Below are 144,179 nucleotides of genomic sequence, written 5' to 3' on the forward strand. Positions count from 1 at the left end.
AATGAACTGTACCCCAGTCCAGAGGGCTGAAGAATCGGGGGGATTTCATTTTAAAAAGAAGCTTGCAACATTCCTTCTCTGCCTAACCTTGTGATTGCAATCTATAGCCGTTAAGACAGGTTGGTCACATTTGTGAACACAAGAATTACAAAATGCAAGATGCTAAAGTGGATTTGTACCGTCACTTCTGATTTATTAGACATTAGAAATTGCTAGGAGAAACAAACCCATAGAACTAGAACTGGGACAGTTTAAGGAACTAGAAGTAAACACTCGTTTCTGGGGCAAGTCAAACACAGCCTCAATGCGTAATCCGGCCTTGGTCCGTTCACACCACCCTTCTCATGTTATGTATAGCCCCTCCCACTCCTTGACCTAAGCCCCTCCCACTCGACTCAGGGATTACAGCAGGCCATCCAAGCCAAGCCAGTGAGCACACCACTTTCCTTTGGCCTTAGGAGTTGGTTCAGACAACATCAGTGTTAGCCTGGGTTGTCCAGAAAACAGAACCTGTGTCAAAGACTTATATGCAAGGACTTTATTCAGAAGTATAATCCAGGGAGCAGGAGTTAGAAGGCAGGAAATGCAGGGCAGGGAACAGTCAGTATCAGGGTTGTTCTCGAGGGGGCTACCAGCTGGTATAAAGTGCATTGAATGGCTTGACCATCTTTCAAGGGGCCATATAAACAACCACTTCTCAGGAACATCTACTAGAGAAAGGAAGGGCCCTGTCTCCCATTGGTGAAAGGTTTGTGCCATTGGCTGTTAATGTCCATGCTGTGTATGTACACAGGGAGTCCCATGGAATCTCACACCTCAATATCAACAAGAAAACACCAAGGGCAGCAGAAGGCCAAAGACACTGTTGGTTGTGCCCACGTGAAGATGGCCAGAGCCCTCACAGAGATAGTGGCCACTATTGAGGCTGAGCCGGCTCAAGTAGGCAAAGGCCCTATGGAAGGTGAGTCTGAGTGAATCTAAAGCAGCCCTTCCCGGTGTCTGATGCACTGTGCTCTCAGCCTAGCTCTGGACTTGGGCTTGGTGCCGGTAAGCTGGAGCCAGATCTTGCAGAGCCCTGTGGAGCCTTGATCTGGGAGCTTCGGCCCACACCACCCCACCTTGCTCTGGCTTTTTTTAAGTCTTGACTCATAGGGAGCTTTTTGTTTCACATTAATGACTTTTATGTTCAGTATGTGGGCAAGTGGTTTCCTATTGAAAGTTAAATGTAGTCCTCCTTATTTATCTCTTTTCAATTTCATCCTGTTGATGGTGGTCGCCTTGCTTTAGCCAGTTGAAGTCTTTTTGGACCTGGATTGAGTCATCCAGGATATGAGGTAATCCTGTCTAACTCTGCACCATTTCCAGGGCCCTCCAGCGCTGTGCATATGAACAGGTTTTGAAACTACAGAGAGATGATAAGAGATGTGAAATCAAGGGACAGCTGCTGACCATTCATTCTGTCACTGTCACTCAGATTAGACGGAAGGTGTTCCTCCCATGCTGGGGGTCTGTTCCTGTTTTAATTTTGTTTCCCCTCTCAGCAAGGACTTGGGCACAGGGAAGTTATTTGGGAGGTGGTCCCGTGAGGCAGGAGTGAGGGTTTAAGGCAAATGAGCCAGGGAAAAGAGAATAGTCAATAAAGAGCATATTCTAAACTAGATATTATACCACTGTTAGCACGGTCTTGCTGGGGACACTCTGAAGATTTGTGTAGAATGTGCCTCAGAATGATGTCACTGAAAGATGGTGGGCTGGGACACATCCACTCAACTCTCATCCTCCATTGGTTGAGGGCAACTGTCAGGGTCATTAACTCCCCTATACCTTTAGAGGAGACCTCTCTGCCCAAGCTTAATGGACTTAGGCAGCTTGAAGAAAGCCTAGAGGCAGGGAAGTGGAGGGTCACTGCTGCGGGGGTGTAAGGAGGGACTGGTGACATGCATGGAGATAACATCGGTGAGCAGAGGGGATGTGATACCAGGTACTCCCAGAGTGGGTCACTCAAGGAAACTGGAAGTGGACAGGGTAAGGGAAAGTGCTTATATGAGATGCACCATGAACTCTTACTGTCCTGCTCTTTCAGGCTGATGGTGTCAACTCTGTTCCATCCGTCCACTCCCCTGCACTGTACAGTGCTGCATCGACACACTTGGGGTGGAGAATTCAGAAAGCAGGGCCTTGTCTCGAGCTCTCATGTTTTCCCAGGTCAGACCTGCCCTTGCTCACCACCCTCACCCCTATCCTTGGGGGCTTCCAAGTGTCCTGGGAGAAGTTATTGGGGGTATTCTCCTGGGGTAAAGGCCCACGGGTCCTGGTTGATGGGGGGTCAGCGACCTCAGACTGAAGTTCTTCTGTGCAGTCATTAAGGCCTGAGCACTAGATGGTGGTGACCTTAATTAGGCAAGGAGCTCTTACCACCCTAGGGAAACCTAAACATTGGTGAGGTTACCTAATGCCCAAACTTCACTCTGAGAGGTTGAGCAAGTGATCTGTTGGTTTATAGAAACTGTACTGCATCCAGGAAAATTAGAGAAATTCTACATCTCCTCAAACCTAAATCTGGCTTGAAACCACTCTTTGGTTTAAAGTTATATATTAGTCAGGGTTATTCAGAGGGACAGAGCCAATAGGGGATATACACATGTGTGTGTGTGTATACATATAAGATTATTAGGGAGAATTGGTTCACACGATGACAAGGCAAAGTCCCATGACTGGCTGCAAGTTGGGAAAAGGGAAAAGCCAGTAGTTTGGCTCAGTTCAAGTCTGAAAGCCCCAAAACCAGGGAAGCTGATAGTGCAGGCCTCAGTCTGAGCCATTGGGAGGTTGCTGGTGCAAGTCCCAGAGTCCAAGGGCTGAAGAGCCTGGAGTCTGATGTCCAAGGGCGGGAGAAGAAGCCTAGTGTCCTGAAAGGCATGGAAAGAGAGAAAGAGGGAGAAGACTTAGCAGACAAGCTTATCCCCTTTCTTCCACCTGCTTTGCTCTAGCCAAGCTGGCAGCCCATTGGATGGTACCCACCCACATTGAGGGTGGGCCTTCCTCTCCCAGACCATCAACTCCTCTGGCAGCACTCTCCCTGAGACTCCTCTGAGTCTCCTCTGAGTCTCCTCTGGCAGCACTGTCACAGACACATCCAGGAACAATGCTTCATCAGCCATCTAGGCATCCGTCAATTCAATCAAGTTGATACCTAATGTTACCCATCACAGTCGTTGTTTGCTTTGAAGATGGGATTGTGTCATTTGGTGTAAGATAGGGGCCCACAAACTTTTTCTGTAAAAAGTCAGACTGTAAGTATTTTAGGCTTTGCAGGTCATATATAGCCAATCTCTGTTGCATCGTCTTTTTCTTATTCTTCTTTTCTTTTTTTACGACCCTTTAAAAATGTAAACACCATTCTTAGCTTGTGTGCTGTACAAAAACAGACCACAGGTGGCCTGCAGGTGGTAGTTTGCAGCCCCTGGTCTGAGGGGCTGCTCACAGGACATCAGGAGCAACCATGTCTGATGTTCTCTTGGGGAGAGGGAGCGGTGAGGAAGGCAGAGGAAAGGATTAGGAATCAGTTCAGGCCTACATGGCCTGGGCTTTGATTGCAGTAGAATCTTATCCAGGTGTGAATAATAATATTCAACTGCTGGGGTTACCTTTTCCTGGGCCAGGAAACGACAACACACCATGTGGGTGGGGTGGAAGTTCCCCTCTGCATCAAGAAATGGATAGTCACACTGCCGAAGGCAACAGAATCAGAAATGAGGCAGTGCTTGGTTGGTATCCATCTGGGTCCACTCAGGAGAGAGAAACCACACAGTAAGCTGAATGAACACAGGCATCCCTCAGTATCCATGGGGGTATTGGTTCCAGGGCCCCTGAGGATACCAAAATCCATGCATGCTCAAGTTTCTTATAAAAAATGGCATAGTATCTGTATATAACCTACATGTAATCTCCTATATGCATTAAATCATCTCTACATTATTTAAAGTACCTAATACAATGTAAACACTATATAAGTAGCTGTTACCCTGTATTTTTTATTTACATCATTTGTATTATTGTATTGTTATTTTTTGCTTGTTTGTTTTTTTAAGTATATTTGATCTGCCATTGGTTGAATGCTCAGATGCAGAACCTGGGGATATGGAGGATCAACTGTATAACAAATTATAAACTGTAATAGCGAGTTGGAATATCAAGAGGTTGGCTAGTAAGAAGTAAAGAGAACTCTGAAAACTGTGGCAATAGCAGATATCCTTGCAAATAACATATGTGTACCATAACAAAGTGCCACAGGCTTGGTGGCTTAAACAACAGAAATTTATTTTCTCACAGTTCCAGGGGCTAGAAATCCAAGATCATGGTATCAGCAGGGTTGATTTCTTCAGAGACCTCTCTCTGCTTGTAGATGGCCACCTTCTCCCTGTATCCTCCCATGGTCTTCCCTCTGTATCTGTGTCCTGACTGCAACCAGTCAGACTGGTCAGGGGCTAAGTCTTCACATGCATAGGGTGTAACTGAGTAACCAATGGGAAACTTCTAGAGGTACTTTAAACCCCAGAAGATTTTGTAATCAGTGCTCTTGAGCCACTTGCTCCAGCCAGTTCCCACTCTGTGGAGTATACTTTCATTTCAATAAATCTGTGCTTTTGTTGATTCATTCTTTCATTCCTTTGTTTATGCATTTTGTGCAATGCTTTGTTCAAAACACCAAGACCCTGGACAACTCCTAGTCAAGACCCTCCAGTGGTAACAGAGGCACTCTCTACAAAACCACCTGAAGCAGGTGCCAGGGGAAGCTGATGGCTGCTGGGTGTTCAGGCCACCAGCTACACTCCAAGAACCGGGTGCTGAGAAGTCATGCCCTCTGAAGGAGCACACCAGACACATGAGAACCAGGAAGCAAAACGCTTTCCATCCTATAATGAATCTGCAGCACCATTTACCCACCAAGCTTTCCCTTGTCTGTGAGGAAAACTACTGAAAGGGCCCAGTTCAATTTTCACAGAGCAGACAAAAAGGGTGAATTTGAAGTTGTGAGGCAATCATTCAGTAACAGGTGCAACATGAATTCCTTCTTCCAGGGAAGAAAGGAATTCCTCTTGGGCCCTGAGCTTCCTACTCTCTCCACTGGGCAGAAGCCTGCTGGGACCTCAGCAGGGGCCAGGGTTTGGGTTTGGGCTTTGGGTGGTGAGAATGGCATTTCTGTTAATCTTGCAATGTCCTTCATGGAGTCCTGTATAAAGTCATAGCCTGGCCTCACTTGTCCACTGGAGAAGCAATCACTGGTGGCACCCCTCAGGGGTGCTCTGCCCAGCAGGGTATGGATGGGGAATTCACCAGCAACCAGAGGGGAGGGCTGGAGGGAAGATTCAGAGGGGCTGGCCCAAGAGCACCTATGAGCCCTTTTGGAAACCATCCCAATAGGGGAGGCTGGGGGACTTTTCTGGAATAAGGGGGAAGGCACATGCTACAATCATGTGAATATAGAAAGGAAACATAAAACAATGGCATGACTCAAGGCTGGAGAGACAAAGGAGGTACATTTAGAAGAAAACATCATTTGGATCCAAAGTGTCAGTACAATTATTACAGAGGGAAAACTTCACAATGGTTTCTTCCCTTCTGTATTTCCTTCTTGTTGATACTGTGATAATCCAGCTTTAGAGCAATAACTTTGGAATGTCTCGTGCCAGCCTAAAATAAGTATCAGGGGAACCCGCCCCCAATATTTCATCGTAGGTTCTTTGTATTTTCCCTGTGTCAGCCATTCTGATAAATTAAGAGAAATAGTATAAAGAGAGGAATTTTACAGCTGGGCCACTGGGGGTGACATCACATATTGGTGGGACTGTGATGCCCACCTGAACTGCAAAACCAGTAAGTTTTTATTAAGAATTTCAAAAGGGGAGGGGGTGCACCAACTGGGAGTAGGTCACATGCTTTAAAGGGCAAAAAGCAGAGTGAAGATCACATGCTTCCAGGGAAACAGGGCAAGGACAAAATCAGAACTCCTGGTAAGTGTCTATGTTCAGCAGTGTACGTATTGTCTTGATAAACGTCTTAACAGAAAACAGGGTTTGAGAGCAGAAAACCAGTTTGACCTCAAATTTACCAGGGCTAGGGTTTCCCAATCCTAGTAAGCCTGAGGGTACTTCAGGAGACCAGGGCGCATTTCAGTCCTTATCTCAACCACATAGGACAGACACTCCCAGAGCAGCCATTTATAGACCTCCCCCCGAGGAATGCAATTCTTTTCCTAGGGTCTTAATATTAATATTCCTTGCTAGGAAAAGAATTTAGCAATATCTCTCCTAGTTGCACATCCGTTTATAGGCTCTCTGCAAGAAGAAAAATATGGCTCTTTTTGTCTGACCTTGCAGGCAGTCAGACCTTATGGTTGTCTTCCCTTGTTCCCTAAAATCACTGTTACTCTGTTCGTTTTCAATGTGCACTGATTTCATATTCAAACACACATGTTTTACAATCAATTTGTACAGGTAACACAATCATCACAGTGGTCCTGAAGTGACTTACATCCTCAGCAAGAGATTAAAATAAAAAAGGCATAAGAAATTATGAAAGTATTATAAGGGAAGTGATAAATGTCCATGAAATCTTCACAATTTATGTTCCTCTGCCGTGGCTCCAGCTGGTCCCTCCATTCGGGATCCCTGACTTCCTGCAACAATAAGGAACTGAAAAAAGTTTCCTTTCGAACCACCTCTCCATTTGAGCCAGTTGTGAATTCTTGCATGCCAACACATCGTGACATCTGCATGATATAATTTATGATAGAGCATTCTTGTGGATGGAAAATTCATTTTTTAAAGGCAATTTGATTATACTTCTACCACTAGCAAATCTGTGATGGGGGCAACTTTGCGGAGCCTCAAATTCTTTATAAAATGAACAGAGATTAGTTGTAAAAGCCTCTTTTAGCTCTAACACTGATTCACTATATTTCAGGAATAACCTGCAAGATCCTAGATTTACAAATTAGATAAATCAAACAGTAACTTAATTGCCTTACTAATAGTATTCTTTGTTTCTCAGATGACTCACAATCGAATTTCTTTCTTTTTTACTTTTTTTTTTTTTTGAGATGGAGTCTCACTCTGTCACCCAGGCTGGAGTGCAGTGATACAATCTTGGCTCACTGTAAGCTCCGCTTCCTGGGTTCGCGCCATTTTCTTGCCTCAGCCTCCCAAGTACCTGGGACTACAGGCGCCCACCACCATGCCTGGCTAATTTTTTGTATTTTTAGTAGAGACGGGGTTTCACCATGTTAGCCAGGATGGTCTCAATCTCCTGACCTCGTGATCCACCCGTCTCGGCCTCCCAAAGTGCTGGGATTACAGGCGTGAGCCACTGTGCCCAGCCTTGAATTTCTTTACAAAACAAATTATCTTAGTGTCTGAATGGCTTAGTTTACCTCCAACATTTCAGGAACGTGGGTATTAAAAAAAGACTAGGGCAGCCACAGTAGAAATTGTGTCACTGCTGGTTAAAAATATTCAGGGATGCAGGATTTTCCCATAAGTTAATCAATTATAATTATTCCCTTACACTTGCCAGGGGTCAGTCTTTTTTTTCAAACCAAGAAAGCGTCCTCACCTGGAGAGATTTGAGAGACAAATACTGAAGTCTCAGGCCCACAGGAAAGCAAACAAACAAAAAGAGAAGATGGCGTTCTTGCCTGATTTGAGACCACTAAGCATGTACTCCATTCATGCAAGGATTTGGTGGTTCCTAAAAGTAAATACTGTGTCTCTGAAATGAATAAAACTACAATTTCTTCTCAGATATTTTACACCTCAGTGTGATTGAGTTTAGCTGCTTCCTTGAGCCAGGGTGAAGAAAGACGTGTGTGTGTGCGTGTGTGTATGTGTGTTTTGTTGGGTCAGGGTGAACTGGAATGCGTATGTGTGTGTGTGTGTGTGTGTGTTTTGTGGGGTCAGGGTGAACTGGAATCCGTGCGTGTGTGTGTGTGTGTATGTGTGTGCTGTGGGGTTGGGGTGAACTAGAATCCGTGGGAAGTGCTCGCTCTCTCCCGTGTTTGACTGACTCCCGGCCGCACGCCCAGTCCCTGACACATGGGGGCGCACAACAAACATTTCCCGAAAGATTCAGGAGCAGCAACTCCACCAGCTAGCTGGGCTGCCAGGTGGGTACTTCCTTCAAAGCTGGGAGAGCGTCCTACGCCCACGCGCCCAGGAGGGCGCCCCCGCAAAGCAACGTCTAGGAGACCACAGCGGATGCCACAGCTGGCCCGAAGCGGATCAGCCTTGGGGGGTAAGCATGCAGAAGCAGGCGCGGAGTCCCCCGGGGGGACGCGAGCAGTTCCAGCTGGGATCCAAGTTTCGCTAGGGAAGAGCCTCTGGCTATGGGAAAGGGGTCTCCGAGCTCATGCGAAGGCCCAGGTCAAGGTCTACACTGGGGGCAGGGAAGTGGAGGTGACCACATGAGCGCCCCATCATTGAGCGCCGCCGCGAAGTCTGCGCTCTTTGGGTCACTTGGAGCGCGGCCAGTTTGGCAGATTTGTTTTTTTCCCGGAAGAGCCCGCGGTGGTTGGGCTGTTCCGGAAAACTGCAAACTTTGCTGTGCGCGCTCTCCCGTGCGCAGGCTCAACTTTGCAGAGCGAGGGGCCAACTTTTCAGAGCGCGCGCCAGCTTTGCAGAGGGCGCCCTCCAGGGATTATGCGTGCGGCGGCGCTTGTCGCTTTGGGCTCTTCCACCCCTGCAGAGCGCTCCGTCCCGAGCCAGGGGCGGTGCAAGCCCCGCCCGGCCCTACCCCGGGCGGCCCCTCCCTCCGCGGCGCCGGGGCTTTTAGTTTCGCTTTCGCTCAAGGGGCCCCAGACCCTCGCTGCGGAGCGACAGAGAGAGACTGTGCCAGCCCCAGCCGCCCTACCGCCGTGGGAACGGTAACTGGAGCCCCCGCCTCTGCCGGCGCCTCCCCCAGCCCGCCGGCCGTGCGCGTCTTGCCTCCCTCCTTCCTGTCGGCTTCCTAGTCCCTCCTCTACCCCCAGCGTGGTCTAGGGGAGCCTGGTTGAGTGAGAGTGGCCCTGACGGCTTGCGCTAAAACTTTGGAAAGAGAGCCCTTTCTGCCCTCTCCATCGCTTGCCTTGTTCAACTTGTCCTCCCTTCCCTCTCGAGATTTAGGAGAGGAGGGTTCGTGATCTGGCACAGCGGCTAACAGCCAGGGCTCCTTTGCCTGGGTTCCGGTCCCCGACCCTTGCCTGCTGGCGGCGGGACCTTAACCCTCTCTCTGCTAAATGGGAACCACGGTGATCGCCGCTGACTGTTGCGGGGATGGACAGAGTTGATGATGGTACGCGGTTCGCTGCAGTGGCTCTGTCAAGGCTGAGTGCGCTGGAGCTGAGTGAGCGTCCTTGCTGCAGGGCCCTTAGAGAGACCTTGATGAGGTGGAAACAAGACAGGAGACATTTAGACGGGTGGAGTGTTAGGTTCCAGGAGACAGCTTTGCGGTTTATGGAGCAGTAAAATTACTTGTGGGTGATTGTGGGTGTATCATTTCCAGATCTTTAACTCTTGAACTTCTGGGCTCTTGGGCTAGTTGGCGTGGCCCTCCCTGTTGTCTCAATTTACAGGCTATTTCCTCCTTTTGGGTCTCGCCAGCCTGACCTTCACCCTTGGTACGGCCATTGCCTAGATTCACAGTCCACCTTCCCCCACCTGTAAACTGTGTGGCTTTGGGCAGGTTACTTAACATCTCTGAAGAAGCTGAAGTTTCTGCAATACTAAAGTAAAGGCCCTGGTCTAGCAGTGCCGTGAGCTTCGGGTGACACAGCGGAGCGCTTGAGTGCCCAGTAGAGCCTCCCTTTCCCCCTCCCAGCTGCTAGAGGCAAAAGGGAGGGGGAAGTTTTCAGGTCTTCTCTGTGTGCCCTTTAGGAAGATTGTTTTTATTTGGGCAGGAAGTGAGGCACAAATTGTATGATGTCACTTTTCCAGGGAAGCAGCTGCAGTCCATTTCCCCCTTCATGAAAGTAAAAAGTTCAGACAATAGCTGGACAGTGACTTCCTGGCCAGCTGTGTACCAACATGTGGGCCCCTGGTCAACATATTTGGAAACAATCACTGCAGGAATTTTTTTCAGTCTCTACAAAATCTTTTTTAAAATATGGATGTGGTTTTGAAATAAAGGCGAAGGTCGACAGTTGTAAATCGTCTTAGTCTCGTGGACAGTGGTGATAATGGAAATATTTCTTGACGATTTAGAATGTGCCACCCAGTGCCTAGCATTTTACATGCATTGTTTCATTCATCCTCCCAACCACTTGTGACATAAGTGCCATTGTTTTCCCATTTTGCAGATGAGGAAACTGAGACTTAGAGAGGTGAGCACTTTTCCTGAGGTCCCATGGCTAATATGTGGAAGAACTGATTCAGCCCCAGGTCTCAGGGTTCTCAACCACCCTCTTGGGTCTTCTTGGTTCTGTTGTTTGGACAGTAGTTTATTCAAGGGGCTGAAGGATTTGAAAATACATTTAAGTTAGGTTTATAAAGAAAAATGGATTTGGTGCCTGTCATGTACCTGACACTTTAATGTGATCCAAAAAAAAAAAAAAGATTAAGATGAGGTCTCAGTCTGCAAACAGCGACAATCTTGGTGACGAATAGTAAGAATAAGAGTTATAGTGACTAACTGAGATTTACTATGTGCCTGGCATTGTTAGTGCTTTGAGTGTCTCATGTATTAATTCATTTAAAGAGAAGTTAGACATATTTCATTTAAAGAGAAGTTAGACATATTTAACAGTGGGATAAGCAATATCCCTCAAATGGCTGCTCTTTGCAGTCTGGACCCTAAAAAGGGGACAGATGTGAGAAAATAATGCCAGGTGTACCCTCTCCGGGCAGCTTGGCAGAACTGAGATAGATCTGGATTTTCTTGCTGCACTGTGATGATGAAAGGAGGAAATAAGGGGTCAAAACCAGGTCTTGGTTTGACTGAAATGACGTGTCTGAGATCAGGCACCCCCACCTGGTTACCACCCTGGGCTATGATTGCCCTTTGGAGGTTCCAAAAATCAAGCCCAGTCTTATAGGAATAAGAAAGTAACCGTTTAGCTTTACAGATTTGAAAGAGCCAAGTCCCACCACTGCTGACTTGAATTGTTAGAAGAGACCCTTTCTGTCACTGTAGACAGTGTTCAGCATCAACCTAGAAGGATGCTGTAGGTTTCAGACAGAAGACCCAATGGCCTACTGTTTGGAGGGAAAGTTCTAGAAAGTGTCCCATCATTGAGCCACAGAAATCAGCCTGAATTTTACATCTCAGTAGCTAAGTCCAAAGCCCTCTCTTAGTGTCTGAGAAGGATGAGGAGTTTATACCCATCCTTTGATGGAACATTTCAAATGTTTAATGAGTGCACAGTTCTCTGCCTGCATCGCTCCCACCTACCCTCCCCTGAGAACTTTCCCTAATTTGTGTGAGGCTCTTGAGTTTCCCTGGTATGGTTACAGATTGTTCACCCTCAAGGCACACACCACAGTTGCATTTCAACCTAGTCACCATCCTTTTATTCATGTCTGTTTATCAACCTGGCAGGACAAGCTCAATTTGCTCACAAGTATGTCCCTAATTCCTCACTTCTAGTAAATATCCATTGAATGAATGAATGAAGAGTCTCCAAAAGTCTCCAAAAATTCAGGTTCTTTGCCCATTTTTAAAATTGGGTTATTTGCTTTTTTGCTACTCTGTTGTGTGAGTTCCTTGTGTATTTTGGACATTAACCCCTTTTCAGATATATGGTTTGTAAATATTTTCTCCCATTCCATAGGTTGCTTAGGGCTATCAAAACAAAGGCTTGGCTTTCTTAGGAGCCATTCTGCTTAGGGCCTTCCCCTTTTTCAAAACCACTTTATTAAGGTATAGTTGAAATATAAAAAGCTAGGCATATTTAATGCATGCGTACATAACAAATTTGGGGATAAGCAGAGATATACCCATGAAATCATCACCACCTCAACAAAGCCACCACCTCCTAAAGTTTCCTCCCACACCCTTTAATACTATTATTATTTTATTATTATTATTATTATTATTATTTTTTTTTGAGATGGAGTCTTGCTCTGTCACCAAGCTGGAGTGTAGTGGTACAATCTTGGCTAACTGCAACCTCCGCCTCCTGGGCTCAAGTGATTCCCCTGCCTCAGCCTCCCGAATAGCTGGGACTACAGGTGTGCGCCACCATGCCCAACTAATTTTTGTATTTTTAATAGAGACGGGGTTTCACCATGTTGGCCAGGATGATCTCGATCTCTTGACCTCGTGATCCACCTGCCTCGGCCTCCCAGAGTGCTGGGATTACAGGCGTGAGCCACTGCGCCAGGCCAATACTAGTATTTTTTGTGTGATAAGAACAATCACCATAAGATCTACCCTTTTAGCAAATTGTAAGTATACCATATAGTATTGTTAGCTACAGGCACTATGCTGTATAGTAGATCTCTAGAATTTATTCATCTTGCACAACTGAAACTTCGTACCCTTTAACTATCACTTCCCCATTTCCTCCTCGCTGCCACCACCCCCGACTTCTGGCAACCTCCATTCTGTTCTCCATTTGAATGAGTTTGACTCTGTTAGATTCCACATAGATGTGAGATCATACAGTAATTGTCTTTTTGTGTCTAGCTTATCTCACTTAGCATAATGCTCTTCAAGTCCATCCATCTTGTCACAGATGGAGGATTTCCTTCCTTTTTATGGCAGGATAATATTCCATTGTGTGTGTATACCACATATTCTTTATCTGTTCATTCATTGATGGACATTTAGATTGTTTCTATAATGCTACAGTGAATGTGGGAGTGCAAGTATCTTTTTGAGATACTGATTTCAGTTTCTCTGGATATACAGCCAGAAGTGAGATTACTGGATCATATGCAATTTCTAGTTTTAATTTTTTGAGAAATCTCTAGACTGTTTTCCATGATGGCTGTACCAATTTATATTCCCACCAACAGTATAGAAGAGTTCCCTTTTTTCACATCCTTGCTAACACTTACCTTTATACACGCACACATATATACATACACATACACATTATATACGCATATGTGTATGTGTATACCATACACATATTGTGTATTATATACCATATATATTTAAATATATATATACATATTTAAAACAGCTATCCTAACAGTTGTGAGATGATACCTTATTGTGGTTTTGCTTTGCATTTCCCTGATGATTAGGGACACTGAGCACGTTTTCATATACCTGTTGCCTATTTGTATGTCTTCAGAGAAATGTCTATTCAGGTTCTTTGCCCATTTTTTAAATTGGGTTGTTGTCTTTTTTTTTTTTTTTTTTTTTGCTATTGTGTTATGTGAGTTCCTTGTGTATTTTGGATATTAACCCCTTTTCAGATATATGGTTTGTAAATATCTTTCTCCCATTCCATAGTTTGCTTTTTCTTTTTTCTTTTTTTTTTTTTTTTTTGTTACTTCCTTGCTGTGCAGAGCTTTTTAGTTTGGTGCAATCCCACTTGTTTATTTTTGCCTTTGTTGCCTGTGCATTAGCATCATATGCAAAAACTCATTGTCAAGACCAATGTCAAAGAGCTTTCTCCCTATGTTTTCTTCCAGGAGTTTTAAGGTCTCAGGTCTTATGTTTAAGTCTTTAATCCATTTTGAGTTGATTTTTTTGTATGGTGTAAGATAAGAGTCTAGTTTTATTCTTTTGCATGGGGATATCCTGTTTTCCCAACACTATTTATTGAAGAGACTATCCTTTCCATATTGAATTTTTTTGGCACCCTTGCCAAAAAATTAGTTGACTGTAATGTGTGGGTTTATTTCCAGACTCTCTATTCTGTTCCATTGGTCCATGTATATGCTTTATGCCAGTGTCATACGGTTTTGATTACTATAGCTTTGTAATGTAATTTGAAGTGAGGAAATGTGATGCCTCTAGCTTTCTTTTTGCTCAAGTTTGCTTTGGCTATTTGGGGTCTTTTGTAGCTACATATGAATTTTAGAATTTTTTGATATGTCTGTGAAAATGCCATTGGAATTTAGATAGGGATTGCACTGAATCTGTTCAGTGATCAATTTGAGCAGCATGGACATTTTAACGTATTAATTCTTCCAATCCATGAACATGGAATATCTTTCCATTTATTTATGTCTAATTTCTTTTATCAGTGTTTTCTAGTTTTGTTGTTCTTGCTCAAAGAAGACCCGTGTGTTGCTTAATTTGCACATATTTGTGAATTCTCTAATTTCTCTCCTGTTACTGATTTCTACTTTCATACCATTGTGGTCAGAAAAGATACATGATATGACTTTAATCCTCCTAACATAATTAAGACTTGTTTTGTAGCCTAGCATATGATCCGTCTTGGAGAATGTTGTGTACACTTGAGAAGAATGTGTATTTTGCTGCTGTTGGATGATATGCTGTATATATGTCTGTTAGGTCCATTTGGAGTAGTGTTGTTCAGGTCCACTGTTTCCTGATTGATTTTCTGTCTGGGTGTTGCAAGTGAGCTTTTGAAGTCCCTTACTATTATTTATTGCTATGTCTTTCTGTGGTTCTATTAATACTTGTTCCATATATTTAGGTGTGCTAATGTTGGTTCATATATATTTACAGTTTTTATATCTTTGATAAATTGATATCTATAATTATAATATAATGACTTTCTTTATCTCGACAGTTTTTTACTTATAGTCTATTTTGTTTGATGTAAGTATAGCCTCACCTGCTCTCTTTTGGTTACCATTCATACGGAGTATCTTTTTCTATCCCTTCACATTTAGCCTATGTGTGTCCTTAAATCTAAAGTGAGTCTTTTGTAAATATCATGTAGTTGGATCTTATTTTTTTACTCTATTTAGTCACTGTATGTATTTTGATTGTATAATTTAATCCATTTATATTTAAAGAAATTATTGATAAGGGCTCACTGTTGCCATTTTGTGATTGTTTTCTGACTGTTTTATAGCTCATCTGTTTCTCTTCCTCTCTCGCTTCCCTCCTTTGTGATTTGATCATTTTTTGTAGTGATATGCTTTGTTTCTTTTCTGTATATATTTTGTACATCTACTACAGGTTTTTGCTTTGTTATTACCATGAGGCTTACACAAAACATCTTATAACGGTATATTCTAAGTCGATAACAACTTAGTCCATTTGGGATTCTATTACAATATACCCTAAACTGGGTTGCTTATAAACAACAGAAATATATTTCTCGTAGTTCTGGAGTCTGGAATGTTCAAGATCAAAGTACTAACAGCATTAGTGTATAGCAGAGTTTCATTTCCTTGTTCATTTATTATATCTTATCACATGGTAGATAGGGCAAGGTAGAGCTCTTTTTATAAAGGTACTAATCCCATTTATGGAGCTTTACCCTTTTGACCTAATCATACCCCAAATGCCCCCCTCCTAATACAATGACATTGGTGAATAGATTTCAGTGTATAAATTTTGGAGGGGTACGTAAACATTCAGACCATAGCAACAACTTAACTTCATGCACATTCAAAAACTCTACAGTTTTATTCTCTCCTTCCACGTTTTATGTTATTGATGTCACAGTTTACATCTCTTTATATTGTATATCCATTAACAACTATATAGCTATAGTTATTGCAGCTAGAGTTGTTTTTAATACTTTAGTCTTTTAACTTTAGCAGAGTTCAAAGTGATTTATGCACAATTAATACAAGTGCTCCTCAACCTATCATGGATTTACATCCCTATAAACCCAATGTAAGTTGAAAATATCATAAGCCAAAAATGCATTTAATGCAACTCATCTATTGAATTTCAGAGCTTAGCCTAGCCTGTCTTAAATATGCTCATATCACATTAGCCTGCAGCTGGGCATGAGAACCTAATACAAAGCTTATTTCATAATAAAGTATTGGATATATCATATAATTTATCAATACTGTACTAAAAGTAAAAACAGAATGGGTGTATGGTTACTTGAAGTATGGTTTCTACATGATGTGTTTTGCTTTTGCAGCATTGGAAAGACAAAAGATCTTAAGTAAAACCATTGTAAGTCAAAGACCACTTGTAAATTATTTGCATATTCTGGATTTGACTATACACTTACCTTTACCAGTGAGTTTAAAGAGTGTCCTTTCATTTCAACCTGAAGTATTCCTTTCAGCATTTCTTGTAAGGCAGGTCTAGTAGTGATGAACACCCTCATTTTCATGTGTCTCAGAAAAGTATTTATCTTTTCTTCTGAAGGACAGCTTTGCTGGATATAATATTGGTGGTTGGCAGTTTCTTTCTTTTAGCACTTTGATTATATCATCCCACTCTTTCCAGGCCTGCAAGGTTTCTGGTGAGAAATCCGCAGATGGTCTTATGGACATTTCTTTGTATGTAATGAGTTGCTTTTCCATGTGTGTGTGTATACATATATATATGTACATATCAATAGCTTTTGGAGTACAAGTAGATTTTGGTTACTTGGATTAATTGTGTAGTGGTGAAGTCTGAGATTTTAGTGGACCCGTAACCCAAGTAGTGTACATTGCACCCAATATGTAGTTTTTTAAAATCCCACATCCTCCTCCAACTCTCCCCTCTTCTGAGTCTCCAGTATCCGTTATACCAATCCGAATGCCTTTGCATGCTCACAGCTTAGCTTCCACTTGTAAGTGAAAATATAGATATTTGGTTTTCCATTCCTGGCTTACTTCACTTAGAATAATGGCCTCCAGCTCCATCCAAGTTACTACAAAGACATTATTGTAATGTCTCCATCTTCCTTCCTTCCTTCCTTCCTTTCCTTCTTTCCTTCTTTCTTTCTTTTGACAGACTCTTGCTCTGTCACCCAGGCTGGAGTGCAGTGGCACAATCACAGCTCACTACAACCTCTACCTCCTGGGTTCAAGCAATTCTCCTGCCTCAGCTTCCCGAGTAGCTGGGACTACAGCCGCATGCTACCACACCTAGCTAATTTTTGTATTTTTAGTAGAGACGGGGTTTCACCATGTTGTCCAGGATGATCTCAGTCTTGACCTGTGATCCACCCGCCTTGGCCTCCCAAAGTGCTGGGATTACGGGTGTGAGCCACTGTGCCTGACCCTACATCTTCAGTTCTGATTTAGCTTATTTGAATCTTCTTTCTTCTTTTATTGGTAAATCTAGCTAATGGTCCCCTGAGTTTGTTTATCTTTTCAAAGAAGCAACTTTTTGTTTCATTGATCTTTTGTATTTTTTTGTTTCAATTTCATTTATTCTGCCTTGATCTTCGTTATTTTCTTCTGCTAGCTTTGGGTTTGGTTTGTTCTTGCTTCTGGAGTTCCAGGAGGTGTGACTTTAGGTTGTGAATTTGTGATCTTTCAGACTTTTTGATGTAGATATTTAAGCACCACAACCTTTCCTCTTAGCACTGCTTCTGTTGTATCACAAAGGTTTTTGATAACTTGTGTCACTATTATTCGTTTTGAAGAATTTTCAAATTTCCATCTTGATTTTATTGTTAACCCCAAAATCATTCAGGAGCAGACTGTTTAATTTCCTTTTTTTAATATAGTTTTAAGGGTTTCTTTTGGAGTTGATTTCTAGTTTGATTCTTCTGGTGTGGTCTGAGAAGATACTTGATATGATTTTCATTTTTAAAAATTAATTGAGACTTATTTTGTGGCCTATCACATGGTGTATCTTAGAGAATGTTCCATGTGCTGATGGGAAGAATGTGTATTCTGCAGTTCTTGGGTAGAATGTTCTGTGAATATCTGTTAGGTCCATTTGTCCTGGAGTGTAGTTTAAATGCAGTGTTTCTGTGTTGACTTTCTGCCTCAGTGATCTGTCTAGCGCTGTCAGTGGACTATTGAAGTTCTCCAATATCATTATGTTGCTGTCTATCTCTTTTCTTAGGTCTAGTGGTAATTGTTTTATGAATCTAGGAGCTTCAGAGTTATGTGCATATATATTTAGGGTTGTAATATCTTCCTGTTGGGTCAATCCTTTTATAATACTTTCTTTGTCTTTTTTTTTTTTTTTAACTGTTTTGCTTTAAAGTTTGTTTTATCTGATATAAGAATAGCAACTTCTGCTTGCCTTCGGTTTCCATTTGTGTGGAGTATCTTTTTCCACCCCTTTACCTTGATTCTATAAGAATAATTTGTATTAGCTGAGCTTCTTGAAGAGGGCAGACATTTGGTTTGTGATTTCTTTTTTAATCCATTCTGCCAATCTTTATCTTTTCAGTGGAGCATCAGGCCATGTACAGTCAACATTAATATTGAGATGTGACCCACTCATCATGTTGTTACCTGGATACTTTGTTTTCTTCATTATGTTATTGGTTTATAAGCCCTGTGAGTTTTATGTTTTTGAGAGGTTCATTCTGTTGCATATTGACCTTTTGTTTCAGGGTTTAGAATTCCTTTTAGCATTTCTTGTCGGGCTGATCTGGTAGCGGCAAATTCCTTCAGCATGTGATTGTCTGAGAAAGACTATATCTCCTTCATTTATGAAACTTAGTTTTGCTGTATGCAACATTTTTGGCTCAGAGTTATTCTGTTTAAGGAGGCTAAAAATAGGGCCCCAGTCCTTTCCGGCTTATAAGGTTTCTGCTGAGAAGTCTACTGTTAGTCTGATAGCTTTTCCTTTGTAGGTTATCTGATGCTTTTGTCTTACTGCTCTTAGAATTCTTTCCTTCATGTTGACTATAGTAGTAGCCTGATTGTATGCCTTGGAGATGTCCATTTTGCCATGAATCTCCCAGAAGGGCTTTGACCTTCTTAAATTTGGATGTCAAAATATCTGGCAAGGCCAGGGAAGTCTTCCTCAATTATTTTCTCAAATAAATTTTCCAAAATTTTTACATTTTTTTCTCCCTCAGGAACACCAATGATTATTATCTTTGGCTGTTTTACATAATCTCATATTTCTTAGAGACTTTGTTCATTTCTTTTAGTTATTTTTTCTTTATTTTTGTCTGACTGGGTTTATTCAAAAGCCTTATCTCTGAGCTCTAAAGTTCTTACTTGTACTTGGTCTAGTTTATTGTTAAACCTTTCCACTGTGTTTTGTAAGTCCCTAAATGTGTCCTTCTAGAAGTTCTGATTGTTTTTTGTTGTTGTTTTTTTTTTTTCTCTAAAGTATCTATCTCTTTAGAAAAATTTTCATTCATATCCTGAATTTTAAAAAAACTTTATTTATGTTGGTTTTCACCTTTTTCTTGTATCTCCTTGGGTAAGTTAATAATCAACCATTTGTATTCTTTATTTGGTATTTCCAAGATTTCATCTTAGTTTGGATCCTTTGCTGGAGAGCTAATATGATCTTTTGGGGGTGTTATAGAACCCTGTTTTGTCATATTGCCAGAATTATTTTTCTGGTTCCTTCTCATTTGGGTAGACCATTTCTTCTAAATATTTTTAAATTTATTTTTGATTCAACTGTTGCTTTTTAATTTCCTTTTTTCCACCTTATGGATGTGACTTCAATGATTATAGCTTATTGTAACCTAATTTGGCTCTGGGTGCTTTTGGGGGTGAAGACTGTGTATGAGTTCCTTGGTTATAAAGAATCTTTGTGTGATGGTTTTCTCAGATGTAGTAGCAATGTGCTTGGTGTGTGAGCAGATTTACTGTCTCTTATGGGGTTAGAATGGCAAAAGTCTCTTGAAGGTTAGCTCATCCCCTGTGGTGTACACTTATTTATTTATTCATTCGTTCATTCATTTCATTCATTCATTCCTCCAGTATTTTATTTACTGGGTTGAACAGTTCAGGCTTCAGGTCAGTATGGGAGTTGTCCATGGGTAAAAACTGGGTGTAGCTAAAACAGGTAGATAAATACAACACCTAATGTGGGCAGAGGTCCCAGCCTTGACATAGGCAGCTGGAGAAGCTGGAGTGAAAAACACTGAGGTCTTTTCAGAGGGAAGGAAGGGGCTACCTCAGCTCCCCTGCCAGGCCAGCAGGAGAAAAATCTGCTTCCCATTCACACTCCTGACCCAGTGTTCCGTCCGTTCAAACCAGACAGACACCACTTTCCATCTGCAGAAATGCTGATATTCCATGTAGAGAGGGATTATGAGTACCCCTCATGCAGGTCTGAACCCTGAGGGCACTTGTCCTATGGGGATGCAGTCACCCTGAAGTGTTCCAGAAAGGCTGTCTACAGATGTACCCATGCCACGCTCCTGTGGGAGAAGCCCAAGCTGTAGCTGCAGTGGTGGGTGAGGAGGAGAAGTCTCCTTCTCCAAGACCTGTCACAAGCACCAGGGCTGCTTGACTGTTGTAGTAGAGCCACAGACTTTCCCTGCTGAGTTCAGCATTGCACCTGTACCTCTGCTGAAAGAAACTTCCCGCAAGCAGAAAGCTATGGGACTCGAGCTTTGCCATCTGGATTCTTTTGTCCCATGGGTTACTCCCTTGATTCGGTACACTACCCCTTCCCCTAGGAGTAGGAACCCTGAGGGCCAGACTGTTGTGAATGCTGCTGCTCCTCTGGGTCTAGCCACCCAGTGGGGCTGCCACACTCCAGGAAAGTGCTGGGGAATGTCTGCAAGGGGTCCAGTGATGTGACCTGCCCTCAGATTTCCAGCAGTGGGTACCAGCACCTGTTCTGATGGGGATGACAGGGGAGTGACGTAGACTCTGTGAGATTCCTTATACATAGCCTTAGTGTGTTGTTGGCTTTCTCAAACACTAGCTATAGTAGGAATGAACTGATCATATGGACAGACTCAGGACCTCCTGATTAACTGGGGGTATTGCAGGCAGTGGTGACAGATGGGGTCATGCACAAGTTTTCTCCTTCCTGGGTGCTATGCTATTCTGCCAGCAGATGCTGTAATGGACTGTGTTTGTTGGCCTCCAGTCAGGAGGTGGCACTTGGAAAAGAACACCAGCTGCGGTGGTAGCCGTGGAATTTGTGCTTCTTATGTTACCCAGGTGAGGTCCTCTGGTGTCTCAGACAATAGGCGAGGCCATAGAGCTTCCCAAAGTTTCTGTTCTTTGTGTTAAGCTATGGAGTAGGGGGTAAAGAGGCAAGCCAGGTGGGGGCTGGGTCTTGCAAGTGCATGCTGTGGCTCTCCACGTAGGGGCTCAAGCAGAGGCCCCAGGGGGGATAAGAGGGCAGTCCTCCTGCCGCAGGGGTAATGTTCCAGGGAGGAGCGCAGCTGCCTGTGCTGCACAGAAAGTCCACACGGGGAGTGCGGAGTAGCAGGTGAGAAGCCCTCCCCAGTTCCCATGCACTTGGCAAGGTAGGTGTCACACCCGTAGTGTTCCATTAGTAGCAGCTAGCTAGGTTCCAGGCATTCCGCTCTCCGAACTCAAAACTGCCCCAGGCCATAAGCCTTCCCAGTTGAGACATACCATGGCTTTCAGGCCACACCCCTTCTGGTCTGCCTGAGAAACAAAGGTACCCAGCTCTTGTGCTTGTGAGTATAACCCACTGCCCACTCACCCCTCGGTCTGGCCAAGGGGGTTCATCGTCACACGAGATTATATCACAAATGTCAATTAGGAACCTCTCTCAACCTATGACAGGCTACTGAGTTAGCTGGAAGATATCCACAAGGTCACCTGTGAGGTAGGACCTGGAATGACTTCCCTCTATCCCTGCTGGGGACCGAGAGCACATGCGACGCACATCCCAATGCTATTCCTTCTTGTGTGTTCCCCAGTGCTCACTAAGTCAGCTTCAGTGGTGGGTGGGGTTAAGACCTTTCCCTGTGGCCTGGATTGCCAGGTTCTCCCATGGGAGTGTATGTCCCAGAGACAATTTATCCCCCTCACACTCCAGGGACTTAGAATTTTCCACCTGGTATAGGCTGCAGCCCACCACTTCTTTCAAAGGCTCTGTGGTTTCTTTCAGCTTTCCTATTAATTCCTGTGTTGCTTCTTGGAAAAAAGTACACAGCATGAATCTCTACACACTATTTTGTCTTCCCAAATGAGAGAGGCATGCTAACAATGCCTCCAATCTGCCATCTTGGGAAAAAAATCAGTTGCTTTTCTTTTGCTGCTTTGAAAATTTTCTCCTTATCTTTTTTGACTCTTACCAGTGTTTGTAATGTGTCTCAGTGTAGACCTGTTTATGCTCGATCTGTTTGGGGTTCTTTGGGCTTCATGAATCTAGATGTTCATTTGCCTCTCCAGATTTTCTGTCATAATTTCTTTAAATAAACTTTCTACCCTTCTCTCCTTGCTCCTCCTGAGACACCCATACTGCATATATTCGTTCATTTGATGGCCCCATAAGATCCATAGGCTTTCTTCACTCTTTTTCATTCCTTTTCTTTTTGTTCCTCTGACTGGTTAATTTCAAATGACCTGTTTTCAAGTTCACCTGACTCTTTCTTCTGCTTGATCAAGTCTGCTGTTGAAGCTCTCAATTGAATTTTTTATTTCAGACCTTATATTCTTCAGCTCCATAATTTCTGTTTCATTCGTCTGTATGGTTTTTATCTCTTTGTTGAACTTCTCATTTTGTTTATCTATTGTTTTTCTGATTTCATTTAATTGTCTCTCTGCTCTCTTGTTCCTCACTGGGCTTTTTTAAGATGATTATTTTGGATTCTTTGTCAGGTAATTCATTTTTGGGGGGTCAGCTACTGGAGCTTTATTTTGTTCCTTTGGTGGTGTCATATTTCCTTGATTATTTGTGTTCTTTGAAGCCTTGCATTGTGTGTTCACACTTGAAGAAGCAGTCACCTCTTCCCATCTTTATTGACTGGCTTTAGGAGAGAAAGACCTTTGCCGGTGAGCTCAGCTAGAGATTCTGGGGATCTCTCACACCTTTTCTATGGATATACCTGCTCCACACCTCTTGATCCCTCTTTGGGATTATATGCATTTTCTCAATCCTGCAAAGCCAGACCTCATGCTAAAAGCCTCCTGTTTATTCCTTAGGGTAGTACCCTGAAATGTTCGAAGTTGCATGTCTTCTCTCAATCCATCAAAGTTGAGTTGGCTGCTAGTATCCATACCTGCTGTTGAGATCCAAGCATCATCTGTGGTTGTATACAGACTGTTGTGCACTGAAGTACACATCAGCTGGCCGAAGTGGTCCATAGGCCAGTCGTCCAGCAGGGTTTATGGGAGGGTCTTAGGGTAGAATCCATGAGCTGGGTAGCAGAATCTACAGCTGACTGTTGATAACCGTACACTCTTTGCACTCCTGCTTCTTCTCCTTGCTCCTAGCTGCCCCAGATGATTCAGCCATGCTATTCCCCTCAGTGTTCTGGGTGGGATGAGACAGAAGTGGGTCTCCTAGACAACATCCTGTTAGGCTGGGAAAGGTGGGTGCACACTTCACTTTCACCTCCCCCATGGGAGAATTGTGAGCTGGAGGGACCTCTCCTGGCACTGAGCTGTGCCACCTTAGGGGAGAAGTGATGTGGGTAAAGTGAACTGCTCTTATTATACTCTTTGATGCATCCAATCTTAGATTTTTTGCTTCACCAGTGTGCTGAAACCTCTCAGTGGACTCCTGTGGCCTCACAAAAGTATTCTTGTCCAAAGGTGTAGTTGCCAAAATCAGTATTTCTATAGAAGAACGAAAACTGGAACCTCCTATTCTGCTATCACACTGACGTTTCTTCTTTCTTTTAAAAATAGTGGTTATATTGTTTTGTCATCATATACCCGAAACTCAGCCTTTAAGATTAACTTTTGGAAAAGGGCCAACCTGGTGAACACCACATGTCAAAGTTAGTGTCTTTGTCTAGTGGATTTAAAAAAAAAAACTTTGACTTATTAGTTTTGAAAATATGTGAGTGTGTGTTGTGTTAATAACAATCTATGTTGAAAAGTAAGTCTACATAAAGGAGACAAAAGAAGCTATCCAGTGTTTTCTGCATGTGTGGCCTTACGATGATCTCCTCTGTGGGTTATCTCCATTTTGAGAAACTTTGGGTTCTAATCTGGAAAATCTGCCTCCCAACCAGATACACACTGGTGGTGATGAAGGGAGGCTCACGATGTGTTGAGAAACAAGGTGACCATCTGACTTCTCCTGGTCATTGTAGAGACCTGGCAGTAGGACTTTCCCTTCTTCTTAGCTCCCTCCCTTCTTCCCAGTTCACCCTCAGATAAGCTGGAAGGTGAAACCGTAATGCCATTCAGAGTGCAAGGCCACTAGGTCATCGCTTTGCCTCCTGGGACACCTCCTTCTGAACTGCATTCCTTCTTCTCTCCACCTCCAAAAATCATTACTTGTTGTGCTCAGTGGCACAAAATATTCTGTAAAATAGATGCCTTCTTTTTTCCAACTTAATGATAGCATCCCTTGGTGAGCCCTAACTGGAATACGGAACTGCACCTGACAGCCGTGGCCTGCTCAGTGAAGTTGCTTAGAGATTGTGTCAGAGGCATTTGAACCAGAGCAACTCCATATTGAATAGGGGCTGGGTAAAATAAGACTGAGATCTACTGGGCTGTGTTTCCAGGAGGTTAAGGCATTCTTAGTCACAGGATGAGGTAGGAGGTTAGCACAAGATAGAGATCATAAAGACCTTGTTGATAAAACAGGCTTTGCAGTAAAGAAGCCAGCCAAAACCCAGCAAAACTAAGATGGTGACAAGAGTGACCCCTGTTCACCCTCACTGCTCATTATACACTAATTATAATGCATTAGCATGCTAAAAGACACTCCCCCCAGCACCATGACAGTTTACAAATGCCATAGCATTGTCTGAAAGTTACTCTATATGGTCTAAAAAGGGGAACTTCCTCAGTTCCTGGAATTTTGTACCCCTTCCTCGGAAAACTTGTGAATAGTCCACCCATTGTTTAGCATATAATCAAGAAATAACTATGAGTATCCCTAGTCCAGCAGCCCAAGCTGCTGCTCTGCCTGTGGAGTAGCCATTCTTTCATTCCTTTACTTTAATTAATTAATAAGCTTGCTTTCACTTTATTGACTTGCCCTTACTTCTTTCTTACACGAGGTCCAGACCCTCTCTTGGGGTCTGGATCAGGACCCTTTTCCAGTAACAGTTGGGACCAGGTAGAAATTGGAGTCTGGAGAAGTTTCCCTTTATTCCTGAAAGTTGATCTGTGATCCCTTCATGTGGAAGGAAACGAGACTTGATTTAGAAGAAATTATTCTAATACTGGCCAGGCGTGGTGGCTCACACCTGTAATCCCAGCACTTTGGGAGGCCAGAGTTTGAGACAGCCTGGCCAACAGCCTGGCCCTATCTCTACTACAAATACAAAAAAAAATTAGCCAGACGTGGTGGTGGGCGCCTATAATCCCAGCCACTCAGGAGGCTGAGGCAGGATAATCACTTGAACGGGGGAGGCGGAGGCTGTAGTTAGCAGAGATCACGCCATTGCTCTCCAGCCTGGGCAACAAGAGTGAAACTCCATCTCAAAGACAAAAAAAAAAAAAAAAAAAAAACGATTCTAGTACTGGCTCTGCCTTGGGCCAGCCACATCACTTTTAGCTAATTATTTTCCCTTGGGGTGTGTGTTTCATCCAGCCTTCCATTCAGTTAAATATTTTAGTAAGCACTTTCTGTGTTCCAGCTACATCTGCCATGATGAACTTATATCGTCTTATGGGAGCCAAACAGCAGAATGCAAATAAGCAAGCCACATACAAAGGCTATGTAGTAAATGAAGGCAGAGGGTGGGGGTGGGAAAGGGCCAGGTGGTAAATATTTTTGGCTTTGTGGCCATCACTCAACTCTGTTGTAGAGAGGAAACAGCCACAGGCAATACATAAATGAATGGACATGGCTGTTTTCCAGTACAACTTTATTTACTGAAACAAGTGTTGGGCCATAGGGTGCTGACTCCTAGACTAGATCAGAAAGGTCCTTAAAATCCGAGGACGTGGCTTTAGATTTGAACTTGTAGTTAATGGGGATCTCTTGAAGATTCTCAAGCTGGAATGTAATTTGATGGAAATCTATTTTGTGTAGAACCGTGTAAAAGCATCTGACGGAAAGAGAGCCTAATGCCCCAGGTTGTCGCTGCTTTTGAACTGCGTAGGAGCACTTCGTGACCTGCTAGGAATTCAGGGGGAAATTGTCATGGTTGTAAAGGTTGACAGACCTTCCACTGTTTCTTGTATGCAGTGAACATAAAACAAAATTGTGGATGCTGGATTAGAAGCTCCCTGAGGGCAAGGACTTTGTTTTCTTTGTTGCCATATGTAGTCTCTGGGATGTAAGCATACTCACATATTTGAATGCATTAATGGGGCAGTAACCCTGAATCTTAAATATGCAAAACTGCCCACCCCTAGGCATAATGGAAAAGCATGTCACCTAATGAGTGTCATTTAAAAATATCACAGTATCAGTGATGCCACTGACCTCATGGCTTGTTTTTTTTTTCTTTCCAGATGGCAGATGATCAGGGCTGTGTTGAAGAGCAGGGGGTTGGGAATTTAGCAAATGAAGATTCGGTGGATGCTAAGCCAGACCGGTCCTCGTTTATACCATCCCTCTTGAGGTAGGTTTGCTTAATCAGGGACCCTGGACCACATCAGCCTGCCATGTCTCTGCCATCTCCACCCACCTATGGGGAGGGGGACACTCAGGGAAGGAGGTTCATGCTGAGCATGGGAGGTTTGCACAGGTTCTTGCTAGCCACATACAAAGGCTATGCAGCTGTATGCAGCAACACTAGGGTCCTGCATGCAGCTGTATGCAGCAACGCTAGGGTCCTCATGTGCACCCTCTTGTCTGTGGGCCAAGCCCAGGAATGGACAAAACCAAGCATTGGGAGTCTCCTGCTCAGCGGCCGAGTGTCTGGTAGCAGTTCCCAGGAATCAGGAGCTGTTCTCATTAGAGGCGATTTGCAGGCACCTTCAGAACAGAGCCTGGGCTGCTGCCGCCAGTGGGACCAAATTTGACAAAAAACACAGAATCCAGGAGCTGAGAGACAGGAGGTTTTAGGGTGACTCACGCCCACCCTGTGCCTCCTGCTGCATTCCACTGATGGAAGGGGGATTGCATCCTGTTCATTAGTTCCCGCCTTCCCCTTTCTTGAGTTCACTTTTAAAATTCTAAATTTTGTGTTTAATAATATAATAGCTTCATTGATTAAACTCTTGTATGCTTACTTTGTATTATTGCATTTAGTCTACATAATTGCACATTTAGTTTTATTGTTATCACCATTTATCAGGTAGGGAAACTGAGGTGCTGTGAGGTTGAATAGCTTGCCTTTTTGCTGACAGTAAATGATAAAGCTGAGAAACTAAACAATGCCAGCACCACTCACTTAAAGGTTCTGCTGTGTGCTTCCCTTTTAAAAGTAGGGCTAGCTTGGTGCAGTGGCTTACACCTGTAATCTCAGCACTGTGGGAGGCCAAGGATTGAGGATCGCTTGAGCCCAGGAGTTTGAGACCAGACTGGACAACATAGTGAGAGCCCCGTCTCTACAAAAAAAGATAAGAAAATTAGCTGGGTGTGGTGGCACATGCTGGTAGTCTGGCTGTTCGGGAAGCTGAGGCAGGAGGATCACTTGAGCCCAGGAGATCAAGGCTGCACAGGACCATGACTGCACCACTGTACTCCAGCCTGGGCAACAGAGTGAGACTCTGTCTCAAAAAACAAGTTGTTTTTTTTTTAATAAAAAATAAAAGTAGGACTGCAAGGACTTGGAGGAACCCCAGACCCTCCCTTAAACTTGATCATGGATGGACAGTGAGTGGAGCTTCCTAAGAGACAGAAGGCAGCATGAGTCAGACGTATCACACTTCTTTGGTTTCCCTAAGCCTTGTCTTACCGGGAAAGATAGCGAGGGGGATAAAAGCCGAGGTGAGGGAGTGCTCCCAGGCAGTGCTCAGGAGGGGAAGAGCTGGTGGGGGGTGGGCAGCCAGGCTCCCAGCACCTCAGAGCAGACCTTGGGTCATATCATCCAACCTAGGAGTTGGAAAAGTGGGAGAGCCCCAACACTGTGGACCCAGATTCTGTTGTTTGCCAAATAGAGTCAAGAATATCCAATGAAATGACCAGAAAATACAGTTCTGATTCCTGGAACTTTCCAAAACCCTGAGAAATTGGTACAGGCCAACTTACTTCCCAGGGAAAGCCCCTTAGAGCCATGGGGCTTTGCTTATATGTGCTCAAAATAATGTAAAGCTGTGTGTTCCTTTGTGTATTTTAAGGTAACATACACATTTTTGTCAAGATAGTTGCAAAAAATGTAATAATATTTCACTCTTCCCCTCCCTTTTTGAGTATTTGACTTCAGCAAGTTGTCTACAAGTGAAAGAGAAACAGGAATCGTTTAATAATCATTTTGTAAGTCTTAGTAAAGCCTTTTGATGTACTTCCCAGAAATTATTAAAATAAATGGTGCGTTATAAATACTGACATTTCAAAGTCATTTCTTTAAATGTATCCAGCGGAATCTACGTCCATAGTGACTTTATAACCACCTTTATCCATTAAAAAAAATACATGAACAGCTCTCCTGTAACAGCTAGAACTTTTATATTTCTTTTTTCCCCTCAAACTTGGTTTTTTCATTCTCTTTTCCTCCACATTTTCTTCTGATGTAATAGATTTAATTGCTTAAAAGTCTTGATCACAGCACATCATATACCTATGTAACATATACACGTATGCATATGTGTATCCATATACATTTTAAGACAGTTTTCCAGATATCATGAGTATTAAAAGGAAGTTCTCCTAGACTAAGTTACTGTTTCAGCTTTAATGAATTCACAGTTGATCTAAAAAATAAATGTTAATATATCATTAATATATTGTCATTTATCAAAATAATTATTAAATAGAAATTACATGGAAGTTTCAACTTATAATGGAATGAAGGGGCTTTTAATAAGTTAGTTTCTAAAGAAATGGACAAATAATGCTTATTGCTGGAATAAGAAAGAATTTGATATTACCTTTTTCCTATTTTTCATTTTTAGTGATAAGAAGCACTGAGAAATCATGAATAAATACATGAGATGGTAGGAGGTTTGTTATAGTCATGTCACTTAATTCTTTGAATTCTCTGAATTCCTTCTGAGTTCTGGACCAAAAAATGACAACTTGATTAGGTCTGTCCTTAATTATGTTGGAAGTAAAGAATTGGCAGTTACCTAACTTACAAAAGAAATTGTTATTCAGCCTTAAAGGTATTTAATTTTTTTAGTTTCTGGGAAGTACATCAAAAAACTTGTACCTAAACTTTTCAAACAGTTGTAAATTAAATTTGCTCCTCTTTTATTTAGAGGCAGTCTGTTTAACTAAAAATGTTCCAGAAAAGATAATTAAGCATTAATAAACATTTGTCAGTATCCTTTTTTTTGATAAAATGCTTTTAAACCATATGCTTTTTTAAATATATTTTTGTCAAGACGTTGGAGCTGGTGATGTAGCTCATTCATGTATGAAAATTGTCTGCTCTATAATCTAGTTGACAAAGTCAGTCCCTGTCAAACCAGTTAGCCGTACCACATTTGTTTGCTGTCAGTAAATGTCTGATACCATTTTTCAGTTCAATAAATATGTTATTAGGCATCCTTGTGACAGTCCTCTCGTTTCTGAATTCTAAATTCTTTTTTTTTTTTTTTTTTTTGAGACGGAGTCTCGCTCTGTCGCCCAGGCTGGAATGCAGTGGCCGATCTCGGCTCACTGCAAGCTCCACCCCCCGAGTTCACGCCATTCTCCTGCCTCAGCCTCCCGAGTAGCTGGGACTACAGGTGCCCGCCACCACGCCCAGCTAATTTTTTGTATTTTTAGTAGAGACGGGGTTTCACCCTCTTAGCCAGGATGATCTTGATCTCCTGACCTCATGACCCACCCGCCTCGGCCTCCCAAAGTGCTGGGATTACAGGCATGAGCCACTGCGCCCGGTCCTGAATTCTGAATTCTTATTCTTGGATAGGTGAATGGATGGATGGAGGGAAGGGAAGAAGGATGCAAGGAAGAATGAAAGGGTACCAAGCCCAGCCCCATGTTGACCTCCTGGAATCAGTGTTTGTTTTGTTGTCATAGGACTGATAGGGTTTGGCTCTGTGTCCCCACCTAAATCTCATCTCAAATTGTAATCACCGTAATCCCTGTGTGTTGAGGGAGAGACCTGGTAGGAGGTGACTGGATTATGGGGGTGGTTTCCCCGGTGCTGTTCTGGTGATGGTGAGTTCTCACGAGATCTGATGGTTTTATAAGTGTTTAATGGTTCCTCCTACACACACTCTGTCTCTCCTGCTGCCATGTAAGACGTGTCTGCTTCCCCTGCCACCATGCTTCGCCTTCCACCATGATTCCCCAGCCATGTGGAACTGTGAGTCAATTAAACCTCTTTTCTTTATAAATTACGTAGTCTCGGGTAGCATCTTCATAGCAGTTTGAGAACAGACTAATACATAGGAGTCCAGCTCAACAATAAAAAATCTTTGGAAATACTAAGGGGATGAAAAAGGCAAAGGCATTAAACAAGAACCGTCATCACTTCCATTTCATTCTATTATATATTTTTTAATACATTTTTCAGTGTATACAAGCATACTTTGTTTTATTGTGCTTTGCAGATACTGTTTTTTTTTGTTTGTTTTTTGTTTTTTGTTTTTTTGAGACAGAGTCTCACTCTGTTGGCCAGGCTGGAGTGCAGTGGTGTGATTTGGCTCACTGCAGCCTCCACCTCCCAGGTACAAACGATTGTGCTGCCTCAGCCTCGCAAGTAGCCAGACTATAGGTGTACACCACCACGCCTGGCTAATTTTTATATGTATTTTAGTAAGGACAGGATTTTGCCATGTTTCCCAGGCAGGTCTTGAACTCCTGACCTTAAGTAATCCACCCCCCTTGGCCTCCCAAAGTCCTGGGATTACAGGCATGAGCCACCACACCTGGCCCAGATACTGCATTTTTTTTTTTTTTTTTTTTTTTTTTTTTTTGAGACGGAGTCTCGCTCTGTCGCCCAGGCTGGAGTGCAGTGGCCGGATCTCAGCTCACTGCAAGCTCCGCCTCCCGGGTTCATGCCATTCTCCTGCCTCAGCCTCCCGAGTAGCTGGGACTACAGGCGCCCGCCACCTCGCCCGGCTAGTTTTTTTGTAGTTTTTTTTTTTAGTAGAGACGGGGTTTCACCGTGTTAGCCAGGATGGTCTCGATCTTCTGACCTCGTGATCCGCCCGCCTTGGCCTCCCAAAGTGCTGGGATTACAGGCTTGAGCCACCGCGCCCGGCCAGATACTGCATTTTTAATAAATAGAAGGTTTGTGGCAACCCTGCAAACCTATTGCCTCCATTTTTCCAACAGCATATGCTCACTTTGTGTTTCTGTGTTACATTTAGGTAATTCTCACAACATTTTCAGTTTTTTAATTAGTGTTATATCTGTTACTATGGTCTGTGATGAGTAATCTTTTTTGTTGTTGTTGTTCAAACCCAGGATAATCTCTATAAATGTGATCAGTGATCTTTGATGTTACTATTGTAATTGCTTTGGGGTGTCACAAACCACACCTGTATAAAACAGCGGACTTAAATGATAAATATTAAGTGTGTTCTTACTGCTCCACCCACTGGCCATTCCTGTCTCTCTCCTTCTCCTTGGGCCTCCATATCCCCTGAGACATTATTGAAATTGGGCCAATTAATAACCCCACAATGGCCTCTAAATGTCAAGTGAAAGGAAGAGCAATATATCTGTCACTTTAGATCAAAAGCTAGAAGTGATTCAACTTAGTGAAGGCATGTCGAAGCCAAGACAGGCCGAAAGCTAGGCCTCCTGTGCCAAACAGCCAAATTGTGAATGCAAAGGAAAAGTTCTTGAAGGAAATTAAAAGTGCTACTGCAGTGAACACATGGATAATAGCATTATGCTTATTATTGCTGACTTGGAGAAAGTTTGAGTGGTCTGGATAGAAGATCAAACCAGCCCCAACTTTTTCTTAAACGAAAGCCCAAGGCAGAACCAGGCCCTAACTCTGCAATTCTTTGAAGGCTGAGAGAGGTGAGAAGGCTACAAAAGAAAAGTCTGAAGCTAGCAATGGTTGATCCATGAGGTTTAAGGAAAGAAGCCTTCTCCATAAAGTGAAAGTTCAACATGAAGCAGCAAGTGCTGATGTAGACGCTATAGGAAGTTATCCAGAAGATCTAGCTAAGATCATTGGTGAGAGTGGCTACACTAAACAACAGATTCTCAATGTAGACAAAACAGCCTTCTATAGGAAGAAGATGCCATCTAAGATTGTCCTAGCTAGAGAAGAGAAGTCAATGCCTGGCTTCAGTGCTTTATAAGGACGCTTGACTCTCTTGTTAGGCAGACTGGTGACTTTTAAGTTGAAGCCAATGCTCATCGACCAGTCTGAAAATCTTAGAGCCCTTAAGAATTATGCTAAATCTACTGTTTCTGTGCCCTATAAATGGAATAACAAAACCTGGATGACACTTGTTTATAGCATGGTTTACTGGATATTTTAAGCACACTGTTGAGACCTGCTGCTCAAATTAAAATAAGACTCCTTTCATTGACATTGCACCTGGTCACCCAAGAGCTCTGATGAAGATGCAGAAGGAGATTAATGTTTTTATGCCTGCTAAAACATCCGTTCTGCAGCTCATAGATCAAGGAGTAATTTCAACTTCTAAGTCTTATTACTTAAGAAATAATGTCTTACTATTTGAGGAATATTATTTCAGAAATACATTTTATAAGGCTATAGTTGCCATAAATAATGTTGGGAATAACATTATAGTGTTACCTTTGATGGATTTGGGCAGTTAATTGAAAACCTTCTGGAAAGGATGCACCATTCTAGATGTCAGTAAGAACATTTGTGATTTATGGGAGGATGTCAGAACATGAATAGCAGTTTGGAAGAAGTTGATTCCAATCCTCATGGATGACTTTGATGGGTTCAAGACTTCCTTCAGTGGAGGAGGTAACTGCAGATGTGCCTGTTGTGGTGGAAATAGCAAGAGAACTAGAATTAGAAGTAGACCTGAAGATGTGGCTGAATTGCTGCAATCTCATGATAAAACTTGAACAGATAAGGAGTTTCTTCTTATGAATAAGCAAAGTAAGTGGTTTCCTGAGATGGAATCTACTGCTGGTGAATGTGCTGATATATTTTTGAAATGTACATTTAGAATATTACATAAACTTAGTTGGTAAAGCAGCCACAGAGTTTGAGAGGATTGACTTGAATTTTGTGTGTGCTTTACCTCTTTTTTATTTTCTTTTAATTTTTTTTTAAACACTTTTGTTGAGGGCTGACTTTCAACAGATTGCAGTAAGGAAGCTGTTCTGCTGCGTACGAAACCCCAGCCCGGAAGCAGGTCATCTTTGAATGGTTTAGTGCCAGGTTCCTCACGAATGTGCATTGCGTGATGGGCGAGGGGACAATCACCTTTCTGTTGACTTGAATTTTGAATGAAGTTGTGCTGTGAATAACGTGCTGTCAAACAGAATGGCATGCTACAGAGAAATTGTTCATAAAAGGAAGAATCATTTGATGCAGTGAACTTCATTGCTGTCTTATTTTAAGAAATTCTCACAGCCACCCTAATTTTCAGCAACCACCACCAGATTAGTCATCAGGCATCAATGCTGAGGCAAGACCCTCCCCACCAGCCCAGCGATTACAACCCACTGAAGGCTCAAATGATTGTTAGCATTTTTTAGCAATAAAATATGTTTTAATTAAGATATGTATTTTTTGACATAATGCTGTTGCATACACTCAGACTGGTGTATCGTGTGAACATAACTTTTCTACCCACTGGGAAACCAAAAAAAGTCAGGCGACTCCATTTATTGCAATATTTGCTTTCCTGTGGTGGTCTGAAACCGAGCTGGCAGTATATCTGAGTTGTGCCTGTATTTGAATTTGGAACAGCCCAATGTGGTCCCACATACCCCTGTTACTAATGACATACTTCACCTTTATCAGACCCACGTATAACTAAGCAGCCCCACCATAGTGCCTGATTCAAGGAGACTCACAGATACATCTTATTTGTCTCTTTGTGGATGACCCGGAGGTTTCATCACCCTGTGAGGTTCAGGGTGGGTGAGAAAGTCTGCCCTTCTTTTACACGGTGGGAGGTGGGAGAGTGGGCAAGGGAAAAGTGGTATCTCTGATAGACCAGTTTTAGAAAAAAAGTATAAGTGGCAGTTGAGGACCTGACCATTTATTCTTCCCTTAAGACTGTGCACCTCTGGGAAAGTTTTTGAGTACCTTGCTGGAAGTCTTCTGCCTGAAAGACCTTTTATTTTGTAAAAATAGATGTGGTCTGTGGTATGTCCCCACTACCCCTCAGCTTTAAGTCCTTTGGAAAGATAAATAAGCCTGTAGGGTCGACATTCTGGTCCACTCTACCTTTTTCATACCATGACTGATGTTGATGTCATTAAAATAAACAGTATCCCGAGGTCCTCCCTGCAGTTTGGTCCTCCCTGCAGTTTCAGGAGTGCCCTGTGACCCACTGACAGATGTGGGGTGCAATGCATGGGAATGCCACTGGCTCCTCTGGATGTTCCTTGCAGCTGATGGTGCCTCCCGCACCCCCACAACCTTCCCTCCCATCCCATCCCATTCCATCCCATCCCACCCCATTCCAGCTTCCTTCTCTAAGGAGCTCAGGATCACTGTTAGGCAGTGGAGGAGGCAGTGGCATCTCCGACCTGTCTCTAATCAAGGACCAGATTGCCCACCTGCCCACCCCTGGAGACATGAAGGATCCTGGGTTGCAGAAAGAAATATCCCCTTCCCCAAAAAGCCGGGGTGGGACCCACAGGTCTCAAATATTAATAGTTTCAAGCCCCTAGACTTGTCTTGGCCTTTTTTTGCCTCGCAGCCACTAGATGGCGGGACAGCATTGTTTTATCTCCAGTCCGTACGCACTAAAACTCCAGCCTGTTCTTTAAAAAAAAAATTTAATGATTTTGTAATTTTCTGATGATTGAAGAACATGTGGAAAACACGGAAAAGCACAAAAAATTCAAAATATTTAAAAATTAGTAAAGCATTCTGGTTTTTAGTTATTTAGAGGAAATCATTATGAGGCCAGTCCATATTCATTTATGAACCATAGTTTATAGAACAGGGTCTAGGGTCCTCCTTGCACTTGAAGAGGGTTCTCTCTCGATGTAAATATAACCCTATAGTCCTTGCCCCGGATATAAAGTCAAAGTTGTAACCAAATGCCTAGGCGCAGCTACAGAAAATAATAACGAATTGCTGAATTGTAGGACACAGCCTTGGAGCTGTGGCAGGTTGGGGAGGGAAGGATAAGGAAGGACTGGAGGAGGAGCTGAAACGTGAGTTGTCAGGAAAAGCAAGGGGTTATCAGGGGACCGGTGGAACCTCAGGGCCAGGGTGGAGACGACGGTCAGGCAAGGCCACCGACATGGCTTCTGCCTCGGAAAATGGGCAGAATCTGCTGGACAGGGTGAGTTTGGTCTTCATAGCATAGGCCACAAGGAGCCATTGGAGGTCCAAGGCCAAGCCCTGGCCAGCAGCAGCCTAGAAGATGTTCTCTCCTAGGAACCTGAGAAATCGGAGGCTCCCTTCTGAACTCTGCTCAAGGTCAGAATTTAGGAAAAGGAAAAAACGGGGAAGACAGGTTTCACGCAGTCTCAGATTTCCCCTGGGCCTCCATGGAGTCTCGTGTGTCTCTGCCGAGGAGTTTGTTTACCCTTCTGGTTTCCCAGTGGAAGAGCGCAGAAGAAAAGATCTATTCTCAACATTTGCTAAACTTCCTATTTTCCAGGCACTGGCTCGGATCACATGGGTTTTACCCTTGGCATCATCTGTGTTTTCCAGCCTTTGCCCCCTGGAGGGTGGCTAATAAATGCCACTTGGTTGTAATTCTCTCTCCTGGAGGCATCTTGGGCTTCTCTTCACCAGGGAGTGTTATATGTAAACACATCCCTATAAAAAAATATGTTATTTATATAATTATAAGGAAGATCCAAGTGGCAGGCTTTTTCATTTGGAGAAGGGTTAAAAAACTGTTTTAGAAGACACAATGCTTTGGAATCAGAGACAAGCACAAAGAAGGCAGACCTTAATTCATTCCAAAGAATATGTTTCAAGTTCAGCAAAAATTGTGCCATGATGCCCATTGATTGAAAGGGGCCAGATCTGGGCCCACAAAAAAAATATGAACATTGAAATTTATGCAGGCCGTTTACTTTTCAATAAAGGAAGGATTCAAATTCAGCTGCCGGAAAATTAGAGACCTGTCTCCCAAATTTGTACATAGAGAATGATAAAGATTTAATGCTGTATTTGAAGCAGTGATGACACTATGTAAACTTATAGAAGTAGCAAAGTTGAGTGAGACAACCGGGGTTCAGATCCTGGCCCTTCTTCCCACTTACTGTTTGAGAGACTGTAGCAAGTCACGTGACCTTCCTGTGCCTCAGCTTCCTTATCTGCAAAATAGAGATATTAATTTCTGCCCATAGGATTGTTATAAGAATCAGAGTAACTGTCGGCTTCCTGAATTTCCTGAATGTGCCTGCTGAGGAAGAAATCACAGAATCATGATTCTAACCCTGGGAAAACCCCTTAAAATGTAACTTACCTAATTCCCTTCATTATGATCAAGGAAAGGAAGACCAGAGAGGTGAAGCGTAGCCACCCAGCAGGACCAGGACCGAGACACAGGCCTAACTTGTGGTCCAGGGCTTCCCCCCAGCATCAGGCGGCACCCACGACTGTGGTGGCACCAGGCTGTTCATCTACATTAACCCACCCACAGAGTGGTTTTTTCCTTCCACCCAAGTGGGTCAGCAAATGTTCTTCATGTACACAGCCTCCTCTCTGCTTCACTTTGGCGGAGGGATGGTATAGGGATAGCTGTCCCAGCAGGGCGAGCAATGGGCTTTCCAGTGGCGGAGGAATGGCATAGGGACATCTGTCCCAGCAGGGTGAGCAGTGGGCTTTCCAGTGAAGAGGGCCAAGTGCACATTTCAGGAGCAGCAAGCGCAGGACACCGAAACGTAGGTGGAGGTCTAAGAATGGCAAAGCTGTAGCTTCTGCATCTGTGGGATACCTCCAGTTCTTTTCAGTTACTGCTCTTCTAGAGGGGAAAAATTAACTCTGAAGTGAAAAGGTAAGGTAAATCATCAGCTTTTCACAGTAATAGAAACCTAGAACACTATTAGCAGAGAAAAATTAAACCTAGTAATAGAAAAGTACTATGAAAACATAACCAGTTGCTTCTCACATGAACATGTGATCACAGATAGGAAATGTGAGCATGGCATTGCATGTTTAACCCCTGAGCTGCTGGCTTTCTTTCTCTCAAGGATCTATGATGGTGGGAATTTTGTTTGTTTTGTTTTGAGACGGAGTCTCACTCTGTTGCCCAGGCTGGAGTGCAGTGGTGTGATCTCGCCTCCCTGCAACCTCCACCTCCCACGTTCAAGCAATTCTTGTGCTTCAGCCTCCCGAGTACCTGGGATTACAGGCACATGCCACCACTCCTGGCTAATTTTTTTTGTGTTTTTAGTAGAGACAGGGTTTCACTATGTTGGCCAAGCTTGTCTCAAACTCCTGACCTTAGGTGATCTGCCTGCCTCGGCCTCCCAAAGTGCTGGGATTACGGGCATAAGCCACCCTGCGTGCCAGTGGTCAGTTTTAAGGGGAAAAGATGGGTGGAGTGATTAAGTAAGGACTGAAGTATGTTAGCTGTTCTAATGCTGGACCCTGCTGCCGTAATACAGACCTATTGTATCTTCCACTCAGTCTATTAGGCTATTTAAAGACAATTCAGCTTTTTCCTCCCCCTACCCCGGATGATTTGTTTTAAATTCATTTGTCAATTTTTATTGTCAGGGACCCTACCTTTTTTTTTTTTTTTTTTTTAGGGGAAAGAGGGAAATGTGGAGGTTGATATGTTTTGGTGAGGGTAAGTATTCTTCTCCTTAGCCTCTTTTAAACTGAGTTTGCTTCCCCATGTCTGTATTTTTGCAACTGAATTTCAGAGAAAAAATATATAGAGCGAATTTTCTCTCTTGTTCACAGACCTGAGGATGGCAGATGATCGAGAGGCTTGTGCAGAGTAGCAGGTGTCCTAAGCTCATTCTATCAGCTTCACACCCTTTGTAGACTGTGGTCCTGAACCAAGAAATTGAGAAAAGCATTGCTGAGAAGTTCACTTTATAAGTGTTTTGTTTTTATGTGTTCGCATTTTCCTTGTTGTGTTTGGAGGGTTGAGATGGGGAAATACAGCAACTCCTGGATCGTTTACTTTATGCAAGATCATTGAAAAATGTTTGTATGCCTCGTTTGAAAATGAAGAGCTTTGGTATGCTTCCATAGTCTCCTATTATTTTTATTATTCACTTGAGTGCCTTTAAAGAAAAAACATAACCTAATGAACTTGAACTCTTTACTTCACCACACACTTCCTGTTTTTGTTGATTAACTTACATATAGTTTGACATGTTTTGCCGTCACGTGAGTGCTGTTTTGCGGCCTGTCGTAGATTTGGCACTTCAGTGGGTTGACCGTGAGTGACGCTCATCCACTTTAACTCTCTGATGGTTTGTTCTGTTGATACTCTGTCTGTTGCTCAGCTATTCCCCTGTTGTTTCCGATTTTTCACTCTTAAAGATTGTGCTCCTGGCTGCATGTTTATGGAAATTGGTTTGTGTTTTTCCTTTGGACCCCATGTTCACAGACAGTTGCTTGTTTCCACAGGGAGCCATCCCAGGGTTGGGGGGTGCTACAATGGGGAGCCGGGGCATTTCTGCCGGTCAGCAGAGAAGGGAGAGGCCAGCCCGAGTTTGAATGGTCCTATGGAAAACTCCAGCGTGCAGTTCACTGCTGATTCAGTCACAGGCCTTCAGGGCCAGGCGGCCTGTGCCAGTCTTATCCCCTGCTGAGCTCCGAGCATGTTGAGTTTTTATTATTACAGAGAAGAAGGAAACTCACTTCCTGTCGTCTCAGGGCACAGCCTAGTTCTGATGCAAAGGGAACTGTTTTCGGATGGAGACACTAGGTACTACCTTCACTCTTTCTTTTCTTCTCTGTCTTGCTCTGTGCCTTGGTATGTTAGGACCGTGGGGATGCCCTCTGTTGAGATGTTGAGACCATGAATGAATCATCCCAAAAATATTTAGACAAAGCGGCTACGAAAACCAGAGCTCTAGTTCCGAATGAAACAGCTCTGGGGAAATGTGAGCCTGGTGGTGTGTTTACTTTCATGCTGATGAATGTCTGCAGGCAGATAGAGCTACTGGGAATCCTATTCATGGTGATGCTTTAGAAAATTAATCGCAGTGGGCTTCTTGCATGCTTATATTCCTTTCCAAATATAGAAAGGCATAATTCACATTTTGAGTAGCCTGGGGGATCCATAAGAGGATAAAACCTGTATTTATCCACTCCAGTGATGGGGAAAATTATACTTGCACCCGGAGTGGATTGTAAAAATCCGTTGTACTCTTTCTAAGGTTTTTCACTTCTTTGTAAAGTAGGCAGAATATTTTTATCCTATAATATTTTCTGATACAAGTTGCTATAGGCTCTTCAAGGAGGCCTTTTTATCTAAATAATCATGAGAGCTTGGTTATAATTTTTTGACTCTTGACTTTGTTGTAGTGAAAATGACTGAGTTGAGCTCACACTGTGAAATTAGAAGTTGCAAGAAATGGCTGTCTGCCGAAGAAGTTGGGGCAGTCTGGTTCCTTCCTGATAGTTGATGCTGGCATTATTTGTGTTCCTAGCAGAGATTTGTGCTTGTCTGAACACATCTGGAAACAAAGATAATGGTACTTGCGCATATTGGCAAGAAAACTCAACACGAAGAAAGAGTTGGGATGGTTAGGAAGCACTGGATTCAACCTGCTCTGTTAATTAACTTTCCTTTGCATTTTAGTGCACACTGAAGTGCACTGAATAAGTCATTCTACCATGATATTGTAGTGTGTTGTGATCTTGCTTGTCTGGTCCTAAGTATAGTGATTTAGTAGCCAGGTTTCTTTTTTTAAATCTGCAGTGAATTGTGGAACACAGAAGCTTTTAAGCGGATTTAGAACTTTCAATTCACTGCTCTGGTTTATCTTGGACTTTGCACTTCATGGCAGATTCTAAAACAAGAATCAGATGTTTCTTCGCAAAGTAATCTTAGTAAAAGTCTTCAGAATGTAAAAAGGGCCAAAGTCAAGGTAGTTGCATCAGCAATTAGCAAAGAGAGGAAAAAGAGGAGGATGGATAGAATGGGAAGTGATCAACTCTGGAGGAAAACATACCCTGGTCAGTTTTATTTGCCTTATCTTTCTTTGCCTCTCATCTGCACTTTGCAGAATCAGTGGGATAATGATTGTTAATTCAATTTGTAAAGCATAAGCCTATAAAAATACTCATACTTCTTCGTGGTGACTCAAAAAATATCTGAAGTGGTTCCTCCACCGTTTGTATCGTTCATCAGCTTCCGAAGAAGGACTTATTCCCATTGATCTGGACTTGAAAGAATCTCAGCGGCCTTTTCCTCCTGCCTCCCCTTTTGACAGGGTACACCAGTTCTCACATGCTTCAACATCTTCTGTTGTGAGGTCCTAGGAACCTGGAGAAACAAGAACAGCCACTTTTAGAAAATCATGTCCTTGGGGATGATCGCCAGCTGAAGAAGTTTCTAATCTGAACCTTTGAGAGCATTTTATTTTCTTTCTTATTCCCTCCCCAGCTCCCACCCCTGGGAGAACCTGCTGGGCTGAGCTCTGGACTGTTGTCTTCTTTGTGCCATTGGCTAATTAATTAGCGCAGTCTCCTGGGAGCCCTTGAGGCCCTTTCTGCTGTCCAGTAGCTGTTGTTTATCTGATGATCTGCTCGGTTCCAGCAGCTGATTTCCAAACAGACAGTAACTCTATTCGCTGCTAGGACTGGGATTACAAAGCATGCGTCCTCTGACTGTGCTGAGAGTGAATTACTGCTCACACCCAGGCTGCCCCGGGGACTCTACACAGTTTGTTACAAAGGAAGGAGACTCCAAGGATGACACTGCCTGCTGGGGCATTTCCTGGAAGGATTTTGGTGGTGGCATTAAAGGAATTTCAGTTTAACGTTCAGCTCAGCAGTCACTGCTAGGAGACCTTGCAGGTTTCATGGAGAGTTGTAAATTGCCCCCGTGGCCCTAAATACACCCTCAATGCTGCAGAGGGGCACCTTCCAGAGTCTGTGCTTCCTGAGGTATGTCAGGTTCCATCTTCTGTCCAGGAACCAAGGAGCCAAAAGGCTGTGCACAGCTGGAGAGGCGTTCGATACAGTGGAATGAGCTGGTGTTCTCCGCCCCACACGGGAGTGCACGTCGGCACCATGCAGGAATGCGAGGCCAACATCTTCCATCAACTTCTCCGCTTCCTCGGGCTCTGGAAGTAGGCAAGGGGCTTGAAACAAGATCAGAGACAGCAATGAAAGGTCAGAGCCAAGAGGGCCCATGCAGTGGACAGACAGGCTTTTGTCTTGACCCTCAAGCTTCAGAGGGTCCGAGATGCTCAGACCCTCTGCTGCTGCCCGTGTTCTGCACGTTGCTTTTGTTCTGTGCTTAAAGCTACTTACTGGAGATCGTCCCAGGAGAACGCCCACGCCTGACCTGAGACTCATTCTGTAGGTCTAGAGCAAAGCATAGGAATCCGAATTTTAACAAAGATGAGAAACTCTGGAATAGGAGACTTAGTGTTATACCTCGGAATGAATCTAGGCTCTATTCCTCTCTAGCTTTGTAATTTTGGACAAGCTGATTTCATCTCTCTGTGAAATGGAGTTAATACCTCATAGAAGATTAAATGAGATAATATATGTAAAGTGGTAAATGATGAAAAAGTGACATTATGTATTTAATCTTGTTGTTAGTGCTGACACAGAGGAGTAAGAAGTTTAGAAGACTAGGCAGATGGATAAAGTCACAGTGAAAAATAGAAAAATGGGGCGTCTAGGGAGCCCTCTCAATTAGCACAAAAAATTATGAATCCAGTGATCTTTAGAATAAGCCAGATCTTGAAATCCATTTGTAGCAAGCAAGTGACTTTTAACTATTAAATGGTAATTATTAGTTTAGCGTTTTGAATAACTTATTTGCGTGTAATAAAAAGGTTACACAGTCAGAGTTCTTTCCACTTTTGCTTGCTGTCTGCTCCCAGCTCCCTGTAACACAGATAACTACTCGGAAAGACAGACATCATAATGAACCAGCGTCATTGTCAGAAGTAAATACCCAAGATTTGTTGTCTCACGGCCACGGAAAACTAGGACACAGACACACAAATACTGAGGTTCAGAGTGGAAGTTTAATAAGCAAAAGAAAGAGAAGAGCTCTCTCTGCTGCAGAGAGAGGGGTCCAAGAGAAATGGGTTGCTGGTTCTGCAGTGGAATGCAAGGAGTTTCATAGATGAGCTTGAAGAGGTGATGGCTGATTTACATAGGGTGCAAAAGATTAGTTGGACCAGGTGTGCCATTTGCATAGGGCATGAAAAAGCTGACCACCCCACCCTCATCTTTTATTATGCAGCTGGTTCTCCACCTGGCCAGTGCCATGTTACCTGTTTCCTTACTGTACACATGGTGACAAAGAGAAGGGAAGATGGAGTCTCCCTGTTAAACATACCTGGCCCTTAAGTAGCCCTTTTCTATTGGCACAGCTGCTGGTGTTCACCCGTGCAAGCTTCTAGCTTGCTTATCTGTGTCTGCAGCTCGATTTTTGAGGCTGCTCTTTGTTAAAAAAAAAAAGAAAAAAAAGAAATGATTTGGGGGCTGCTTTTTGTTAAAAGGGAAATTCTGTGGAGGACTCTTATACTCTTACTATCTGCCTAAATCATTTCTATCTCCTGTATCAGTAACAGTAATAATCATAATGTTTATTTACCACTTAAAACAGGACACACACTGTTCTAAATGCTTTGTGAATATTAACTTGTTTACAAGCTCTGAGCTAGATGCTGTTATTTTGTCCTTTTAACAAATGAGGAAGCACAAGCACAGAGAGGTTAAGTAACTTGCCCACAGTCACACAGCTATGCGGTAGAACAGGGATTCAAATCCATGCAGTCTAGCCGCTGAATCCATGGGTTTATCTTCTGCACCATCCTTCCAGTGTCTCTTTATGCAGATACAAGCAAATCTAAACATATTTTCTTTTCTTCTCAGTTTTTTTCAAAAGGTAGCACACTGTTGCCATTGTTCTGCACTTTGGTTTTGTTCTGCACTTAACATGAGTTATTGGAAATTGTCCTGCATCAGAACATAAAGAGCTTCCTCATTCTTGTTTACAGTACTATGTGATTTTGATTAAAGAACCCTCCCTTTATGATCCAACCTGGTTATTGTGGGAGCGCGTGACTAATTGAATAAGCTTATGTCTGCCAGATAGCTCTTGTAATTGAGGTGTGCTATGAAGGTTCAACATTGGAAATGGGAGAGTCGGAGGAAATGAGGGAAGAAAACTTATTACTCCAAAAATGTTTCCACGTAGTATTAGGTCTCCCACCTGAAAGAAATACTCGAGCAAAAGAGTTGTCCTGCATTCCTGCAGAATCAGCAGGAAGCGGCTGCCCTGAATCAACTCCCTCTCAGAAATCTGTTCTCTTCCTATATGTGAACTTTGAGCCTAATGAGACTGTACCTAATGAGTGTCTCTGCGGCAGCCTTGCAACAAGAACTGGTAAAATGGAAGTGCGGGTACCAGTGTGCCCCTCCCTCACCTGCCCCTGACATGTCCTGCTGGTCACCAGGCAGGATGGCAGCTCCATTTAGCTGATCTCCACCTAAACTGGAGGTGGCCCAGGGCCTCTGACTGTGGTGTGTCTTCAGCAGGAAACGCTCTTCACTCATTCACAAAACACTGTTGGGCACCTGCTATGTGTTGGGCACTGTTGTAGAAGCTGGGGAACTGCAGTGAAGTAGTCCAGGTCCTGCCCTCATAGAGTTTATACTCTAGCAGGAGACAATATAGCTCTAATTTGAGATCAGGTGATGAATTTAAAAGTTAAAGCAGGGGCCGGTGCGGTGGTTCACGCCTGTAATCCCAGCACTTTGGGAGGCCGAGGCGGGCAGATTACCTGAGGTTAGGAGTTTGAGACCAACCTACCCAACATGGTGAAACCCCATCTCTACTAAAAATACAAAAAAAAATTACCGGGCATGGTGGTGTGCACCTGTAATCCCAGCTACTCCGGAGCCTGAGGCAGGAGTGGGAAGGAAAAAGTGGATATAATAAGGGTAGTAACTCATGTCGGCCCTGCGGGCTGTGGTCAGGACCCTGGAGTTCCTTCCCCACATATGAGGAAACCACTGGATGGCTCTGGGCAAGGAACTAATCTGACTGGATTTATCTTTTTTTTTTTTTTTTAAGTACAGGGTCTCTGTTGCCAAGGCTGGAGTGCAGTGGTGCGATCTCGGCTCACTGCAGCCTCTGCCTCCCAGGCTCAAGTGATCCTCCCACCTCAGCCTCCCAAGAAGCTGGGACTATAGGCGTGCACCACCATGCCTGGCTTTATTTATTTATTTGTATTTTTTGTGGAGACCAAGTTTCTCCATGTCACCCAGGTTGTTCGAACTTCTGGCCTCGTGATCTGCCCACGCTGGCCTTGGAAAGTGCTGGGATTACAGGTATGAGCCACCACACCTGGCCTTACCATTTTTAAAAGCTCATTTTGGAGAGAAGCCAGTTAGGAGGCAATGGTGGACATCAGGTCAGAAGATGATGTAGCTTGAGCCTTCCAGGGTCCTGGCCTGAGGGAGCAAGCAGCATGATGCCCAATGAACTAGGGTTGTTGTGTGCAGAAACAAGGGACAGTGGCCAGCTCCACTGGGTAGGAACCATTGTGGGTGCCCTGGGTCCTGCCATGCCTTGTGATCCTCCGCAAGCAGATCTGAGCTGTGCAGGGGAGAGCTGCACCAGAACTGGGGCCAACAGGCCAGCAGGGACACCCTGAAGGCTTCTGAAACCCTGGAACAGAGTTTCACAGGGAGCCCTGGGAGGGCTTTAAGTGGTGATGGTGGGATCTGGTTTCTCTTTTTTTTTTTTTTTCTAGACAGAGTCTTGCTCTGTCACCCAGGCTGGAGTGCAAAGGCATGATCTCGGCTCACTGCAACCTCCGCCTCCCGGGTTCAAGTGATTCTTCTGCCTCAGCCTCCCTAGTAGCTTGGGATTACAGGCACATGCCACCATGCCTAGCTAATTTTTGTATTTTGTAGAGACAGGGTTTCACCACGTTGGCCAGGCTGGTCTTGAACTCCCGACCTCAGGTGATCTGCCCGCCTTAGCCTCCCAAAGTGCTGGGAATACAGACATAGCCACCGTGCCGCGCTGATTTCTCTTTTTAAAGGAACACTCAGGCTCACAGGAATCTTGAGTGAACATTACCCACTCTCCTCCTCCATCCCCACATTTCTCTTATCCATTGGCTTTGTTCTGCCCAATCTTTGCCAGTCTGTCCTCTTGCCTCCTCAGGCCACATGGTTAAAACATGGCAGCCACCAACTCTCATTTTAATCACCTTGACAGAGACTGACCCATTTTCTCAATTTCAGTTCTCAAATTCCCAGGGAAGAGGGCTGATTGGCCCAGCCTGGGGATCAGGTGCCCCCTGGACCAATCAGTGGTGGCTGCAGGGTCAAGTGGGCCGGATGGCAAATCACTTTCTACCAATATGGTGGCTCTCATTGTAACCTCAAAGGGAGAATGGGGGTGAAAGGGATATAATCCCCGGGAAAGAAGGTACCCTAAAACAACACAGCTCTTAGGTGGAAACCTAATCTCTTAGACTCTCATTCTTGCCGAATATATCTATAAGCAGTGGACTTTTCGTCCCTCTCCCCCTTTTTTTCTGATGCTTTCCTCCTGATGCCTTCTAGACAATCATTTGCACCTTTTCTTTGTCTCCAGTTACATGCTTTAATCTAATCATCAGGGTTTGCTTCTTCAAAGTTAAGCTATGGACGGAGTTTTCCCAAAGCCAGCTCTTCTTAGGAAGATGAATTCAATGGGGTTGAATTGATAGTCACTCACAAACACACATCTGTGGTCTGGGAAGATGTGGGTTTAACAAAAAGCTATTCTGGTTAGAAGGAAAAATTAATATTGACTGACTCAAATCCAGAAAGAGGAAGCAGATACCAAGTTCATTTTGAAAAATAAGAGTTCATTTTAGGGGCAGACTAGCTAAGTTCTTTTGCTTAGAAGGAGAAATTAATATTGGCAGACTCAAATCCAGAAGGAGGAAGCAGATATTAAGTTCATTTTGAAAAATAGGAGTTCAATTTAGGGGCAGGCTAGGTATCACCCTTTTGAGATATTTACCAGGACTGAGGACCATATTTCATATTCAATTTTAAGGTACTTTTCATAACCATGGACAGTGTTTTCTTAAAGTGTTTATCTTTCTTCTTCTGTTGTGTTCTTTTTATGTAACCACTTAATTTTCCAAATTTTATTCTGATAGAACCAGAATCCTTTTATTTTTCACATATCTAATTCTGTTTTTCTCATAAAGGATGCTTGCTAGTTTTGTTTTGCTCATCACTGAGGATGAGCTAATGACAGCTTTAAAAAAAATCCCAGCTTGTTTTTTACTTTGATATCATCATTGAGATCCATACCACAGAAGAAAGAAGTAGGACTTTATCTCTGAAAGGATTTCAGTGCATAAACTGTGACTTCCAACCTGCTAGACTTCATGCTACTCTTAGGATCTTTGAATGGCCTTAAATTAGCTGCAGGACCCAGGAAGTTTGCTCTGAAATTCAGTTGACATGTTAAGAACCTACTTTAGGCCAGACACAGTGGCTCACACCTATAATCCCAATACTTTGGGAGGGCAAGGCGGGTGGATCGCCTGAGGTCAGGAGTTCAAGACCAGCCTGGGCAACATGGTGAAACCATGTCTACTAAAAATACAAAAATTAGCTGGGTGTGGTAATGCACGCCTGTAATCACAGCTACTCAGGAGGCTGAGCATGAGAATGGCTTGAACCTGGGAGGAGGAGGTCACAGTGAGCTGAGATCGTGCCACTGCACTCCAGCCTGAGTGACAGAGAGAGACTCCATCTCAAAAATAAATAAATAAATAAAAACTCTACCTGTTCAGTGTTCTTTTCTTTTATCCCATTCCAGTATTTTCTGACGGGTTGTGGAGAGCACTGGTTGAAGCCCACCCTGAAACTACCTTGGTAGAGGGGTTAACTGGGCCAGGAGACCTAATTTCGGAAAGGTCACAGATTATATTCCACCCTCCACAAAAGTAACCTGGAAGATGAGTAAGTCCTGTCCTGAATTTTAGTATCAAAAACAGTGTTTGTTCAAAGAAAAAATAGTCTAGTAGAGAAAGTACACCCTTTGGGGTCAGATCACTAGGAATCACATACCAACTCTGAACTTGAATTTTCTTATCTACACAAAGGCAGCATGGCTGTGAGAACATGCAGTGATTTTATAAAGCTCCTGGCCCATAGGTGGCAGGTACTAATAAGAAATAGCTACGTAAATATACTTCTTTTGGACTTATGTACTATTTTTGCATTGGTTGCCTCTGCTTTTGAGGTCTTACTCAAGACATCTTTGCCCAGACCAATGTCCTGGAGAGTTTCCCCAACATTTTCTTCCAGTAGTTTCATAGTTTCAGGTCTTAACTTTAAATCTTTCATCCATTTTGATTTAATTTTTGTATATGGCAATAGTTAGGGGTCCAGTTTCATTCTTTTGCATATGGTTATCTAGTTTTCCCAGCACCATTTATTGAAGACGTTTTCCTTACCCCAATGTATGTTCTTAGCCCCTTTGTTGAAAATGAGTTTACTGTAAATGCATAGATTCATTTCTGGATTTTCTCTTTTTTTTTCCATTATTCTGTGTGTCTGTTTTTATGCAAGTCCCATGCTGTTTTCGTTAGTATAGCTTTGTACTATAATCTGAAGTCAGGTAATGTGATTTATCCAGTTTTGTTCCTTTTGCTCAGGATGGCTTTGGCTATTCTAGGTCTTTTGCGGTTTCATATAAATTTTAGAATTTTTTCTTCTATCTGTTGAAGAATGTCATTGGTATTTTGATAGGGATTGCATGGAATCTGTAGATTGCTTTGAGCAGTATGGAGATTTTATAACAATTTTAATTCTTTGAATCCATGGCCAACTGCCTGGATTTGGACTTGCTGTGCCCCCTCACAACCGTGAGCTAGTTACTTCCCTACCCCAAGCCTCCGCAGCTCATCCTTAAAGGGGGTTACGATGATATCTGCCTCCCTCTTTGAGTTGCTATCAGAATTCAGTGAGGACATGCAGATGAGAGTTTTAACAATATCCAGGCCCCTAGTAAGCACTGACAAATGTTAATTATTATTGTTACTTGTAAAATGGGCATGATTATCCCCCCTCTACCTACCTCTGAGGCGCCTATCAAAGACCAGAGATTTTGTGTGTTTGAAAAGCTGTGCACACATATTTTAAAAAGTACAGAGAATGCTGTCAATAGCAGTCATTAACAGGGTGGCAATAAGGAAATCCTATTGCTGCCTGAATAATGTGTCCTTGAACAGTGCAGAAACTCCCTTTGCTGACATATCTCCAAGGGGCAGGAGGTGGGGAGACATCACAGGAAGTACCTGCTGCCATTGCACCTCCCATCTAATTTTGTGATGATCATGAAATGCTTCACCTACTGCATGCAACTGACTGCGTTCCATGAGAGGAAGCTGGTGCTCTGCAAAGGGTAACAACTCACTGGATCAGGTCACGTGGGCGGGTGGACGCAGAGCTCCGACTAGCCCCAAGTCCAGTGCTCTTTTGTGTTGCTTCTTTGTGGAAGGAAATGTGAAGAAAACCCAGCATCACCCTGTAAACCAGACGGAACACAAAACAGCGGAGGAGCCCAGAGAACACAAAACAGATTCAGGACCATTTCTCTTTTAAAAGTAAAATGGCCACATGGAAGAAATTTGACTTTCCGAAAGTGGAGGATAAAGTCATGTTCAAGGGGAAAAACAACAATACAGCATCTGCAGCTTAGACATACAGAGCTCATCTGTAATTTGGAGTAAGATAGGAGTGGGGGCGGAGAGGGGGAAGGCCGTGTCCCTTCAGAGATTCTGAGAAACTCCAACCATAGAAGTCCATGACAACTCAAGTGCAGTACCCTTGACCCCATGTTTGTCAGGTAACAAGCTGGGTTTTGACTTTTATTTTGCTGCTTCTAACTCTGGCTAGGCTCCATGGGAGAAGGGCAGGCAGATCATTCTAGCAAATACTCCGGGGGACAGGGTTGCGGACTTGGACCTGCCCATCACCAGCTGGGTGACCTGGGACAACCCTGTCTCCCTGTGGACCTCAGTTTCCATATCTGTCAAATGAAGTGGATATGATTCTATTCATTCATTTATATAACAAATATTTATTGAGCAACTTATATGCTGGGCATTGTTCTCCCTATTGGGGATTCAGTGATTTTCGGAACAGAGAAATGTCTTCCTCCTGGAGCTCACATTGGATGGATGGCTGGCAAGATGGCTTCCCACCCTCATTGGAAATGTGTCCCTCTGCCCGCTCCGTGGTGCCTCATGCCCCACCACAGTGCCTACCTGCCAGACTTTTGGCAAACTGGACCACCAGTTGTCTGGAGATTGGAAAGAGCCTACTTTTTTGTTGTGATCCTTCTGTGCCTTTTTCCCCCTTTTAATGTAAATGTTATTAAAACATAACATCCACATAGAGTGTGCACATACTGATAAATTTTCACCAACAGAAACACACGTGTAACCAGCACCCATACCAAGAAACAAAATATGACTCACCCTCAAGAAAGACCCCGTGTCCATCTGGTCTCTGATCTCCACCGTGGGGAAAACCATCTCCAGATTTCTGATCCTAGCTGTTAGTTTTGTTCTTTTTAACTTTGTATATACCCTTTTGTATGTCAGTTCTTTCGCTCAGTGTTATATTTGTGAGGTTTATTCACATTGCTTCACATTGCGGTGGTTTGTTCCTTCTCGTGTAGTATTTCATTAGATGAACATTCAACAATGTGTACATTTGACTGCGAATGGACATACGGATTATTTTCTGTTGGAGGCCATCGCTGAATGGTATTGCTGTGATATGCGTGGACCCATCTTGGTGAACGTGTTTGCTTTTCCCAGGGGAGTTGCTCTGGCATAGGTTATGTATACATTCTATTTTAGTAAATTCTGCCGGTTTTCCACGATGGGTGTACAAAGTAGGTTCCCACCAGCGATGTTTGTTAATCCAGGGGGCTGAACATTTTGCGTCTTTTACACTGTAGCCATTCTGGTCAGCTTGTACTGGTATCACATTGTGATTTTAATTTGCATTTCTCTGGCATCTAATAAAATTTGCCAGGGGACCCTGTTCCACTTAAACAAGACAATTAAACAGAGCCGTCTGTCCACGCCAGGTCTTTTCTTCAAGGATATTGCAGTTTTCTTAGGCATCCCCCCTTTCACGCTGGTAGTAAAATGAAGAGGCGTTACTATACGCACCTCCACAGCCCCTGACTATGGAACTTTATATTTCCCCAGTAAGAAGAAGAAAAAGGTCTCAGGGCGATCCATCCAGACCACCCGGGACCGAGTGCCTACGTATCAGTACAACATGAATTTTGAGAAGATGGGCAAATGCATCATAATCAACAACAAGAACTTTGATAAAGTGACAGGTAGGTATGTGGGCGTGGGTTAATCTTTCTGGTTCCCTTTCATCTTCTCCTATTTGTATCAGACATTTATGGGATAAATGCTGCACCCCCCTACTGTGGCAGACAGCCCCTCTGAAGGCGGGGTTGCTGTATCCAGGGGAAAGGGTTATGTGGAAATGGAGAACGTTCAGTCTAAGGTCCCACCACATGTATTAGCTGATGCGGGGCTTTCACCAAAGGGCTGAGAATCCAGGAGAGCCTTGGCTTTGATGGGAGCTGAGTGTTACCAGGAGGCTCACCTGTTGTGGCAGCCTGCACTGTTAGCCTCCCCTTTGAGTTTGCTTCAGTTCATTTAAATTGTGGCCTTGCAAGGCACTGTATATACTTGGAGTGTTTCTGCTGCAGCTGGCGCCAGTACATTTAGCGCCCGGCCCACTGGTACCCGCATGTGGTATTCAGCCAGGGGATGCTCACCTGTGGACTCGTTACTTGATTCCCACAGGTATGGGTGTTCGAAACGGAACAGACAAAGATGCCGAGGCGCTCTTCAAGTGCTTCCGAAGTCTGGGTTTTGACGTGATAGTCCATAATGACTGCTCTTGTGCAAAGATGCAAGATCTGCTTAAAAAAGGTAAGCGCTGCCAGGAGTGGTGACTCACATTTGCAATCCCAGAACTTTTTTTTACCATTGTAACCATTTTTAAATGTATAGATCAGAACAACATTCACATGGTTGTGTTACCATCACCACCATCCATCTCCAGGCGTTCTTTCATCTTCCATAACTGAAACTTTATCTCTGTTAAACACTAACTGGCTATTTTCCCCTTTCCTCCAGCCCCTGGCAACCACCGTTCTATATTCTCTCTGTGATCTTGACTACTCAAGGTACCTCCTGAAAGTGGAATCATGCAGTGCTTGCCCTTTAGTGACTGGCTTATTGCACTTAGTATAATATTTTATTCTCTTTAACAAATACTTGCATGATGCTTATTATGTTTCAATGTACAGATAAGGAAACCAAGGCACAAAATGATTCAGTAACACTCCTGATGTCACAAAACTAGCCAACAGCAGGGCCACACCCATCAGCCCCCATACATTGTACCTATCCCTCTCTCTTAACTTCTTAGGTAAGTCTGATCCTTTGAAAGGAGCCCAGTCCCCAGCTCCTCCCCTCCCCTCCCTTGTACCCCTCTAGTAGTCAGAGGCAGCTGCCAGGCTGCCTCTGGAAATGCTGCATCTGAGGCCCCCCAGAACTTACACCTTAACTCTTCAATGTTCGTATTGTTTGCTTGCAGCTTCTGAAGAGGACCATACAAATGCCGCCTGCTTCGCCTGCATCCTCTTAAGCCACGGAGAAGAAAATTTAATTTATGGGAAAGATGGTGTCACACCAATAAAGGATTTGACAGCCCATTTTAGGGGGGACAGATGCAAAACCCTTTTAGAGAAACCCAAACTCTTCTTCATTCAGGTAACCTCTCTTCAATGCCACTACACTTGAAAATGGGAAAAGATGATAGAGTGACAGGGATGGCATCATTTTTACAAATCCAAATGCTGTTTCCGTATTCAAATTAGGGTTTAATTTTTCTATCTCTGAATGGTTAGCATATGTGTTTCCACTAGATCACAAATTATGAAAGTTTCTTTTTTTTTTTGAGATGGAATCTCGCTCTGTCACCCAGGCTGGAGTGTAGTGGCGTGATCTCGGCACACTGCAACCTCCACCTTCCAGGTTCAGGCGATTCTCCTGCCTCAGCCTCCTGAGTAGCTGAGATTACAGGCACGCACCACCATGCCTGGCTAATTTTTGTATTTTCAGAAGAGATGGAGTTTCGCCATGTTGACCAGGCTGGTCTCGAACTCCTGACCTCAAGTGATCCACCCACCTCAGGCTCCCAAAGTGCTGGGATTACAGGTGTGAGCCTCCATACCCAGCCACAAATTATGAAGGTTTCTTTAAGACATTGCAATACTTTTATTTGCTTTGCTTAGTAATTTGACACACATTCATTCATTTATCTGTTCATCACATTATCATTATCATTGAGCTCCTAAGTATGCCAGACACAGTTCTAGGTATTGGGACACAGCAGTGAACAGGACATACATTTCTGCTCCCAACTGCATGGAATGATGTCTACTTTGATACTTAGGCTTGCCGAGGGACAGAGCTCGATGATGGCATCCAGGCTGACTCGGGGCCCATCAATGACACAGATGCTAATCCTCGATATAAGATCCCAGTGGAAGCTGACTTCCTGTTCGCCTATTCCACGGTTCCAGGTATCACGTCCATTGTCTGCCAAGCATACTTTAGTCCATTCCGTCATCAAAACACAGACTTGGGGGCAGTATTCGTTTCCTCTTGCTGCAGTAGTGCATTACTACAAACACAGTGGCTTAAAATACACAAATGTATTATCTTGCCGTTCTGGAGGTCAGAACTCCAAAACAGGTTGTCAGGCTGCATTCCTTCTGGAGGCTCAAGGGAAAATCCATTTCCCAGCCTTTATGTGGCGTGTTAGAACCGCCTGCATGCCTTGGCTGTGGCCCCTTCGTTCATCTTCAAAGCCAGCACCTTTTCATCTCTCTGAGCCTTCTGTCGTTACAGTGCTCGCTTTCTGACCACAGCTGAGAAAGGATGCCTGTGATTAGATGGGACCCACCTGGATACTCCAGGCTCATCTCCCCATGTCAGTTCAATACCCTCAACCACATCTGCAAAGTCCTTTTTTCCACATCAGGTTTCATGTTCATAGGTTCCAGGGTTAGGGCATGGACATCTTTGGGCACCATTATTCTGCCTACCACAGAAATGCATTCACTTTTCTCTCCAGGAAAGCCGATTTATTCATTCATAAATAAATGAATGAATGATTTACTCATTCATTAATGAATGAATGATTCATAAATAAATGATTTATTCATTTATTAGTAGTAGTATTTTGGAAATAATGAGGACACACATTTCTATAGTACTTTACAATATAGAGTGTCTTGCATGTATTTTTTCTCATATACAGTAATACCATAAGTATTTAGGAAAAGTGTTATTCCTGTCCTGATTTTACAGATAAAATAAAATAATTTTTAGTTTGGATGAACCTAAGTGATATGCCTAAGGTCAGGTAGAGATTTCAGTGCACAGTAGAGCTGTGGCTCAGCCGAGGTTCCTTTACACTGCAGCCTGTACACAGGTACCAGAAAATGCCAGCAATGGGCACGCCTCCTCACTATTTACTGAGCACCTCATTTGACTGAGTCTGTTCAATGAAAGTCCTTCCTTTGTTTTGGGTACAAACCAGCACTAAGTTAGAATTTTCCCAGCTATAATAGTAGTTGTATCAAGTATTTGGCACAGGGTACTGGTTACAGTAAATAGGTTGATGTGTTTGGAAAACCAGCTCTGGCAGGATCTACAGATGGGATTTTGTGAGAGCGATAACTTCACAAGTTTTTAAGGATGGCATAAGATAGAAAATAATTTGGTCTTTCTGCTCCTGAGGGGGAGGAGGTGTAATGGGGGCATATGTCTGTGTAAACAAACCCAGTGGTAGAGTTGTAGGTGCTCTGAGCAAGGAGGCAGATGAGAAAAGCTATATTAAAAAGGAGCTGCTGGGCCGGGCGCTGTGGCTCACGCCTGTAATCCCAGCACTTTGGGAGGCCGAGGCAGGCGGATCACAAGGTCAGGAGATTGAGACCATCCTGGCTAACATGGCAAAACCCCATCTCTACTAAAAATACAAAAAAAAAAAAAAAAATAGCGGGGCAAGGTGGCGGGCACCTGTAATCCCAGCTACTCGGGAGGCTGAGGCAGGAGAATGGCATGAACCTGGGAGGCGGAGCTTGCGGTGAGCCGAGATCGTGCCACTGCACTCCAGCCTGGGAGACAGAGTGAGCCTCTGTCTCAAAAAAAAAAAAAAAAAAAAAAAAGCTGCTGCTGTAACTGAGCCTAAAATTCCAAACGACATGGGTAAGAGAAGGGCTTGTCGACAGAGTACTGAGGGGCCGGATAGCCCAGTGCATTTGGTAAAACTCGGGGCTGGATCGCAGGGTATATCAGTCTTCTTGGGCTGCTATAGCAAAATACCTTAGACAAGGTGGCTTAAACAACAGACATTTATTTCTCTAAGTTAGGGAGGCTGGGAAGTCCTACATCAAGGTGTCGACTAAGTCACTTTCTGGTGAGGGCTCCCTTTCTAGCTCATAAATGGTCACCTTCTTGCTATAGCCTCATATGGCAGAGATTGAGAGCAAGAATGAGTGAGGTCTCTTGTGTCTCTTCTTATAAGGACACCAATCCCCTTGGATCAGAGCCCTACCCTAGTGACCTCATCGGGCTTTAATTACCTCCATAAAGACCCTGCCTCTAAACATAGTCACGTTATGGGGTGCAGCTTCGATAAATGAATTTTGGGAAGACATAGTTCAGTCCATAGCATTGGATGTGACAGGGCACGGCCAGGATCAAACCAGGACAGGTAGGCAAGTGGCCCTGTCATGGTGGGCCCTGTGTGCTGTGTCAAGCAGCCTGAACTTTACCCAGATAAAGTGGTGCAAGCAAACTGTTTTAGGTTAGGGAGTTATAGGATGAGATTTGTCCTCCCAGGGCATCAGGCTCTCCTGGCCCTGCCCCTCAGACAGTTGGGCATTCAGCTTCCTCGTGCCTCTAGATTTCTTCAGCAAGGTCCAACTCTACTCCCATGTACCCCAGCAGCAGGAACACATCTCAGAATTCTTCAAGGTTCCCTGCAAATTCCTTCTGTAGTAGATTTGGATTAGAAAGTAGCACTGACCCCCAAAGGGTAGTGAGGAGTTCCAGAGTTGTGGAATAGACCTCCAGCATTTCCTTTGGAAGTCTGCATGTGCGGATCTGTTTCACACCCACGTATCTGATATTTATCAGGTGGGTACCTCCATCAGGCTAACACAGGAGAGTACCCTGGCTCCATCCACCAAGGCTGGCCCTTAGTGATGTTGTCTGACATAGGATTTCCGTACTGAAATACCCAAAGCATTTTCTAGCATCTTCATGCCAACCCTCTAAATCTCAGATGTTTGCTCTCTGAGCACACCAGCATAATTCTCATTAATGACTTGTGTGCAGAGTAGAGTGAAATCATTTCTGAAAAGCAGGTGTAAAAGCCCCGTAGAGTCAGTCTCATTGGTGAGTGGAGCAACTGTCAGAATTAGCTGATTTGATTATCTCCTTTCTTTCCTGTTGAAGGCTATTACTCGTGGAGGAGCCCAGGAAGAGGCTCCTGGTTTGTGCAAGCCCTCTGCTCCATCCTGGAGGAGCACGGGAAAGACCTGGAGATCATGCAGATCCTCACCAGGGTGAATGACAGAGTCGCCAGACACTTTGAGTCTCAGTCTGATGACCCACGCTTCCATGAGAAGAAGCAGATCCCCTGTGTGGTCTCTATGCTCACCAAGGAACTCTACTTCAGTCATTAGCCATATCAGGGGTGCATTCTAGCTGAGAAGCAATGGATCACTCATTAATGAATCAGATTTTTTTTTTTTTTTTTTTTTGATGCTCTTGAAGTATTCAGAAATTCTCCAGAATTTTCATTTCGGGAAAATGTATTGATTCAACAGGGAAGAAACTTTCTGGTGCTGTCTTTTGTTCTCTGAATTTTCAGAGACTTTTTAAATAATGTTATTCATTTGGTAACTGTGTAACTTTCTCTTAAGATTAATTTTCTCTTTGTATGTCTTTTACCTTGTTATTAGACTTAATACATGCAACAAAAGTGACCTCTGGAGAAAGCTTGTGGCTGTGTCCTCTGTAATTGGTGGTAACAGTGGTAGGCAGAGTCATGTTTGCACTTGGCAAAGAGAATCCCAATGTTTGACAAAACACAGCCAAGGGGATATTTACTGACCATTATTGCAGAATGTGAGTATTGAGTGTGATTTGAATGATTTTTCACTGGCTTAGGGCAGATTTTCATGCAAAAATTTCCAGATAAGAGGAGAAAAAGCTAAATGATTCTGATATGTATCCATCAGGATCCCATCTGGAAAACAGAAACCATTCTAGGTGTTTCAACAGAGGGAATTTAATACAGGAAATTGACTTACATAGATGATAAAAGAGAAGCCAAATAGCAAGAAGCTGTTAACACACCCAGGGCTATGACGATAATGGGAAGAGGTTTGGTTTCCTGAGTCTAGTAGTCGGATCATCCAGAGGAGCTGGAACCATGGTGGGGGCTGCCTAGTAGGACCACTAATGGATTGTGGAAAGTGGAGCCATGACAAGGACAAAGCCACTGCCTGAGAAGGATTGAACTGAGTCAGATACAGAGAATACCTTGGTCTCACGTCTCCTGCCCTCACATCTTCCACCAGCACCTTACCACCCAGGCCTACCTGGAAGCCACCTTACCAAGGGCCTTGGAAGAGCAAGGGACAGTGAGGCAGGAGAAGAACAAGAAATGGATGTAAGCCTCGCCCATAATGTGAACATAAGTAATTACTAATGCTCAGCAATTCATCCATTCAATCATTTATTCATTGGGTTGTCAGATAGTCTATGTATGTGTAAAACAATCTGTTTTGGCTTTATGTGCAAAATCTGTTATAGCTTTAAAATATATCTGGAACTTTTTAGATAATTCCAAGCCTTATTTTGAGTAAATATTTGTTACTTTTAGTTCTATAAGTGAGGAAGAATTTATGGCAAAGATTTTTGGCACTTTATTTTCAAGGTGGTGGGTTATCTTTTGAATTCTTGATAAATGACTGTTTTTTTCTGCCTAATAGTATCTGGTTAACAAACAAATGTTCATATGTATTGATTAAAAATGTGGTTGCTTAATTCCTAACCTGTCCGGTTTGCTTTCCTTTTGAAGTTATTTATGACGATGGAGAAATGAGAAAACAGGATAAGAATTGACCCTATTGGCTGGGCGCAGTGGCTCACGCCTGTAATCCTAGCACTTTAGGAGGCCGAGGTGGGTGGATCATTTGAGGTCAGGAGTTCGAGACCAGCCTGGCCCACATGATGAAACCCCACTTCTACTAAAAATACAAAAAAATTAGCTGGGTATGGTGGTGGGCACCTGTAGTCCCAGCTACTCAGGAGGCTGAGGCAGGATAATCGCTTGAACCCAGGAAGTGGAGGTTGCAGTGAGCCAAGGTCGAGCCACTGCACTCCAGTCTAGGCGACAGAGTGAGACTCTGTCTCAAAAAAAAAAAAAAGAAGAAGAAGAAGAAGAAGAATTGACCCTATTGACTTGACCTCAACACATAATATATAATGTTTTTGAAGTTAGTACACTAATAAGTAAGTAATTACTTGGGAAGCCAGGACTCGTCACATAAAGGGTTAATCAACTTAGAAAGATGTTTGTGATGGGCTGCCATTTATTAATTTTGGCAGTAAAATCAGATAACATAAAAGTATCTTCTTTCAAATAAGAAAACTAATTTTGGGTGCGTTTATTAGACTTGTCCCTGGTTTCCTGCCATCTAAAATATTCCAAATGTTCAAAATTGGAGATCATAACAAGCATCCACACTGCTATTCCCAGAATTCTCAGGCTGTTCTTTGGAAAATAAGCTATCTAATAAAGGTCTCTATCACAGAAATCAAAGGGCCTAAGCACATTGCAATTTGCAGTAACACCATACAATCTAGTTATTTGCCTTGTAACCTTCATTAGAAATGCTCCCAAGTATCAGGATTAATTTTTCCTGAATTTTCTGGGAAGTTATAGCTTACAGATAATGAATATTACCTTTCATCCCTTAGACTTTTAATAAAGTCTTAGTCCTTGAATACTTCCATGGGCAGACACTTATTTATTGAGATCAGAAATCTGAGTTCAACTTGGGAAATGTGTTCGGTCATACCACCTTCATTCTAAACTTTCCAGACTTTTTATATTCCAAAATTCTGATGACAAGTTACCCTAAAGGAGAGCTCAGTCCTGATGAATATACCATCCCAATTCTCATCGTTGTTCAGAACCCCAGTTCCTCCTCGCAGGAGTATCAGACAGGGCGCTGCCCTTGTCCTATGGGAAGACAGTGCAGACTGCAGCATTCCCACTGGCTTTATGAGCTCAAAGCTGGATTTCTGTTTGGATTTTCATTTTCCTCAAGGTGCCATTAGGTTATTTAAGTTTTTAGTTATCGGGTCAGGCACGGTGGCTCATGCCTGTAATCCTAGCTCTTTGGGAGGCTGAGGCGGGCAGATCACTTGAGGTCAGGAGTTTGAGACCAGCCTAGCCAACATGGTCAAACCCCATCTCTACTAAAAATACAAAAATTAGCCAGGCACAATGGTGGACACCTGTAGTCCCAGTTACTCCAGAGGCTGAGGCAGAAGAATAACTTGAACCTGGGAGGCGGAGTTTGCAGTGAGCTGAGATCTTGTCACTGTACTCCAGCAACAGAGCAAGACTCCATCTCAGAAAAAAAAGGAAAAAATAAATATATTTTTTAAATGTTTTAACTATTAATACATTCACAGACAGCTTTGGGCTCTGCCCTGGCCTTTTTGTCTGAGCAAATTCCCACAAGCTGTCATCAGCCCAATGTGTGTATGAATTGCTACAAATCGGTCTGAAAGTCCTGCGGTCACTGAATTTACATGATTTAAAACCTCGAGGGAACCAAGGCCTCTCTGTGAGAAAGAAAACGACATCCACCAAAATGCCCTAGACACCGGCTGACAAATCCCTTATTTTGCTCAGTCGTGCAAATCTGAAGTCACCTGAAATCTTTTATTACCAGCTACTCTGGTGACCAAGGACTGATTGCCTTTGACTCCGGGAAGCACACCATTTTTGCCAGCTTTTCATCTTTTAGGCCCTTTTCCGGAAAACATCTGGCCAGGTAAGAGGCTGTGTTGGTCATCAGTTTATGGCAACAATTCTTCTGTGTTAATTAGCCACTGGACAAATAGCAGCAGCCCAGGTATCCTGAAGAGTTCTTCAAAGACATACAGATCAGAAAGCTACTTTACACTGTGTGCCTTGTAAATGTTTTCGTGTCTTGCAACACTGAGCGAGTGCCTGGACTGGCCACGTCAGCATCCCCTGGGAACTTGTCAGAACTTGTCAGAAATGCAGACTCTCAACTCCGCCCCAGACCTACTCAGCGTGAATCTGCGTTTTAACCAGATTTCCAAGTGGTCCATGTGTACATTACAGTTTAGGAAACTCTATTTTGAGGGCAAAGACCACATGTGTGTCCGTGTGTGTGTGTGTGTATATATATATATATATACACACACACACACACATTTGGTCTCCCCTCTGCACTGAACATGGAGGTGATAGTACATGCCTACAAAGAATTAATAAAACAATATTTTGGAGCTTTCATGGAAGACAGGTTTTCAAGCTCTCGTACTCTCTTTTAAAACTCCACGATACCCTTAAAGTATATAGTACACTTTTTACTTTCTTTACCCATCTCCCTGTTAAATAAGCCTTTGCTGCATAAAAGGATTACATGATCTCAAAGTGTCTGTGAATGTGAATTGCAGCCTTTAAAATGTTTTCATAAACATAAGGGGATTAAAGGAGCCATTTCTTGCATGTTTTTGTTGGTGGCAGGACTGCTGAGCATTGAGGCTTCAGAGCTTGTCTTTTCCACCCGTCCTGTTCCTAGATCCCAGTGGACACTGGAGCCAGTGTGCCCTCAGGCCATAGGTCACCTTTTTGATAGACCTCAGGGCTTTGTTTTGGATCAGGTGGCAAATAATTCTTTTTGATTCATAAATCATGAACCCAAACACACCAAGGGCGTATGTGGAAAGCCCAGCCACTACCACAGTACTGATGTGGACACAGAAACTCCATTAGCTTGTAGGTTCATGCAGGAACGGCTCTCTAAAAGTACGCAACACACATCAGAAAACACACAAGTCAAATACGACGAGTTTGCTTCGGCGTTAAGTTTTGGTTTTTATGGCACTATGAATATTTATGGCACTGCAGTTTTCTAACAAATTTGTTGTAATCATTTAAAGCCAAACTGGCGAAGAATTTAAATTTGGAAGGCACATGGGGTTATGGCTGCAAATAAACAAGGCTGCGCATTTCTCGAGCTTTAAGGGTCTGGCCCAAGTAAATAGCATAAGATTTAGTAAAGAGGAAAGTGTAAATGGTAAGATAGGTTTGGTCTCCGTTGCTAGTTCTAGCTTCAGCTATTTAAATCAGATCTCAATTAGTACAGCATCAAACTTTTTAGCAGAGGTGCTTTTAACCATTCATGTTTAAAAATTAGGCTCTGAGTCTGATCCAAGTTCTAATCCTAACTCTGTCATTTAACCATTTAATACTCACGTAACCTTAGGCCGTCCTTCAGTTTCCTCATCTACATATGAGGATGGTAATGTGAAGATTAATGAGCTAATGTATAGGAAGTGCTTAGTGTAATGCCTGGCACAAAGTTGTAACCAAAAGAGGGTCTGGCTGCCACCACTTATAGAAAGAAGCCAAAACAACAAGAACGAGGTGTGATCAAAAGAGAGTGAATGTTATTATCCATTGCCAGCAAGGGGAAAAGGTCAGAATCCTTTCAGAAAACTGCCACCTTTTCAATTTCTGGAGAGAGGGCAGCGGTTTAAGAATAGAGGCTTGGAATACAGAGAGGTAGGAGGGGCTGGGAGGTGCCAGGTGGCATGTTTCACTCCGATGGCTTATCTTGAATTATTATTCCAACTGGCAAAGGGGCCAGTGCCATCTTGGGCCCAACCAGGTTACAAATTAATTGCAGTCAGTCGTGCAGTTAATGTCTCACTGGAAGTGAACTCCATCCTTGAAGTCATTTTCTACTAGGGAGAGAATTCCAGAGATGCCTCATCCATACCAGGATTCGGCCCCTGAATCTTCTAAGGAAATACATGACAAGATAAGTGAGCATGGTGTGAGCTTAACAAGAATCTAGGTAAATAAATGTGCGTAGGCATGGGAGCATAAGGTGGGAAAGGAAAGGAAAAAAAGGTTCTGAAAACAGTATTTGAAGCTAAGCCACTCGGTTACAAAGTAATCGATGAGTAGTGGATATCAAAGATGATGGTGATGAATGATGATAATGACGATGACATGAGGCTCACGGAGGGGCAAGAATGGAAGATGCCCTCCTGGATGCCTCCACTTGCTCTTTCTACCTCCAGGTCTCTTCCTTGGTCGTGCTCTTCAGTCTATGTTTTCAACCTGAGGTCTCCCAGAAGTGAAGGGATTAGATCAGCGATCGCTTTATTCAGCAAACATTCAAAGAGTCCTACTAGATGCCAGATGTTATATTAGGATGAGGCTAAAAAGATGACCAAGAAAGGATGCTTATATCAAAGGAGGTGAACAAATCCCTCCAGGGCTTAGTGGCTGTAACAGTCATGTGTACATTACCCAGGGATACACAGGGGGTGCATCCTGCCTGAGGAGTCTGAGAGGGGTTCCAAAGGAAATATTTTCGTCATCTTCTATTCCAGCCTCCCAAAAAGGCTGAAGGGATGGTGGTGGAGAGAAAATTAAGGTTAGCAGGCAGAAGACAGCCTGAGAATTCCTGCAAGATGTGTTTAGGAAGGAAATCACTATGCCCCACCGCATCCTCATTGCAAATCAATAGGTCTGGGGTGGAGACCAGGAATCTGCATGTTTAACCAACCTTCCTAGATATTCTGAGGCAGGTGGTCCTCAGACAACATGCTTTATTCTGATACCAAAAATCCGCAGGAGTGGCAGCAAAGCCCAAATTAAACAGCTGAAAAAGATCACCCAGGGGCCAGCAGTGCATTGGCTGTTCGCAGACCCAGCTAGCCATCCTATCCCCACATTGAATAGCAAAGGATTCAGGGCATAAATGAGTTCAGTACTGGAGCGTTCTTGTCCAGAAACTTCCAGAGGCTGCACAGAAACACCAAACCCATGTTGACAGGCTGGTTTGAGGAAGGCTGCGAAGTGTGAGGGAGGGGTGGATCAGCAGATAGCTTTCAGTGCCTGGGTCCAGGTGCACTGGCTTCTCCAGCTGGTGTCAGCAGGCGCACCTCTTTCTCTTCCTCTCGATTGCATCACTTAGGCAATCATTTCTAGACAAGATGGGCCACTCGTGTATTCCCTCTCCTCCAGTGCCTCATAGGTGCCACAATGCAAAATGGTCCCCTTAACAACATTTTGAGGTTGACATTTTTAAAGGAACTTTTCTCTACAGCACCTTTTGTAATTAACTAGATTAATGTTAAGTAGTGAAGGGAACACAGAATTCTCAAGTGAATGTGTGGTTTTTTTTGTTTTTGTTTTTTTTTTTTCTTAATGTATTAGGGTATAGGACACATTCTCAAACGCTTAGGAAAATCAGCTTTTGCAAATTATCTTTTCTGAAACTTCCAGCTGCCTTAAGTGCTGACAGTTTTTAAGCACTGAGATGAAAGAGACAAATTCTTTTTCTTTTGTGTTGCTAATTACAATTTTGCTTGGCATAACGTAGCCTGCTTTCCTCTTGAGACATTTGCCAGCATACATTAATTGCACAAATATTTACAGAGGGCTAAAGCACAGGAGAAGCTTATACCAAACAAGATACTGAACACTTGGAAAAAAGCCTCTTGGACACATATTTGTGGCCAGTTACCCAGAATCAGCATAAACTATTTGCCCCTTAGCCTCAGCAAATGTGTTTAAAGAACATGTCCCTGGGTTGATTTAGTGTTGACTTTGCTGGCAATGACTGCTGAAATCTTTCTTCCAGAACCTTGTGGTGACAACTTTTTTTTTTTCAGGGTTAAAAATAAGGTTCCCAAGAATATGTATGCATCTTATGGGTTGCTATATTGTCAACACTTTTAATCTCTCAAGTCACCCACATGGAATGGAAAAAGGTTTATCCAATGATTGTTCCACACCCCAGGAGTTGCAGAAAGCCAAATTGAGCAAGTCTAGAAAACTTGAATAGCTAAGCCACAAGGCCCTCAGTACCATCTTCTTGTTTTCCTAGCATGCTAATTAAGAAAAAAAAGACCCTGGTGTCAGACAGTCCCAGGTTCAAATCCCCACTTTGGCACTTCCAAGCTGTATGACCTCAGGAGTCTCTTAATCTCTCCAAACCATTCTTCTTTCATCCTCAGATAGAATTAGTCCTATGTGAGTACCCAGGAAATAATGCCTATCTCCACAGGTCTTGTGCCCACCTCACAGGGATGTTGGGCAGATCCAAGGAAATAACACACAGAAATGGCTTTGCAAACTCCCCAAAAACCTAAAATCAAATAAGGAGACATTTCCTTTGTTGGGTGTTATGAAAACTGAGTCATCAAGCAAAAGGCAAGTAAATGTTGGGTTGTGTTTTTTAAACCAGCTTGACCTTATCAATAATTGAGGCCACAGAAAGGAGATAAGGATGGGGGGAACAAAAGGACATGCAAATGATGCTGACATACAGAAGAGGTTCTTCTTGAGGATAACGACTACCCATGCAATGGAGAGGAAGAATGTCTTCCAAAAGCGATGTAGTCAAGCTGCTGGAGATCATAGGCAGGAAAGAGAAGGGCATAAGATGCTGGCCTGAGCTTCAGAAGAGGAGTGAGCGCTGAGTGTAGAGTTGCCATATGAAATAGAAGAGGCCCAGTTAAATTGGAATTTCAGTTAGAAAAACCATTTTTTAATATATATATCCCAACTACTGCACAAAATATACTAAAAACTTAATTGTTGTTTATCTAAAATTTCAGTTTAAATGGCTGTCCTGTGTGAGTGGGTTTTTTTTGTGTTTTTGTTTTTTGTTTTGAGACGGAGTTATTTTTTGTTGTGTTTCTTTGTTTATTCTCCTCAATTTGGCAGCCCTAGCCTAACTCTGTAGACCATTGCTGCAGCTCCGTTGCCTCATCTTAGCCCTGAATGCCCACCTCACAGTGATGTTGGGAGGAGCCGGGAAAATAACACACAAAAATGGCTTTGCAAACTCCCAAAAAAATCTAAAATCAAGTAAGGAGACATTTCCTTTGGTGGGTGTTCTTATGAAAACTGAGTCATCAAGCAAAAGGCAAGTCTTTGTGAATTTAAGAAGTATGGAAAATTTCAAGGAGTCTATGGAGTTGATTTTTTTTTTTTTTTTAAATAAAGTCTCGCTCTGTAGCCCAGGCTGAAGCGCAATGGAGTGATTTCAGCTCACTGCAACCTCCGCCTCCCGGATTCAAGCGATTCTCCTGCCTCAGCCTCCTGAGTAGCTGGGATTACAGGCATGGGCCACCATGCCCGGCTAATTTTTGTAGTTTTAGTACAGACGGGATTTTGCCATGTTGGCCAGGCTGGTCTCGAACTCCTGACCACAGGCGATCCGCCTGCCTCAGCCTCCCAAATGCTGAGATTACAGGCATGAGCCACCACACCCGACCAGTGGAGTTGATTTTTAAGAGAAGTTCTAAAGACTCTAAAGAGAGGGACTACCTGGGATGACTGTCAACACCAGCAACACCTTAGAGTCACCTGGGGAGGTTTCTAATCTCAATGCCCAGGCAGCGCGCCAGACCAACTAAATCAGGATCTCTCAGGCTGGCACCCAGCAATCAGTGTTGTTAAACCTTTCCAGGAGATTCCCATTTGCAGCCAAGCTTCTCACCAGTGGTAGAATAGTCCCAAAAGGGTGAGTTGAACAGTTCAGAAACTTTAGAGCATAAGGAGAGTCCTAAGGGACAGCTACATCCTTTATGAGACTGGTTATAAGAGGGGGAAGAGGAAAGAGAAAACAAAACAAAAAGCAGGAGAGAATTTGCAAAAAAAAAAAAAAAAAAAAAATAGATATATTCTATCAGCTTTTTCAAAACTGTATGTTTTAAAACACTAAGTACCAAGGGCAAAAGAGCATGATCACTTTAAAAAACAGGAAATGTGGGTATGTGCTAGAAATAGTTGATTAAGTAAGAATGCCAGGTAAGAGTTTGCTGTAATCAACCAGCACCTAACAGTGTCCCACATACCCAACAGGGACAATGGTCCCTCTCATTTGAGAGCACAAAAAGATCCTTTTGTGATTGAACGGGGCTGTGTTGGAGGATTTGTATTTTCAATGAAATTACACAGTTGGTTCACAATTTCTCTTCCAGCTTGACAGGACTTGTGGGAGCTGAAGACCAATTTCTCTTTCAGGCATAAAGATATGAGAGATGTGGGTGGCTCTGTAAAAATGCACAAATCCGTGTTCTAGGTAAACCACAGCTATGTGGGAAGTCACCACTTACCCTTAACTGTCCGTGACATCCAAAAGGAAGTAATCATATAAATAACCATATGTGTGTGTGTGTGTGCGTGTGTGTGTGTGTTTCAATTAACAAATATTTATTGAACTGTGTGCCAAGCACTGTTGTTGGCACTGAACAAAACAATCTTAGTCCTCATAGGATTTACCTTTTAGTAGGGAAGACAGTTCTAGAGAGAGTGATAGAGAGAGGAGGGTTATAAAGAAAGATAAAGCAGGAGAAGGAGCTCAGAAACAGTGACGTGGGAGAGAGGAGTCCATGTCAGACAGAGTGGCTGGGAAAGGCCTCTTTGAGGAGAATATAGGTGGGCAGACACCAGAGTGGAGTGAGGGAGTGGACCACATGGCTGTGTGAAAGAGCAGGGTTCTCAGTGGAGCAAGCAGCGAATGCAAAGGCCCTGGGGCAGCTACCACCTGGGCCTCTTTGAGAAGCATCAAGAAAGCCAGGGTTTGCTGGTGGGAATGTAAACTAGTACAGCTGCTACAAAAACAGTGTGGACACTCCTTAAAGAACTAAAAGTAGAACTACCATTTCATCCAGCAATCCCACTACTGGTTATCTACCCAGAGGAAGAGATTATTCGAAAAAGATACTTGCACACACATGTTTATAGCAGCACAATTCACACTTGCAAAATCATGGAAACCAACCCAAATCCCCATCAATCAATGAGTGGATAAAGAAACTGTGAGATATATACATATGTATACATGATGGAATACTACTCAGCCATAAAAAGGAATGAATTAACAGCATTTGCAGTGACCTGGATGAGATTGGAGACTCTTACTCTAAGTGAAGTAACTCAGGAGTGGAAAATCAAACATCATATGTTCTCACTGATATGTGGGAGCTAAGCTATGAGGACGCAAAGGCACAAAAATGATACAATGGACTTTGGGGACTTGGGAAGAAGAGTGGGAGGGGGATGAGGGCTAAAAGGCAACATACATGGTGCAGTGTGCACCACTCAGGTGATGGATGCACAAGGATCTCACAAATCACCACTAAGGAACTTATGGTAACCAAATACTACCTGTACCCCATTCACTTATGGAAAAATAAAATAATAACTTTAAAAAAAAGCCAGTATTGCAGAGCAGGGTGCTGAAAGCAGGGGCAAAAGGCAGGCAGGGCCAGATCAGTCAGGCTTTCAGCCGTGGCAAGCACATCGGATTCCTTCTAATGAAACGGGAAACCATTGCAGGGATTGGAGCAGGGGAGGGACAGGATCTGACGTACGATTGTGAAAGACACTCTGGAGAATGGATTAGCAGGAGAATGAGTGGAGCAGGGAGCCAAGTGGGAGGCTGCTGCAGTCATGACCTAGGTGGAAATGATGGCAGTTGGAATGGGTGGTGAGAAGACGTCCGATTTGGGTGTGGCCTTTTTAAAAAAAAGAACCACTTTATTGAGGTATGATTGACACCCAAAAAGCTGTTGCATATTTAATATATACAACTCAGTGAGTTTGGAGATAAGTATACACCTACTGAGCAAGAGCCAGTAGGATTTGCTGATAAATTTGAGGTGAGAATGTGAGGAAAGGCTAGAAATCATTAGCCAGGCATGGTGGCACAAGCCTGTAGTCCTAGCTACTCGGAAGGCTGAGGCATGAGAATCACTTGAACCCAGGAGGCGGAGGTTATGGTGAGCCAAGATTGCGCCACTGCACTCCAGCCTGGGCGACAGAGCGAGACTCCATCTCAAAACTAAACAAAAACAGGCTGGAAATCCAGGATGACCTTAAGGTTTTTGGTTTAAGCAGGTGGATGACAGGGGGCTGTTTCCTGAAATTGGGAATGACTTTGATGCAAGAGGTAAGGATGATGAAAATCAAAATTTCTGGTTTATGCAAGCTGTTTAAGATACCTGCTAGATGTCTGTGGTAGACTCTTCCATTAAGCCACCCTATATCCATCTAATGTCTCTGTATTAGTTTCCAATTGCTACTGTAACAGACTATCACAAATTTAGGGACTTCAAACAACACAAATTTATTCTCTTTGAGTTATGGAGGTCAGAAGTTTAAAACCAAGATGTCAGCATGGCTGGGTACAGTGGCTCACACCTGTAATCCCAGTATTTTGGGAGGCCAAAGCAGGAGGATAGCTTGAACTCAGGAGTTCAAGACCAGCCTGGGCAACATAGTGAAACCTTTTGTATTTCTAAAAAAATACAAAAGTAGCCAGGCATGGTGGCATGAGCCTGTAGTCCCAGTTACTCGGAAGGCTCAGGTGGGAAGATGGCTTGAGCCCCAGAGGTTCAGGCTGCAGTGAGCCAAGATCATACCACAGCACTCCAGCCTGGGCAATAGAGTGAGACCCTGTCTCAAAAAAAAAAAAAAAAAAAAAAAAAGCTGGGCACAGTGACTCATGCCTGTAATCCCAGCCCTTTGGGAGGCCGAGGTGGGTGGATCGCCTGAGCTTAGAAGTTCAAGACCAGCCTGGCCAACATGATGAAACCTGTCACTACTAAAAATACAAAAATTAGCTGGGCGTGGTGGTGGGTGCCTGTAATCCCAGCTACTCAGGAGGCTGAGGCATGAGAATTGCTTGAATCTGGGAGGCAGAGGTTGCAGTGAGCTGAGATCACACCACTGCACTCCAGCCTGGGTGACAAAGCGAGACTTGTCTCAAAAAAAAAACAAAAAAAAACAAAAAAAACCAAGATGTCCACAGGGCTGGTTACTTCTGTAGGCTCTAGAGAAGAATACATTTTCCTTTCCTTTTCCAGTTGCTAGAACCTGCCCACATTCCTTGGCTCCTAGCTCCTTCCTCTACCTTCAGAGCCATCAGAGTAGCATTTTTCCCCCGCTCTGGCCCTACCCCTCCCTCTTGTAAGGACCCTTGTGACTGTGCTGGGCCTGCCTTGAGGTTACAGGCATCCCCATTCTACCTGAATCAGTTTCATCTTCCCATCCCCAGATTCTTAACTACATTTGCAAAGTCCCTTTTCCCATGTAAGGCAACTGAGTTCAGAATAGCAATGTACTCAACTAAAATCACATTTTACATGCCTATTTGCAAGTAAAGATGACAACAGCACCTTCCCAAGAAGACTGTAGTAGATGCTGGTGGTGGCTGCCCATATCTCCTCATGCTACTCATGTCAGTGCACTGGCCTTTTCTCAACTGCCAGAATCCATGTGTTTTTGCCCCAAGGATTCCTCTGGTCCCTTGAGCCCACTTTGCTACATGTATGACAGGCTAGAAATGCCAGTAAATTAATGTCCCCTGACGATTGGCAGAGTTGGTATATAAATACCCCAGCTCCCTCCCCACTGGATGGAATAACTCTGAGGCAGCTGTTTTCCACCCGCTCCGAGTGTTTCCCAGTGTGATTCAGCTCCTGTTACCCTCAGGGATAACTTACCTGACATGAAAGCTTTCATCAGCTGGCTTCCCTACCTGGTTGTAAAACAGGGAAAATAATGTCCATGATGCCTGTCTGACAAGGTTTTTGCATGAGCAGAAGATGCTGTCCAAATGCTTTGTAAATGCTAAACTGGAAAATCAATTATGGTGGTGTTATTATGAAACTGTTAAGTCTGTTAGGTACCTGAAGATCATCTGGTCAACCCCCATACCCATAAAAAGAAGAAAGGGGACAGACCTGAGGTCTTCAGTGAGTTGAAGCAGAGCAGAAGCATAAAACTCAGTGTCCTAATTCTTGGTCTGCTGGGCTTTAACTCCATCATGATGTTTGTTATCAGATTCTCTCTTAAATGATTTTGACCTTCCTGAAACCCCTATTTACTCATATGTAACATGGAAAGAATTACCTGACACCCACATTGTCACTACATAAAGTACTTGGAGAGTCTTCAAACTCTAAGGGGAGCCCAGCCCCTCTCTTTACAGGTGGGACTCATGTACAAGTTCGGTTGTAAAGTATAGACACAAGGCCCTTCACTTATTGGACAAGCACTTACAATGTGTTTTCTGTATGCCAAACACTGTTCTAAGTTCTTTACAAATATCAGTTCATTAAATCCTCATAACATCTCTATCAAGTATACTATCATCATTCTCGTTTTACAGACAAGGAAACTGAGGCATAGAGAGGTTGAGTAGCTTCTCCAAATTATGGAACATAGCAATGGACCCAGGAAGTCTGACTCCATGCTAGTAAATACTATGCTATGTTGAGTCACCTTCCTTTTTCTTATATTTTCTCTGTCTCCAAACTCCCTCCCCTCATCTTCATCCTTGGGCCAATAAGGTAATGTCCGAATCATAATAGCTCTCATCCAAGATGTTTGACATTTCACAAAACAATTTAATGAAAACTGACTTAAACAGTTAGGACGTTTTTAGTTTCCCATAATGAGAAAGTGCAGAGGAAGGACGGAATTCAAGCACAGTTTGGTCCAGAGTTTGCCAAGTCATCCTGACTGCTGCTCTGTATCTCTGTGACTTTCAGTTTTGCCCTTGTCCTGCGTCGTCTTCATTGCAAGGCTGGCTTCCCTCATGGAAGCAAAACGCTCTCCCATCCCCAAGGACCCTGCCCAGAGGAAGAGAGGGATCCTTTGACCCAGTTTCCCTCTGAGGCTCCCTCTGCCTCTGAACCATGACTAGGTCATTGCTGGGGTCAAGAATGTGTCTGCTGTTCACAAGTTACATAGATACCCAGGGCAATCGAGACGTGGAGGGGTGGGGGGCATTAAATGGAAACTGTTGGCCACACCAGCCTGTAGGACCCAGCCGAGACACTGTCTTCTCCATGAGACCTCCCTCTGTCTCTTTCTCTTCCCGCTTTGGGAGAGTGGCTCTCTCCTCTGAATCTCCATGCTCTTGCTCTGCCTTGCCCTGACAGCACTGACCACTTAATATCCTCATATTATACTCCTTCTGGATTTTCTCCACTTGCCCTTCCAGAGCCCCTCTCCACTCTCCTCCACTCTTTATTGCCCTGAGGGTCCTCAACAGATGGGTCGTTTCTCTAGTTAAACTGTTCCAATCAGACTTTGGCTCCACACCACTCACCATATGGTTCTTGCCAAAGCCACAATTGCCCTTACCCTACCAAATCCATCTCACCCTTCCTCTTGGCAGCATGTGAGGTGGCTGCCCCCCACCCACCCAAACCTTGTCTCTACTGCTAGGCGCCACATACTCCTGGTTTTCCACATGCTCCTCTGAATGCTTCTTGTTAATCTCCTTTGCTGGCTTCTCCCTGTCCTACCCCACCCCAGCCCCCCTGCTCCCTCCATCATGCTGGGCCATGGTCTGGGCAACTGACCATACACGTTGACTACGGCCACTACCCCTATAGTGTAGGTTTATCTCATGACTGCAGCTTTCATCAAAATTGGGTAACACTTCTCCCTCCTTTCATCCCTGCAAGCCTAGAGGAGGTGAAAGCTTCCCACTGTTGCTGTACCACCATCCCACCACCATTCCTTGCTGCTCCCTTAACCCTGCCTCCACCTCTGTAGACAGTCCCTGCAACAACTCTCTTCCATAAATCCTTTGAGCATGCTGTTTCCTGCTGGGACCCTGCCTAACACGTTATTTCTGTACAGATTTATCTGCCATATTAGTTTATAAGGTCCGTAAGAGCAAAGTCTATGTTTAATTCTTTTTTCACAATTCCCAACTGTGCCTGTTATGCAAGTGGTACCAATAAATGCTGAAAGGAAATTTTCTTTCTTACTAACTGCCTTCAACTTAAATAGAAGGTGAAAAGAATGAAAACGTTTTAAAAAGATATACATCTCCCGGAACAACAAACATTTAGAAGTTGAGTTCAGAAGAATAAAAAACTTTAGAAGAATAAAACACGATGCTAAGTGGGATGTGTAGTCTGATTTCATGGGCTTTACCTGATTCCTCAAATTCATGATTCATACAGAATCCATATGGAATATGCTCTTTCTTCTCCAGGTCCCAGAAATGAAATAGGGTTGCTCCTGTTATGATAGCAGTTGAAGTGGAAAAAAAAAAAAAAATTGGGCTGCTCTGAGATCCAGAGCAGCAGGGAAGCTCCATCACTGACCAACAGGAGTTCTAGGAATCATAGGGTTCCAGGGTTACACCACACCCTACAGATGTGATGGGCTGGTGGGAAAGAGGCCACTGCACAGGACCTTAATTTGGGATTTCCTTCCTACTCCACTTTTTCTTCAATTGCACTGCCACCCCTTCCTTACCAACACTGACTCTTTTGGCCCAGTGCCAACCAAGTTAGAACTACTAAGATTCAGGGCCACAATGGCAAAGAAATGAAAGAAAAAAGGAGAACTCATCACCCCTCCCTCTGCCCCAGTGGTGGTCTCACTGGCTGACTCCCAGTCTGAAATCTTTGGGCCATCCTCTGTCACCTGTGTACATTCCCTAATCCCCAGAAACTGGACCCAAGTGTTCTCTTTAAATAAGGAAGATTCTGACTTCAATCTTCTGTGGATCTCCAAGTCCTCTTTTGGCATCTACATCTGCTTTTGCTCTAACAGATGAATCCAAATACAAAAATGGACACAGGTATATATGTGTATTGGGGGAAGCAGGTAGTGTTAATTACCTTTATTCTGCTTCTTATGTTTTTAAAATGTTCAGAGAACTTTAAAAGGACTTTGCTCCATCAACTGGACATCCATGTGAATGGCCAAACATATTAGCCCCTCAGTTCCTTGATCTCCTCATCACCAATGACCTTCTACGCTACACAGCTACCTGCGCCTTGCAATTTCTCTATTTTAAGATCAATCAAACATGTTCCTTCCAAGCACTACTTCCTATCCTTCAGTCAGCTTGTACCATCTGTCTTCGATGGCACATCTCACCAGGAATCGCCACCCAGGATTCTCTTCCCCAAGAATCTCCTCATATCTCCTTTACCTTTTTATGTCCTTGGTTATTTCCTCCTTATGACCCACTGATTCCATAAGTCAACATTTCAAGCATTCTTTAGCAAGTGTCTTAAACTCCCTTGCTCCTTTGTCCTTCCATGGCATCTTCCTAGCAAAAATGCTAAGCTGAAATGAACCCCAGGCCCTGGCTCCCCCATGCCTGCTCCTGAACAGCTGAAGGCCACTGGAGAAAATCACACATCAGGAACCTTGCCAAATTTACGGTCACCAACCTCAATGGACCCACAGTATTTGCAGCATTGAGAAATACTTACAAAGTAAGGAAACACAGTATATAAGGAAGGAACTCTGGGGACCCCAAAAAGTAAGGATTGCATGCTGGTAAAGAACCCAGCAAACGAAACAAAGAAATAGATCAGTATAGATGAGAACCAAGTGAGAGAGTAACCTGGAAGCAAAGAGAAGAGAAAATTTCAGCAAGGGTTGGCTCACTGCCATTGCGTCTTCTGAGCAAAGTTCTTTGTGTCAGGCCATTCCCTGGGTCAACAGCCAGCCAATAGAGAAGCAGTCGTAGGGTAAGGTGCTCACCCTGATCCCATAAGTGGTTATTCTTGTGCAAAGTTCAGCCCACTTTATCTCCTTTTGCAGGGGGTTGAGAGAGTGGCAGTTTCAGCTGATAATGGACATTGATCTCAGCAGACATATTGAAAGAACGAGGAAGGGTCCAGAATCTTGAGGTCTTGGAGAGGATGAAGTGAAGAAACGTAAAGCATAGAAGGAAGGGAGATTGCAGTTGGAAAGTGGAGCACCAGAGGCAAAGTTATCAAAGGTCATGCAAGAATGGGTAGTTCCAGAGTGTAATCATAAGAGTGAGGTACAAAAGTGAAGTAGGAGGGATTACTAATGGAGTATTAAAGTTAGTTTTCTCTGGATCTCCCTGGTCAAATTATGAGCTCTCAAAAAACACCAATCTTTCCATTTCTCTATTATCTCTAACACCTGGCACATAGTAGGCACACTGTAAATAAAGAATGGATAGGCATTTAAGCTAGCTACTGGAGATACACTGGTCAGAAGAAACAGACACAGTACTAATGGATTATACAGTCTTCTGGAGGAAGAGACAGACATTAACCAAATAATCAGACAAATGCATCTAAAATTACAAATGGCAAATGGGTACTGAAGTTAACACTGCACCATGATAATGTGTCATAAAGAATCTGGCCTTGTCTGGGGAGAGAAGGAGTCACTGAGAAGTGATGTCTGAGAGAGAACTGAAGGATGTGTAGTAGTTAGCCAGCAGAAGAAACAGGACAAGAGTGAGCCGGAGAGAGGGAGCAGCACGTACAAAGGTCAAGGTGCTCAGCATGCAGAGACCAGGAGTAAGAGTTCTTAGAAACGATCTTGAGAGGGAGGCAGGGGATGATGGAGGGAGAGAGGGATGATAATATCTGCAACAGTTATGCTCCATCTTCGTGGCTAGCAGAACCCCAATTTTGTTCAGATAGCAAGGGAAATTATCACGATTGGTGCAAGCCAATGAAATCTCATTTCCTCTTTGCCAATGACTGGTCTTCTTGAGGTAACAGCTGATCAATCCAATCAGATGTAAGAGAAAGTCTTATCCAGGACTTGTAGGAGAAATTTTTCTCCATGAAGTGAAAAGCACATAAGGAGAATGCTCATTTTCTCCCAACACTTCCCTGCTGCTTGCGATGGTGTGTTGTGGAAACATGATACTTACGACAGCCAACTTCTGGCCGTATGGAAAAGGCCAAGAAAATCGGAGACATAACCTTAGTTCTGACATCACTGAGTCATCAAAATAAGTCTGGAAATGCTTCACTCCAGACTTCTTGCATGATGTATGATAAATAAATTATAAGCCACTATTGTTGAGTGTTGGGTTTTTTTTTTCTTTTTTAACAGCTAAAACAGTCCTAACCATAGAGCAATTTCCAAAATCAGTCATGGAAGAGAATCACATAAAATTATACAAAATGCTTTATATCATCAGTTCCTTTCTCTTTACAAACATCAGATGATTCAGACCACAACCAAACAGATAATAGAAAATAGGTCTTGGTTTGATACCGTTTTTAACATAATCTAAAAGATACCCTTGTTAATACTTTGTTCTGTGTACAGCTTTCTCCTTGCTTTCCTTGAATTCTTTGTTCCAGAGAAGAGGTATAGTAAGGATGCTTTGAAGTGATGTGATTGATGTCACTCCTTTACCAGTGTCACTGACAAGGACACATTTACTATCCACATGGACAATGAGCATGCGGCATGGAGTGAAAAGGCCTGCACGCTGATAAGCCCTTGACTTTGACTCAAAGGCATAATCATAATCAGAGATGAATGGGTACTTAGAGATTTTTGGGGAAGGACAGTAATGGGATTACAAGGCCCAAATATCTGGCAACCTATGCAATGTCACACAGTCAGAGTAGGCTGAGAGTAAGGCCAACTGATCTCAGCCCAGGACTCACATAGCGTAGCATATGAAGGAACACACACAGGCTTTGGAGTCAAGACAGACCAGTCTGATTTCTGTGGGTCACTTACTAGCTACATGATCCTTAGCTAGTTATTTAATCTCTCTAAATTTAAATTTCCTCCTTTAAAATTAGGAATAATAAAATTTATTCTGCAACAAGGTAGAATTAAATGAGATATTCTATGCAAAACAAAAATCCCCAATAAGTAGTAGGTATTGCCATGCCATATAAACTGTTCAGTTGTGTTTTGGTTAAGAGGCAGCAGAACTAAAGAGCATCTTCATGACAGAGAAGCTCAATTAACAAAGTCGTCAAATAACTCATCTGATCTTTCAGATGAACAGGCGATTGCTTACTGCGACAGGTAATCCATACCTTGTTTACAGGTCATTGGAGACAACTTAAAAAACCTAGACTTGTGTTTCATAGGGATGTTTGTTTCACAAGTTTAGTGTTTGATGTCTGTGCCAGTTTTTGTTTGCTTTTCAGTTTTTATTTTATGGGTTCATCTACAGTACAAATAGCTTTATTAGGCTTCTTCCCCCAAACAGTTTTGTAATACTATGGGAAAATAATACAAAAAAGCCTAGAATAGGGTGGGTTTGAAGGGTGGGTAGGTGGATGGACAGACAGATGAACAGGTTGCTGATGGAAAGCCCATCTAACTGACTCATAGGTATCCTTTCCAAAGGAACACAAGTCTGACAGTAACTTTCCCTCTTCCCCTTTTTGGTTAGGTCTCTATATTATAACAATGGTCTGTCTGGACTTTATAGTTCCCAAGTAAGTGGAAATCAGTACAAGCTTTTTATGAACTACTTAGAGCTACAACTAGTATCTGATTAAAGATCTAATGTAAAGATACTATCTCCAGAATCGTCAAAAGTTGGCCTAAAAGAACATCCAGGAAATGCTGTTAGGTCATTCTCTGTCTTGTTATAAAGAAATACCTGAGATTTGGTAATTTATAAAGAAAAGAGGTTTAACTGGCCCATGGCTCTGCCAGCTGTACAGGGAGCATAGTGCTGGCATCTCTCAGCTTCTGGGAAGGCCTCAAGGTGCTTTCTTTTACGCATGGTAGAAGGTGAAGCTGGAGTAGGTATGTCACCTGGTGAGAGTGGGAGCAGTAGAGTTGGGGGAGATGCCACACACTTTTAAACAAAGACCTCGCTACAACTCACTCACTCTCTCAGACACAGAACCAAGCCATGAGGGATCCATCCCCAGGACCCAATACCTCCAGCTAGACTCCGCCTCCATCACTGGGGATTACATCTCAACATGAGATTTGGAGGGGACATCCAAACTATATCAAATTTAAGAAGTTGTTTTTCCTAAATCAAGCCAAACTGATCCTGTGCAGGAAGCAAATAATATATTAATAATTTCTGTATGCCTGAAGTCCAGCTAGGTTTGCTAAATGAAGGAGCCAATAACATCTACCCTCCATAGGATGCAAAAGAGAAAAACAAAGAAATAACCTCTGTTGAATGCTAACTGTGGATAAAGCACTGTGCTAGATGCTTTTTATATGTGAAATTTTACTTAACTTAAAAAAAAAAAAAACCTGTGAAGTCAGTATTATCTGTCCCATTTTGCAGATGAGGAAACAGACTCAGAGAACTCCAGTTAACTTGCCAAGACCACACAATGGATCCATGGCTGAGCTGATTCCAGGCCAGCTACCCTCGTGAGGATGAGGATTAAAATGATGTACTTTTACTTCTAAAGGTAGTAGAACAGGATAAAATCCATTGTCACTTCTTACTCTTCCCTAGAAATTTGTAATATACATGAAAATATACCTAAGACACTTTGGTGGCTGGATACCACTCAGCAGGTCTAAGCATGATGGTTTATTCAATTGCTGCTGGCGGCTGTACAGGGGAACATGCCTAGCGCCACCCTGTTGATGATAACACTCTGTTATGGCTGAATGAGCAACTCTTCCTGGAAACCATTGGCATGTACAAGTGTGTTAGAGAAACCAGGTTTTTTGTTTCCTCATCTGGTACAAAGGAACCCTTTCTATCCTTCCCAGGAAGACGTTGGTTAAGATATGGCTGAGGGAGGCAAAGGGAATTTTTTTCAGTGGTAGTCGCCGCAGACGGTTGAGGATAAACTGACAGTGTTCTCAATAAGGGTTATTGTAACCATGGTCCAAAGTCTGGCAGGAATTTTTTTATTATTATTAATTTGTTTGCTTTCATTTCTGAAATGAAATGTTTGCTTATCATTTTCCCGTGCTAGACAGCTGGGACACCAAGGCGGTTCTGTGGCAAGCCACAGGTATGAAGCCCCAGAACTTCCCCCGAGGGCACAGCTTCCATTTCAGTTTGGGGCGATAATAAAATCTGCTCAAGAACAGTAGTTTGGGAACTTCCTGGTGGTTCAGATTTCAAGCACAGTTTGTGCTTAATCCTCACCCAGGCACCAAGCCTCAGTGTCAGCAGGAGTTCAGGAATCTTCAGGACAAGGCACTTGCCTGAGCATTGGACCAGCGACCACTTGGCTTCCAGTAAGTACTGCTTGGTGTATCTGGTTTGGACTCCCAAGGCTGGGATGATCTAGAAGCTTTTTTGCAATTGAGCAATTGCAAATTTGGAAATGGAAAATTTTGCAGATATGCGGTATTTCCATGGGCTCTTTCTTCATAAGTTTCCTAGGCTGTACTAGAGTCAGAGGGAAACAGGACGGACCTCTTGGTATGTTGTATTCACTAAATCCAAAATAATGTTATAATAAATAGGTTAGGCAGTGATTGTGGGGAGACTCTCCTGAATGAGATCAAACAGCTAAATCAGAAAGGTTTTCTTTTTTATTTGGGGGCAACGACAAGAAATGCAAGTAGAACTATGACAAGACTTAATTCTACTTTCTTAGGTAGGAGGAAGAACAAAGTAGGCCAGCTCTCAAGTTAGAATTCTGGTTCTGCTTCTTTTTCATTACATGATCAAAGGCAAGTTGTTCAATCTCTCCGATAACCGTTTCCTCATCTGTAAATGGGCATTGTATCATTGTAAAAACAGTGCAAGCTTTAGAGTATGGTTATGAGGATAGGATGAGATTGTATACATATATGTGAAATTATATGAATATATATACATAAAATCTTCCATATACATATTGCTTAGAAGTGTCTGGAATGTATTAAGTACTCAAAAAATGCTACCCATTATTAAACAACCATAGAATCATAGAATATCTGAGCCGGAAAGGACCTAACAACTAGCATTTATTGAGCTTCTATTATGTACTGAGGAGTGCTCATCAACAGGGTGTCTCCAGTGATGCTCCCAACAATCTGATGAGGGTGGTAATAACCTTCATGTTACAGATGAAGAAATGGAGGTGTAGAGAAGTATTAGAAATGGAGGTGTAGAGAAGTATTATAAAGTATCAAATATCACATTCCTCATAATTCATGGAGATGAAATTTAAACCCAGATGCCAGAGCTAGCACTCTAAACCACCACACCCTACTGCCTTATCTGTCCTCTCATTTTTATGGTGGGTGGGGAGATGAACGAGGAATGGTCACAACACATGACTCCGGAGCACTTCACAGACACTGGAAGGACAGAGATATCCTCCAAAGCATACTTTGACATCCACAGGGTACAGGACGGGCAAATGTTATTTGGGAGTGTCCATGAGCATGAATGTGGTGCTGTGTGGAGTTCTGCCAGGGGACCTAGGTCCAAGTCACCTCAGTCTTCTCTCAAATGCAGCTTTTCATTTGTAAAATGTGCTGTCTCAGAATGACGCCATTCTGAAACACGCAAAGAGAGTATGTAAATGCATTTCATAAACTTTAAAGGCTTTAGAAATATTTTATTTTTAAAAATGATTTTTTTGGCTTTTTGACAAAGAGCAGCTCAAAAATAGTGGCGTGATCTAGGGTCACTGCAACCTCCGCCTCCCGGGTTCAAGCAACTCTCCTGCCTCAGCCTCCTGAGGGATTATAGGCGAGTGGTAGGATTACAGGCGTGGACCACGATGCCTGGTTAATTTTTGTATTTTTAGTAGAGACGGCGTTTCATCATGTTGGTCAGGCTAGTCTCGAACTCCTGACCTCGTGATCTGCCTGCCTCAGCCTCCCAAAGTGCTGGGATTACAGGTATGAGCCACCATGCCTGGCAGTCCTTATTCTTAAGTTTCCCCTGGAGAAAGCGAGCCGCCTCTGGCGTGGAGAAGGGCTTATCTTGGGCTTCCTCTAAGCCAGTGAGGCTTTCTTGATTGCATTGGCTCCATGGCATCCTGCCCTTTGCCCTGTTCTTATCTCTTCTTGGTGTTGCCATCCCCTAGCTCTCTTATCAAAGCCTCTTATGCAGCAAGAACAGAGAAAGTCGAAGGAAGACAGCTCCTTCAGTCATCTCAACAACACCTCCACAGAACCACCCACTGAGTGAGGACAAGCTGCTTGGATGCGTCCCCGTTACCACAGCTACTGTCAGCCTCAGGCCCAGGGAGGGAAATACTAAAGAAAGAATGGGAATGGGAAACTCATAACCCATCTCAGCAACATTCATGAGCACAATCCCGATACTCACTGAAGCGGTGGCTGGTCAATGAAACACACATGCTGTTGTTTGGGGACTAACACTAACCCTTCCTTTTGACAGGGGAGGACACACAGCCATCATGGAACCCAAACCTCAGAAGAGTCCAGGTACCCGAGGGGTATAATCTCAGAAACAGAAATCTTTTTATTGAAAATGCCCCACAGTTCCCTTTAAGCTAACCAGGATACAGAACTTGGTGGTTTTTGTGTATATTTTGTTTTGTTTCTTTTGTTTGCTCTGTTGCCTAGGCAGGAGTACAGTGATACGATCTCAGCTCACTGCAACCTCCCGGGCTCAAGTGATCCTCTAACTTCAGCCTCCTGAGTAGCTGGCACTACAGGCATCCGCCAGCATGTCTGCCTAATTTTCATGTTTTTAGTAGAGGTGGGGTTTCTCCATCTTGGCCAGGCTGGCCTCAAACTCCTGGCCTAAGGTGATCCGCCCACCTCAGCCTCCCAAAGTGCTGAGATTACAGGCCTGAGCCACCATGTCCAGCCCCAGAACTTAGTTTTTGGTGGGGATAATGGGTAGCATTCTATGACAATGTTTTTCGTTTGGGGAGTGTAGCAGGAACTATTGGATTTAATTAATTATTGTGTAAGAGTTTACCTGTCTAGAAGTTTAGCATTTTCTGATTTTTGTGAGCCAAATTTTCCATTCATTGCCCAAAGACGATGTTAATAGCAAACTATGGGCCAGCAAAGATTAGAGAATATTTTCTTAATTTTACATGAAACTCTCACTTAGAGAAGCTGCCTGCATTGTCACTACGGCTTATTATGAGGGTAGCTCAATGTATGGTATTCAAATATCCTTGCTCATATTCATACACTTCTTTGTAGGTGAGTGGACAGAAAAGCTAAATTTAGGATGAAGTCACTTAGAAGTTAAATTATCCAATTCAACTCAAAAATATTTACAAAGCACCTATTACTAGTAAGTCTTTGTGCTTTGGGTTGCAGGGGATATACAGATTAATAAAGAGGAGTCATTGCCCTCAAAGAGTTTTAAAATGTTGTTAGTGGGAGGCTGAGGCAGGTAGATCACTTAAGATCAGGAGTTTGAGACCAGCTAGGCCAACATGGTGAAACCTTGTCTCTACTAAAAATACAAAAATTCGCCGGGTGTGGTGGTGTGCGCCTGTAATCCCAGCTAATGAAGAGGCTGAGGCAGAAGAATCGCTTGAACCTGGGAGGTGGAGGTTGCAGAGAACCAAGATGGCATCATTGCACTCCAGCCTGGGTAATAAAGCAAGACTCTTTCTCAAAAAAATAAAATAAAATCTTGTCAGGAACTTAAACACATGCAAATCACTGTGCTGGGAAATTAAGATTAGCCTATGATGGAAATCATGAAATAAGTACAAATGCTATGGGGTCTGAAGAAGAAAAAGCATTTAAGTAGCAATGAGAATCCAGAGAGGTTTTATAGGAAAAGCATTTGAGCTAGACCCTATAGGAGGAGTAGGGATTTTAAAGAAATCAGAAAAAAGAGCACATCCCAGAAGGAGGAACGGCATGACCAAAGCAATGAAATGGTGTAGAGGCAAAATGTGTCAGAGCTGAATATACTTACAAGGTAGGAGAAGGGAAAATGGAGGATGAGGCTGCAGAAAGTTGTTGCCGTATTGTGCCAGACGTTGACCACATGTGACAGGTAACGTTGAAGCATTTTGAGCATTTTAAGTATGGAAGCTGCATGGTCAGATCTGCATTTTAGATGTCTTTTTTTTTTTTTTTTTTTTTTTTTTTTTGAGACGAAGTCTCACTCTGCCGCCCAGTCCGGAGTGTAGTGGCGCGATCTCAACTCACTGCAGCCTCTGCCTCCTGGGTTCAAGCAATTCTCTGCCTCAGCCTCCCGAGTAGCTGGGATTATAGGTGCCCGCCACCATGCCTGGCTAATTTTTTGTGTATGTGTATTTTTAGTAGAGACAGGGTTTCACCATCTTGGCCAGGCTGGTCTTGAATGCCTGACCTCGTGATCCACTTGCCTTGGCCTCCCAAAATGCTGGGATTTTAGGCGCGAGCACCGCACCCAGCTGATTCGCCATATTTTTAATAGCTTTATTGTAGTTTATTGTAATTGGCAGACAATAAACTATATATATATCTAAAATATACAATTTGATACAAGTTTTGATATGAAACATAAACAGGCATACCTCAGAGATATTTCAAGCTCATTTCCATACCACCGCAACCAAGCAAATAACACAATAAAGCTAGTCACATGAATGTATTGGATTCCATAAAAGGTATGTGTACACTATACTGTAGTTGAGTGTATAATAGCATTATGTCTAAGGAAACAATTTGCATACCTTAATTAAAGATATTTTATTGCTAAAGTTTGCTAACAATTATCTGAGCCTTCAGTGAGTCATAATCTTTTTGCTGGTGGAGGATCTTGCCTCAGTGTTGATGGCTGCTGAGTAATCAGGCAGGTTGTTGCTAAAGGTAGGGGTGGCTGTGACAATTTCTTATAATAAGACAACGGTGAAGTTGACCACATCGATCGATTGTACTTTCATGAAAAATTTCTCTATAACACGTGGTGCTGTTTGATAACATTCTACCTACAGTGGAACTTCTTTCCAAATTGGAATCAATCCTCTCAAACCCTGACTCTGATTTCTCAACTAAGTTTATGTAATATTTTAAATCCTTTATTGTGATTTCAAAAATAAACACAGCATATTCACCAGCTATAGATTCCATCTCAAGAAAACTCTTTTCATATCCCATAAGAAGCAGCTCCTCATCTGTTGAAGTTTGATCATGAGATTGCAGCAATTCAGTCACATCTTCAGGGTTCACTTCTAATTCTAGTTCTCTTGTTATTTTCACCTCATCTGCAGTGACTTCCTCCACTGAAGGAAGTTTTGAACCCCTCAAAGTCATCGGGGAGTATTGGAATCTACTTCTTCCAGACTCCTGTTCATGTTGATATTTTGACCTCCTTATAGGAATCACGAATATTTATAATGATATCTAGAATGGTGAATCCTTTCCAGAAGGTATTCAACTAACTTTGCCAAGATCCGTCAGAGGAATCACTGTCTATAACAGCTATAGTCTTATGAAATATATTTCTTAAATAATAAGACTTAAAAGTTGAAATTACTCCTTGATCCAGGGGCTACAGACTAGATGTTGTGTTAGCAGGCATGTAAACGGCATTAATCTCCTTGTACATCTCCATCAGAGCTCTTGGGTGACCAAGTGTATTGTCAATGATCACTAATATTTTGAAAGGAATCTCTTCTTTTTTCTAAGTAGCAGGTCTCTGCAGTGGGCTTAGAAATATTCATTAAACCATGTTATAAACAGATATGCTGTCACCCAGGCTTTGTTGTTGTATTGGTAGAGCATGGGTAGAGTAGATTTAATGTAATTAAGGGCCTTAGGATTTTCTAGCTTTTAATTGAAAGTGAGAGACACGTAACTCCCCTTTCACTTGACACTCGCCTTCACTAGGAGGACATTGTAAAGTTATTCATTGGCCTAATTTCAATATTATTGAGTCTCATTGAATAGGGAGGTCCAAGGAGAGGGAGAGAGATGGGAGAATAGCCAGTCAGTGGAGCAATCAGAACACACACATTTTTTAAATTCACCATCTAATATGGGCACCGTTCATACTGTCCCAAAACAATTACTCAAAGATCACTCATTGCTGGTCACCCTAATAGATACAATAATGATGAAAATGTTTGAAATATTGCAAGAATTACCCAAATGTGACACAGAGACACTAAGTGAGCACATGCTTTTGAAAAAATGGTCCCAGTAGACTTGCTCAGTGCAGGGTTGCCACAAACCTTCAATTTGCAAATAAAGAAAAATGCAATATATGCAAAGCACAATAAAGTGAAGTGCAACAAAATGAAGTCTGCCTGTATTTGATACGTGTGACACCTGGGAAACCATCAAGATGGTAAATGTGGCCGGGTGTGGTGGCTCACATCTGTAATCCCAGCATTTTGGGAGATTGAGATGGGTGGATCACCTGAGGTCAGGAGTTCGAGACCAGTCTGGCCAACATGGTGAAACCCCGTCTCTACTAAAAATACAAATATTAGCCGGGTGTGGTGGTGGGCACCTGTAATCCCAGCTACTCAGGAGGCTGAGGCAAGAGAATCACTTGAACTGGGAGGCAGAGGTTGCAGTGAGCCAAGATTGTACCACTACACTCCAGTCTGTGTAATAGGAGGAGATTACATCTCAAAATAAATAAATAAATAAATAAATAAATAAATAGTAAACATACTCATCACTCTTGATGTTTTCTTGTGCCTGTTTGCAATCCTTTTCTGCAAACCCAATCCCAGTCCCCATTATTCTATTTTCTCTCTAAGTTTGTTTGTATTTATTAGAGTTTAACATAAATGGAATCATATGGCATACACCGTTTTGTCTTTTTTCACTCAGCATAATTTTTAAAAAATACATCCATGGTATTGAGTGCACCAATAGTGCAGAAATAGTTCATGTGTTTTGATGAGTAGTATTCCATTGTATGGATGTACTACAATTTGTTGATTCATTCACCTGTTGAATATCCAGGTTGCTTCCAGTCTTTACCTATTATAAAGCTAATATGAATATTTGTGCATTCTCTTTTGTGCATTAATTTTTGTAAAATCATATATTTCTTTAGCTAGAAGCAAAATGGCTGGGTCATATAGTTGGAGTATGCTTACTTTTCATTCAAATTTGTTAGAATTTTTTTTAAAGCTTTATTGAGGTATAATTGACATACAGTAGGCTGACACGTTTAAAGTCTACAATTTAGTAAGTCTTGGCAAATGTACACACCCATAAAATTATCACTTAAGTCAAGATATAAGCATATTCATCAACCCCATGAACTTTCTTGGTCCCCTGCCTCCCAGTCTTCCATGCAGTCATACTTTCCCAGACAACCTTTGATCTACTTTCTATCCCTATAAATTAGTTTGTGTATTCTGGAACTTTATATAGATATACTCATGCAGTATGAACACTTTCTGTCTGACTTCTTTTACTCAGCATAATTCTCTTGAGATTTACTCATGTCTTTTTTTTTTAATAACATTTTCCTTTTTATTTCTCCCTTTCTAAGAACATGTAAATATAAAGTGCAAGAACAAGATACATATTGCTATTAATACGTATTAACAATTGTTAGCATTTTTAAGTATTAGCTCCAAGACTGAAAGAAGGGAAGGAGAAAGGAAAGAGGAGAGGAGGAAGGGTAGGCGATAGGGAGAGGATAAGGAAGGGAAGAAAGCAGGAAAACAGAACTAAGGAAGGTTGAGCATATTTTCCCTTGTTTTCCTAGTATTTGGATTTCTTTATTTTTGGTTTGCCAGTTTATATCTCTCAAAATACAAAGTCTTTAATTTTAGAATGTCAGAGTACTTTTATTTTATTTAAGGCTGATCTTTTTTAATTTTTAAATTAACATAAAAATTTATTTATGGTGTACAATATGATGTTTTGATGTATATAAACATTGTGAAATGGCTAAATCAATCTAATTAACATATGCATTACTCCACATATTTTTGTGGAGTAAGTTAAAATCTACTCTCTCAGCAATTTTCAAGTATATTTTAACTATAGTCACTATGTTGTACAATAAATTTCCTGAGTTGCGTCTGTCAATAGTTTGTTCCTTTTTATTCCCATATCCATTGTATAGATGTATCACAATATGTTAATCCTTTCACCTGTTGATAACATCGGGGTTGCTTCCAGTCTTTGGCTGTTACAAATAAAGCTGCTATCAACATTCATGACCAGTTTTTGTATTTGTATATTCCTTTACTTAAGAGTAGAATGGGCCAGGTGTGATGGCTCACGTCCATAATCCCAGCACTTTGGGAGGCCAAGGCAGTAGTATTGCTTGAGGCCAGGAGTTCCAGACCAACCTGGGCTACATGGTGAGGTCAAAGCTGCAGTGAGCCATGATCATCACACCTGCGTGACAGAGCAAGATCCTGTCTCAAATAAACAAACAAAAAGAATACAATGGTTCTTTAACTTTTAAAAGAATTTAAAGAAAAATAACAATTTTAAAGTGAACAGTTTGGTGGCATTTAGCACATTCACAATGTTGTGCAACCATCACTTCTATCCAGTTCAAACTATTACCATCACTCCAGAAAAAAGGCTTACCCATAAAGCAATTTCTCCCTGTTCTCCCTTTCCCCCTAGCCCCCGTTAACTGCTAATCAGCATTCCATCTCTAGGGATTTATCAATCCCGGATATTTCACATCAATGAAATCATACAATATTTGACCTCTTGTGGCTGGCTTCTTTCACTCAGCATGACATTTTTGAGGTTCACCTACATTGTAGAATTTATCATTACTTCATTCCTTTTTACAGCTGACAAACATCCCATATTTCATGTATGCCACAATTTGTTGATCCATTTATTAATTGATGGACATTTGCACTGTTTCCATGTTTAGCTATAGTGAAAAGTGCTACTTGAACACGTGTGAACACGTATGTGTTTGAGTACCTGTTTCAATTCTTTTGGGTATATGCCAAAGAGTAGAACTGAGGGATCATATAGTAAGCCCCTGTTTAACTTTTGTAGAAATCACCGAACTGTTTTCTGCAGTGGCTGAACCATTTTACATTCCACCACCAGTGTATGAGGGTTCCAATTTTTCCACATCCTTACCATTTTATTTTCCATGTTATTTTACTTTTTAAAAAAATTACACCAGGCACAGTGGCTCACACCTGTAATCTCAGCACTTTGGGAGGCTGAGGTGGTGGGTCACCTGAGGTCAGGAGTTCGAGACCAGCCTGGCCAATATGGCAAAATCCCATTTATACTAAAAATACAAAAATTAGCCAGGCATGGTGGCAGGCACCTGTAATCCCAGCTACTTGGGAGGCTGAGACAGGAGAATTGCTTGAACCTGGGAGGCGGAGGTTGCAGTGAGCCAAGGTTGAGCCACTGCAGCCTGGGCCACAGAGTGAGACTCCATCTCAAAAAAAAAAAAAGAAAAGAAAAAAGTTATGCCCATCCTAGTGAGCATGAAGTGGTTTCTTATTGTAATTTTGATCTACATTTCCTTAATGACTAAATGTGTTGCACAGCTTTCCTTGTGCTTATTGGCCATTTGCTTATTTTCTTTAGAAGAATGTCTGTTCAAGTTCTTTGTTCACTTTTTAGTTGAGTTGTTTGTCTTTTGTATTGCATTGTAAGAGTTCTGTATATATTCTGGATAGTAGGCCCTGGTCAGACATATGACTTTTGATATCTTATTCTGTAGGTAGTCTTTTCACTTTCTTAATAATATCCTTTGATGCACAAAAGTTTTTAATTTTGATGAAGTCTAGTTTATCTATTTTTTGTTTGTTGCTTGTGCTTTTGGTATCATATATAAGAATACATTGTCAAATCCAAGATCATAAAAACTTACACCTATGTTTTCTACTAAAAGTTTTATGGGTTTAGCTCTCATGTTAAGGTCATTTATTTATTTTGAGTTAACTTTATTATTTGGGATGATATAGGGGTCCAACTTCATTCTTTTGCATGTGAATACTCAGTTGGCCCAGCACCATTTATTGAAAAGACTGTTCTCTCCCAATGGCCATGACCACTAATGTATGGGTTTGTTTCTGGACTCTCAATTCTATTCCATTGGCCTGTGTATCTTATCTGTCCTTATACAAAAACCACACTCTTGATTATTGTAGCTTTGTAGTAAGTTTTGAAATTGGGAAGTGTGTGTACTCTTTGTTCTTTTTCAAGATTATTTTGGATATTCAGGGCCCCTTGGTATTTTAGATGATTTTGAGGATTAGCTTTTCCAGTTTTACAAGAAAAAAATGCCATTTGGATTTTAATAGAGATTGCATTGAATTTATAGATTGCTTTAGGTAGTATTTATATCTTAACAGAATTAAGTCTTCCAATTCATAAATACGGAGTGTTTTCCCAAAAATGTATGTCTTCTTTAATTTATTTCAGCAATTTTTCTAGTTTGCAATGTACCAGTGTTTTTATCTGCCTAAATTTATCCCTAGGTACTTTATTCTTTTGGATGCTATTGTAAATGGAACTGTTTTCATAATTTTATTTTTGGATTCTTTATTGCTGGTTCATAGAAATATAGCTAACTTTTGTCTGTTGTTCTTCAATACTGCTGAATTTGTTTATTAGCTCTAGTAGTTTGCATGGATTCTTTGGGATTTTTAACATATGAGATTATGTCACTTGTAGATAGAAATTATTTTACTTCATTCTTTTCAATTTGGATGTTTTATTTATTTTTACTTATTTTGGATGCATTTTTTAATGTTTTAAACAACAAGTTTGCTAAGAGTTTTCAATCAAGAAGAGTAATGCTAGCCTCATAGAATGAGTTGAGAAATATTCCCTTCTCTTCAATTTTTTTGGGAGCCTTTGTATAGAGTTGATTATTTCTTGCTTACATGTTTAATCAAAGTGAACAGTACAGCCACTTGGGCCTAAAGTTTTCCTTATGTGAAGGATTTTTAACTACAATTCCAATTTCTTTAATAGCTATAGGAGGCTATTCAGGTCATCTATTTCTTCTTCAGTGACCTTTGTTGGTGTATTTCAAGGAATTTTTCAGTTTATCTAAGTTGCCAAATTTATTGGAATAAAGTTGTCCATAACATTTCTTTATTATCCTTTTAATATCAGTAGACTCTGTAGCTATGTCCCCTCTCTCCTCCTAATGTTGGTAAATTGTGTTTTCTCTCCAGTTTTTCTGGTCTATCTGCCTAGGTAGAGGTTTGTTAAGTTAATCCTTTTAATGGATTAACTTTGGTTTCATTGGTTGTCTCTGTTGTTTTTCTATGTTCTCTTTCCTTGAATTCCACTTTTATCTTTATTATCTCACTTCCTCTATTTACTTTAGGTTTCTTTTTTTTTTTTTTTTTTTTTTTCCAGTTTCATGTTCAGTTTCAGGTGGAAGCTGAAGTAATTAATTTGAGACTTTTGTTCTTTTCAAACATGGCCATTTCTAACGTAGGCATTAAAAAATTTTTTCCCTAAGTACTGCTTTAGTGGCATCCACAAATTCTGATATCTTGTGTTTTAATTGTCATCCAGTATAAAAAACTCGCAAATTTATTTTTGGGATTTTTTAAATCTAGAGATTATTTATTTCAGGATCTTTTAAGAGGTCTTTCTGTTATTGATTTATAATTTGATTTCCTGGTGCTCTGAAGACATGATTTATATGATTTGAGTGCTTTTTAATTTATTGAGACTTGTTTTATGGTCCAGAATATAATTTATATTAATAAATGTTGCATGTGCCCTTGAGAAGAATGTATAATCTGTTGTCATTGAGTGGAGTGTTCTATAAATATCAGTCAGGTAAAGTTGGTTGGTAGTGTTGTTCAAGCCTACTGTATTCTTGCTGATTTTCTACAAAATAGAAGAGAAGGGAATATTTCTCAACTCATTCTATGAGGCCAGCATCACTCTTCTTGATTGAAATCTCTTAGTAAACTTATTATTTAAAACATTAAAAATGTATCCGAAGTTTAAAATATCTATTTTAGAACTATTTGTTCTATCAATTCTTGAGAGAGGGATATTGAAATTTCTGACTATAATTGTGGATGTGTCCATTTGTTTATGCAGTTCTATCAGTTTTTGCTTCATGTATTTTAAAGCTCTGTTATAGGGGCATATATGTCTAAATTTTTATGTCCTCTTAGGATTAATTCATCCCTTTATTATTATGAAATGATATTCTTTGTCCTTGGTAATATTATTTTCTTTAAAATCTACGTTGATGTTAATACAGGCACTCCAGCTTTCTTTGACTAGCGTTGGCATAGCATATCTTTTTTTTCCAGTTATTTCCTTGTAACCTACTTGCATTTTCATCTTTAAAGTGTGTTTCTTACAGGCACCATAGAGTTGAGTCTTGCTTTTTTATCCAATCTGGTCATCTCTGTTTTTTAATTGAGGTGTTTAGACCATTTACATTTAACATGATTATTGATATAGTCCAGTGTAAGTGTATCATATTATTATTTATTTTCTATTTGTCCTATTGGTTATTTATTCTCCATTTCCATTTTTCTGCCTTCTTTTGGAATAATCAAATTTTTTATGAATCCATTTTATCTCCTTTGTTGGCTTATTAGTCATTACTTTCTGTTTTGTTATTTTACTGATTGCTTGAGGGTTTACACACATCACAGTCTAACTTCAAGTGATAGTATACCAATTCACATATAATAAAAGAACTTTACAAAAATGTATTTCCATTTTTCCCTATTGGCCTTTATGCTACTGTTGGAATGCATTTTACTTGTACATATGCTATAATCTGCACAATATATTGTCATTATTTTTGTTTAAACAGTCAGTTGATGTTTCAGTGTTTTCAATAACAAGAAAATAATTTCATACATTTACCTCAGTAGTTACCATTTCAGTGCTCTTTATTGCTTTGTTTAAATTCAGATTTTTATGTTATCATTTCCCTTCTTCCTGAAGGACTTCCCTTGATATTTTTTTACTGCAAGCCTCCTAATGATGAATTATTTCAGCTTTTATATATCTAAAAAGTCTTTAAATTGCCTTCATTTTTAAAAGATAGTTTTGCTGAATATGGAATTTTGAAAGAGAGTATTTTTTCAGTACTTTAAATATAGTTTGTTTGTTTGTTTGTTTGTTTGTTTGTTTGTTTTGAGATGGAGTCTCACTCTATCACCCAGGCTGGAGCACAGTGGCGCTATCTCAGCTCACTGCAACCTCTGCCTCCCAGGTTCAAGCCATTCTCCTGCCTCAGCCTCCCAGGTAGCTGGGACTACAGGCTTGCACCACTACGCCCGGCTAATTTTTGTATTTTTGTAGAGACACGGTTTTGCCATGTTGGCCAGGCTGGTCTCAAACTCCTGATCTCAGGAAATGACTGCCTCAGCCTCCCTAAGTACTGGGATTACAGTCGTGAGCTGCCACACACAACCCTTAAATATAGTGTTTTACTTCTTCTTGTTTGCATTTTTTTTTTTTGGATGAGAAATCAGTATCTCTATTTCTTGTCTTTGTTCTGTATATAATAGGTCTTTTCTTCCTCTGGCTGCTCTTAAGATTTTTTTTCTTTATTGCTGGTTTTGAACAATTCAGTTATAACATGCCTTGATGTACTTTTCTTTGTGTATCTTGTGCTGAGCTTCATTGAACTGCTTGGATCTCTGGGATTATAGTTTTAGGTTTATAAAATTGTTAGCATTATTGCTTCAGATATTTTTTATTTCTTCCTCTGTCACTTCAGGGACGCCTATTACTTGTATACTAGGCTACTTGAAATTGTCCACAGTGTACTGGTGCTCTTTTCGAGTTTTTACATTATGTTCTAACTCTTTGCTTATGTTGTTAGTTACAATTGCCATGCCTTTAAGTGCACTAATCTTTTCTTGTACAATACTTAATCTGCTCTTACTCCCATCCAGTGTTGTTGCTGTTTTTTTGAGACATTGTAGCTTTCATCTTTAAAATTTCACTTTGGGTCTTCTTTATATCTTTTATATCTCTCCCTAACTTCTTGAAAACACTGATAATAACTGCTTTAATTATTTTCTCTGCCAATTCTAACATCTGTGTCAGTTTTAGGCCTGTTTTTATTGATTGACTTGTCTCCTCATTATTGATCATGTTTTCCTTCCTCTTTGTATGCCTGGTAAATTTTGATTGACTGCCAAACATGGCAAATTTTACCTTGTTGGGTCCTGAATATCTTTGTATTCCTATGAATCTTGAGCTTTGTCCTGGGATGCAGTTAAATTTTTTGGAAACAACTTTCTTCTAAGTCTTTTATGATTTGTTAGGTGGGTTTGGAGCAGTGCTCAGTGTAGAGCTAGTAATTAGTATACAGCTAATTATTCCTCACACTGAGGCAAGACATTCCTGAGTACTCTATCCAATACCCTGTAAATTATAAGTTTTTCCAGTCTGGCTGGAGGTAACAGGCACTTTTTCTGAGCCTCCGATTTTTTTAATGGTTGTTTCTCTGGCCTCAGGTAGTTTCAGCACACACATGTGTTAATCAACACTCTTGAATACTTAGGGAGACAGTATATATTGCCCTTTGGCTTAGCAGACAAAAGCAAAACAACTCACTATTGAAAATGGGGTGCCAGAAGTGATTAAATAAAGAAGTTTCTACAATGTTCACTGCTTCTCTGTGAGTGATGAAATTATATGCAGTTTTAATATTTTCTGTATTTTCTAAAATGTCTACAATAAATACGTATTACATTCACTATTTAGAAAAACACAATTAATGTTGTTAAACACAATGTTGTTATTTTTGTTTTTTTTTCGTTTTGGGTTTGTTTTTGTTTTAGCTTGGATTTGCTTTCACATCTGGGCTATAGGTTTTGTTCGTCCTCAGTTTTGGAAAGGGCAGTCTTTACTAAAAAATTAGAGCTTCTTTATTAAGTGAAAACAGACTCAAGATTTGGTAATACAGCTGCTGGGGCTATGAGGATAGCATCCAGTAATTCTGGGGAGGTGGCTGTGTTTACCTTCCCTCCTTTCCCAACTTCTGCAGAGCTCTACCTGTCCCCCTTCCCCAAATAGTTTTTGCCACATCATTTTTAATAGCAGGTGCTTTTGATTTTGTTTGCTAAGCCAAAGGGCAACGCAAAATTATCATGCTCCTCCAATGGAACTAAGAGCCAAATCTTCGCTCACACGTAGAGAGCCAACAATGTACTCTAGAAGCAGAAAGCCAGACAGGTGTGAGCTGAATTAACATGCTTTCAAATGTTGTTTGAATGAAGGTCTCGGCTGTGGAGGAATAAGAATCACACATTTGGTCCTTTGTTTTCTTGGGTTTTTATAGTGTTCTTTTCCATAACTACTGAATAATCTGAAGGTCTTTCCAGAGATAAATAGTGTTTTCCAATTGAGGCAGTTCTTTTCAGAAATGTATGAGGAACGAACTGAGTTCTGTTCCCTTTCATTAGGCAAACAATTTACATTTTCTTATGAAAATGAAGTCTGCAAACAAGATTACTTTATTAAATCACCACCTTCTCAGCTGTTCTTCTCTGTGGTAAGTATTTGCTATGATTTAACAAGCCTCCCACCAGCCTCATGAACATTTTTAAAAATCCTTTCTTTTCCGCTGAGATTTAACTAAGACATAAAATCTTTTTATTTTTCAGACCTCTTGGAAAAAGCGGTTTTTCATCCTGTCAAGGACTGGGGAAAAGAGCTTTAGTCTTTCTTATTATAAAGACCTTCATCACCGAGGTTCCATTGAAATTGATCAGTGTGTATCCAAGCAAGAAAACTTTTATAACAACAAATACTATAAAGTCAAACAGTAACAAGTTGCAAGCAAATTGAAATTTACATAATTGACCAAAGGAACCAAAGGCTTCAAGCTTATTATAATATTTGTGACTGAATAGGAGCTAAAATAGTGAGCACTTTAAGTAAAAGATAGTTGAATATTTGTTTCATATTTTATGTCATACTTGATAAGTCTTTAATTAACAGGTATTCAGTTAGGGAGTTTGATTCACGTAATTTGTGGATGAGAGGGAGCGGATGAAATTTTCATTTTATAAAGTTAAGATAGAGTTTTAAAAAATATTTAGATCAGCTTTTTTTGGTCTTCTCTATAATAAATTGTGCATCCCAAAATTGAAAAAGATAATTTGTGGAATCAAGAATCCAATTAAAATAGAAATTTTTGAATCTTAGGCTAAACAAAATAATTTCAATTATTAATTAACCAGATCAAAAATCCAAACTTATCTTCTAAAATTATTGGACAATCTTCAAAACATGGATCCAGCACATCTAAAGTTTTATTCCATTTGATTCCCAATATAAAATATTAGTCAGTTTTCTATTTCTGTATTTACCTTGGTTTAATACTTTGTGTCAATATCTAACAGAAATTCCAGTGTAGAAGTTGGCATAAGTAACCAGGAAAAGATGCAATCTGTGCAGAAGATGTTTAAATGCCATCCTGATGAGGTCATGTCCATCAGAACCACTAACAGGGAATACTTCCTCATCGGCCATGACAGGTGAGAGAAGTAAGATAACGCATAATGTCTACTGCATGCAAAACAAAAACAAACCGAAAAACAAAACGTTTTATACCAATAAACAGATTCTGAACCCATGCTACAACCTCAGATGCCATCTTGGCAATCTTTGCTATTTGTTAAAATATCTTGAAAAGTTACTGAGCTAGTTTCCTAGGGCTGCTGTAACAAAGTACCTCATCCTGGGTAACTTTGAACAACAGAAATGTATTGTCTCGCTGTTCCAGGGGCTAGGAGTCTGAAATCAAGGTATTGGTAGAGCCATGCTCTCTCTGACGACTCCAGGGAAGGATCTATTCCAGGGGCCTCTCCTAACTCTTGGTAGTTCCCTTGGCTTGTGGCAACATAACTCCAGTCTTCACATGGTGTTCTCCCTGTGTGCATAGCTCTGTGTCCAAATTTCCCCTTTTTATAAGAACATCAGTAATGTTGGATTAGGAACCCACTCTATTCCAGTATGACCTCATCTTGACCAATTACATCTGCAACGACCCTCTTTCCAAATAAGGCCACATTCTGAGGTATTGGGATATGGAACTGAAACACACAAATTGGGTGGGGAGCATGCATTTCAACCAATAACAGTCACCATCACCCCAGAAGCATTCCATGTAAAAGAACCCAATACAAAAACATCTACCAAGCTACATATATTAGGGAGGAACTAGGCTTGCCCCCAAAGGAGTCTGAAGTTTTTAAGAGGGGCTTCCGCTCCTAGCTAAGGTGCCTAGTGGACTCTTCATGGATGATTATCTGCCTGAGGGAGAGGCAAAGCTGGTGTGGGGGAGACTGTGCAGAGGAGGTGGACAGTGCCAAAGCCAACATATGAAAAACCCTGATCTGTTTCAGATTGACCAAAGCTTTCTTCTAAGTTGTCCTGTGAGTCCATAGAAAAGATGTGATTATACAAATTCATTCAAGCACATTCTTCATCAACATGTGCACTTTCTAAGGGAAGGCCCGCCTGCATAGTTACACAAAAATGGCACTGACAGGTTAGGGGGCTGGCTTGAGAACATAAAGGAAATCAGTGTCAAAGCCGAAAGCCCCAAACCCTGTGATTACTACTATTATTTTCTACTTTTCTTCCCTTTCTCTGAGCTTTCTTTGCAGAGGTGGCTGAGTATTAATTCTAGTGTGCAAATGTGGAGGTGGCGAGGGCATTTAAACTACTTAGGAAAAATTCTTACTTCGCTGGTACCTGCTCTCACCGCCGTTCTAACCTTCATAAAAGAATCCTCTGGTTCAAAAGAAGTACAAGCACTATTGTTGCCACATGCCAGCTGAAAGTTTATTCCTATCAACAGGGAGAAGATTAAAGACTGGGTCTCCTTCATGTCATCATTTCTCCAGGATATAAAAGCAACACATCAGAACACAGAGGTGACTCCATATCACTAACAAAATAACAGGGCACCTAAATACAATCCTCTTTCAATAGAAAACAATGGTAGCTTTCCTTTGCCTCCTTAGCAACTGGCGTTAATACAAGGAATAAATAAGTGAGAAAATGTACATCCTTATTACTTTTTATGATTAACAATAGAAAAAAATTCTTCTGTGTTTTGTGAGAGAGCTAAAATACAGACACTTCAGACTTTTATTATTGTGGTAGAGGGAGGAAAAGTTAACTCTGGCATTTTTAAGTAGTAGCTAGAACATAGTATTTTCCATCATTGTTATTCAAGGTGCATGACAAGCTCCCTTTTGAATGATTAAGTCTAGGGCAGGTTCTATAAAAATGTTTTTCATGTATCTTGCATTTTTAATATAACGTATCTTTCATGTACATGCTTAGTAGTTTTACATTTTAAATTTATTTCAAAAGGGCCTCTGCTAATGTTCCCAAGTCCTTTCTCAGGGCAGACTTTTATAGATGGAACTTTGGCCCCTAGGTATCTTTTTTGACATGTTTTCTAGGTTGTTCCATGCTTACAGCAAAAGCCAAAGAGAAGGAGAAATCAAGGCATGTCTTCAAGTAGACTGAAATGATTAGAGCAAAGGGAACTGGGGCAGAGGGCATCAGAAAGAGACACAGTTGAGAAGACAGGTGGAGGGAAACGCTGGCCATCTCTGAGGGTCAGGCTAAATGTTCTCAAGGGTTTAGAAACAGGAGAGAGACAAGTTCGGCTCTTTTCTTGGTGAGATAATGCTGGCAGGCCAGTAGCATGAATGTTAGATCACTGTGGGGAAAGACAGGAGGCAAGGAGCACAGTAGAGAGGCTGCTGTTTCATTCCAGACGGAGATTAAACGTGCCCTGACTGATTCCTTTTTTGTGAGCAGGAGGAACTCTCATTGGGTAATAAAAGAACTCTCTTCTACCCCAGCCCTCTCCTTGGCCCTCCCAGCACATCGGAGGCTGTTGGTTCCAGCTCACCAAGAAATGGTCTCCAGGACATGGTAATGGGGCTCACTTCTTTCTCAGGACACCACACCTGGGAGTCAGCTAACGCTTAAAAATCTTACCAATTAGCAATGAATTTAACCATGCCCACCTTCCTCAAAGCCCGATGCACTATAAGAATGATTCTTAGCCCTGATGTTTACCCCATACCACAGATGAGCCTCACTCAGGGCTTGCCCTGAATACGTCTCAGTGTATTCATTGATTTTGGATGCTCTTGATATGCTTTGGTTATGCTAGTGTAAGACCCTTTGCTAAACCAAAACCTGGCTGGCGACTTCTTCCTTTCTTTCACACAGAGGGCACAGATCCCTCTGCCAAAAGATTTCCCAGACACCACCTGTTTTCTGCCCATTCTGTCTGTATTCCTCAGGAAAAGGCCAAGTTTCTTGTTAATTTCCTCCCTTTACCTTGATCAATCTTGCTTCTCATTCATTATAGCTGTCTATCACTTCATCCTCATTTCTAATGAAATCCATTTGAAGACATAAAATACAATGTAACCTGCCTCTTGAAAGCGACTTGTAATTGGACCTTCAGCTTTCTTGGATTTGCAATGTTCCCAACTTGGGATATTAGTCATAAATATGCTGAGTGGTTTTGTCCTCTGGCACAGATACTATTTTGTCTCTTAAAGACTTATCCATTGACTTTGCCCTGTCCATGTATACCAAGTACATCTAATGAGTCCTAGCCCCTTATTTTATCTAGTTGGTAGCTCTCCAACTATTTTGAAAGCTTTTTGTAGCATATCAAATTCACCATGCCAAACACCTCACCTCAGTTCTTCATTTAGTGAGTAGAAACGGTGGTATGCAGCAGTTAGGAAGCTTCACCCTTTTCTGTAAGCACCTCTTGCTTTTCACTCATGATATCTCCTTTCCCCTAGAGATAACATTATTTGTCATCTTGCCTTTTCACACTATAGATCCAGTGATTTTTAAACCAGCTCGAGTTAATAGTACTATTTGCCTTGCTGGGTGGTGGTGGTGGTGTTGGTTAAATTAAGTGGATTTCCTTTACCCCCAACTCAGCATAATCTGGCTCCATGAGCTTGGAGCCTAAAACATGGACAGAACTTAAACATACCTATATTTAAAAACTTGACCTTTTGGCCGGGCGCGGTGGCTCAAGCCTGTAATCCCAGCACTTTGGGAGGCCGAGACGGGCGGATCACGAGGTCAGGAGATCGAGACCATCCTGGCGAATACAGTGAAACCCTGTCTCTACTAAAAAAATACAAAAAACTAGCCGGGCGAGGTGGCGGGCGCCTGTAGTCCCAGCTGCTCAGGAGGCTGAGGCAGGAGAACCCGGGAGGCGGAGCTTGCAGTGAGCTGAGATCCAGCCACAGCACTCCAGCCTGGGCGACAGAGCGAGACTCCATCTCAACAAAAAAAAAAAAAAAAAAAAAAAAAAAAAAAAAAAAAACTTGACTTTTTTCCTAGAGAACATTCAGGGTCTTTTCCAAACCTCCTGCTCTGAGGCATTGTTCTTGGAATTTTTCTGCCACACGAAGAAGCTACTTTAGTAGAATATTTTGTATCTATGGGGAAGGGGAGGCAATAGTGGTTGAATCTAGATAGAAACCTATAATTCATACTATCACATGATCAACACAACCAAATTCCATTGCTATGGAAACAATAGAAGTGTGTGAACAGAACACAAAAGAAAAATATGGAGCAGGAACAGGAAAGGTGCAGCACCTTGATTCTGGGTTAATTACATTCTCAGATGGTATTGGATGATAACAGGAAAAAGATGAGGGTGGCAACTCCAGAGCTTAGTGACTTAGAATAGCACCCACAGGGCCGGTCATGGTGGCTCATGCCTGTAATCTCAGCACTTTGGGAGGCTGAGACAGGTGGATCACAAGGTCAGGAGTTTGACACCAGCCTGGCCAATATGGTGAAACCCCATCTCTACTAAAAAATATACAAAAATTAGCCATGCATGGTGGTGCGTGCCTATATTCCCAGCTACTCAGGTGGCTGAGGCAGGAGAATCACTTGAACCAGGAGGTGGAGGTTGCAGTGGGCCGAGATTGCGCCACTGCATTCCAGCCTGGGTGACAGAGTAAGACTCTGTCTCAAAAAAAAAAAAAAAAAAAAAGAATATCACCCACAGGAGAAAACCACTTGTTCTGAGTGACTGTTCCAAATGGTAGAGAAAAAAAAGCCTGAGTGCTATGCTTATATTTTTTCATCCTCAGTGGTGACCCAGACTCAAGAGGCAAGTTGAAGTTGTGTGAGCTTCCAGATGTAACTTTGGAAGACCCTCTGGTCTTTTTTAACCCAACTAATTTATTATGGGTTTTCCAGAATGCATGTGATTTAATTCTATCTCTTGCAAAGAAAAAGCAAAGCATTTTTATCTCTTTTCTTCAGCATTTAATAGAAAAAAGTTCTCCAGGATTTAGGCAAGCTCATCTACAAGATTTATCAGAAACCACTCAAGATGTGAAGGAAGAGAATTATTATCTTACTCCTCGAAGTGTTCTTTTAGAGGTAACCCTTTCTTGTCCATTCATCATTTGTTTCTTTCACAAATATTTACTGAAACCCTTTTCAGTGCATACTGAAAAGCCATGCACTTTTTGTGCAATACTAGGCTAGGGTCAGTGGGAACACAGAGGTAAATCAAATACAGATGACGTGCTCATGGTGCTAACACTTGACTAGGAGCCAGCTGTAATACAAGACAGAAGGGTTCTATGCTGAAGAGAGATGCTTATAAAATTCTAGGGGTGCATGAGCAATGGGAGGAGGAGATGACTTTCAAACAAAAAATCAGGAAGATTTCAGGGATGAGATGACATTTGACCATACATGATGAGTAAAATTTGGATGTGGGGGATTGCCTTGAGGAGTCTTTCTGCATTCTTAGCAGAAAGAATAATGTGAGCCAAGGTGCTTGGGTGATCAGTTGTGTTCTGTGTATCGATCAGTCTATTGATCAGTTGGAGGCCCTTACTGAATGCCTTCTGAGCAGTAGTCACTGTACTGTACCGGGCACGGTGGCTAAAGTAATGAGCCTGACATCACCCTGCTTTCAGAGTGCATAGTCTTGTCAGTTACCACAGGATCATGCTGCACAAAAGACGTGGTCAGTATGCTCCGGAAGCAATAGAAAAAGAACAGATTTTCTGTCTCTACTAGAGTCAAGGAAAGCTTCCGGGATGAAGTGCCATTTGATACATGCATGGGGAATAGTTCAGTGAGGCTGCATCCTAGAGTGTGTGAAAGGCATAGTGGGAGATAAACAGAAGAAAAGAGCCATCCCATGAAGGGTTTTGAATGCCAAGTTGACTTCATTCTGTAGACAGCATAGGGGAAGCAATGGCTTCTGAGTTGGGAAGTATCAAAACCTGAATTATCCTCCATTAGTATTAACCCAGCAGCTGTATCCGCTGTGGACTATAGAGAGAAGAGAATGGAAGTGAGAGATAGGAAGACAGAATGGAGGCTGGCAATGCTGCATCATTTCCCAAACTGAGGGTTTTCCGTAAGAGGGTGACATATGTTTATATAAAAGAAACATTCTGGGGTCAAATAAATTCTGGAAACACCCAGTTAAAATAAGTTAAACAAACTTCTTAGCAGAATTCTCAGAGCATTTAGTATGCAGTGGTGCACTGTAAATAGTCAAGTCAAATACAACACATGGTGTTTCCCAAGCTCCTTTGAGCACATAGTTCTTCTTTCACCAAAAGATTTTCATGTTTGTGTTTCCTGGGATGCAGTCTTTTATGATAGTCCAGCCAACCAATCAGATGTGTATTGAGCATCAGTTAGAGGCCTGGCCTTTGCTAGGTATTTTATGATAGGCAAAGTCTAGTAAAGCAGACAAAACTAAGCTAAAAAGACAAAAAATAAATAAATAAGTACAAAACTATGCAATGGAAATTGAGAGAAAGGAGAGCTCTGCAGTAACTGAGGTGATCAGAGGGGCCTGTGGGACTTCAGGCAGGCCTGAACATGATTTCAGTAGGCAGGAAGCAAAGATGGCACTCTAGGTGAAGAAGACTGCATGAATATGGCGACAGAGGAGCACCATTTGCATGGGGCCAATGGGAAGACTGGCTTGACTGGAAGGAAGGTTTCCATCATGGGTTAACAGTGAACTTAGGTAGGCCTTAGGGTTTCTGAGCAATCATCGCCACAAGTGACTCTCCTTGTTCTAAGGGGGCTATTGAAAGCTTCCTAAGGGCAGTGTTTTCCTAGACCATTGTAGCGTCCCTGAAGCCACTTGGGCTGCCTGTGAGCACAGTAGCCTGAGACCAGCTTCACATTGTGTCAAAGTCTTTGACCCAGCCAAGTGCCATGATTCTATAATAGAACTGATTGGGGAAACGCTTTCATGTCATTAAGTGCCTAATGGTGAAACAGAAAGATAAATAGCAATTTAGTTTCAATAGAAATAACACTTGTGTCAGCCACATGAAGGATCCAGGAGAAGAAAATTGACTTAGAGTCCTCCAGAAGCTTTGCTGGTTCAGTCTCACGGAGGTAAGGTCGGTTGATATTTCCCAAATGAGAACCACGTTCATCCACTGGAAACTGTACCTCTATGTCAGAGCCCAGAGCTGTTAACACTAGAAATAAGAAGGTACCTGACTTATCGGTAAACTGGGATTCTTACATCTATTCCTTTTATCTACAGTTGGATAATGTCATTGCTTCCAGTGATTCTGGTGAATCCATTGAAACTGATGGTCCAGACCAGGTCTCTGGAAGAATCGAGTGTCATTATGAGCCAATGGAATCCTAGTAAGTCAAAGTGCCGTTCAAAAATTTGATTTTTGCTCATCTGCTGTTATGGAACAATGACTGTCAGTTCATTTCAATAGTTGATAAACTGATGCCAAACATTACCACAGACCAGGTTCCACATATTATTCCATCATCTCAACACACAAAAATGAGGGAGTCATGTCTCCACCCACAGAAAACCACCGATGACATCCTCAGGACCTTTTCCGTCTCCTGAGGAAGTTATCTTCTACTTTGCATTTATGTCTCTCACACTCTCGCTTCTGTCCTCCAAACACTGTAAAGGGTAATTTTGATTCCATATCCATTTTTAGAAGGAAAGTTTGTTGGATTTGATTCTATCTGTGGCTGTGATTCTGATAGTTAGACATACTTCAAGACCTTGCTAGTCTTCACATGGCTGTTAGCTACTGAAATCTGACACACACAGGGGAACACTGTAAAAACACATGCTAAAATAGGGCTTCTTTTAACTTCTTATACTCTAGTTTTTTCAAAGAGACATCCCATGAGTCTGTGGATAGCAGCAAAGAGGAACCCCAGACCCTTCCAGAGACCGAGGATGGGGGCCTCCACCTGCAAGAACAAGGCTCAGGAATTGATTGGTGTCTTTCCCCTGCCGATGTGGAAGCACAGACCACAAATGACCAAAAGGGGTCGGCCTCACTAACTGTTGTGCAATTGTCTATATTAATCAAGTAAAGCTCTAATTTCTAAAACTTTATGGGCCCTAAGAGCAAGGAAGTCTCCTTCCCACTTTTTTTTTTTTTTAACTTAGAATTAAATTTTAAAGCCATTCCTAAAAATCTCCAAGTCAGCCAAAATCTTGACCATCTTCTCCCTGTCATTGACGTTGTGGCCAAGGAGAGGGGATGATAGAGCGGAAGCAAAGCAGTCCCTGGGGCTGGGGGTGGCATTTTCAGCTATTTTTAAAAATCCCCCCTTGGCTAGTCTTTCAGTTCCCAAGACTTCGGATCCACACCGATCTGAATAGCATGTCAGTCAGTTTTCCCATGAGTGTAATTATGGGCATGCAAGTTGCATGAGGCTTAGTTATAGACCAGGAGGGCGTTATTTAGGCCTTAAGTGATACCAAGAGCATTTGGTACGACTGATGTAATTTTAACTCTTTTCCGTGCCTTCTTCTACGGAATCATTTCCAGCAAAGAAATATGCAGACTGGCCTGATGTGGACAGTTATATAACCAACTTAGCCCATTTTCCCTCTGTTCCCATAGTCTACCATCCACTACCACATCCCAAGAGGAGTTTTCAGTAACTTAAATTTATATTATTCTCTAAATGTTTTGGACCTTTACCTGTGCAATATCATCTCAGAAATAGAGGCCAAAAGTCTACTCAGAAAGTACAGTTGAGAGCCAGGGCCAGTTGTCTGATGTGACTTTTACAAATGTCTTGTTCATAGTAATATCCCTGATGAAAGCCAAGTGGAGAAACTGAACATTTTCCTTTCTCCTCCTGATGTCATCAACTATCTTGCTCTCACAGAAGCCGCAGGACGGATATGGTAGGTTGGAGATTTGACTGTTGTGGATTATAAATGGGGCTGGAAGCTTTGATGAGAACAATTATATCTTGAAACAGGGTATTTGGCAGCACTGACTAGGGTTGGGGGGTCGGGGAGCTTGGACTGTTGTCTTGCTGTTGTTACAAAAGTCTTTGAGGCAGAAATCAGGGTCTTGTTGTGCAGGAAAGTCAGCTGGGAGGTGAGAGTGGGGAATAACAGGACCCAAATTTCAGGAAGCAGCCATTTCTGACTCCTTGAAGGGAAGAAGAATGGGCAGGGATACAGATGACCCAAGGACATCATTTCCAATCACTGTGCAATGAGTATTTGATGAATGAGTGAAATTAGTGAAGTCAACAGGAATCAGAGGCCTAAAAGAAGAAAACATATCAGCTTCTAAGACTTCCAGACACAAGGTTAAAAAAAAAAACAAAACAAAAAACTGCTAGTCACGGACACAGACACAAAAGACTGTGTGGCAGAGAATTTTCTTAAAGCAATCACTGTCTATTTGATATGGCATTTTTTAAAAGACTTTGCAATTTATTTTGATGGAACATTACATCTTCGTAAGGGAAGAAAACTCTTTAATGTAAACACTACACAATAGTTGTCTTATAAGTTCTAAGAAGGGAGGAACCACACCTTCCATTTTTTTTAAATAGTCCACAATCTAAGGCTCAATACACACTTGACCGAAACTGTGGAGTCCTCCATAACTGAGCTGCTTCATTCCTTAATTCATTTATTTGTTCATTAGATATTCATTGTGTAATCATTACATCCTCACTTCCAACAAACACTGAGCCCTCTTTCTTTGCTTGGAACCATGGGGTTTTAAACATTAAAAAACAAAACAAACAAAAAGGTGACATCATACTTCTGGGGTCATGTACCCTGGTAAAAAAAAAAAAAAAAAAAGACAGCCACACAAACAAGTAAATGTAAAATGCATTTTATTTAAAAATGTACCAAATCAGGTACTCACACAATGTAATACAAGTCCAGGGGTAGGGGAAATGAATTATAGCAGAGGAATGGGATGTAGGATTTTATGGGCCTTTGTAAGGGCGGTATAATTTGAGCTGGGCTTTGGAGAAAGGGTTAGGCTCCTATAGTAGTGACAGAGGAAACAATATTCTAAACAGATGGAGATAGTCTACTTCAGAGGTGGTGCCACATGACCTAGAATCAGGAGACCCTGTAGATTCCACGCATGCCCTGCCCTCCTGGCCAGCTGAGCCTCACACTGGTGTTGGATGTTGTATTCCCACTGCAGTGTGTCTCAGTGGGAAGGCCCCCCACGTCTGGGATGCATATTTTGCCACGGAGATCATCTTTTGGCGGTGAATGGCCTGAAGCCCCAGAGCCTGGATGAGGTCTCCTTATTTCTCACCCGGTCCATCCAGAAGGAGGTGAGTTGTACTGACCAGCCCTGAACAGGGCAAATCAGTACCAGAAGGAAAAAGGTCTTAGATGGAGTCTGAGAGGTACCTTGAGTATAAATAAGGCTCCTCATTCTTCCACCACCAAGTGCAAATAACAGAATGTTCTTTTAGGACTCTTTCAGGATTCTTTCATATCAAGTAGCATTTGGAGAAGGCACTGGGCTAAGAGACACAGCACCTGGGTTCAGGACCTCAGATCGGAGTGATGTAGCAAAAAGAGCTGGCATGCAATCAGACTGGTGCAGGGATTCCAAACCAGCTCCTTCAGCCAATTTGTGCCTCAGTTTTCTTTTCTGTAAAATTATGGCTAATGATGGTGCTGGTTGTTGGATAATTAAATGAGGTAATATGTGTAACGTGCTTACAAAGGTGACTGGCACATATTAGGTAATCAGTAAAGTTACTAGTTACTTTTACTTCTACTACAACTGACCACGGAATGTTACTCAAGCCCGTTTTTTAAAGCCTCAGTTTCCTCATCTCAGAAATCGTCACAGCCCTAACTTCCTCATAGAGTATTGCAAGAATTAAACATAATATGTGGTGATGGGCATGGTGGCTCACACCTGTAATCCCAGCACTTCAGAAGGCCAAGGCAGGAGGATCAATTGAGCCCAGGAGTTCAAGGTTACAGTGTGCTATGATTGCACCACTGCACTCCAACCTGGAAGACAAAGCGAGACCCTGTCTCAAAAGAAAAACAACAATAAACCAACCCTAATATATGGGTATGTTGTTTTTTCATGGACTAACTATTGTCCTGCATGTCACTGCAGTCTTCATGTGTTAATTCCTTCCCTGGTCTACTTTTCTAACTAGCCCTGTGACCTTAGGAAATTCACTGCCTTCTCTGGACTTCAGCTTATTCTCACTAAAGTGAGAGGTTGGTTTTCAGACTGTGCTTCTTATATCCCTGGGATGGAGGTGAAAGGAAAGGAGAGGAAGGAGAGAGTATGTTGGGTCTTCAACCAGAGAAGCTCATGTTTATCTTTTATCTTTTATGAAAAAAGATTAGTCCAAGATGTTGGACTTTCCTGTTAGCTTTCCTTAAGAAACAGTTCTTTGGCTTCAAATTTCTGAAAACCATTGTATTAGATGATTTCCAAATTTCTTCCAGCTCTGGGAATTTTGTGATTGTGTAGCATATCTATATTAAGAACATGTCTTATCTCTTCTGCACTACGTAATAGTCCTGTTGGTCATACAAATTGTGCTATCCCTATTACTCATTACCCTAAATGAGTAATCCCAGGAGGATAAGTGAGTGAGTTGTCTAAGATACATAACTAGTTAGTGGCAGAGCAAGTACACATTCATTCACTCTCTATTTATTGAGCATTTACTGGGTGCTAGATACTGTGCTAAATTCAAGAGCTACAAAAATGGCCTCAGGCTGAGCTTAAGAAGCTCACAGATTAGTGGATGAAGCAGGCATGTTATGTGCTACTTGCAATACAGTGTGCGCCCTGAGATATGAACACAGGGCCACAGGATCACAGAGGTAGAATGGAGTAAATCTATATGAAGGAAGCTAGCATGGTGTCTCAAAGAAAGTGCTGTTTGGCTTGGGTTTTGAAGACTGGATAGGAGAGTGCATGGCAGAAAAGAAGTAGATTTCAGGGCCCCAGTCCAACAATCTGGTACCTATAGCACATTTTCTCTGCCAAAGATCCACACTGGGCTGGGCAAGGTGGCTCACACCTGTAACCCCAGCACTTTGGGAGGCTGAGGTGGGCGGATCATGAGGTCAGGAATTTAAGACCAGCCTGGTCAATATAGTGAAACTCCCTGTCTGTACAAAAAAAAAAAAAAAAATCAGCCAGGCATGGTGGTGGGTGCCTGTTATCCCAGCTACTTGGGAGGCTGAAGTAGGAGAATCGCTTGAACCCAGGAGGCAGAGGTTGTAGCGAGCCGAGATTGCACCACTGCACTCCAGCCCGGACAGTGCGAGACTGTTTCAAAAAAAGAAAAAAAAGGATCCACATACACTGGGGCCAATATAAGCTTCTGAACTCTTCTGAAAGTTACCAAACACTACTCTGACCCAAAGATCCAGGCATTAATTCAGAAGCCAGGAAAAGGGTCTTTGCCTGTGAGCAGATCCAGGAACGGTACCTGGGTGTTGCTGACTACAGTTTATCCTGACTGCCTTTCCAGACTGTGTAGTCATTGCATAGGAAAGGGGCGACTGCATTTCTCTTGTGCTTGTTCTGCCTTCCCTTTCTAATTGATAACAGCTCCTCCATGCTACTGAGAAATATGCAGTATCCATCTTCATGATTATCTGGAAGATCAGAAAATTCCTTTACTTTCCCACCGCCACCATTCCTGACTTCTTTCTTGGTATTGACGGGTATCCATTGCTCTTTTAACATTCGAACACATGGTCCCTGGAAGGAAAACGAATATTGGAAAAGGGAGACGTGGAAGCAAAGGAAGAACAACCATTGGCCCTTGATGTTTTAAAGTGCTTGAGTCAATACCATTTACTCTCCTTCCTCTTATGCTACGGATGAGGGAATTGGAGGTTGGGGTGGGAATGGGGCAGGGATTGAGAGGGGAGAGAACTGAGATTTTCAAAGGAAGGGGAGAAGGTGTGTGCAGGGGAAGGACATGATAGGTTGCAGGAGAAACTGATCAAGTTTCAATTTCTTCCCAATCTTGTCTGGGTGGGTCCTGTCTGGTGGTTTCATTTTGATTCACTTGTTTCAAGAGGCCTTTTAATTATTGGTGCAATTGGACCCCTGAGAGCACCATCAATGCTACCTGGATCCTTCCTTAAAAGCTCAGCCCCACGGATGCCAGAAAATAAAAATCCACCTTCCACCCAAGTAGCCAAGTAAGTCATCCCTGTCTTCTTCTGATCCAGATGTTACAGTTCGCTGCAGGACTTTCTTCAAAACCAGCTCCCAAGGGTATTAATGAGGACAGATTGGGAAGCAACAATCTGAAAGATAATCTTCAGTCATTGAACTTTCTTCTTTCCTGTGTTTTAGAAGTTAAAGCTTACCATCGGCAGGATCCCAAATTCAGAGACATTTCATGCTGCGTGCTGTACGTGTCCCTCAAAACGCCAAAGTGCTGCACCTTCTCAGCTGGGTAAGCCTCGACTGGACAGGGCTCCCAAGAGGAGTCCGGCCATTAAAAAGAGCCAGCAGAAAGGAGTTGGGGAGTAACGCACCCCAGACCCATGGCAGTAGAACCAGGATGGAGCCGGGACTGTCCAGCTCTGCCACCCGCTGCTGCTATGTGATAGGAGACAGTCGGCACGCCCCTCTGAATTTCTGCATCTGCATCTTAACAATGGGGATGACTATTCCCTGTCTGGTTATTGCGTCAGAGAGGTTAAGAGGGTCACATGACATGATTGGAGGACCTGGGGGAAATGGAAGTCCTTATTATCTCAGCTATTGTCCCATGCACCACAGACACAGATTGGGTCAGTCCCTCACGTAATACATGCCATGTTCTGTGAGGATGTGGTCCACACAATTCCTTCTTTGTTAAAGGACACACAGTTGCAAATTCTTACTGCAAGAAGGCAAGATTGGCAAGGGAGATGTGATACGCGATCAGGTTCCCAAACACCTCCTTCCCAAACACCTCCTTCTCAACACCTTCTCAAACACCCCCTTCCCAACACCTCCCCAAACACCCCCTTCCCAACACCTTCCCAAACACCTCCTTCCCAAACACCTCCTTCTCAACACCTTCTCAAACACCCCCTTCCCAACACCTCCCCAAACACCCCCTTCCCAACACCTTCCCAAACACCTCCTTCCCAAACACCTCCTTCTCAACACCTTCTCAAACACCCCCTTCCCAACACCTCCCCAAACACCCCCTTCCCAACACCTTCCCAAACACCTCCTTCCCAAACACCTCCTTCTCAACACCTTCTCAAACACCCCCTTCCCAACACCTCCCCAAACACCCCCTTCCCAACACCTTCCCAAACACCTCCTTCCCAATACTTCCTTCCCAGACACCTCTTTCCCAAACAAACACCTCCTTCCCAAACAAATACCTCCTTCCCAAACACCGCCTTTCCAAACAAACACCTCCTTCCCAAACACCTCCTTCCCAAACAAACACCTCCTTCCCAAACAAACACCTCCTTTCCAAACACCTCCTTCCCAAACAAACACCTCCTTTCCAAACACCTCCTTCCCAAACAAACACCTCCTTCCCAAACACCTCCTTCCCAAACAAAAACCTCCTTCCCAAACAAACACCTCCTTCCCAAACACCTCCTTCCCAAACACCTCCTTCCCAAACAAACACCTCCTTCCCAAACAAACACCTCCTTCCCAAACAAACACCTCCTTCCCAAACACCTCCTTCCCAAACAAACACCTCCTTCCCAAACAAACACCTCCTTCCCAATACCTCCTTCCCAAACACCTCCTTCCCAAACACCTCCTTCCCAATACCTCCTTCCCAAACACCTCCTTCCCAAACACCTCCTTCCCAAACACCTCCTTCCCAAACAAACACCTCCTTCCCAAACACCTCCTTCCCAAACAAACACCTCCTTCCCAAACAAACACCTCCTTCCCAAACACCTCCTTCCCAATACCTCCTTCCCAAACACCTCCTTCCCAAACAAACACCTAATTCCCAAACACCGGCCTCTCCTCAACCCCACAAGCCAGAGTGCTGAGACAGAGTGGCCTTTTGGATTCAATAAGTATCTTGTTCTCTTAAAGACCCAGCAACTATTTAGAAGTTGCAGCAGTTTTAGGTCACATGCAGTTAAGATCAGCTTGCTCTACAAGCAATAACATCTCTACTTAGCACTTCAAGGTTGAAAGTTCTTCACTAATGGATCCATTGACTAATTGATCCTGGAAGGTCAAAGGAATAAAATTCTTTTTTATAAATAGGAAAACAAAGGCAGAGAGCTAAAGCACAAATCAAAATGGGGATTGTTAGAACAAAAACAGGCTTCAGAGAGAGGATTTTAGCATGCTGTTGTTTCAGATGGTAGAAATCAAGGCCCAGAGCGATGAAAGGCATACGCTCTTTGTTTCTCCAAGTTTCATAACCGTTCAGTTGCAGAACCAAGAATCTAAAACCAGCTCTGGGAAACAAATGTCCTGTTGCCAGCCTCATATTTGGACTTGGATTTGAAAATACCTTCAGCACTTAGAAGAGACATTCAAATACATTTCATTTCCTCTTATCCAGATTGTTCAGAAAGTATTAAAAATTTTTCATTTACATGCTGATATGGTTTGGATCTGTATCCCTAACAAATCCCATGTTGAGTTGTAGTTCCCAGTGTTGGAGGTGGAAGCTGGTGGGAGGCAGCTAGATCATGGTATCATGGGAGTGGATTTCTCATGAATGATTTAGCATCATCCCCTTGGTGCTATTCTCATGATAGTAAGTTCTCGTGAGATCCGGTTGTTTAAAAGTGTGCAGCACCTCCCTGCTCACTCTTTTCCTCCTGCTCCTGCCGTCTAAGATGCCTGCTCCATCTGCCACAAGTGAAAGCTTCCTGAGGCCTCCCCAGAAGCAGATGCTGCCATGTTTCCTGTACAACCTGCAGAACTGTGGGCCAATTAAACCTCTTTTCTTATAAATTACCCGATCTTGGGGATTTCTTTATTTAATGTAAGAATGAACTAATATGCATGCCCTTTTGGATCTACTGTTTCTATAAACTTATTCTACAGAAATACACATATACACAAAGATACATGTAAAAAAAAAATAGTTTACTACAGCATTGTTTGTAATAATAAAAATCAGGCTGGGCGCAGTAGCTCACCTATAATCCCAACACTTCAGGAGGCCAGGACAGGTGGATCACCTGAGGCCGAGAGCTTGAGAACAACCTGACCAACATGCAGAAATCCCATCTCTACTAAAAATACAAAACTAGCTGGGCATTGTGGTGCATGCCTGCAATCCCAGCTACTTGAGAGGCTGAGGCAGGAGAATCACTTGAACCGGGAGGTGGAGGTTGCGGTGAGCCGAGATCACGCCATTGCACTCCAGCCTGGGCAACAAGAGCCAAACTCCGTCTCCAAAAAAAAAAAAAAAATCATTTGGGTATTGCTTAATTCTGATTTCATATCATTGAACACTGCAGATGTTAAAATGTTCAACATGCACAGTTCTGTAAAATTGTTCTTGATATATTAAGAATGAAAGAATCAAGTTGTATAATAAGGATAACATCATCCCACTTTTGTACAAATAGATGTTTGGTGTTTGTGTGTATGCATATGTATATGTGTATATCAAATTTCTTCAACCCTCGCTAGGTTGAGAGGTCCGTACCTCCCAGGGCTATTGTGAGGTTTCCTTGTAAGTACATTCCCTGATCAGGAGTAAACACTCCACAGGTGTTCCTTGTGCCACTGTTGCTCTACATGCTTTCTTTTTTTAAAATTAAAACTTAGAATCAAATTTTTAGTAAGAATTATCTCTGAGAAATATGATCAGGGCTGGCCATGGGAAGAGAGGCATTTCTGTAATGTTTGAATATTTTTTTTGCAATGAGCATATGTCACTTTTATAATACAAAAATGCAAGTGTGGGAAAAAATATATATATGTATATATAGACTTTGTTTTTTTGAGACTGAGTCTCGCTCTGCCATCCAAGTTGGAGTGCAGTGGCGCGATCTCAGCTCACTGCAACTTCTGCCTCCCAGGTTCAAGCGATTCTCCTGCTTCAGCCTCCCAAGTAGCTGGGATTACAGGCACCAGCCACCACATTCAGCTAATTTTTTTGTACTTTTAGTAAAGTACAACATTTTTTTGTACTTTTAGTAAAGTACAACATTTTTTTGTACTTTTAGTAAAGTACAACTTTTTTTGTACTTTTAGTAAAGTACAACTTTTTTTGTACTTTTAGTAAAGTACAACTTTTTTTTGTACTTTTAGTAAAGTACAACTTTTTTTGTACTTTTAGTAAAGTACAACATTGTTTTGTACTTTTAGTAAAGTACAACTTTTTTTTGTACTTTTAGTAGAGATGGGGTTTTGCCATGTTGCCCAGGCTGGTCTTGAACTCCTGTCCTCAGGTGATCCACCCACCTCGGCCCCCCAAAGTGCTGGGATTACAGGCATGAGCCACCACACCTGGCCACATGTAATTATTTTTTAAACCTTCAGAAATGAGAAGCCAAGCCACTGCAATGAAAGAAATTTAAAAAACCTCCAGGTAAAACCACCTGGCAACCAACAGTGTGGGTAGATACACTGCTTTGAAGCCCAAAGATCCTTCCCTGGGCCTGCTCTGAGGCCACACTACCACACCAATAAATGCGAAACGGAGGCCGGTGGACAAACCTTACCCACCAGTCTTTCCATCCCCTCAATGAGGCAAAGAACAGCGGGAGGCCTCAGGAGTTGAATCATTGACATGGCTCAAGGAAGTGCCGGGCCCAGAACACAAAACTCCTGGCTCCCAATCCCATGCTCTTCCAGCCCAGCATAGGGAGATCAGCCAGCCTGCCCTTGACCCTCTCTTAATCCCAAAACTTTCCTCCGACATCAGGGCCAGCTGGGGTCCCTGTTATAAGGATCCTGCTCTGGGGGCTTCTCTCACATGAGGAGTTTGTTCTCAAGGAAAATCTCGGGGCAGATTCCAAGGTTCCCCCAACTGAAAGATTCTGATTCTGCAGATCCAGTATGGGACCCTAATAACTGCATTCTAACAGCTACCTTCTCTGAAGGGGATCTCACTGCAGGTGGAACAGGGAACATACACTGAGGAGCACTGTCCCTGGGGTCCCGTGGAGAGGCACATGAGTCCTCCCGAGAGGCTGCAGAAAGTGGAGGATGCACATTATTGAAGGAAGAAGGCCCACAGTTTCCAATAGTTCTGAAAGAGCTAATGACTGTCACCCCCTCCCCATCTGCAAAAAGACTTGATTCCTAAAGGGAGAAGCCTGGCTTTCACTCCTTGCTATCTGCTACTTAGGGAAGGGTACAACCAGTGCCTGGAGGAGCTGGGCACCGCCCCATGCTGTTGTGCAGTTGAGGTGGAGAAAGGAGCCCATAGCTTTGGCTTCAGCAAAGCCACTTCTGCCTGCCGCTCCTCAGGGCCTGGGTTCACTCCTCTAGGCCTCCCCTTTCCCAGGGCTGGGGACCACGCTTCCCCAGGGGTCCACTGAGGCTCTTTCTCCTGATAACGGGAGTGGCTCCAAGGGAAGCTCATGACCAAACTGGCCCCAAAGCCCAGTCATCAAGCCATTCTCTCAGACCTCAGCTTTTAGAACCCTTTCTGCTGCACAGCTAAGAAAAGAAAGTTACAGGACAGGCTGCTGGGAGATGCAGACAGCTCCCAGGCCGGGGCTAGAAAAACACCTGTGCCTCGTATGTGTATAATTCTGCCAGAGCTAGGAGGGTGGGACAGACCCTCCTCTCCTGACACACTGCCCACCACAGCCACGCCCACACCCACCCTCAGTGCCTTCTGCCACCTGTGACCTTTCCCCTTCCAGAGCTGCCCTTGATATTTGTCCCAACCTGGTTCTAGGTGGGTGAGTATGGGGCCGGGGACTGCAAAGTGATTGGCCCAGCTTTCCTGCCAGGATGGCCCTGTCTGGCCGATTTCTGGAGGAAAGGAGGTCATGAGAATGGACTGGAGCAATTCTTGACCGTCACATACTCGGCTCAAATCTGGTGCAGCCCTTCAGTCTTGCTGGAGAAGAAACCAGAGCCCAGACATGTGGAGACATTGGCCTGGGCTTCTCTGGCTCCATGCCATGCCTCCACCTCCCAGGCCAACACCTTCCCTGCACTCACACTTCTCAGCAGGGCATCTGGCGGTACCACCTCTCTGGCCTGCTCTCCCTTCCAAATGGTTGCCTTATGCATCCAGAACAGGCCACAGAGGGAGTCTATATGTGTCCACTTTGTTCTCTTGGCTGAGGATGCAAACCCTTCAGAGTGAAATCTTAAAAGCAGCTAGTAAGATACGGAATGAATGCACGGGGCCAAATACATGCATCCTTACTTAAGGCTGTCAACATGTGAGTGTAGATTCCAGGAAGGTATTCTTCTCTACCTAGAGAATGAGCCACTGTACGTTCAATATATGTACCTAAGTGTGTGTGTGTGTGTGTGTATGTGTATATCAGCAGGGAGTGGAGAGGATAGGTGGAGAATCACAATAATTCTTTGATACGCTAAGATGACGGTGCACCATGATCCCCCCACCTCCATCCCATTTCTCTCTAGAGCTTGTGCCAAGTGACTTTCCCTTGAGATAAGAGGAATTTAAAGTATCATAAACAGGCCCAAAGGGAGAGGGTGTTCAGATTTAGCTGGATTAACTCAGTTCTTCAGTGAAGTTGAACTTTGTGGATATGCAAGATATGTGTTTTACAGAAAAAGCTCCTTAAAATGCCTGAGTTAATGAAATCTTTGTCTAACGATCAAGAATCTGGTAGGACTTAGCGGTCGTTCTCCATATCAACTCTGGTTAGATGGTTCTAGAAAACGAAGGGAGGTTTAAGGGGCACCCTTGCAGTCACAGCACTGGGTTCTGGAGCTGTGCTGCCCTCATACGACAGCCACTAGCTCTGTGTGGCCATTTAACTGTAACTAATGCAAATTACATAAAATTTAAAATTCAGTTTCTCAGTTGCACCAGCCACATTTGAAGCATTCAATAACCCTATGTGGCAATTTGGTACCGTGTTAGATGGCACAGATGTGAAATATTTTCATCATCACAGAAACTTCTGGAGGCCAGCACTGATCCAGAGTATTAAGCCCCAAGAGGAGAACAATTCACATCTTTCGTATTCACCACCATATTCCTAGCATATAAATACAGGGCATGGCGCATAACAAGTACTCAATAAGTACATGTTAAAAGAAGGAATGTTGTGTTAAATACTAATTCACAAACTTTGTTCATAAATGAGTATTTATTAACTGCATCTGACCCCAGCACCCCCCGCCCCCGCTCCCCACAAAAAATGTTATCAGAGTCATTCCAATGTGAGGCTAATAACTTTATTCTTATTTATTTATTTATTTTGGTCTGGGGTCAGATGCAATTCATTGAAAACCAAGTTATGGGCTTTTCTTTTTTCTTTTTTTTTTTTTTTGAGACAGCATCTTGTTCCTCTCACCCAGGCTGGAGTACAGTGGCAGGATCTTGGCTCACTGCAACCTTGACTTCCCAGGCTCGAGCGATCCTCCCACCTCAACCTCCTGAGTAGCTGGAACTATAGGCACACACCACTGCACCTGGCCAATTTTGTGTGGGTGTTTTTTGTAGAGATGAGGTCTCACTACATTGCAGGCTGGTCTCGATCTCCCGAGCTCAAGTGATTCGCCTGCCTCAGCCTCTCAAAGTGTTGGGATTACAGGCGTGAACCACCATGCCGGGCCTTTTTAATGTAAGCTCTTTTTTCAACAATTAAGAGATTTCTAAGGTTCCTATGCAGTAGTTAATAGGCTTGGTGCTGTTACAGGGACATAAAGGAAATAGAAGATCTAAAAGTCTCTTAAAAAGAGCTTACTACATGGTGAGGAAGAGAAAAATTGAGCATACCATGATCTTTTGTTTACCTGATATCATTTGAGATGGCACTATTCTGTAAGTTTAATTTTTAGCTTACATGAATCATAATCTTTCTAAAATTTCTTAACACTTTCCTGCATTCTTAAACTCCTCCCACTCAGGGACATAGTTACGGGCATTCTAAGTATCTACCACTCTAAATATTTCCTCCGGAGTACTGAGCTGCGGGGGACTATTTTCCCCTATGCCAATCGATCCTAGACAGCTTTGTTTATGCTGTGGGCTGCAAAAGCAGAGGATGCAGCTTGTTCTAACCATACGCAACAGAAGTCAATAGGCTTTGAGTATGGGTCCAAGAGGTTTTATGAGTAAAGATGTTGGTGCTTAATCCAGGGGTTCTGTGACACTGATTTGGAGTTCTCAGTTGCCTTGGTGCTAGTGGCGGTGGTGGCGGTGAAGGTTTTGCCATTTGCTTGCCTCTTGGCTCTCAAATATGTTCTGGATAGGTGAGACCACCAGAAAAATAATTAGAGGCAGAGTAAAATTACTCTCCAAGAAAAATCAGAGGACAATGAACTATCAAACTGCATGGTGAGAGCAGAGTTCAGAAAGGAAGGAGATCGAGATGGAACAGAAAGTCAACCATGACTAACGTGCGGTGAGTGCCTTCTATCTGCCAGGCAATATTCAAACACTCTACTCACTCCTACGACAGCCCTGTGTGCTGGGTGCAGTGGGTCATGCCTGTAATCCCAGCATTTTGGGAAGCCGAGGCGGGTGGATCACTTGAGGTCAGGAGTTCAAGACCAGCCTGGCCAATATGGAGAAACCTCGTCTCTACAAAAATACAAAAATTAGCTGGGCGTCATGGCAGGCGTCTGTAATGCCAGCTGCTCAGGAGGCTGAGGAAGGAGAATTGCTTGAACTTGAACTCAGGAGGCAGAGGTTGTGGTGAGCCTAGATAGCACCATTACGCTCCAGCCTGGGCAACAGAGTGAGACCCTGTCTCGAAAACAACAAAAACAAAAACAACACAAAACACAAAACAGCCCTGCGAGACCAGGACTCTCACTGTCCCTGGGTTTCGGATGGGGAGACAAAGGACAGAGAAGATACATCGCTTGTTCAAGGCTATGGCTAGTACCAGACAGAGCCAGAATTCAGACCAGAAAGACTGGCTTTGGAGACCACAGCCGTCCTGAAAGAGGAGTTGAAACTGAGCTCTGGAAGAGAATAATCCAACAAGGGATGGCGGTGCAGACATGATCAGACATGGAGCTCACTTTCCAAAAGTAAAAACAAGGAACATGTTGGAATGACTCACAGAATGACTCGGCGTTTTCATACATCTTTCATTTCAGTAACACGCATTCATCTTCCGGGCCTATTGCCCAGAAGAACCACAAAAGTGGTTCCTTTTGTGGTTCCAGGAGCCAGGGGAATTCTGCAGTGGCTTCTGTTATGACTAGTAAACGTGTTTCATACCCCTCCTTTGAGCTGGCCATCTGGCTCTATATTATAGTCAAGTTAATACGAAACGAATGCATACTTCTAGTGACAAAGGCATTAGAGCTAGTCCTCTGGATAGGAGGTGAGTAATAAAGAATCTTTGGCTTTGTAGACCTTGTCATCAAGTGAGGTGGAGTCAAGACATATACATAGATACCGACAAGGCAAATATGAGTATCCTAAATCCTTTGTTAAAGACACAACTCAATGTTACAAACACAAAAGTCTTAAAGACTAATCCTGTCTAGTTGGTTTGGAAAAAGCATCAAGGGAGAGATTTATTTGGGGTGGAGAGATGTAGTGGGAGGGATTTCATGTCGTGAAGAATGAATAGGATTCACTTAATATTCTAGAACAGGCCAAATCCCCAGTGCACAGCCACCAGAATATAACTGAAGGGCCACAGAAGTTCTTGAGGGTCCTGTAGAACTCCTTAGTCTCTGTCGGCTGTCACTGTCAGCACTTTTCCAGCATCTTCTGGGTTCAGGGGCCTGTCAGGCACTGGTGATATTAACAGGAATAAAATATGTTCCCTCAGGGAGGTGATAGCCTAATTAAGGATAAAGGTGTGAAAATTGTTTAGGGGTAAAAAGTTCCCTTGTAGAATGAAAATATATGCCCACACATAAACATGTGTATGAATGCTCATAGTACTGTTATTCATAATAGCCAAAAAGTGAAAATGTCCATTCATTGAGGAATAGATAAACAAAATGTGATGTATTCGTGGAATAAGTAATATGGAATATTATTTGGTCATAAAAAAGAGACCAGGCATGGTGGCTCATGCCTGTAATCCCAGCATTTTGGGAGGCCAAGGCAGATGAATCTTCTGATCTCAGGAGTTTGAGACGAGCCTGGGCAATGTGGCAAAATCCTATCTCTATCAAAAATATAAAAAATTAGCTGGACATGGTGGCATGCAGCTGTGGTCCCAGCTACTCAGGAGGCTGAGGTGGAAGGATCACTTGAGTCTTGGAGGCGGAGGTTACAGTGAGCCGAGATAGTGCCACTGCATTCCAACCTGGGTGACAGAGTGAGACTCTGTCTCAAAAACAAACAAACAAAAAACAAAATAAAACAAAAAAAACAAGAATGAAGTACTGATACATGCTACAACATGGATGAACCTTGAAGACATCATGCTAACTGAAAGAAGCCAGACATAAAAAGCACGTATTGCATTATTCTGTTTATATATAATGTCTAGCCTAGACAAATCCACAGAGACAAAAAGTAGATTAGTAGTTGCCAGAGGGTAGGGGAAGGGAGAATGAAGTGATTGTTAATGGGTTTCTTTTTGGGGTGATTAAAATATTCTGAAATTGGGCCAGGCGTAGTGGCTCACGCTTATTATCCCAGAACTTTGGGAGGCTGAGGTGGGGGGGATCATGAGGTCAGGAGTTTGAGAGCAGCCTGGCCAACACAGTGAAACCCCATCTCTACTAAAAATGCAAAAATTAGCTGGGTGTGGTGGTGGTCACCTGTAATCCCAGCTACTTGGGAGGTTGAGGCAGGAGAATCGCTTGAACCTGGGAGGCGGAGGTTGCAGCGAGCTGAGATTGCACCACTACACTCCAGTCTGGGCTACAGAGCTAGACTCCATCTCAAAAAAAAAAAAAAAAAAATTCTGAAATTGGATAGTGAGGTTGATTGTACAACTATGTGAATATACTAAAAATCACTGAATTATACTCTTTAAGGAGGTGAATGTTATGGTATGTAAATATATATGGTATATATAAAAAATACAGAAGAAAATTTCCCTCTTAGACTCTAGACTGGGGTGGGGAAGTTTTATATTAAGGCATCCTTCAGTGCTGGAAATGGGCTTCATTTATAGTTCATACAGAAAAAAGGCAGGAGTCACTTTCCTGTGGACCGATTAAGCAGGCTTTTCTAAAACATTACTTCATGTGAATCTCCTAAGAGTTTCCCCACAGAAGAAACAATTGACTACCTGCTTAATGAGAGTCTTTAACTCCTTTATAGGTAATAATTACTATAATTATCAAATCTTAAAATAAAATTACCCCAACAATCAGGGGTTCCACTTGAAGATCCACTTATACTAAAGTGTAAATGACTATATGCATCTTAACAGAAAAGATGGCAAGAAAGGACAAGAGGGCACTTAGTGCCTAGAAGGGCAGGATGTGCAGAGCTAGACTTCAGAGAAAGTGGAAAGATACGAATAAAGCACCCAAGACAAATGGCATATTTCTCAGCTTATCAATAGCGAAGTAGCTATTGACAGTGGCTAAAGTAGCTAGAAATTACACTTCCTCCCCTAAAGCCTTCTTTTGGAAGTTGCTAAGAAAACATAATTGCTATTTTTACATATTTGGGACTGGCAGGACTTTGCTGTGCTCCAAAGAAAGGTAACCCCTTGATCAAATGTTTTGTTTTGGGGTTTCTTGGTGCGTGTGTGTGTATGTGTGTTTGCCTTATATGCTAATCCAACCCTGATTTCTCATAGGCGGTCTTGCAATCCCATTATCTTGCCAGGCAAAAATCACATAAAATTTAACACTGCAGGAGAAAAGGTCTTCAAAAGTCTAAATAATGACCAAATCATAAGGCCTAGCTAGGAGATGAGAAGCTCTGAGAGCTAAGCGGAGGAGGCGTGGGCTTAAACTCAAGAAGAGGGATGTTTAGGAAGAAATTAGTCTTGAGCGATTACAGATTGCTAGCAAGATGCTGCCAGCACAAATCAGCCTAGATGCTGTAATCCACCTTTTCCTTAATTAATATCTCACACTTTTGAAGTGAGTGAAACTGCAAAGGGCTCTGCCAAGATTCCTCCCAGCTTACATAAGCCAAACTTGAGCTGGGTTGTGGATTTATTAGGCAGTGCTGTGAACATGTTTAATGCAGTCTTTATTTATTGAGCTATATAAATAGACTTGATACTAGTGTTGCCATCAATTTAGGAAGGATGCTTCCCTTCACATGGTCTCATGGTGGCTGTTAGGCATTAGCACGCTATTCATGATCATCAAAGCATTTTCATCTCTGCAACCCTCCTTTCCCCTGCTATCCCTCCTTCCCAATTTGCTAGATTTTGAGAGTGTAGATTACCCGGATCATTAAAACAATATCAGGATTGCCTTATTAACTCTCTGTGATCTAGGAGTTGAAGAGAAAAGAAGCTTGAAGCATATTGCAGTGCCCTGAACGATTTTAATAAAGTATATATTTATTTGGTGAACATTTAACCCACAGCGTCTAGCTCAAATGTCATGCTTCTCAACAGCTCTCTTTGCTTCTCCTTCCTTGGCCTAATTGATTGTCCTATCTGTATTTCCACATCACTTTGTATCCATTACCTCTGCAGCATGTAAATCTATTGAGGTTATTTGTAAATATATCTGTTATTCCACACAAATGCGTGGATTCTTTGAGGACAAAACCATACCTTGGTTATGTTTATATTTAAGAGTCTTTAAAAATAAAAAAAAAATTTAAAACCACAAAAGAGTCTTTAAGAGTGCTTAAAATAATAACAATTGCATATCAAATTGAAGTTAAATATGAGGTAACCATCTCACAATGCAAAGCCTTCCACAAAGTGCAGCTGCAATGCCCACAGGTACCCCAAGTCTCTTGTTGCTTTTGGTTACGTAGATGAGTTCTTAGAGCTGTTTAGTTCAGAGACTCTAGGGATAATAGAGTTCCAACATTTATCACTAGCAAAAGCCCTCCACTTTGCCCTTGAGTCATTAAACCAAGAATTTATTCAGTGCTGCTTAATATAGGTTTGGAATATAGATGCTACACAAGGTATCTTCTTTATTCAAGATGCAGAAACAAATGGGCCAGTCGCGGTGGCTCGCATCTGTAATCCCAGCACTTTGGGGTGGGTGGGTCACTTGAGGTCAAGAGTTTGAGACCAGCCTGGCCAACATGGTGAAACCCTGTCTCTACTAAAAATACAGAAATTAGCCAGGTTGGTGGTACACGCCTATAGTTCCAGCTATTCAGCAGGCTGAGGCAGGAGGATCACTTGAAGGTTGCAGTGAGCTGAGATTATGCCACTGTACTCCAGCCTGGGTGACAGAGCAAGACTCTGTCTGAAAACAAACAAAATAAATGAAAGGGATCTGATTTTTTGAACATCTACTCAACAATGTGAGGTGCCTTACTGCGACTTTATGGACATTATTCCATTTAATCCTCTCAACAACTCTGCAAGGTACGTACTGTCAACGTCATTTTTCAGGTCAGAGAGGTTAAATAACTGTGTTGAGGTGATGGATTCTCACTCAGGTTGGCCTCCCTCCAAGACCCACGCACCACTGTATAAGGCACAGTCTTTAGAGTCCTACTGATGTACCACTGAGCTTGACCTTTAGCCTGGAAAATTCACTTCACCTTTCTGGGTCACAATTACTGCATCGGTAAAATGGGAAATTTTTTTGACGAATTATGATAATGTAATCTTTTAAGAAACCCATGAAACCCTAAGGCCTATCATTCTGAATCCATTCAAGGAAATGTGAATAATTAGCATGAACTAAGTATTGTGAAACAGAAGAGAGAACGTATTTAAGTGCCTGAACCCACCATATAAACCATATGTGATGCAAGAATTCAGAGAAAGAGAACATGCATACAAGCTATTGTACTCAGAAAAGTCTCCTTGGAACAGGTAGGGCTTAAATTGGGACTTAAAGGATGAATGACATTTGGAAAGACAAGTAGATTGAGCATAGGGAGAAAAATGACTTCAAATGAACATAATAGTGAAGAGACACTGCACATAACGATAGTGAAAACTACCATCTGTTGAGTGATTACAGCAGGAAGTGAGCCAAGCCCCCTGTAAACATTGTTTCACTTCATCCCCCCAATAATTTTTATAAGGTTAGGTGTTGGATTATTCCCATTTTACTGATGGGGAAACTAAAGATCAGAGAGATCATACAGTTATTAAGTTGTAGAACTAAGATCTAACTCCACATTCTTGTCTAACTAGGAAAGACAGTGCATGCTTGAGAGAGGTTGTGGAGAGGAATATGGAAATCCAGATGGTTTCTCTAGTCACTGGGACTATCAACTGATATGAACTAATTTTCCCCACAAAATGTTAACTGATGCAACATCTCACCCAGATTCCTAAAACTTGTCCAGCCCTTTGATGGAACAACAATTCCCACTCATTTGCCTTGACCTTTTCTGGGCATCACTGAAGCATTTTATTTTTGCCAATGTCAATAGACGTCATGTTTTGTTTGTTATATCTTGATGTCAACACAAATTCAAGGTGGTTTCCAGGAACTACTTTGCTTCCCTTTTGAAAATTACCTTTCTTCTCCTTTTTAAAGTTAATATCAAAAAAACCTTTTAACTTAATAACTTGTCTATTATTTCATGTTGAGAGAATAACAATGACAGGCTGGCTGGTCAACGAATAAGCAGATTTATTTCCTTAATTTCATCTGACAGATGGCAGCCACATGACGTACTTTCCAGAGACGCATTTCCAAAATTCTTCAGAGGAAGATAGTTCTTTGAGGTCTTTGTTTTACAGTCAAAATTTCTTTTAATCCCATTATGCTTAAAAAAGAGTTCCAAATTTGATTATTGTTATAATCTTAGACTCATTCTCTTGTATGCCTATTGCTATTTGTCTCTTTCTGTCTTTCTCTAGGGATTTTTAATCCTTTGTTCATTTCTTTGAGCCGTTAAACAAATACAACTCTTTCTGCATGATATTGTATTAGAGAATGTCTAGGCTAGAAGCTTGGGTTCTATCATATTGTCAGTCCTTGTGCTCCAAGCAGTTCAAGAATTTAAAGCTAGACCTCTAATATAGAAATGGCATGATCTGAAAAAGTCACTTCCCTCATTGTCCTTCATAAAATAAAGCAATCAAATCCTGTGACTGTGTGACTTCAGGGTTCTGGAAGTGATCTGGCTTCAAAGTAAGCCAACATTGGTTATTGTCTTTTAGGTTGAGAAAGAACTATTTTTTTGATCACCACCACGGCTTGAAGCATCCACACCTGCTTCTGTTCATCTATAATGGCAGTCAGTCTACTTGTCACCCAGCTTCTCAGTATAAATGTTGTGCCTTCAAGGTTAGGGTCCCCAGCAGTTAGTGGGAGTTTGTGTCTCAAGCGCATGGTAGGAGAGAATCAGTTAAAGACTCAGGCATCAGGTGAAGCTGCTACTGTTAAACACTCTGTTGATTTTCTTGGGATTCCAATTATTAAAGACTAAATAAATATTTAGGAAAAACATGTCTTTTCAGATGGGAAAATTCTGGATCCCATCGCTCTAGACACGAAGACTGCCACTTGGAAAGGAAGCAAAGTGTATTGAAAGTTAGCATTCAAAAACACTGCAGTGACTAAAGAATGTGGACCAATAGGACAGGGGAAGGTGTGGTGAGGAGGTGGAAAGTGCATTCACCGCACCCACTTCTTGAGTGCCCAATGGCCCCTGGTGGCATCCTATGAAAATTCAGCTGTGAGGTCTCCCCAGCTCTGTCACATGAGCCCTGCTTAGGTGGGGGCAGCACAGGGCAAACTTAGCCACTAAGTGTCAACTTACCTAACTCTCAAAGGGGCCTCATGTCGAAATGCTTAGTAACCACAGTATCTTAATACAACATAAATCCACGTAAAACCACATGGGAAAGTATGCAGCTAGCACTTCCTTAGAAAATGACAGGCAGGTGAAGAGGAATTGTGCAGTATCTCCCATATGTTAACTGATTTTCATTTCAGGTCTGGAAATAAAACCAAACTTAATCATTGTGGCAGGACTGAATAACAATATGTCTATGTGTTCAGACCTTATGTCGTTCCTTTCCCAGAATAAAATTTGCCAAGAAAAATAGAAAGCTATGCTTAAAACTTAAGTTGCCTATTCCAACACAACTCTATAACTATGCATTGAATACCCACTATGCACAAGACACCCTGAAGACATAAAGACACATTAAATATAACTCCTCTTTCTATTGCCATCTCTGGCATTGCAAACTGTCAAGGTGAGCACGTGGCTGCAAATACATGGGTTGAAGATTTGGTAAAAACAAAATCAATGTCAAAATCAAATTCCCTTCCTTAATCTCAAATTGATGACGCCTGAAAATATGAATAAGCTCTGGTACTAAGTGCTCTTTACCTTTGTAAGTTGTCCACATTTTTAGTTTTGTCTACTTGCTAGCCAATTTGTATCTCTTTAAGAAAAGTCGTTTACTCAACAAATATCTGTAGGACCAATTACATTCCAAATACGAATCAAGGCACCAGAACTGTAAGAGATCACGACCATCCTGGCCAACAATGGTGAAACCTCATCTCTACTAAAAATACAAAAATTAGCCGGGCATGGTGGCGGGCGCCTGTAGTCCCAGCTACTCAGGAGGCTGAGGCAGGAAAATCGCTTGAACCCAGGAGGCAGAGGCTGCAGTGAGCTGAGGTCATGCCACTGCACTCCGGCCTGGCGACTGAGCAAGCCTTCATCTAAAAAACAAACAAACAAACAAACAACAACAATAACAAAACAGACCAAAGAAGTAAAAAAAAATGCTGATCTCATGGACTCATGGAGCTTACATTTTGGTAAAATCATCAATTCCAGCATAAAAATTATAATAATAGATCTGTTTTCTACACAAAGTTGTTAGAGGCTATATATTTCCTGCCAATTTTTAGGGACTTTTTAATGACTGACATCTGAGTTGAAAATTAATAGTGAGGCTGCGTGCAGTGGCTCATGCCACTAATCCCAGCACTTTGGGAGGCCAAGGCAGGTGGATCACTTGAGCTCAGGAATTCAAGACCAGCCTGGCCAACATGGCAAAACATAATCTCTACGAAAAATACAAAAATTAACCAGAAGCGGTGGCATGCACCTATAGTCCTAGCCACTCTGGAGGCTGAGGCAGGAGACTCGCTTGAGCCCGGGAGGTGGAGGTTGCAATAAGCCAAGATTGTACCATTGCACTCCAGCCTGAGCAATGGGAGGGAAACCTTGTCTCAAAAAAGAAGAAAGGAAGAAAAGGAAGAAAAGGAAGAAAAGGGAGGGAGGGAGGAAGAAAGGAAGAAAGGAAGGAAGGGAGGGAGGGAGGGAGGGAGGGAGGGAGGGAGGGAGGGAAGGAAGGATAATAGTGTACTTATGCTAAAATTAGGTATAATTATGCTATGGACTAAATACACATATTTTAAAGTAATCATCTAAAAATTTTCAATAGATTTAACACACTGATAACATCAAAACCCTTTTGTGAATGTGTTATTATTCCTAAAATCTTGAGTCTTGATAGATTGGGTTTCTGCTGCCAGCATAATCTTGCCTTTCTCCTTTCTTGTCTGACAAATGTAATCTTTTGAAGAACTTGTCTTTGTCCTGAGAAAGAGCAGTCCCACGTGAGTACCCTTGTAAAGGCTCCAAATATTTTTTTGCTTCATAATTTTGCTGCATTTCTGCAAGGCAGTTGGAATGGATCAGACATTTCCTAGTGACATCGTTTGGAACAAAGAGCTCTGGAATTTAACATTCAAATGATAGAGTGCACAGTTTGAAAAAGGCAAGAAATTGGTTTAAAATCTGCAGAGGTTTGCACTTATCAAGAGAACTAAAATGAGAGTATTGTCACCCATGAGTTCAACAGCAGGGTTCCTGAGGCAATGGGATGTTGGTGACCACCAAAACATCTGAATTCAGTCCCGCCCTCCCCAGTTACTCACTGTACAACCTTGAATATGTTGTAAGTTCTCTATGTCTCACCTTGATTTTAAATGTGTCTGCCCTCCAAATAATGAAACTTCTCTTCCAAACAATTTGGTGATGTTTAAATCCAGTAAACTGGATTTCCGTGAGTAATCCTGTTTCGTTTTAAATAGTTTAAATAGGTATGACAATTCATTTTAGTGATAACATTTTGGTTGAGATCGACACTAATCTCAGGAATTTAAAACTAGCTGTTTACATTTCAGTATCAAAGGGTGCTGAAATGGTTTCCTTCCATGTACAAAATAATTTTAACAGAAATTTTAAAAATCACATTGTCCCCCTAGATCTGTTGTGAATAATCAGAATAATAATCTTAATCTAATCAAGTATGGCTAAGAATACTCACCAAAGATATAACCATTGTTCTAAACCTCTCATTTTAATATTGAGAAATTCACCAGGACAATTGTTTAATCTTCTAGATAAAATAAGGGCTAGTGGGTTGTTTTCAAATTATTTCAAGATCACACCTCTCTAGTTTTGTAACTCATTTCTTCAGCCATGGAAATGATTACACAATATTTTTAGAACTTAAACCAAATTGAAATCAAGCAAAAAGACTGAAAACAACTGAATTTACTCTGCCTTTCTTTCACCTTGCCTTAATTTTTGTAAGGTTAGTATTTATTGGAAATCTTTTAAGTTCAGTGAAAATTTCAGATCCATCTTGTTCAAGAATTGCTTATGTTCCATTCTATTATTTCCCCAAAAAGTTGCCATTGGGGTTAACAGTGACAAGTCTCTCTCATCAGACTGAAAAGTCACTCCTAAACAAGATTGTGAATTCTGTGTGGTATTCCTAAAAGTTTTAAAGCTCAAAGTCTAAAAGCCAAAAGGTACTAAGTGGGGTTTTTGTTGTTGTTTGGTTGGTTAGTCGGTTTTGATTTTGGATCTGTTTTTCCAGAAAGCTCACGTAGTTAAGGAGAAAATGCCACCGCTTCAGTGTTCCTAATTCCAGGTGGCTCAGCAAGTCAGAGCTACAGGCGATGATTAAAAAAACTGACATTCTCTGCTGACAATATGGAAAGCATTCCAACAATTATGAGAATCTATTAGAATAAGCACACCACATTTCTATTTGGGCTGCTTGAGACCGGGGTTAACTGCGGTCTGGGGATGCTTCCTGACCCTCAGACCTACAGAATATCTCCGGGGAAAACAGGATTGATGCTTGCTTATTTTATTAGATATTCTTTGGATCATTTGTTAAATTCACTCCCAAGAAAATCAAACTCTTCTTTCCACTCATTTGAAATATGTAAAAATACATAGGATCTGTACATAATGCATTGTGTGTGTATAAAGCTTACATTATTTTCTGCAAATTTTCAGTTTTCCTCATGATTAGACAGAAATTCAATCTCAAATAAATTGCCTTTTCAATCTACCTGCTTACAAAGTAATCAAGCTTCTGATTTCTTAGTCTAACATCAAACTCTTGTGGAAAAGGGATACAACATTTATAGGAACATTAATATAAAATACAAGGCTGGCACAGTGGCTCACGTCTGTAATCCCAGCACTTTGGGAGGCCGAGGCGGGTGGATCATGAGGTCAGGAGTTCGAGACCATCCTGGCTAACACGGTGAAACTCCGTCTTTACTAAAAATACAAAAAATTAGCTGGGTGTGGCGGCGGGCGCCTGTAGTCCCAGCTACTCGAGAGGCTGAGGCAGGAGAATGGCGGGAACCCAGGAGGCGGAGCTTGCAGTGAGCTGAGATCGTGCCACTGCACTTCAGCCTGGGCCACAGAGTGACATTCCGTCTCAAAAAAAAAAAAAGCTATTTCTTTCTGAATTATACCTTTTTCAGAACTCATTTTATTTTTAGTATTTGTTTATATCATAGCTTATAATATGAAATATGGAAAAAATAATAAAGCTGATTTACTTTAGGCTGTATTCCTATTTAATCATGAGGAAAATCCTGAAAGACTGCAAATAAAATAATTGATTTCAATTTTTTAATCCATAAAAAGCACATAGAGTTGAAATGAGTTGTATTAACAGTATAAAATGAATTGGAGAACTGCTCTAGATATGACAAAATTGAATGCAGATTTTCGTTGGTTACATTAATCTTCCCATTATCTGTACTAGTTAGACTTGATTGTTTAGGCCGGTGGGTCTCAACACTGGCTACATACTACCTATTAACTCCCTGTTGAGCTTTTCAGAAAATACTGGTGATCGTTTCCAAATTAAATGAATTGAATCTCTAGGGGTGGGACTTGGGCATGAATACTTTTGAAAATGTCCCATATGATTCTAATATGCAGCTGGAATTGAGAATTGCTTAAGTCTTGTAGAGAGTCTGACCCCAGGATCGCCGATGATCTTGTGGCTTATGTTCTGGAAGATGCCACTGCAGATGTACTACCAGCAGATGGCAGTAGAGGGAAATTAAAAACACAGGCCAGACGCCAGCCCTGATTAAGAAGCACACCGGACACCAAAAGGAATCTTTAAGGACTGAAGAATTTCTTAAAATTATTCTCAAGGATAGGTGTGGCGTTTTCTGGCTTTTCCTGAAATTCATACTTGGGTCTGATATTTGGGAAGTTCAATGCATGCAACCAAGGCAAGGAATGTGAAAGCCTGGAAAAGTATAGGGAGGCAAAATGTCACTGAATAAATGATTTCTTCTCTCTCTCGAGTTTTTGTTTGTTTGTTTGTTTTCGTTTTGAGAGAGAATTTCGCTCTTGTCACCCAGGCTGGAGTGCAGTGGCACGATCTCAGCTCACTGTAACCTCTGCCTCCTGGGTTCAAGCGACTCTCCTGTCTCAGCCTCCCAAGCAGCTGGGATTACAGGCACCTGCCACCACACACGGCTAATTTTTGTATTTTTAGTAGAGATGGGGTTTCACCATGTTGGCCAGGCTGGTCTCAAACTCCTGACCTCAGGTGATCCACCCATCTCAGTCTTCCAAAGTGCTGGGATTACAGGCGTGAGCCACTGCACCCAGCCCTCTCGAGGACTTCTTTACCTCCAAAGAATGCAAAGTTTTTAGAAGAATACATCCATCTATCTATTTATCTATTCTTCTTATGGTATGCATAAAATATATTTATGTAGATAAATATAGATATGGTGATATTATATATTATATATGGTGATGTTTATGTAGATATATATGGTAATTTTGATATACATATGCATTATAGAATTATTAAATCAAACTAATTGATGTATCCATCACCTCACATACCTAGCATTTTTGTGATGGGAACATTTAAAGTCTATTCTCGTAGCAGTTGCCAAGTATACTACCGCTATATTATTATTAATTACAGTCACCATGCAGTATAATGGATTTCCAGAACTTATTCCTCCTAACTGAAGCTTTGTACCCCTTAATCAACATCTCTATCTATGTTTATGTCTGCATTTATCTGTGTTTGAAATCATCAGCACTTCGGAAAGAATCACGGAATTTTAAGTTAAAGGTAGAGGACTCTTGATGCCATGAAAATGTGATCTTGAGCAGGCTAATCTCCATAAATCTCAGTTTTTTCCTTTGTAAAATGGGGTTTAGATGAGAAAATAATGGAAATGCAAATGACTTTTATAATGTTCAAGTGCACCAGTGTTAATTATTTTCTTTCTTTTTTTTTTTGGAGTCTCGCTCTGTTGCCCAGGCTGGAATGCAGTGGCACGATCTTGGCTCACTGCAACCTCCACCTCCTGAGTTCGAGCAATTCTCTGCCTCAGCCTCCCAAGTAGCTGGGATTACAGGCACCTGCCACCATGCCCGGCTAATTTTCGTATTTTTAGTAGAGTCAGCATTTCACTATCTTGGCCAGGCTGGTCTTGAACTCCTGACCTCATGATCCACCCGCCTCAGTCTCCCAAAGTGCTGGGATTACAGGCGTGAGCCACCGCGCCTGGTCTATTTTCTTTAATTCAAGTTGGCTTTCAGGTATACTGGAATTTCAAGTGAAATCCCCTAACAATAATTTTTTTGAGGGTCTTCCATGTGGAGAGGCCTAAACTAAGGGCTGTCATTTAATGGGAACCCCGGTGCATTATCAAGTATGGCTAAGAACACTCACTGAAAACATAGTTATTGTTCCAAATACGTGCGCATGCCTTGGCTTTTTTTTTGGTGTTTCAAGAACTAACTAATAGGAGCTAATGGTTCAATTAAAGTTACTTAAATGTGACTAAAATAGGACATTAACTTTTCAGCAACTGGAAAGAAGACTGCTGCATCTTCAAGTGCTGGCTTCTGGAGAGCAGACGAGTTTTAAAATGTTTATATCCCCATGTCCGCCTGCCCCAAAGGCTTAGTAACGATTCTGGTTGGAATTAAATTTACAATATGGTGACTGGACATTTCATTCCAATAAAATCCCCTTAGAGTATTGTATTTCATCTATGTAAGTATCTACAATTTGCAAACATCTGGCCCTATGTTAACAAATTGCAAAAGAATATTTGGCCTCCCAAGAGCTCACAGACTTGTTTACGAACTGCATTCAGCATTATTTTCAACTGCTCCAGTCAAAATTGTGAGTCTCAGCTGTCAGCGGCCTGGGCATTCCATGACACACAGCCTTATACTGGTAACACTGGACTCTTGCATGTGGCGCCTTCACTCCCCAACCGCACTCTAGTTACTGAGGAGCAGGTACCAAGACTCTGTCTCATTCACAGCAGGCACTCAAAGCCTCTCTATAATACATGGCACACTGGGATTGGACGGAGTATGGGAGGCCATCCAATCAAATGTTCTCATCTACAAAATGAGGTTTAAGGAGCACAGGAAGTTGAAAGACTTGCCCAAGTTGACTCAGTTAGCAGCAAAATGAGAACTTGAACTGAGGACTTCTAACTTCGAAATCTGTTGTATGAATCAGTAGGGAGCACTGAGAAGCTTGAAGATGATCTGGTGGTTTCAAAGGCTGCTGTTGAAAAGGAGTAAAGGGTGTGGAGTCCTTCTTCCCCTCCTGGTTTTCTGCAGGCCCCCTGTGATGGAAGGACACTAGGCTACAAGTCTGAGTAGAACAAACCAAAGCAGAGTAGGAGCATTTTGGAAGAGAGAAGGATTTGGGGGGAAAGTGGGAGAATTATTCTACCCCAGCCTGCTTCTAGAAACTTTCTTAACTGGTCCAAACCTGGTTCTGGAAAGAAAAGAACAAACTGGTTTACCAAAGCTCTGAGTAAGGGCTATCAGGACAGCTGCACAGGTTGGTCTGGGTTTGGCTAAGTGAGATGACTGGGGCAAGGCTTTGTAAATAATGAAGCAGTAGATGAGCAAGAGGGAGATTAATGTCTGTCATTTATTTTAATCCAAAAAAGGCTTGGCTTTCATTGTACTGTTGGAATTTGGAGTCAGAACAAAACAAAACACTACCAAGAATGCTACAGAATTCAATCAATCTTGGCTTTTAAAATGCAGAATGGCTTCACTGCTAGTTTTCTTTCTCTCTCTCTTTCTCTCTCTTTCTTTCTTTCTCTCTCTCTTTCTTTCTTTCTTTCTCTCTCTCTCTCTCTCTTTCTTTCTTTCTTTCTTTCTTTCTTTCTTTCTTTCTTTCTTTCTTTCACAGTCTCACTCAGTCATGCAGGCTGGAATGGAGTGGTGTGATCACAGCTCACTGCAGCCTTGATCTTCCCAGCTCAAGAGATCCTCCTGCCTTAGCTTCCCCAGGAGCTGGGACTACAGGCACGTGCCATCACACTCAGCTAATTTTTTTTTTTTTTTTTTTTTTTTTAGAAATGGGATTTTACTATGTTGTCCAGTTGGTCTGAAACTCCTGGGTTCAAGCAATCTCTCCACCTCGGCCTCCCAAAGCGTTAGGATTACAGGCATGAGCCACCACGTGTGGCCTACACTGTTATTTTCATCACGAGAAAGACCCAGCTTGCTATCAGTGAAGTTCCCTTGCTACTTCCTCATTCCACGGTACATAGGAAGTACATATCTCTTATTGGATTCACATCCACACATGGCTAATCTTTCAAAGGCTGACAAAACATACAAACAAAAGAACAGCTTTGCAAGTAGCTCTTGTGTAGTGTAGTCATTTGGGGCATTCCGGCACTGGGAAGTTTACAAAGTTAAATATCAATTTCAGCTCTATTGCTTGATTCATGACAAGAAATCTCTGAGGTAGTAAAGACAGGAAAACAACATTGGGGTTATAATTCACATCCCCCTAGTGCAAGATCTAGCATGGATATGCTGGCACAATGCCCGGCAAAAAGATGATTGGAGGAGCAGCTAAGCTGAGTGTGTTCCTGAGGGTCTAAACTGAAGGCTGTTCTTATCCCCAATCGTGGGGCTCAGGAGCCAAAATCTAATCGTGCAAAAAGCCAAATCTCAGATATGGATAGAGTGACCACGTAAAGTTAAAATGCAGGTTAGCTCAGGCACAGGGATTTAGTGCCTGAAACAAAATGAATCCAGGCCTGAAGAACTGAGAACTCAGCCAAAGACTGGGGATAGATGGATGATTTTTCTTTGAATAGAAAAACTGCAAATACTAATGACCTCCCAGACATTTGTGCTAGAATTAGTCTTAAATTTATATAAGTAATTCAGAATTGAAATCTCCAAGTTTGTACATCACGATATGTTTTCGAGAAGCAGAATGCCAAGCTACTAAGAATAAATGGCAAAAGAGCTCACTGAGTTCTGAGAGCGGCCAGAATAGAAGTAGAAAATTTCAAGGTAAGCAAGAGAACAAGGAAATCACACTTAAATAATTATCGGATTCAGCAATCCCTGTGAGTTCTCCTTGTGGAGTTTCCTGTGAGCTCAAAGTGCTGGAACTAAAAGCAAACGTCAACAAAATGTAAAGTATCCTCAGAAAGGGATATGCAAGCTAAACTCTCTGCAAATTGCAGTGAACCTAGTATCTCTGAGACAATTTCAATTGCCACATTCCAAGACTCATTGGAGAGGAGTCAGAATGCCTCTGAAGGGTCTGAAGGGATTGGGAGTGAGGGCTGCCATATCGAGATCCCTCAGGATGAAAGCTTGGAGGGACCTTTGACATGACATTCTGTAAAGTGGGCGCACGACTGGGGAAAGTCAGAGCAAACATTCCAGGGTGCTGATTGCACCTGCTCTGTGCTAAACACCTAGCATACATGAATCTTCTCACTTACAATGTAGTCACTCCATGGAGTGAGGACTAATTAACTCCATGGAACGAGGACTAGTAGCTCATTTTAGAGAAGGAACTAAGGTGTAGAGAAGTTAAATAACCTTCTACTAAGGGGCAAGAATTCCAACAAAGGCTGTTTGAGTCCCAAGTCACTGATGACGCTAAACTGCTTTTCTTTAGGGTTTTTATAAAATGTTGATTTCTTTTCTTCTAGGGAGTCCAAACCAGCTGTTAGTAATCAGTGGCTCCTTTTTGATTTGTGCTTGGGTCATTGTCCTCCTCCTGCATCCCCTCCTCCCATCCTCAACAACTTCTCTTCAAAAGGTACAAAAGGGGTAGCTCTCCCTTCTTGCAACATTCCCCAGAAAGAGAAGACACTGAGCCACCAAGTTTGGGTGGAGACACAGTAGAGTGGTAGTGATATTTTGAAAGTATAATTTGAAAGAAACGAATTTAGGATAAACAAATTTCTGAATGCCTAAAAAAAAAAAAAAATCGAGAAATTTCTCACCCCATGGGGAGCTGCAGGTTGAAAACATAGATGAGTTTAAGAAAGTTTTAAATAAGTTTTTGAGTCAATGATGTGTCCAAATGGCTTATTTGAGGACACGGGGAATGCCAGAGGAACATCGCTAATCCTTCGGAAATGTACAGTGTTGAAATTGACATCACATCCCTCAGTGTTACTATCAAAGGTCATTTTTACACTGCATGGATTTAGAGGCTAGCCTCGTTGGAAAATTTTTACTTAGCTTTCTTTAGGATCCCAAGCATCAATAATTTTGGGCAGAGTATTAAAAAAAACATGTAGTTACCCGCTCTGAAATTCTGTAGCTATTTTATGACAACATTTTCCATTGTTTCCATTCATTGGAGTCATATTTTCCTCCTCATGCATTTCTTTTGATAACGTTTTACAGACATTGCTGATTGACATTTATTATCTGAATGTCTCCTTCCCAGACGGAAGTATGATCTGCATTAGCCATAAGCAGTCAGCAAGCGTCTCCTATGACTTGGGGTCCTGGGCTAGTTGCTGGCTACCTTTTCAGTTATTCCCAAAGTATGGTCATTGCTTTAAGAATTCATTTTTTTCAAAATAATACAAGGTCTACTCAATTAATTAGTAGCAACAAAGAGCCAACCAACCCTAAAAATCAAGACAACACCACAATAAGGACTATTACATTTTTCTCTTATTCTTTTTATTTTATTTTATTTTGAGATGGGGTCTTGCTCTGTCACCCAGGCTGGAGTGTGGTGGCACAACCTAAGCTCACTGCAACCTCTGCCTCCCAGGTTCAAGCAATTCTCCTGCCTCAGCCTCCCAAGTAACTGGGATTACAGGCATGTGCCACCACGCCCGGCTAATTTTTGTATTTTTATAGAGACATGTTGGCCAGGCTGGTCTTGAACTCCTGGGCTTAAGTGATCCACCCATTTCGGCCTCCCAAAGTGCTGTGATTACAGGCATGAGCCACTGCGCCTGGCCTTATTCTATTTTTCTTTATTGCAAATTTTGAGAAACAAGTTTATATCTTGAATATGTGGATCAGGTTACTCCTCTGTTAGCATTCTATCACCCTTAGCATAAAACCCAACTTCCTTGCTATTGTCAGCCAGGTCCTGTAAAATAACATTGCTTCCAGCACCGTCACTGTCTCCAGAGCTCCCACACTCCATCCATACTGGCTTCCATTTGTACCTTAAATGCTTCAAGCTTTTTTCCCCACAGCAAGCTGTTTGTACGTGCTGTTCCCTCTTCCTTTCCAGCTTTTTCTTCCTCTGCCTTTGCCAGCTAGATCTTTCTTGTTTAACGCCTCTTTAGAAAAACCAAAATGCAAAACAAAATACATGTATGGAGCCAAGAGGTGAGCACTATTTCCCAAAACTTATTAGGACTGAGTAATAATGGAAAACAGTTTAGCAACATAAACCTTTATCAATAAAAAGCAGAGAACTGTCTTCTTTACGTTTTTAATCATTCATCTCAATTATTTATTTAAAACAGCTTATTTTTGATAAACTGTAGTTTGGTTTAAGTTTAAATAAATAGGAGTCTTCTACCCCTACTCATGAAAAATGAAGTCTAACAGGTCATTAAGAAGGGTAAAATAGGCTGGGCGCTGTAGCTCATGCCTGTAATCCCAGCACTTTGGGAAACTGAAGCAGAAAGATCACTTGAGCTCAGAAGTTTGAGACAAGCCTGGGCAACATCACAAGACCCCCATCTCTACAAAAAATACAAAAATTAGCTGAGCGTGGGGATGCACGCCTGTAGTTCCAGCTACTCAAGAGGCTGAAGCAGGAAGACAGCTTGAGCCCATGAATTGGGGGCTGCAGTGAGCCATCATCGCACCACTGAACTTCAGCCTGGGCAACATGGGCCCGGTTTACGCCATTCTCCTGCCTCAGCCTCCCGAGTAGCTGGGACTACAGGCACCCGCCACCTCACCCGGCTAGTTTTTTGCTTTTTGGTTTTTTTTAGTAGAGACGGGGTTTCATTGTGTTAGCCAGGATGGTCTTGATCTCCTGACCTAGTGATCCGCCCGTCTCGGCCTCCCAAAGTGCTGGGATTAAAGGCTTGAGCCACCGCGCCCAGCCAAGAATATTTTTGTTTGTTTCTTTTTTGCCTTGGGTTATTCTCAGATGCCAGGTTTTCAGGTGTGTTTGGTGATATTTTATCTTTCACCACATTGTTAGCTGGATGGTCCTCTCCCCTGATGCTTCCTTCCCTTCCCTTCCCTCCCCTGGGTGGGTCATTTATGATCATCTTCTGGGAGCTCCTGCGCATTAAGCCACAGTAGAGAAAATCCAGCAGCATGGGTTCCATGATGAGGCTAAGCCAGCCACCTGCCCGGGCACTAAATCTCAACGTCTTTCCACTTCATAATACTATTAATACTCTTAAAAGTTGGCTGTGGTGGAACACAGTGGTTCAGGCCTGTAATCCCAGCACTTTGGGAGGCAGAGGCGGGCAGATCACTTAAAGTCAGGAGTTCAAGACCAGCCTGGCCAACATGGTGAAACCCCATCTCTACTAAAAACACAAAAATTAGTCAGGCATGGTGGTGCCTGTAGTCCCAGCTACTCAGTAGATTGAGGCACAAGAATTGCTTGACCTGGGAGGATAAGGTTGCCATAAGCCGAGATCACACCACTGCACTCTGATCTGGATAGCAGAGCGAGACTTCATCTCAAAAATAAATAAACAGGCCAGGTGCGGTGGCTCATGCCTATAATCCCAGCACTTTAGGAGGCTGAGACGGGTGGATCACGAGGTCAAGAGATTGAGACCATCCTGGCCAACATGGTGAAACCCCGTCTCTACTAAAAATACAAAAATTAGCTGGGTGCGGTGGCGTATGCCTGTAGTCCCAGCTACTCAGGAGGCTGAGGTGGGAGGATCACTTGAACCCAGGAGGCAGAGGTTGCAGTGAGCCAAGATCACACCACTGCACTCCAGCCTGGCAACAGGGCGAGACTCTGTCTCATAAATAAATAAATAAATAAATAAATAAATAAAACTATTAAAAGTTGGCTGCATTTCCTGGCCCCACAATATCCAAACTGTGGATAATGAACTCCTTGCCCTCTATGAGACGGTAAGAGAGCTTCCAGTGAGGAGAGAAGGCAGTTAGTGCTAGAAATTCACTACCGTACAATGTGCTATGATATTCCTAGTAAAGCTATTTCCGTATTAAAACTTTGTTTCAGGTGCATTATCTTTTTATTTATACATGCTTATATTCTTAAGCTCCCAGCAGATGAGACTTCCAAATCTTATTCTTTAGAGACCCGTAATGCTGGTATCTTTTATGCTGTCTGTGGCGTAGCAATGCAGAAACTTTTTCCTCTTTCGGTATTTGCACATACATATTTCTTTAATATTTCAGGAGGCTTAGAGCTAAGCAACACCCACATTTCTTGCCTGATGATTCAAGTGCTAAAAAAACCTGCTAAATTTTATGTGTTTTTTTCTTTTTCTTTTCTTTTTTTTTTTTAAAGTCTTGCCGAATTAAGCAGAACTAAATTTTATCTTTTACAGGGAGAAAAACAGAGTTCTGGGACCTATGGATTAAAGCAGATTCTCAAATTTTTGTTGGCATCAAGGACCATCTGGAGGCCTTATCTCTTTCAAACAAAAGCCAAAAAGTCCTGCAGATTACAAATTCCCAGGCCCCACTCCTAGAGATGCTGATTTAGGTTCTGGAATTTGTCTATTTTTTTTAAAGCTAGGGCCCTAGCTAATTCTGAGAAAGACTCACAGATCATGCTCTGAGAAACCCTAGAATGAAGACGAGTGGTTTGAGGTATTTTCACCTAATAGTCCAACTGCCATCAAGGGTAATTTCAGTCTGAACTCAGAAAGAAACCCACGCAAGTCTTTCTGTGAGTGAACTGAATATTCTACAACAAGTGGTTTTAGATGCCTTGGGAAGAGAGGAAGGCAAATGTTTTGTTTCAAACAAGTGGCTTTATTTCACGCTCTGCCTTCTTGTTCTTCTTGTCCTCTTCCTCTTCCTCCTTTTCTTTTGGCTTTTCTTCCTCGTCTTCTTTATCCCCCCTCTTCTTCCTCTTCTTCCCTTTCTTCTTCCTTTCTGCCTCCTTCTCCTCTTTTGGTTCATTTGGGCAAATGTTATTTTCTCCTCTCCTTATCCAATCTCCTTTTTCAGAGGCTGAAGTGAAGTCTGCCACATAACTCTAAGAAGATGAAGTAGGTACGTCTCTACTGCTAGCAGAACTTAAAGGTAGGACTCAAAACTTAAGGCTAGAGACCACTCTCTCCAGAGTCCTGGAACTGGCTGGGAATAAATCACCTTTCTTATTTTTCAAGATGAATCTAATAGGCATGATGTAAAATAGTGGAGAAATTCAGGAATGCACCATTGCTTGGATCCTAGCAAAGGAGTATTTCTCCCCATTCCACTCCATACACCATAACAGGAACAGGCAAACAGATGGCAGTCTGTGGAGTACCACTAAATTCAAACAAGTTCAAAGCCATCACACACAGGAGCTGAGGAAGAGGCTGCCATAAGATTCTCAGGCAGCCCTACTAGTATCCTCCAGGAACTGATTATCAGGATTAGCACCAGAGTAACTCATAGCCTAGGAAGGGAGCAGTGCATTTGAAGGAGCCATTGGGGAATGGGAGGGTAGCAAGACTAATTTAAGAGACTGTGCGCTGGGCACGGTGGCTCATGCCCATAATCCCAGCACTTTGGGAGGCCGAGGCGGGCGGATCTCTTGAGGTCAGGAGTTCGAGACCAGCCTGGCCAACATGGTGAAACCCTATCTCTACTAAAAATCTAAAAAACTCTGGGAGTGGTGGCGGGCACCTGTAATCCCAGCGCCTCAGGAAGCTGAGGCAGAAGAATCATTTGAACCCGGGAGGTGGAGGTTGCAGTGAGCCGAGATAGAGCCACTGCACTCCAGCCTGGGCAACAAGAGGGAAACTCCATCTCAAAAGAGAGAGAGAGAGAGAGAGATAGTGAACACAGATGAAACTATTTACAAGCAACGTCCTTCATTCTTTTGTCAGTGAAGCAAATCTGCTGCCCTGTTAGTCTTGACGCTGTCATCTGAGCAGACGGTTAGCAACATCTCTTTTACCCAACCAGGAAATGGTGACAAAGTGTCTCCATAGACCCCTTGAGGGATAAATATAAATGGGTGGGTGGGAAGAAGGAGTGCTCATTGTCTTTTGAACATTTAACTGCTGGAAAGGGAAGAAAGGAGTTGCAAAACATGGGTGAACAATGAATGGTGGGATTTGAATCCCACCAGTGTCTCTACTCACCTCCTTGTAGTCAGAGGTGCTGTCCTGGGAGAGAAAAGAGAACTTTTAACAACTACTCTTTTTTTTTCGAAAAGTAGAATAGCTCTGTCCTCTGTGCCCTCACTAGGAGTCAGACTCCTGGATGGACTTGCCAGATAGGGAATTAACCCATTTTCCATCTGGGAACCTGGCTCTCCTACGACTAAAGAGGGTATCTGGAGTACATGGTAGAGAATGGCATGAAAGGGGGCTCTCCTGTGAGTAGGAAATGAGCAGTTCTTACTCAGGGTCACTCAGCTTCTATAGGTTTCAACTTCTGATTCTCCCTAAAGCCACATCAAAGCTTCAAATGTATCCTTTCTGTTCATGTATCTTGGGCCATCAATTTATTCCACGTGCAGGGGAGCAGCAGATACTGCGGCGTGTATATTGCCCAATGGGAATCACCAAAGACGTTCCACAGGCTGCTAAAGCCTGTTCGTGTATTGCACCATGAAATCGAATCTGGAAACTGCAGTTCTGAACTATAAGCCGTTGTTCGGCAACTGATGTAAGATATATAGGTTTCGCCAAGTATTTGCGTCAACACATTGTTCATCAGAATGAATAATCTGTATTTACGGATGTGCTCAGCGCCTGCACGCTCACCCTGGGAATGCTAAGAGCTGGTGTGCTGTGCTCTCTCTCTCTTTCACTCACTTACTGCTGGACTGTTCTGTTGCTGTCAGCTCACTGCCTCATTTTATGGTTAATACAACCATTTTATACTTTACACCACCATGAGGGATTGATTCTTCCACTGTTGTACCTCCAAGGCCCCAAACCCAAGCTGGAGGAAGTTCTGCTGTTTTATTTTTTATTTTTGAGACAGAGTCTTGCTCTGTTGCCTAGGCTGGAGAGCAAAGGCATGATCTTGGCTCACTGCAACCTCCGCCTCCTGATTCAAGTGATCTTCCTGCTTCAGCCTCCTGAGTAGCTGGGACTACAGGTGTACACCACCACGCCCAGCTAATTTTTGTATTTTTAGTAGAGACGGGGTTTCACCATATTGGTCAGGCTAGTCTCGAACTCATAGCCACCACGCCCAGCCAGTTCTGCTGTTTATATATCAAAAAGCATTAGATAAATACATATTAAATAATCAGTAAAATAAACACATTGGCTCAAAACATTTTCTCACCTGACATATCTTAATATCATAGCATACATCTATTGTGATAATTAGCTTGAAAAATATGATCATGTCCAAGCCCTGGCAAACCATGCAATACTTTGAAAAACAAAATAGCAACGAAGCTAACAGACTTATATAATCTTCCAGGCAGGACCTAAGATCGATTACTTCTCATTCTAGTGGAGGAAACTGAGATGCAGGATAGTGAACTAAGTTGCCCAATGTCACAAAGTTAGTGGCAGAACCAGGCCTACCTAAATTATAGTCTCTGAACACTAAGTCAACAGCTTTCATTACTCTACTGGCTGATTAAGCAACATCTCTTTTCAAAGAATCCTAAATAATTAGAAGTTGTGTGATCATATCTATGGCCAGGGGGCAGGGCGAAGATCGTCGACTAGAAGCAGCAGCATTTGCAGGCTCCCACTGGGAAAAAACATCAAAAGCATGTGAATCCTTCGCTGACAACCAAGGTATCCAGGTTCTCTCATCAAAATGGACTAGAAGCTGGCGTGCCCCACAGAGGGAAGGAAGAGCAGTGTGGTGCAGCAGCCCACCTGAGAGCCACACAGGGAAGGGGAACCTCCTCCTCCCAGCCAAGGAAGGTAGTGAGCGAGCATACTACCCAGCTCAGGAAACTGTGCTTTTCTCATGGAACTGTGCAACTCACAGATCAGAAGATCCCACCTGTGAACCCACATCACCGGATATTCAGGACTTTGAACTCAGCTCTGGATCAAGTGGACCTAGTAGACATCCACAGAACTCTCTACCCCAAATCAACAGAATATACATTCTTCTCAGGGCCATGTGGCACTTATTCTAAAACCAACCACATAATTGGAAGTAAAACACTCCTCAGCAAATGCAAAAGAACTGAAATCGTAACAGTCTTTCAGACCATAGTGCAATCAAATTAGAACTCAGGATTAAGAAACTCACTCAAAACCACACAATTTCATGGAAATTGAACAACCTGCTCCTGAATGAATCTTGGGTAAATAATGAAATTAAGGCAGAAATCAATGAGAACAAAGAGACAACATACCAGAATCTCTGGGACACAGTTAAAGCAGTGTTGAGGGGGAAATTTATAGCACTAAATGCCCACATTAGAAAGTTAGAAATATCTCAAATAGACACCCTAACATCACAATTAAAAGAGCTAGAAAGGCAAGAGCAAACTAATCCAAAAGCTAGCAGAAGACAAGAAATAACTAAGATCAGAGAATAACTGAAGGAGATAGAGACACGGAAAACCCTCCAAAAAAAAAAAAATCAGTGAATCTAGGAGCTGTCTTTTGAAAAAATTAACAAAATAGATAGACCACCAGCTAGACTAATAAAGAAGAGAGAGAAGAATCAGATAGACACAATAAAAAATGATAAAGGGGATGTTACCACTGACCCCACTGAAATACTAACTACCACCAGAGAATACTATCATGCAAATAAACTAGAAAATCTAGAAGAAATTGATAAATTCCTGGACGTATACACCCTACCAAGACTAAACCAGGAAGAAGTCAAATATCTGAATAGACCAATAAGAAGCTCTGAAATTGAGGCAGTAATCAATAGCCTACCAATCAAAAAAGTCCAGGGCCAGACAGATTCACAGCTGAATTCTACCAGAAATACGAAGAGGACCTGGTACCATTCCTTCTGAAACTATTTCAAACAATGATAAAGGAGAGACTCCTCCCTAATTCATTTTATGAAGCCAGCATCATCCTGATACCAAAACTGGGAAGAGACACAACAAAGCAAGAAAACTTCAGGTCAATATCCCTGATGAACATTGAAGCGAAAATCCTCAATAAAATACTGGCAAACTGAATCCAGCAGCACGTCAAAAAACTTATCCACCACAATCAAGTCAGCTTCAACCCTGGGATGCAAATCTGGTTCAACATACACAAATCAATAAATGTAATCCATCACATGAACAGAACCAAAGACAAAAACTACATGATTATCTCAATAGATGCAGAAAAGGCCTTTGAAAAAATTCAACATCCCTTCATGTTAAAAACTCCCAATGAACTAGGTATTGATGGAACATATCTCAAAATCGTAAGAGCTATTTATGACAAACCCACAACCAGTATCATATTGAATGGGCAAAAGATGGAAACATTCCCTTTGAAAACTGGTACAAGACAAGGGCGCCTTCTCTCACCACTCCTGTTCAAAATAGTATTGGAAGTTTTGGCCAAGGCAATCAGGCAAGAGAAGGAAATAAAGGTGTTTGAATAGGAAGAAAGGAAGTCATGTTCTGTTTGCAGATGACATGATTTTATATTTGGAAAATTCCAACATCTCAGCCACAAAACTTCTTGGAACTTATAAGCAACTTCAGCAAAGTCTCAGGATACAGAATTAATGTGCAAACATCACAAGCATTCCTATACACTAATAATAGACACAACTCCCATTCACAATCTCTACAAAGAGAATAAAATATCTAGGAATACAGCTAACAAGGGATGTGAAGGACCTCTTCAAGGAGAACTACAAACCACTGCTCAAGGAAATAAGAGAGGACACAAATAAATGGAAAAACATTCCATCCTTATGGATAGGAAAAATCAATATTGTGAAAATGGCCATACTGCCCAAAAGTAATTTATAGATTCAATGCTGTTCCCACCAAACTACTATTGACATCCTTCACAGAATTAGTAAAAACTACTTTAAATTTCATATGGAATCAAAGAAGACCTCATATAGCCAAGACAATCCTAAGCAAAAAGAACAAAGCTGGAGGCATCATGCTACCTGACTTCAAACTATACTACAAGACTACAGTAACCAAAACAGCATGGTACTGATACCAAAATAGACATATAAACCAGTAGAGCAGAACAGAGACCTCAGAAATAACACCACACATCTACAACCATCTGATCTTCGACAAACCTGACAAAAACAAGCAATGGGGAAAGGATCTTATATTCAGTAAATGGTGCTGGGAAAACAAGCTAGCCATATGCAGAAAATTGAAACGGGATCTCTTCCTAACACCTCATACAAAAACTAACTCAAGATGGATTAAAGACTTAAATGTAAAACCCAAAACCACAAAACCCCTAGAAGAAAACCTAGGCAATACCATTCAGGACATAGGCGTGGGCAAAGACTTCATGACAAAAATGCCAAAAGCAATTGCAACAAAAGCCATAATTGATAAATGGGATCTAATTAAACTGAAGAACTTCTGCACAGTAAAAGAAACTATCATCAGAGTGAACAGGCAACCTATAGAATGTGAAAACATTTTTGCAATCTACCCATCCGACAAAGGTCTAATATCCAGAATTTACAAGGAACTTTATAAGAAAAAAACAAGCCCATCAAAAAGTGGACAAAACATCTGAACAGACACTTCTCAAAAGAAGATATTTACATGGCTAACAAACATGAAAAAAAGCTCAACATCACTTATCATCAGAGAAATGCAAATCAAAACCACAATGAGATAGCATCTCACACCAGTCAGAATGGCAATTATTAAAAAGTCAGGAAACAATAGATGCTGGCAAGGCTGTGGAGAAATAGGAACACTTTTACACTGTTGATGGGAATGTAAATTAGTTCAACCATTGTGGAAAACAGTATGACTATTCCTCAAGGATCTAGAACCAGAAACACCATTTGATCCAGCAATCCCATTATGGGTTATATACCCAAAGGAATATAAATCATTCCATTTTAAAGACATGCACACATATGTTTATTGCACCACTGTTTACAATAGCAAAGACATGGAATCAACCCAAATGCCCATCAATGATAGAATGGATAAAGAAAAAGTGGTATATATACACCATGGAATACTATGCAGCCATAAAAAGGAATGAGATCATGTCCTTTGCAGGAACATGTATGAAGTTGGGAGCCATCAACCTCAGCAAACTAACACAGGAAGAGAAAACCAAACACCACATGTTCTCACTCATAAGTGGGAGATGAACACTGAAAACACATGGACACAGAGAGGGGAAAAACACACAGCAGGGCCTGTTTGGGGAGTGGGGGTTGAGGGGAGGGAACTTAGAGGACAGGTCAATAGGTGCAGCAAACCACCATGGCACATGTATACCTATGTAACAAATATGCACATTCTGCACATGTATCCCGTTTTTGTTGTTGTTGTTTTGGTTTGGTTTTGGTTTTTAGAATAAAGAAAAAATAAAAATAATAACTAGAAAATAAATCATACGGATAGCCTTTTTGCAGAGCTAACCCCTGAACCCTCTGATCATTATGAAATGGTGCTAACATCCTGTTATGATTTGAATTTTGTATCTCCTCAAAACTTCATGTTGGAACGTAATTTCCAATGCAATTGTGTTAAAAGGTGGGGTCTTTAAGAAGTGATTCGGTCATGGGAGCTCCTTCCTAGTCAATGGGATTAAGGCCCTAGGAAATGGGGCTTCTCACAAATTTGGCTTTTTTTTTTTGCCTTTCTATCCCTTCCACCATTTGAGAACACAGCCTTCCAGGTGCCATCGTGGACACAAAGACAGGAACCTCATCAGACTCTGAACCTGCTGGCACCTCAATCCTGGACTTTCCAGCCTCCAGAACTGGAAATTCTATTATTTATAAATGTCTATTATTTCTATAAATTTCTATTATTTATAAAGTACCTAGTCTCAGGTATTTTGTTATAGCAGCACAAACAGACTAAAGATGCGTCCCCAGCTCATTTGGCTAATTTCACCTTGTTTAATTGGAGCCAGCAAAATGTTCCTCCTCTTCTGGTTGGTGGCCTTTTCAACTCAAAGTGTTTAGTCATCTAAAGAGCCAGGCAGGGCAGTGGGAGTGCTTTACCCACTCATGGACATCTTTGAAAGGTCCCCAGGACCTACCATCCACCACTTTGTCTGCCCCTGTCTGAGTGTCTATTGGCAGAGACCACCATGTCCTTGAGGAAAGCTGTCATGGCTTTATCTCCAGGGCTTTCCAAAGGTGGGGGTCTAACCTCATCTCTTCCTCTCCCCCAAAACCTCCTGATGGTATTCATGGCTGCCTGAGGCTTCCCATTTATCACAGACTAATTGAACAGCTACTAGGTGCAAAGTACTGAGCTGGGGCCTGTATCTGCTATTGATGTCTACAGTATGTACAGGGTACTTACCACCCAGGTGGTGTCAATAAAGTGTTTTTGAATAAATTTATGACAAAACAGGTAGTATACAATTAAAAACATTGTTTGAATATACCACAAAACAATCAGGCTCTTAATATTCTTATGCAATTTGCCCAATAACTTATTGCTTCCAAGAGTTATTTACAAAGGGGCCAGGAGCAGTGGCTCACACCTGTAATCTCAGCATTTTGGGAGGCTGAGGCGGGCAGATCACTTGAGGCCAGAAGTCTGAGACCAGTTGGCCAATATGGTGAAACCCTATCTATACTAAAAATACAAAAATTAGCCGGGAATGGTGGTGCACACCTGTAATCCCGG

General features: G+C 42.2%; 2 protein-coding genes across 7 annotated transcripts; both read left to right on the forward strand.

The window, feature by feature from the left end:
- Positions 1–8,111: 8,111 nt before the first annotated feature.
- Positions 8,112–57,382, forward strand: CASP7 (caspase 7). Of its 4 annotated transcripts, none has more exons than XM_007964119.3 (7): positions 8,112–8,289; positions 26,319–26,428; positions 50,425–50,561; positions 51,043–51,171; positions 51,842–52,017; positions 52,703–52,832; positions 55,777–57,382. In XM_007964119.3, the coding sequence occupies exons 2-7, from the start codon at positions 26,319–26,321 to the stop codon at positions 56,004–56,006; spliced, it is 912 nt and encodes a 303-aa protein (XP_007962310.1). In that variant the 5' UTR covers positions 8,112–8,289; the 3' UTR covers positions 56,007–57,382. The 4 variants fall into 4 exon arrangements, with proteins under 4 accessions (XP_007962310.1, XP_007962308.2, XP_007962309.2 ...); XM_007964117.3 differs by lacking the exon at positions 8,112–8,289 and adding an exon at positions 8,631–8,917; XM_007964118.3 differs by lacking the exon at positions 8,112–8,289 and adding an exon at positions 8,962–9,324.
- Positions 57,383–91,045: 33,663 nt separating this feature from the next.
- Positions 91,046–107,202, forward strand: PLEKHS1 (pleckstrin homology domain containing S1). Of its 3 annotated transcripts, XM_007964120.3 has the most exons (12): positions 91,046–91,616; positions 92,626–92,714; positions 92,827–92,933; positions 93,568–93,702; positions 95,031–95,106; positions 96,008–96,124; positions 98,516–98,635; positions 100,791–100,897; positions 101,389–101,556; positions 102,327–102,428; positions 103,708–103,843; positions 103,988–104,369. In XM_007964120.3, exons 4-12 carry the CDS (start codon positions 93,608–93,610, stop codon positions 104,216–104,218), a joined length of 1,152 nt encoding a protein of 383 aa, XP_007962311.3. In that variant the 5' UTR covers positions 91,046–91,616; positions 92,626–92,714; positions 92,827–92,933; positions 93,568–93,607; the 3' UTR covers positions 104,219–104,369. The 3 variants fall into 3 exon arrangements, with proteins under 3 accessions (XP_007962311.3, XP_037865498.2, XP_072875660.1); XM_038009570.2 differs by lacking the exons at positions 91,046–91,616; positions 103,708–103,843; positions 103,988–104,369 and having other exon boundaries at positions 92,510–92,714; positions 101,389–101,598; positions 102,327–102,820; XM_073019559.1 differs by lacking the exons at positions 91,046–91,616; positions 92,626–92,714; positions 92,827–92,933; positions 103,988–104,369 and adding an exon at positions 106,873–107,202 and having other exon boundaries at positions 101,389–101,598.
- The last annotated feature ends 36,977 nt before the right edge of the window (positions 107,203–144,179 follow it).

Source organism: Chlorocebus sabaeus, chromosome 9 (genome assembly GCF_047675955.1).
Source record: "Chlorocebus sabaeus isolate Y175 chromosome 9, mChlSab1.0.hap1, whole genome shotgun sequence".
Taxonomy (NCBI): domain Eukaryota; kingdom Metazoa; phylum Chordata; class Mammalia; order Primates; family Cercopithecidae; genus Chlorocebus; species Chlorocebus sabaeus.

What these genes read in the sequence shown, in the direction of transcription:
- CASP7 (XM_038009568.2), top strand. Translation starts at nt 20,814, where the DNA reads ATGGACTGTGTTTGTTGGCCTCCAGTCAGGAGGTGGCACTTGGAAAAG. An exon ending in TTTATACCATCCCTCTTGAG is followed by an intron (nt 26,429 to 50,424) that starts GTAGGTTTGCTT and finishes ATATTTCCCCAG; the next exon opens with TAAGAAGAAGAAAAAGGTCT. An exon ending in GCAAGATCTGCTTAAAAAAG is followed by an intron (nt 51,172 to 51,841) that starts GTAAGCGCTGCC and finishes GTTTGCTTGCAG; the next exon opens with CTTCTGAAGAGGACCATACA.
- PLEKHS1 (XM_007964120.3), top strand. Translation starts at nt 93,608, where the DNA reads ATGCAATCTGTGCAGAAGATGTTTAAATGCCATCCTGATGAGGTCATG. An exon ending in CAACACATCAGAACACAGAG is followed by an intron (nt 95,107 to 96,007) that starts GTGACTCCATAT and finishes TTTTGTGAGCAG; the next exon opens with GAGGAACTCTCATTGGGTAA. An exon ending in GAAATGGTCTCCAGGACATG is followed by an intron (nt 96,125 to 98,515) that starts GTAATGGGGCTC and finishes TCTTTTCTTCAG; the next exon opens with CATTTAATAGAAAAAAGTTC.